The 136,083-nt window shown below is 55.7% G+C and overlaps 8 protein-coding genes across 9 annotated transcripts; 4 read left to right on the forward strand and 4 right to left on the reverse strand.

The window, feature by feature from the left end:
- Positions 1 to 761: 761 nt before the first annotated feature.
- Positions 762 to 5,745, reverse strand: TENT5B (terminal nucleotidyltransferase 5B). The gene is made up of 2 exons (XM_062508879.1): positions 5,454 to 5,745; positions 762 to 1,781 (listed from the first exon to the last, which is right to left on the reverse strand). The coding sequence occupies exons 1-2, from the start codon at positions 5,628 to 5,630 to the stop codon at positions 762 to 764; spliced, it is 1,197 nt and encodes a 398-aa protein (XP_062364863.1). The 5' UTR covers positions 5,631 to 5,745.
- Positions 5,746 to 11,693: 5,948 nt separating this feature from the next.
- On the reverse strand, positions 11,694 to 37,503 carry SLC9A1 (solute carrier family 9 member A1). The gene is made up of 12 exons (XM_062508907.1): positions 37,176 to 37,503; positions 19,670 to 20,130; positions 17,905 to 18,155; positions 17,219 to 17,436; positions 16,601 to 16,803; positions 16,291 to 16,380; positions 15,879 to 15,949; positions 15,253 to 15,426; positions 15,005 to 15,119; positions 14,490 to 14,591; positions 14,118 to 14,190; positions 11,694 to 13,496 (listed from the first exon to the last, which is right to left on the reverse strand). The coding sequence occupies exons 1-12, from the start codon at positions 37,501 to 37,503 to the stop codon at positions 13,174 to 13,176; spliced, it is 2,409 nt and encodes an 802-aa protein (XP_062364891.1). The 3' UTR covers positions 11,694 to 13,173.
- A 4,233-nt stretch (positions 37,504 to 41,736) lies between these two features.
- WDTC1 (WD and tetratricopeptide repeats 1) lies at positions 41,737 to 65,540 on the forward strand. 2 transcript variants are annotated; one of them, XM_062509323.1, is made up of 16 exons: positions 41,737 to 41,891; positions 47,356 to 47,502; positions 49,831 to 49,914; positions 50,920 to 50,966; positions 52,038 to 52,149; positions 52,561 to 52,748; positions 53,270 to 53,452; positions 53,735 to 53,829; positions 54,982 to 55,097; positions 56,173 to 56,248; positions 56,838 to 56,934; positions 58,216 to 58,389; positions 61,283 to 61,518; positions 61,894 to 62,062; positions 62,458 to 62,650; positions 62,782 to 65,540. In XM_062509323.1, exons 2-16 carry the CDS (start codon positions 47,395 to 47,397, stop codon positions 62,977 to 62,979), a joined length of 2,076 nt encoding a protein of 691 aa, XP_062365307.1. In that variant the 5' UTR covers positions 41,737 to 41,891; positions 47,356 to 47,394; the 3' UTR covers positions 62,980 to 65,540. The 2 variants fall into 2 exon arrangements, with proteins under 2 accessions (XP_062365307.1, XP_062365308.1); XM_062509324.1 differs by lacking the exons at positions 62,458 to 62,650; positions 62,782 to 65,540 and adding an exon at positions 62,403 to 62,451.
- Positions 65,541 to 70,031: 4,491 nt separating this feature from the next.
- TMEM222 (transmembrane protein 222) lies at positions 70,032 to 76,720 on the forward strand. Its single transcript, XM_062509197.1, has 6 exons — positions 70,032 to 70,147; positions 71,624 to 71,708; positions 72,251 to 72,282; positions 72,970 to 73,066; positions 73,390 to 73,520; positions 74,445 to 76,720. Exons 1-6 carry the CDS (start codon positions 70,032 to 70,034, stop codon positions 74,530 to 74,532), a joined length of 549 nt encoding a protein of 182 aa, XP_062365181.1. The 3' UTR covers positions 74,533 to 76,720.
- Positions 76,721 to 82,148: 5,428 nt separating this feature from the next.
- Positions 82,149 to 85,996, forward strand: SYTL1 (synaptotagmin like 1). Its single transcript, XM_062509034.1, has 14 exons — positions 82,149 to 82,387; positions 82,694 to 82,839; positions 82,920 to 83,028; positions 83,309 to 83,348; positions 83,618 to 83,717; positions 83,875 to 83,969; positions 84,352 to 84,471; positions 84,568 to 84,734; positions 84,815 to 84,917; positions 85,016 to 85,177; positions 85,246 to 85,324; positions 85,395 to 85,494; positions 85,573 to 85,778; positions 85,857 to 85,996. Exons 1-14 carry the CDS (start codon positions 82,161 to 82,163, stop codon positions 85,994 to 85,996), a joined length of 1,794 nt encoding a protein of 597 aa, XP_062365018.1. The 5' UTR covers positions 82,149 to 82,160.
- A 2,280-nt stretch (positions 85,997 to 88,276) lies between these two features.
- CD164L2 (CD164 molecule like 2) lies at positions 88,277 to 91,696 on the reverse strand. The gene is made up of 5 exons (XM_062509238.1): positions 91,339 to 91,696; positions 89,718 to 89,822; positions 89,310 to 89,387; positions 89,064 to 89,129; positions 88,277 to 88,446 (listed from the first exon to the last, which is right to left on the reverse strand). Exons 1-5 carry the CDS (start codon positions 91,436 to 91,438, stop codon positions 88,277 to 88,279), a joined length of 519 nt encoding a protein of 172 aa, XP_062365222.1. The 5' UTR covers positions 91,439 to 91,696.
- A 1,769-nt stretch (positions 91,697 to 93,465) lies between these two features.
- On the forward strand, positions 93,466 to 94,452 carry GPR3 (G protein-coupled receptor 3). The gene has a single exon (XM_062509090.1). It carries the CDS (start codon positions 93,466 to 93,468, stop codon positions 94,450 to 94,452), a length of 987 nt encoding a protein of 328 aa, XP_062365074.1.
- Positions 94,453 to 104,837: 10,385 nt separating this feature from the next.
- WASF2 (WASP family member 2) lies at positions 104,838 to 115,991 on the reverse strand. The gene is made up of 8 exons (XM_062509107.1): positions 115,843 to 115,991; positions 111,907 to 112,041; positions 111,264 to 111,417; positions 110,077 to 110,194; positions 109,185 to 109,315; positions 107,681 to 107,836; positions 105,384 to 105,892; positions 104,838 to 104,995 (listed from the first exon to the last, which is right to left on the reverse strand). Exons 1-8 carry the CDS (start codon positions 115,970 to 115,972, stop codon positions 104,838 to 104,840), a joined length of 1,491 nt encoding a protein of 496 aa, XP_062365091.1. The 5' UTR covers positions 115,973 to 115,991.
- Positions 115,992 to 136,083: the final 20,092 nt, after the last annotated feature.

Raw genomic sequence — 136,083 nt, forward strand, 5'->3', positions numbered from 1 at the left:
ACAGCATTTTCCAGCATGCACTCCCCTCCTCCCCAGTGCTCCCAGTTTCAGCCATTCCAACCCCCCTGGGTTACGCAGCCCCACTTTGGCAGCTCTTGGCTCCAGCTGGTCCTTCACAGGCAGCAAGTTCTGCCCAAACCCCTCAGCCACACAGAACCTGCTCTGGCCTCAGCCAGGATAAGAAATGATCTTGCGACCCTCCCCACCCATGACAGAAACATTTTCCTCTTCAGACATTCCCCACTCAAGCTCTGGGCAGTCAGCCCCCGCAAAAAAATAATTAAGGTTTACAGTACAGTTGTGTTTATATTGTTACAGGCACTTAAACAGGATTCTTTGGTCCTTCAAAGGAATTAGCCACTCTGGCTTCTCTTGGCAGAAACCACAAGTTTGCACACCCATAACACCTCCTGCACTAAAAAAAAAAAAAACCAAAAAAAACAACCATAATTCAGATCCATTTCAGGGCAGTGCAGCTCTACCTTAGCGTAATTCTACAGTCTCCCCCACACACCCCCACCCACCCCACTGCCTCCACAATTCCAGAAGGAGTCATTTCCATAACACTGCACTTCCCATCACAGTGTACAGCAGACAAGCTTCGCTCCAACAATCCCAGGAACGAAACACTCAAGCAAGAGTCCAGGAAGTTTCCTTTTGTTGCAGTTCTAGGAAGGTCGGTAGGTTTTATTTTGTTCCCCCTGCCCACCCTCCCAACCCCCCCAAGGCAAGGAAATACCTTGGAGGACAGACCCTGGAGCTCAGTTACAGGGAAGCCACGTGGGGTAGGACTGATTGCAAGGCAGGAAGGGCTGCACGTGGGTCACGTAGTAGTTGAAGTTTATTTCACTGACGTAAGGGGCTGGCTGGTAGTAGCAGGTAACGTTTGTGACGGTGGGGATGATGTTCTGCTCAGCCAGGACCCTCACAGCCAGCATGGCAATGAGGTTCAGGGTCTGCCTCCTCTCGTGTCCCATGAGGCAGACCGTGCTCTCGTTGACCACCCTGTGCAGGGTCATCAAATAGTCATACCTGCTGCCCTCCATGCCCACGAAGTGGCTCTGCAGGTAACACTCCAGCTTGCGCAGCTGCTCGCCGATGTCGGAGAAGTCTATGAAAAACCTGGAGCACATGTACCTCTGCAGGGCCTTCATATCCACCTCTGACTTGGGCTTGAAGCCCCTGACCAGGAGGTTGCAGTACTTGAGGAGCCCCCCGCCCCGGATCTCCTCGGGGTTCCTGGTGGCGATGACGCGGTGCCGCAGGTGCTCCATGGCCTCCTGGAAGTCTCCGTACATGCTCTCCCCGGTGACCGTGGGGTGGAAGCTCTCGGCCATGGGGTTCTCCGAGCACTCCCCGAAGAGCAGGAGCGAGTCCAGGATGATCTGGAAGGAGTCCACGCTGAACTCGAACTGGCGCCGCAGAGAATCCACGAACTTGAGCTCCACGTTCTTGCCGCTGTTGTTGGACAGAGAGATGAGGCTCCAGCGGTCGGTCTCGTTGCACACCTTCACCAGCTTCTGCACATAGGCCTCCTTCAGGGTCATGGGCGTGATCTTGTCCTTGTTGACGCCTTCGGGGAGGAAGTCCAGCAGGCAATCCATGACCACGTCTTTAACCAGCTGGAAAACGTCTTCAGTCTTCAGATCCACCCCGAAAATGAGGTCCAGGTCCTTGTAGCCCAAGCCACTGTCCTGGTGCAGGACGTGGCTGGCTGCTGAGCCGTTCAGCCTGACGTTGTGCACGGTGATTCCTTTCTTCTGCAGGCGGCTACGGACAACCTGGGACGGAGACAGAGTCAGTGAGAGGCCGGAGGGAATTCTTTGGAGCAGCCTGGGGACAGGAGGATTCACTCCCAGCGCTTATTTGGGTCACTCCAGTGCAAGACACTCAAATAAAAAGCTAATCCATCGGAAATAGGTCACTTTGGAAGGCATCCCGAGTCCTGCCAGCAGCTGGGGGTGCCTCTCCTTCACTTATTCCCTGGCATTAGAGATCTGACTGCACATGATCAGCTGCTCTGCTTCCAGTGCAGTGTCTGACCTGGACAGGCTTCCCAGCCCTGTTTTTTGGGGTGGTCTCTGCCCTCTCCATCCCCTCCCAGTTCCAGTGACCAAGCCAAGACCAGCCAACCCCACAGTGACCCCAAATGAGAGGTGGCAGCACAGTCTGCAGCAGTTCCCGTGGATTTAATCAGGGTGGCTCACTCCTTTGAGCCATCCCTTTGGCCTGTCAAGATCCATTAAAGGCAAATCAAGATGCCAGAGCAGCTCAAAGGCCCCAGCCAGGCGTATGCAAGTTCATGTCCCAACTAGTAAGTGTATCCTAACAATTTCCAGTGTGTCAGAGCTTCGTGCTGAGCTTGGCATGCTATCAAGCACAAGAGGCAGCTTTCATCTTAGGGGTGTTACTCCGGTGATTTTAATGCTGCCTGCCCAGTCCTGGCACACCCAGCAGCCCCTCCAAAGCTTTGTTCATTTACAGGGAAGCTGAATCACCTGCCTGATTACTTAACAAGCAGGAGGCTAAAATAACCCCCAAGACCATAAAATAAACTATCTGGAGACCAGCTTATAATTTGAGTTTAACTCAGCTCAAAGATCCCAAGAAGATTAGGTTTGCACCTTCCAGCAGAAGCTCTTCCCATGTCTCATCCTGCTTTCGTGTTCCCCTGCAGACATTTCCCATTTTCCTGGGAGTCCCAACCAGCCAGCCTAGAGCAAGGCCATGGCTTAAAAGAGCCAAAGCTTGGGACACAAATGGACAAACGGGATCACCAAGAGCCAGTCTGGCTGGGCCCTTCAGCCCCGTGAGCCTGCCCTAGTTTGAGGGGCCCCACAAACTCCCAAAATGTGAATTTAAATTCAAAGCTGTCTCACAAGGGCCAAACCCTCTTGGATGCTGTGGGCCTGAGCAGTTGTGGAGCAGATCTGAAGCAGTTCTGGTCTCAGCAGGAGTAGAACTGCCCCTCCATGGGTTTTGTTTGGAAGGAAGAACTCACAGAAGGTCAGGGACTGCAGCATGAAACCCTCATCACATCCCAGGCACAACATCACCAGCAAGTTCTGCTGCCTTGGCAAAAGCACCCCAGAACAAACCCAGTGGTGTTTCCACACCTGGGAGGCTGGCAGGGCTCTCCAGGCAGCTTCCCTGGTGGTGCTTCCCCCCTGTCCCTGCCATGGGACTGGCAGCCCGGCTCGTGGCCAAGGCACTGGTGACAATCACATGGCAGGCAAGAGTTAACCCCAGATCCCCAGCACACACAGAGAAATAAGCTGTTTTCCAAGGCAGATAGTTTGAAAAAAAGTGAATCTGCTCCTAGATTAACACAGGGCTATTCCCCAAAAGGAACAAACACCACACAGGCAACCCAGGGGAGCTCCTGGCCTGTGCCTGGTGCCAGCTGGAGTCACTCACCCAGGGCACAGCTCCAGCACTGCTCGTGGAGTTAGAGAGTTCTGTGCTCTCAGGCTTTGAGAGACAAGATATAGGTCACAAAGTGCTAGGTGCAGAGCTGGGCCCAGTGCTTGGAGAAGATCTTGTTCCAGATTAATTTCCTAACCCCAAAGAACACCTGCTTAACCCCTTTCTGGGCACGGCTCAGGACCTGCAGCATTCCAGAGCCATAAGCTCCAAGCTTACTCGAGTTCCCCAGGTCTGTCTGTGTGAGATATATTTGTGAGATCTACTCAGAAAACAGTGGTGGAAAAAAAAAAAAAAACGATTTTTGAGTGAGCCTTGTCCCAAATCATCCCAGAAATCTCCAACCTGCAAAGCAGCAGCGAGCAGAGCACTTTGCCCTTCCTTGAGAGCTCCTACCCACCAACCTCCACTTGGAGCTCATCCCCCCTAGCTGCAGGCAGTGGGCTCAGGGCTGCATTTTTCCCCAGGGGATTGGATATTTCCAGGGTTAGGCAGCTGCTGACCTGCTTCCCAAAAGAGCAGCTCACCTTCCATGTGGTTGGGATAATTGACTGTGACAGCCAGGCAGGAGCAAATCCTGCAGCGTCCTGACCTGCTGCTTCCCCCCTCCCACAACAACAACAACAGGATAAATAACTGCCTTTTGGGTTACTGGTTCCAGCTTAGTCAGCCCTAAACACAGGGTCTGCCAGTACAATTACAGCCCTCACTTATCCCGTGTCTGGAGCTGCTGCTGGCAGCCCCGACACCGCATCATGGCACCAGGGAGGAATATTTGGAATATGCTGGAATATTTGATGCTGCTCAGTGCCGTGGTGCTGCCCCAGCATCCTGCCCGCAGCTCTCATCTGCCACTCAGCTCGGAGCAGCCAAAACCCAGCGCTTCTGCCCCCGACAGGAACTCGAGGAATCCCAAACCAGCCTTTCAAATGTCACCTTTCCATCTCCCAGGCTTAACTCTAACTCTTTCTCAAGCAGCCAAAGCTCCAAATTCCCGGTTATTGTGAAAGCCAGTTGGGTCTTAGCACCGTGAATAGGCTTTTTAATTAGAAGCCAACATGCCCGATTTTACATTTGATGAGTCATTACTGAGGAATGAAGTCGCCTCCCAAATATGAATATGCATCAGCTCATTCGAGCTACATTGCTAGTTTAATATTAAACACAGTTATTACTTGATAGTTAAACTAAGAGGAGCTCGTGAACAAGCTGAAGCCTGGGGCAGGCTCTGGAGGATTCGGCCAGGGGTGCCTAGAAATCAAAGGACACGGACATTTGATCCGGCCTTTGAATTAATAACTCTGCCTCTTCCAACACGAGCCCAACATGTCCACCAGCACGAAGCCATTTCGTGGAAGCAGCTCCAAAAAAAGCCACTTCTGCCCTGGCCACACACATTTCACTGCTTTTTAGGGCAACAAATTAACCCAAAAAGAAGAGGAACAAGGCAAGAGAAAAGAAAGCAAAGCAGGATGGACGGCACAAGCTGCAGTAGCTCCCTCCAGCCTCGGGCATTGCTGCTGTGGCTGCCGGCAGGGGCCAGCCCCGGCAGGACCCCCAGAGTGGGGAGCGGGGCCAGCTGAGCACACAGCACCCCAAAACTCCCAAATCCCCCTGGAGCAGCCAGGCCAGGCCGGGCAGGACTCAGGGCAGCCCGCTCTGCTGGAAAGGTGCCCCGGCCCACGGCAGGAGGCCGGAACGAGATGCTTCACCCAAATTCCAAACCTGCCAGGAGCCAAGCAGCAGTTCGGGACGCTCAGTGGGATTTCTGGGGGTGTCCCGTGCAGAGCCATGGCCGGATCCTTGTGGGGTCCCTCCAGCTGAGGATATTCCCCGCTCTTTAACGCCCGTTCCGAACCGTTCAGCGGCTGCCCCGCACCGGCCGCTCTGCGGGGGGAGGCCGAGGGTGCCGGGCCGGGCTGGCCCGGGGCCCGCCGGGCCCGTTTATCGCCGCCTCAGCACTTTTATTTTCTGCCTGACCCCCGGCGGAGCGGGGCAGAGTCCAGCGCGGCCCCCGCGGTCCCGCTCACCTGCACGATGGTGCGGGGCCGCACCGACAGCGTGGGGAAATTGCCTCGGCCGTGGATGGGCACGGCCTCGCCCAGGATCTGGTCCAGCCGCTGCACCTGCTCCCACGTCAGGACGCTGAAGCGGCTCCCGCGCTGCTCCGCGCCGCCCGCCGCGGGCCCCGCCGCCGCCTCCAGCATCGCCGCCGCCGCCTCAGGAGCCGCTCACCCGGAAACCGCCCGGAAACCAGCCGGAAGTGCCGGGTGCGGAGGGGGAGCGGGAGGAAAATTTAAAAATGGAGGGGGAAAGGAAGGGGGGGGGGGGAAAAAACAAAACAAAAAAAAAAAAAACCTCCCCGAGTGGCGGCTGCGCGGGGCGCGGCGGGAGCGCGGTCGGTGCCCGCAGGGACTCGCACAAATCCGGGCCCGGCCGCCCCCCGCCCGCCACCGGCTCCGCCGAGCGCTGCGCCCGCCAGCGCCCCGCCGTGCCTTATATAGACCCGCGCCGCGCCCCATTGGCTCGGCCCCCCGCCAATCCCGGCCCGAGCTCGCGCCCAGTGGGAGGAGCGCAGCTGGACTGGGGCCAATCGGAGCCGCGATGAGGCGAAGGAGGCGGGACCGGATCGGGGCAGCCCCGCCCCCGCGGCGCGCGGGAATCCCGGCGGTGATTGGCGGGCCCGGGGTGGCCCCGGGGGTCCCTCTGGTAGCCAGCGGCGTCCCTCGGTGTCGCACGGGGTCACATTCGGGCCACAGCCGTGCCCTCTGATGTCCTGCTGGCTCCTTTGGTGCCCCACTGCTGCCATTCGATGCGCTGTCGGTACCCTTGGATATCCCACTGGTATCCCATCCACGCCCACTGATGCCCCGTGATCCGATGCCCCAGCGATGCCCCATTTATACCCTGGTGCCCCACAGATGTCCTGTGATCCGATGCCCCAGCGATGCCCCATTTATACCCTGGTGCCCCACAGATGTCCTGTGATCCGATGCCCCAGCGATGCCCCATTTATACCCTGGTGCCCCACAGATGTCCTGTGATCTGTTTTCCCAGTGGTGCCCATAAATGCTCTGCAAGTTGGCGCCCCATTGATTCTACCTGGAGTGATGTCCCACGGTCTGACACCCCATAGATGCCCCATGGTCTGTCACTCCACGTCTCAGTGTCCCCATCCTGACACCCCCAGCTCTCCCAGGTCCCTGTCCATGGCCAGCAGAGTCCCCAGGGCCCCCATCTGCCAGCTCTGGCACCCAGGGGGACACAGGGTCACACCCTGCGGTCATGGAGCTCCAGGAGCTCAGACCCAGCCCCTAAATCCCAGAGCGTGGCCCAGCTCTCGGCTGAGCCACCACCTCCTCCTGGGGCCAGACGTGTCCCCAGCCTCTGGCCTCCCATTTGCCTTCATCCCAACAGTTCCCATCCCTCTGCAGTGCTCATTTCTCTGCAGCGTTCCACCCTGCAGCCATTTCCAGCAGGGCCCTCCCTGCTGAGCTGGTGCCCCGCGGTCCCGGGGATGGACGGAACAACTCGAGCTCCACACCTGCAGTGGCGACTCCCATTTCCCTGGTTCCTACTTGGAGCTGAGATCCATCCTTAGAAGCCACGAGTCCCGCTGGGAGATGAGCCAGTGCTGATTTGTTTTTAGACCCTTGCACGGTTTTATTGCAAGAACTCCCCTGAAAACTCCCAAACATCCACCCTGGGACTTTCCACCTCCAGGAAGGCACTGCAGAGCTCTTCCAAGATGCAAAGTCTGTCTCGGAAGTCGAGGTCTCTGCCACATCCCAAGGGTTTGCTGCTGGGAACTGGAGCAGGCTGCAGAAAGAGGAACTGGGGGAATTGGGGAGTTCAGGAGCATCCACAGTTGGGGTTGGAGGGGAGAGAAGGGCAGTGGTGTCCTGAGCCCTGATTCCCTCCGAAATCCTCCCCATTCCCTGATGCACTGACAGCCAGAAGGGCCCCAAGGGGAGCTGGAGCGCCCTGTGCCGGGGTCCCCGTGTGGGATGCTCCTCCTGCTGTGGGGTTTTGCTCCCTGGCTTCCACCCATGTCGCTGCGTGACTCCATCAGGCTTCTCCACCAGGATTAAAATGCTCCTGGGTGCTCCCTGTGAGGCTCCAAACTGGGGCACAGCACAAGGGGAGCCCTGCCGGAAAGTGATTTTCCAAGGAACTTGATTAAAAAATCAGGCAGCTGCCTCTCATTGCAAAACCCTTTTGATGTTGCCACCAGAAAAGCTGGATCAGGAAAGGTTTCCCAAGAGGCTGAGAGAGGCCAAATGGCTTTAGGGATCAGGATCCATCCAGCCGGGGGATTCAGCAGGAGGAAGGGCTGGTTGGGGGCTGAGCACCCCATGGATGTGGGGCCTGGAGGACCCCCAGCTTGGCAGCCCCGGACGGTGGGGCAGGATCCAGACATGGAGATCGCAGGGACAAGATGCTGCAGATCGTCCTGGGATGAGCTGGGATGGGCTCTGGGCTGCCCGGGCCGAAGGGGACAGACGCGCTGCTGGCTCCGGAGGAAACCTGGGCCCACTGGAAGGAGCTGAGGGACGGGCTGAGCCTCTCGTTAACCTCCATCACCGAACCATTATCCCAGAGAGCGGCCGGCAGCGAACCCGCGCTGGGAATGGCACCGGGGCCGTTCCTTCCAGCTCAGCCAGGGCCGGCCCGGCCTTTATTCGTTTGTTTTGCTGGCAATTAAAGAATAATCATCGTCTTGGGGTGAAACGCGGGCGGATCCTGCCTGCCGCGGGTGGCACGAGGGTGGCAGAGCCCCTTCGGAGTGGGGCAGGGGCTGGGCAGGGGAACGGCGGCTCGGGATGCCGTGACCCCACTTGCCCCACGAATCTGGGGTTGGCAGCATCCCGGGGCTGCCCCACGGACACTGCTCCGTGCCCCGGGGAAATCAGCCCTGGCGGAGCCGGAACGCGCCCCGGCGTGCGCGGGGGAGCAGCGGGGGCACGGGAAGGAGCGGGTGGGGGGCAGAGCTGGAGCCCCCCGGGCTGAGCTGAGCCCCTCGGGGCGCTGGGGACCTTTGGCAGCCCCGGTGGGCGAGTGGGGGGGGGGGGGGGGGGAACTGGCTCAAAGGAGCTGGAAGAGCTGCGGGATCGGGGCAGTGGGTGAAAGTGTCTCCAGCCGGGAGGCGGAGAGACCTCGGGGACTCCGTGACGCTCGTGGGACCGGCTCCGTCCCACTCGGCATTCCGCAGGGCGTGCGCCAACTCCCTGAGCAAGCAGCAGGGACCAAGCCCTGCTCCCGGAGCCACCGACGTCACGCAGCATCGCCCCGGGGGACAGCAGCGCTGCTGTCGGGGTGGGGGCATTCCGGCTCCCCGCTGCCACGGCAGCGCCCTGGCACCGCCGCCGTGCTCACGTCAGCCGTGTCCCGGGCTGTCCCTGTCCCTGTCCCTGTGTGCCCGCGGCAGCTGGCACCGTGCGGGCGCTGCCTGCTCCACGCACGCAGAGCCACCGCTGTGCGGGGCTGCCCCACGGAGACACGAACTGTCCCCAGGGAGACACGAACTGTCCCCAAGGAGACACGAATTGTCACCACGCAGACACGAACTGTCACCACGCAGACACGAACTGTCCCCAGGCAGATTCCAGCCACCACCGCCAGGCAAACACGCACTGTCCCAGGCACAGGTGCTGCTGTCCCCGCACACTCGTCACCGTCCCCACTCCCACGCTGCCATCCCCACGCATATGCCCGTGTCCACGTGCCCGCTGTGGGTTTAAGAGGTGGAGTCCTTCTCCACGGCCGTGTCCAAATCCTCCCTCGGCAAACAGAGTTCCTGGACACCTCCCAGTCACTCGAGTTCACTGTCCAGCCCCGCTCACTCCCACACAGCCCATCCCACAGGTGCCACCACTGCTCGCTGGTCACCCGTGTCCCTGGGCAGTGCCACCACCTCCTGTGGTGGCCACAGTTGTCCAGAGAGCTGTTTTTACCCGTGCTGGCCACAGCAAGGCTGGGTTTGGCATTGTGAGTGCCTGCTGCACGGCATGAGGGGTGTCACTCTGCTGCCACTCTCTGCTCTCAGCCTGTGGTCCCTGTGCCACCACCCCGGACCCCCAGGCTCGGCCACGTCCCATTCTGGAAAGGATGATGAGCGATGCCGCCGGAGCGGGGCCACCCGGGAGGCGCTGAGATGAAAGGGAGCGCAGGGTGTCATTAGTGCAGGTGACACAGAGCTGGGGAATGGCCCCTGTCACCTCCGCCAGCTGCTGCAAACTGCTGCCCGGGGAGTGGGGATGGGGGACACGGCACCGCCAGGCTGTGGGGACAGCGACACAGAACAACGTGGCACCAGCACTGATGTGGCCCCCCCTGAATCTCCCCTGGGGTGTCACTGGCTGGGGACATCCCTATCCCCTGGCATCATGACCTGTGTGTCCCCCGGCTCGGTGGCTTCCCGGTGACACCACGTGCTGTTTTTCTTGGCATGACTTGTGCCTTTACAGAGTGGCAGGGATGACCCATCTCAGGGCCACTAATTTGGGCCTGGCAGGGAGCACAGCCGCTCCCTCACTTTGGGTTTTTGGGCCCCAGGTGATACCTGAGTGCAGCTGCAGGCGGTGACAGCTCCAGGACACCCTGTCCCATCACTGGGAGAGCCAGGAGCTCTGCTCTGGAGGCTGCTGAGCCTGACTCGGTGACTCGGGAGTGATTTCATGGGTGTTTCGAGGGTTCTCAGTCCTTGCTGGGGCCATGGCGACGGTCTCTCCTGCCACCCGTTGCACCCCAGGTTTCGTGCTGGACCACAGAGGGAAACTGAGGCACAGGAAAGCCCATCTCCTGCCTGGGGCTGCCGATCTTTAACCCTCATTAACAGGGGCTGTGGAAGGGGCATAAACACCACGGCACACACGTAGAAGGACAAAGTCATCCTGCTCAGACCCCCTTTTCTCCCAGTCCGTGGTGCCACCACCAAGGTCCAAGCATGTTTTGGGTGGGAGAGGGGGATATGGAGCACGGGGGAAAGACATCACTGCCAGGACCTTGGGGGACTCCCCTGGGGCCCATCCAGTCCCGGCCCCAGCCCCAGCACTTCGTGTGCTTTGGCAGTGGCCCAGCGGTGACAGCCCAGCCCTGGAGGGATCGTTAGTCCTCCCTCATTAAAAAAAATTACTCACCGTTTGAGACAGAAACAAGAATATCCTGGAAATGCCTCGGTTTGGGGAGTTCTCGCTCTTAAGTTATGACTGAAATCAGGCTGCAGGTGATGCTCCCCGGCACGTGGGCAGGTGAGTTACTTGGGCACTGCCTGGGGCTGCCATGCTCCTGTGGCTCCCTCCATGTCCTGGGTGGGCAATGTTCAGGGTGGGGAGAGTCCAGCACTTCTCGTGCTCGCAGCCCTGGAGCTGGAATGGCAAAGCCACTGCTCTCCCCCAGTGAGGATGGAGCCATGGCCTGGCTTTTCCTGCTCCTGCCAAACCCTCCTGTTCTGGTGTCCCCCCAGACCCTGTATGGGATGCAAGGGTGGCACCCACCAAACTGGCAACGCCTGCCCCACATCCCCAGCACCTCATCCTGCCCAGGGACCCCTCGGGTCCCCCCTGCTGGGGGTGACACAGCCGGGTCCCGCCCCAGGCCAGGGGTCCCTGGGGTTCAGGTATTTCGGGCAGGTGAGAGAGGCGAGCGCTGACGCTGCTGGATGCCGCGGGCTGAGTCACGGCTGCGGGCCCAGGGCTCTCATCTGCAGCCATCAAACACATTCCCACTGCAATTCCCCAAAGCCAGGGGCTCGGGCTGCCCCGGGACACCCTGGCTCTGCAGGGAGGATTCCGGGGGATTTTCGGGTTGTGGTGTTGCCTTGAGCCTCTTCCCCCTCTGCAGTCCTGGGATGCTGGTGGGAACTGGCTCCTCTGTGAGGACTCAGCTCCAGGCTCTGCTCCTGGGGAAAACCACAGAGCTCTCAGATGTTCCCAAGACCCCTCCCCTGGGAATGGGACCTTTATCCCCTCTTCAAGCCCTGCTGCAGTGCCAGGACAAGGCAGGTGCTGCCCCCTTCTCCCCGGGGACAACACACCGGGGTCATGGCAGGGACAAGTGGGGCTATGCCAGGTGATCCATCCCCCTGGAAAAGGGCCTTCCCCCGGGAGAGCCTCCAGCACGCCCTCACACCGCTGCCGCTCCAGGGAGGGATTTGGAAGCCCGAACTCTGTTGAGCCTCTGTCTTTGCCAAAGCTGGGAATGGCATAAAATGTCCCCCTGGGATGGGGCTCCAGTTGTCCCTGGGCCACGGCAGGAGGGTGAGAGGCAAACTCTCCGTCCCCCTGATGGGGACAAGGTGCCACAGACACCTTGTTCCTCTGGGACAGCCGGGACCGTGTGGCAGTGGCAGGAGTCTGAACAGCTGGAAAGACCCCCACTAAAAATTAACATTAATTTATTAGAATATTTATGATAAAAACCAAGAATCTCTTTACATGTGGTTTTTTTTTTTTCCTTTTTATACAAGATAATTTCCATTGCTTTTTTTTTTTTCCTCCTGGAATCAGAGCAGGGCAGCAGGCAGGCGCAGGCAGCGACGTGGGCGCTCGCCCTGGTGACAGAGCCCGGTGGACCTGGGGGTCCCAGCGGGATGGGGAGCGGGTGGGATGTGGGACAGGTGCCCACCAAGGCAGCAGGGGCAGAGCGTGGCAAGGCACAGCACAGGGAGGGGACAGTGGCCGGGGTCCCTGGGCAGGGGGTGGTGAGCACCCCGTGGTACCCACGGCAAAGGTGGCACATGGTGGGAGCCGGTTGGCACATGGGGGACAAGGTGACAGATTACAGGACACCCCTGAGCCCGGGGAGAGCTGTAAGTCACCAAAACACCCAGTGATCCTCCCAAGCCTTGGGGAAAGATGGGTCTTGGAAGGACCCCCGGCACCCCCAGTCGTCCCCTTGCTGCCAACCTTCTGGATCCAGCGTGTCCCCAGGCTGGGGGAGCTGGCACTCGGCTCTCCCCCAGATCCTCTCAGTTGCAGGGGGACAAATAATTCCCCCTTGCACACCCCAGGCCCCGTCTTTGGTTAAGGAGCAGCCACTGCTGGCACAGGGCGAGGGGCCGAGGCTGACGGAGGGTCCCCTTGGGGACAGGTGACAGCAGTTCCAGGAGGGATGGAGAGGCTGCTCAAAGCGAGGGGGGGTCCAGCTGCACCCCTGCATGGCTCTAGAATATTTATTTGGAAAGACCTGGCATGAAATGTGAGGCCAGGAGGGAAGATCCCAGGCACAGCTGATCCCATGGGGAAGTTGCCAAGGCAAGGGAGCCCGAGGTGCCTGGGAGGGTGCAGGGGGGGAGTGTGTGTGTGTGTGTGTGTGTGTGTGAGCCAGCCCCGTGACAGCTCCTGCTGTCCCATCTCTGCTCCAGAGCAAGGCGAGGGGGCAATAAAGCACAAGTGGGGAGAGGGGAAACTGTGCCATGAGGACACCCCTGGTCAGAGCCGGCCGCAGGTCCTGAGTGGGTGGGCACCTCTGGAGAGCCCCGCGGGGGCTCTGAGGCACCTGCAAATCCCAATCCCGGGCGGAAAATTGTCCGTCACCCCCAGGGCACGCGGCCCAAGGAGCCCGGGGCATCCCAGGCCTCCTTCCCTGCTCACTGGGGCCAGCCCAGGGCTCGCTGGGCAGAGCTGTCCTGGCAATCCCAGTCCATCCAGGACAGTCTCCCCTTCCTGAACCCGATGTGTAGTGACGAGAAACCAAAAAGGAGAGCAAAGAACAAATGAGTGAAGAGAGAGAAACGATCTGTGCCAGCAGCTACTGCCCCTTGGGGATGAAGGGCTCCCCCTCCTCGGGCTCTGGCCGCGGGCCGGGGTCGCTCAGGCACCGCAGCATCCGCTGGCTGCTGGGGCTGTCGCTGTTCCCCGGGGTGAAGACGTCGTCAGTCCCCGGGGAGGAAGGCTCCTTCACCCGCATCACTAGCCCCTCCTCATCCTCCTCGGGCGAGGGTGGGAGGCCACTGCAGCCCTTGGGCTCCTCGCTCATCAGGTCCACGGACTCGGGGGACTGCGGCGAGGCCGGGTCGATGGTGATGATGGGCAGGTTCTCCGAGTCCTCCTTGGGCTCGTAGGCCAGCGGGTCTGGGAGGCACAGAGGGGTCAGGCAGGGCGGGGGGGGGGGGGGGTCTCAGGGACCCCAGATGTTTGTTTGGGGCTGGGGTGCCTGGGCTGTCTCGCTGATTTCCAGTTCAGCTGTGTAATTCCTTTTCCCGATTCCCACATCGCAGCTGGAGCTGCCGGCAGCCCGGCTCCGTTGGGAAGGGCAAAGCTGCCCTCTGCTGATGAACCGAAGGCTCCGCAGCCGCGTCACACCCCGACACCCTGTCCCCGGAGCAGCAGGGGACGCGCAGGACAGGAGGAGCCGAGGGTGTCAAGGCAAACGTGCGATGGACAAACTGGGAACCCAGTGGCAACAGGTCCTGCGGCTGAGCGCTGCTGATCCCCTCCCCTGAGGAGGGCTGGGAGGGGCACGGACAGAGCCGTGGCTGCGTGGATGGAGCGAGCTGAGCTCCACAGGGACGGCCCAACCCGACTCCCCGGTGGGAACTGTGCTGGGAAGTGAGCTGGGTGTTTCTTCTGGGAGCAGCAACCCTCTGGGGCTTGGCATGGGTGTGGGATAGGGATGGTCGGGGCTGGAGAGCCATGGGGAGCCCAGGAGGTGCAGGACAGCACAAGCTCCTCGTGCAGACCCCTCCCACCTACCTGAGCCGATGCGAGCCCGGGACATGGTGGGCGAGTCCACCTTGTGTGCTGGCACCGTCAGGTAATTGTTCATCTGCGACAGAGCAGGGCAGCATCAGCAGCGTGCCCAGGGCAGGTAGGAAGGGCAGGGAACTGGCCACAGGGATGAGCAGGGAGCAGCAGTGGCATGCAGGGGACACGGGCACAGATCCTCCCAGCCACCCTCCAGGGACTTGCTTGGAGCCTGGGGCAATCAGAGGACCCCCACGGCTTGGAGTCACCCTCTGTCATCCAAAACCAGCCCCCTCCCTGTGCCTTCCCAGGCTAGGAAGCCCCCCTGGCCCCTGTCCAGCCCAGCCCTGGAGCATCCCTGCCCTGGTGCTCCCCCAACACCTTCTGTTCCAGCTGCCGGGCCTTCTGCCTCCGCAGGAGCATCTGGTTCCAGGCTTCCTCGTAGGGGTCGGCCACCAGCGTGTGCCGGTTGTAGGATCGCAGCTGGGAAGAGATCCCAAGGAAAGGAGATGGGTTAAAATCCCACAAGGAAAGGGAACGAGAAGTCCCAGACCCATTCTTCCTGGAGATGGATGAAACAGCCACCAGTGGGCAGAGCAGGTCCAGGCAGGCTTGTGGCGCATCCCTTGTGTGTCACCACGGGATGCCTGATCCTGACCCACCATAGCCCAACAAGGGTTTAAAGGCTGGGCTCAGGCACTGACCAAATCAGCCTCCCCCTCAGACTATCCCAGAGCATCCCAGGAGGAAAAGCCTCCAGGGGAGGGAAAGTCAGGCCGGGAGCACAAGGCACAGCAGGACAGGGACAGCAGGGGTGAGGGCCTGTCTGGTGGGCAATGTCCCTGCCACTCCCAGCAAGGCAAGGGGGACACACACAGTGCCAGGGGACACCTCACCCTCTGCCTGGTTTTCTGCAGGTTGGTGCGGAGGATTTTCCGGATCTCCTCCTCCTTGTCCTTGGACAGGGCTGGAAGGACGCGCTCCAAAGGGAGGGTCTGGGGGTTGATGTTCCTGCACGGACAGACAGGATTCAGAGGCACACCACGATGGCCACGCAGTACCCAAGGGCTGCTTGCCCTGTGGCCACCGGTAGGGAGCACTCAGGGTGCCACGGGAGGGTGGGTGTCCAGGGCAGGAAACTCACTGGATGGAGACGGTGGAGACGGCAGAGGGGATCTTGCCGATGCCCCCGCTCTCCACCAGCTCGATGGCCTGCTTCATCTCCATCTTGTGGTAGAAGGCGATGAGCTGGGGCTCCTTGGAGCGCTCCCCCGCGATCAGGCACTTCTTCACATACTTCTTGTTGAAGCGGTTCAGCCTTTAGGGAGTGCGGGAGAGGAGGAGCAGCCACAGGTCAGCCTGGCCCCGCCCCAGTCCCCAGTCCCCACTGCCCAGCCCTGCCCAGGACAGCGCTGCTGGGTTCGGTGCTGCGTCCAGTCCAACCCGCACGGCCCAGACCAGGCTTCCCTGAATCCCTCCAGAGCCAGGGTGTCTCCACAACACCCAGCACCTGCTGGCACCCACCGGGGATGGCCCTGAACTCCTGCAGGGAATGGCCACTGGCAGCTCCCACCCTGCCATGGACCTGCTGTGGGTGGTGTGGCCGAGGGGTGCAGTCCTGCAGCCCCACTTGCTCCCAATCAAAGGCCGTAATTCTCCACGGTGAGTGCGCATGTGGATGTTAAAGCCGGGGGAAAACCTGGCACAGAGCTGTGAAACCTTCTGGGTGGTGACTGAAACCCTTCCCTAGGCACAAAGTTCCCCACTCACTTGTCCTTCCAGTGGTGATGCCCGTAGTGACCACAGATATCCTCGATCCCTGTCAGAAGGTGATCCAAGAACTGGAAAAGATGGTCCAAGGTGTGAGCAGCTCACAGGGCTGCTGCCCACCCTCTCCCTCCCCTGACACCCACACTGACACGTGGGGAGGGCAATCAGGGTGTGCAAAGTCAGGGCTGTGGCTCCAGGATGGGCTTTGGGAGGGCAGGATAGACCCACACAAGCGGGCTTGGCTCCACAGGCACTGGGGGTCTGGGTCAGAGCAGGCACTGGACGACACAGACAGGGGAGAGCCCTCACTCTGTCCCCCCTTACCTTGGGCACTGATTTAGGGGCAGGTCCCAGTGACAGTGGTGGAGTGGCAGAAGCAGAGAGAGCAGAGGGCTGAGGCAGCACGTGTTACCTGCGTGTGGATCTCCTCGTTGATGGAGCGCTTTGTCTCCTGCTTCTTCTTCACAGCCAGCAGATCCACCAAGGGCCGGATGGTCATGCCCTGGGAAGGGGGAAGGGGGTTACACCTCTGCCCAAGGCACAGTGCTGGGAGTGGGATGGGCTCAGCAAAGCCAAGCTGTTGTCAGTGTCACTGTGCAGTGTCTTGGGGACGTGGGACAGTGACAGGGTCAGGGATGGAGGCTGGGGATGAGCTCCCCACTCTCCACACGGCCATGAAGAGCCCCCTTTCCCTCTGAAAGCACAGTCTGAGAGCCACCAACCTGCACGAACACAGTGAAGAAGATGACAGTGATGATGGCAGTGAGGAACATGTCCCTCATGCCAAAGTGGTGGTAGTCCAGCAGGTAGCCCAGGGAGAAGGCAATGGCTCCCCGCAGGCCCCCGTAGGCGATGATGAACTGGTCCTTCGGCGTCAGCTTCACGATTCGGAACTTGTTGATGAACCAGGTGAGGACAAGGACACCTGGGGGAGCAGGACAGTGCGGTGTCAAGGATCCCCTCCAGTCCCAAAGAGCCCACCCTGCAGCCCCTCGGGGCCGTGGGTACAGATGAGAGCTGTCTGCTCATTCAACACCCCTGAGCAGCTTCCCCCTCACATCTGGCACAAGCACAGCCTCAGCCCCATCTCCCCACAGCACCAACCACCCCCATGGGTGATGCCCACGGTCGAGCAGTGCCACCCAGTCATCTCCAGCCTCCCCAGCAAGGTGAACCATCCTGAGAGTTCACTGTGACCCAGGCCAGGCTGGACAGGGCTTGGAGCAACCTGGCATGGTGGAAGGTATCCCTGCACAAGGCAGCTGGAACAAGATGGGCTTTAAGGCCCCTTCCAACCCAAACCATGCCATGCTTCTTTTACCACCACACTGACAGCTCACCCAGCACTCTGGCGATGAGGCAGAAGAACAGCGTGCTGATGACGAAGGTCCAGTTCCAATAGTGGTGACCAGCCACGGTGGAGACACCCAGGAAGATGAAGATGAGGGTCTCGCTTACACTGCTCCACATCTTGAGGAAATACTTGATGGTGGTGTGGGACTTGTGGGAGATGTTGGCTTCCACATAGGGCCGCATGACCACACCGGCGGCGATGAGCCTGGGGGTGAGGTCAGGGCCTTCAGCAGCCATGGGGACATGAGGACAGCCCCAAGCCCTGGCCCTGCAGCAGCATTTTGTGCTCTGACACCAAACTCCAGGGTAGGACAGGCCTTGTGAACCACCAGCAAATATTCAGGGCCTCTAGAGAAGGCAACACAAGGTTTCTCCTTCCCCTGGAAGGGCAGGAGTGAGCACTGTACACAAACCCACGTTGTCCTGAGTGCTCAGCAGGCCCTGCCTGCTCCTGCATGCCCAGGAGAACAGGAACAGGCTGCCAGCACCCCGGGACAACTCCTGAGACTCACTTCTGTCATGTGCCTCCTTGCACATCCCAACCCAGACACTCCTCTGGGGCCTCACTGGCCATGGACTGACCATGGCAGCCAGAACACCGTGGGTACACCCCAGCAAACCCTGCCAAGGGTCCTGGGGACAGAGGGCACCTCCTCCCCCATTCCCAACTCACGCCATGATGCCGGACAGGTGGAAGAGCTCAGCAGACAGGTAGGCCATGTAGCTGTAGAGGAACACGAAGAGGGGCTCGATGACGCGGATGTGGGAGGTGAAGCGGGACGTGAAGGCAGCGATCACCCCGTAAATGACGCCCACCAGGACCCCGCCCAGAGACACCACAAAGAAGCTGAGGAAGCCGAGGATGATGTCCAGGATGGTCACCTGCTCAAAGCTGGCAAACTCCTCAAAGAGGTGGTAGAGGACCTGGCAGGGAGAAAGGAGAGCAGGGCTCAGACTGTCCTTGAGGTAAGATACAGCCTCACCTTGGAGGAGACCTGCACAGGGACCTCCCTTGGGACTGTGGCACACCTGAGCTGAGCTGTGTCAGGGTTGGTGACCCCAAGCTGGGTCCTGTGCTTGAACAGAGCTCACACCAGAACCAGCTGCTGGTACTTTGCTGTGCCAGACACAGACCTAGGGGGACCAGCTCCCTGTCCTCTGTGCCCACAGGGACACAGTGCCACCAAAGATGTGTCCAGGACAGTTCTGCTCCCCAGCTGTCCCAGAAGGGCCTTTGTCACCAGCCAGAGGCTGTTCCCGTTTTCCCAACGAGCAGGTGAGGACAGATCCAGGCTGGGGGACTCCTGAGAGATGCACAGAGCCACCATCTGCCCTGCACTGCCCAGAGAAGAGCCCAAACCCTCGAGGCAGCTTCTGTAGCTGAGGGAAACCTGAGGGAAGGACTCTAAGCTGTGCTGCCTTCTCCCACCCCCAGACACTGCAGAGATGTTAAAGCATGTGTCAGGATGGGAAACAGGATTTAGGGCATCCTGCAGGAATAGCAGCGCTCGCAGGCAGGGGGAGGGTGAGGTGCCAGCTCCTGCCTGCCAGGGCCAGGCCCTGGATGGGACAGGGGCAGGGGCAGACAAAAGCAGGGGCAGACAAAAGCATTCCCCAGGGATGAGAGTGGGGACACAGACCCTGCAGGCACCCCTCTGCTGAGAAATGGGAAAGAAGTGCCTGGGAAGAGCCCCGTGGTGGGACAGAGTGTTCTTTGTAGCCAGGAACCTTGTCAGCAGGGGTTGAGCAGCCAGCTACAAAACGGACAGCTGGGATATGGGAAAAGAGCCAGGAAAAAGCAGTGGGTTAGAAGGCAATTTAGAGGTCAACTCTGCAGAAAGGAGAAGGCCATGCTGGCCAAGCCAGCACCTGGACAGTGATGTCGTTTAGGAAGGCAGCAGGCCTGGCCCCACCTCCCAAAGGTCCCTGCAAAGCTGCTGCTTGGAGTGGGGCTGAGGGGTGATCCAGGTAGGATGCCAGCCTGGCTTCAAGCCCTCCAGGTCTCCCCTTTGCCATGGCTGATGTCCTGCCCTCCCACTTCCTGGGATCTAGAGGACAGCAAGGGTGACCATGAGGAAGGAGACAGACAGAGCAGCAGCTACAGGGCAGCGCTGCCTGACCCAGCATCAGCCCCTCGTGCTTCCCCTGGCAGGACAGGCACAGGTACAGCTGGAGAGCAGATTCCCAGAGCCCACGGCACCAAGAGGCTGACTGAGCACGTGCCCTCAGCCTCCCCAGCCCACCAAGTGAAGCACCTCACCTCAACCCACCTCTACGGTGTTTTAAGCCTCTATTTTTAACTTCACACCTCGACAAGGTTTGGTCCAAGCGGAGCTGCCAGGAGAAGCCTGGCGGCTTGGAACGGCCCTGCCAGCTGTCACCACCTCGAGATGCTCCTGTCCCAAACCAAACCCCTCTCCCTGGGCCCAGCCACTCACGACGGTGACGGCATCGTTGAGCAGGGACTCCCCAAAGACCAGGATGTGCAGCAGCTCGTTGATGTGGATCTCCTCGAAGACGGCCAGCACGGCCACCGGGTCCACAGCCGAGATGATGCTGCCGAAGAGCAGGTTGGCCAGGAGGCCGATGTGGTTGAGGCCGGGGCCGCCGAGCTGGCACACGGCGTACATGAGCCCCCCCAGGAAAAAGGCGTTCCAGAGCGTCCCCACCACGGCGAAGATGAGGATGGTGCCCAGGTTCTCGGTGAACGGGCGCAGGGGCAGGAAGTAGCCGGCATCCAGGATGATGGGGGGCAGGAGGAAGAGGAAGAAGATGTCTGACTTGAGGATGGGGGGCTTTTCACCCACCCCTTTGATGAGACCCCCAACCAGCAGGCCCACCACGATGAGCAGGCAGCTCTCTGGAACGATGCTGGACACCGATGGGATCACATGGAAGCCTGGAGAGAAGGAAGAGAGGAAGACACATGTTGGCTACAGGCATGGAGGAAGCTGCCTGCAGGAGGACAACCCTGTCAGAGTCAGGGCCAGCTCCCAGCCCTCCCTGCACTCCTCATCATCTGCCACTCCTTGTGTGCCTCAGTTTCCCCTCCGGCCCCGCTCTGCCAAGTGGAAACTGCAGCTGAACCAGACCCTGGTACTGCTGGTCTCAGGCCAGAACCCAAGCTGCTGCTTGGTGGATTTCAGGATGCAATTCTCCTTCCTGGAGATCTTAGATGGCTGGTTGCAGCAGGGACAGGATGCATCCTTGGGGTGCAGGGTAACAGGGAACACATTTCCCCCTTTTTCAGTCACAGCACAACTCCAAATGCAGGTCTCTGAGCCAGCCATGACCCACTGATGACATTCCCACCAAGCACCCCCAGCCGGGCATCTGCCAGCACACCAACACCCACAGAAAGATTTTGGGCTCCCTGGATCTTCTCCCAGGCTTTATAATTATTATTTTGAAGCTAGGCATATTTGTTCCCTGGCAAGGGAAGCAGTTTAAAATAAGGAACCCTGCCTTGGCATGCCGTGTTCCTCCGCTCCTTCCGGCCGTGCCATCTGCAGCAATTCCACAACAGATTCAGTCCCCCCAGAACGAGCCAGATCCCCCCGAGCCTGCAGGGGCCACATCTGTGCCACGGCCAGCTCCTCCCTCCTCCACCTGCACAGAGCACCAAGCCAGTTCCCGGGGGAACAGCCCACACTTCCACAGTCCCTCCCCAAGCCCCCAGCCCCGTGCAGCTCCCTGGGGGGAGGATTAGCCCCCAGATTCCCTCTGAGCTGCGGGCACAGGCTCCAGCACGGCCGAGCCCAGAGGATTCATCACCCCCGAGGCTCCAGGAACCATTCCAGCTGCTCCAAAGGGTCCCTGGTGCTGGAGGGATGCTGGAAGGAGTCTGGTTCCTACTTGGGCTCTGCCACGGCAGCAGCAATCCCGAGCAAACAGCTCAGAGGAGATGGGAACACCCAAACTCTCTCCCAGTGCCCCCAAAACCCATCACCTGCATTCAGGGACTTCCCAGCCTGGATGTGGCTCCTGATTTACCCCCATGGGACTTCTCTTCTTCCTTGGATCCCCTGGAGCCCACACAAGTTCTGAGCACCCCCAGGCAGCCCTGGCACAGAGCTCCCTGTGGGAGGGGAGGTGATAATCCCTTTTCCATGCACAGCTCATGCAAACACTGGGAACCACCGACCCTTCCAGCACACCAGGCAATTTCTGGCTGGAATAAGGCTTAAAGCCACACAAGCAGCGAGAAGCCAACAGCAGATCAGTTTTTGCTTGCTAAGTATGTTCAATCATGAATAAAACACAAACATTGACAATTAAGCATCTCTCACTTCTTCCCCACAGGCCCCCAGGATTCCATTAAACTGGAACATTCGTGTGCTGATGGGAATTCAATGGTTTACAGCCTTTTTGTAGGGCCCCAAAAATACACTTACATGGGCTGCATTTTAATTATGCCTTTGATTTCACTGAATCTCAGCCATTTTTTGCTCCCTGCTTGCTCCACTCAGTATTTTTAGAGCATTCCAGAGCTCACTGGTACCAATCTGTTGTTGGGATGCTGCTCCATGCATCCCACTTTGGGATGGGGGTGACTAATGGGCAGGAACCCATCAGGAAAGGGTGCAGGGCTTTGACACCAGCCCTGTGGCTCAACCTCCCTCCTGGAAGATGAGGAAGGCTGTGGTAGGATGCTGGGAGATGAGGATGCCCAGCCACAGGCACATCCAGGGGTAAGAAGAAAGGGGAATAACCCTTGGTAACAGCTTTCAAGACAGTGATGATATAATAATAATATAATGTGACCCCTGATCCCTAAATCCCTAGCACATTCACTCAAGCTTCCTCCTTTAGAAAACAAACTCCGTGGGAGCAGCTCCCTCTCACCACCATCAAACACCACCAGAACCTTTAAAAGTGAAACAGCCAAGTTAAACATGAACCCAAGAGCTTGAGCAAACACGGAAAGGAAATTCAGGAGATAAAAGTTCCTACTAAAACAGTTTATTGCCCACATCATGCACCCAGCTCCCACGTGCCCAGCAAGACACACACAGGGATCCCTCCACTGGTGGTCAGCAATTCCTTGGGTTGGGGCAGAAAGAAATTAGAGATGGGAATCCCAGTTTTAACCACAGTCGAAGCACTTGAAGATCTGGAGGAAATCCTATCCTTCAAATTAAAGGATCTGGGGCAAGGAAAGCTGGCTGTGACAAAGTTTGTTCTGCAGCTTCTGAACGTTTCTGGTCTTTATTTTGGGGTCAGCAGATTTGCATGGGGCAATTGAGGGCAACATGAGGAATTTCCCCCAAGAGGTTTGCAAATGTGTGGGCTCCTGTTCTGGCTGCTAAAGGTTCAACCCCATCCCTCCAAGGGGAAGCTGGTCTGCTTTTTGCAAGGCTCTGGCTGCTGGTGGATGCAGTGCCATGTAAATAGTTTCTCCTGACCAACCAGCCTGGGAGACTGCCCCACTGGGGACTTTTCCTACCCTGGATGCTGTGCCTGGGTTTTATGTAAGCTCCATCCAGCAGCTCCTTTGCTGCCTAATGACTCAAACCGCACCATATCTGACCTGCTTCCACCCTCAGCCCGGCAGGAGGAGCCTGAAGGGATGTGGAGGGAAGGGGTGGCACCCAATCCAGACCTGGCATTCCCACCCCGCAGGTGTCAGAAGCAGCCAGACCCCTCTCAGCACCTGCCTGAGGTGACACTTCCCACTCTGCAGCTGAGGCTGAGGGATCTCCAAGCCCTGAGGTGCTCACAGCCCCTTAGAAAGACTCTCCCAAGGCCAGGAGGGAATGATTTGCAGCTTCCCATGGCCCTGGCCCTTAACAGCTCCATAGGGCACAGGAGCCAAGGTCAGGATTAGTCAGAGCTCTGGCAGTGCTCCCCTGGTTTTAAAGACCTCCCTCAAACCCTGTGGAGAACATGATAAGAATGTTTTAATCAAACTTTTGATGAAGGAAAGGAGGCAAAGTCTTCAGGCACTTCCCTGATCCAGGCCAGCTCGGGGAGATGTCAACATCTCCCACCTGGCTCCCACCACTGGGACATTTCTGGAGCTGCAGCTGTAAAGGGGCTCTGCAGCTCCCATGGGCCTGAAAAATGCTGGTGTTCAGATGTGAAAAATACAGAACAAAACTAAGAAAAATAATTAAAAAATATATAATGTTGATGCTGGAGCCAGGCTGTACCAGGAGACCCTCTGCCAGCCCTGGGGACAAAGGGATTGTCCCCACAGCTGGGGATTGCCATCAGACATCCCATCCTCCTGCAGGCTGAGTTTGGGTGGGCTTAAAATCCTCTCCTTCCAAAGGAGGAAAAGAAATGGGAAGGAGGAGGGAAGAAAACCCACTTGGTTGGTGTAAGGACGGGGAGGGAGGAGAAAGGGAGCACACAACACAGCTGGAAGGGCTTGGCACACTCATGGTTAAGCCGGATGCTCCTGAGGCTTCACCCCAGATTCCCAAGCACCCACGCACAGCCACAGCCTGGGAAAGCCAGGATGCCTCCAGGATGATCCCTGTCAGCCAAGAGGAGGCACAGAAAGGAGAATGGTTACACAAACTCCATCCTCCCAGGCTTCCCAGGTTTACTGGAGCAGCTGCAGGCTCCAGCAGGCAGGCACAGAGCAATCTCTCAATTATTAACGAGGGTTAGGAGCTCTCCCACCCCGGGGCTCTGTTCTGGAAGGAGGTGCAGGGTGAAGGGTCAGTCTGGGCAGAGGGGTGGGGAAGCCCCCCGGAGGATGCTCTCCACAGCCCTAGGGACCCCGGGTGCTGCTCTGGGCTGGGAGTGGAGCTGCAGAGCTGGGGAAACCTGGAGAAGGGTCTGGGAAGCAGGCATGCTCAGAAGGGCTGCCCTTCTGAAGGACACTGCAGAGAGCAGGGCTGGAGGAGCCACACGTGTCCGACAGCACCGGGGCCTCCAAAGGCCTCTTTAACCCTTCAGGACCCCGGGCTGGCAGGGGCTGGGTGTGCCCCAGAGAGGGCAGCAGCAATCCCGGGCTGAGGGATGCACCCAGGTTTGGATCCCTCCCGCACCCCCTGTGACACAGGCACCACTGAGAGCCCCCACACGCTGACACTTTGCTGGCTGAACCCCAAAATCACGGATGTGTCACCAGCCCTGGGGACAAGTGATCCACGAAGCCATGACTCGGCACCATCCCCTTCCTTCTCCTGTTGAGAAGGAGAAGGGGAAGGGGAAGGGGAAGGGGAAGGGGAAGGGGAAGGGGAAGGAGGGCTGGGCTCCAGGGTCTGCAGAGCTCCAAGCCCCTGGGGTCTGGCTTTCCCACGCTGTGTTTTGGGCAGGTGGAGGCTCGAGGATGGGGTAAGACCCCAGCAGGGTTAAAGCCCTGTGAGGATGGCGATGCAGTGACAGAATGTTTTGCAACTGACTCCCAGGGGAAAATCCATCCCAGTCCTCCAGAGTTTGGCTGCAGCTTCTTTCCATTTATCCTCTGACTTCAGAAAAAGCCACACTGGATTTCTCTCTTCCCTGTCCTGACCAGCAGTTGCCCAAGGATCAGCCAGGCTCTGATGATTGCTGCTGGCCCCATCAGGGCCATTGGGGAATGTCTCTCCCTGCTGTGCTTCTCCCTTGGAAAATGGAGCCGGATCCAGCAGCTCCCTGCAAAGACAGGGAACAAGGAGAACGGAGAGAGGTGCACCAAATGTAACAGGGAAGCCTCGAGGGAAGGGGATGAAAATTGAACTTGCTCAAAAGGAATTAAATAGCTGGTGATTTACACCTATAAATAGAGCGAGGCCACAGCTGGTGTCACCCTGCCAGGAGAGGGGGTAAAACCACTGTACTTAAATTACATTCACTGCCTCTCACAAGCTCACACGTCACCAGGTGCCCTGAAATTCCAGCCCCACAGAGCTCCAACCTGGCTTATTCCCACAGCCATCCCACGGGGAGGGCCCATGTGGGGCCATGACGCAGTTTGGGCTCTGCCAAACCCTTTTCTGTTTCACCAGGGAGCAGGCAGGGTTTTAATGCAAGTCCAGGTCACCCCAGTGCTCCCCTGCAGCTCTTTTTTTGGGTTGGTTTCAGCAGCTTGGGTTGATTTGGGCAACCTTTAAAGCACCCAGTGGCTTCCATGTCCAGAACGGAAAAGCGTTGATTTTCCACCCCAAATGCCATTTCCTGGTGAGAAGATGACTTCTTGTTTTTTGTGTTAAGGCACAGGTACAGAAAGTGCTTCTAAGCAAAACAATTTCCTCCAGAACAAACCAAATGTTTCATTCAAGCCTCATTATTTTGTTGTCGCTAATTACGAAGCAAAGCCAAGAACCAGGAAGGTAATTAATTTATGCTGCTTTTTGTGAGTCACTGAGTGAACGCAGATCCCACACAAGGGCCACAGAGCCACCCCCGCCATGGACACAGATGCTAAGCCAGCACAGGGAGAAGGGAAAAGCAAAACACCCAGCCCTGATTTCGGGGTCACTCCTGCACCCCAAATGTGCGTGGGCAGGGGCTGCAACCAGGTTGGTGCTGGGTTAAAAACCATCAGCACCCAGCACTGCCCCACAGCCTGCAGGCATTTTCAGTAGTCAGGATCAACTTCATGCACGTGGGATGGGATGAAGCCCTGGGCTGGTCCCCCCAGGGTCTGCCTGCTCAAGGTGCCCAGCACAGCCTGGCTGTGACCCTGACCAGCTGGACTGCACACAGCGTCTCCAAAAGCCATGCTGTCCCCCTGCCAGATGAGAAAGGGACTGTTTTATATTCCCCTGGTGTGACATTACCACCCCTGCGCCTACAGACCTTGCTCACCCAGCTCGGCCCCACCTCACAGCCACCCAGCAGCGACCAACACTGCCCCTGGTTTTACCCCTTTTCCCCACCTAAAGCAAACACCCCGGGCACAAAAGGAAGGAGTTCCTGCCTGGTACAGCCCCAGCTCCCCCAGCCCTGTGGGTCCAGCCCCAGTGCCTGAGGCAAGGCAGGTGTGTGTGGGAAGGTGACCTGGCTGGACCCTGCCTGCTTTGCAGAAGATAAGAACAGGGCTGATAGCATCAGGCCAGCCCTTGGGTGACTCAAAACCTGAAAGCCACAGGACAAAAAGGAGACACTGCCAGGTACCAGCCTTGCAGCTTAGCCAAGCAGCCACAACCCACGAATAGAGCAGGCTCCACACAGGAGGGCTTGTGAGAAATGGCTTGTTCTAGCCCTCGAGGTATAGCCACATCAGGCAGAGCAGGAGGCCTGGCTAGTGCAGGCCAGGACAGAGCCCTTCATCCCTCAGGAACAATAAATGCTCCCCTGCATCACTGTGAGGAGGGGCTGGTGGGCAGGTGCAGCAGGGCTGTGATGTCTGACAGCTTCTTCTGGCAACCAAGTGCAAGGACAAAGTCTCTCCTGGTAGCTCGGTGCCTGCAGCAACACCATGCAGGAATGTGCCTCTAAGCCCATGCCAGCCACAGCAGGCACTGCCATGCTGCAGAGGGATGCAGGGAGTACCAAACTGCAGACCCTGGTGATGCAGCCCCCTCCCAGCCACAGGCACCAGCAGAGAAATTCCCAAGGACAACGATGATGGCACTACCAAGAAACCCTGAGGCTGTCCTTCCCATGTAGGGCTGGAGCTGGAGATGCAGTAAGGTCCCCAAAAAGCTGAACAGCCTGGAGAACATGACCAAAGGCATCACTGCATCCTGCCAGGAGCCAGGAGCCGCATGCAGATGAGCCCAGCTCCCACCTGCCCTGGTACCCTCCAGGAGAACACAGAGTGCCCCTGGAAAGGCAAATCCCATTTCCCTCCCCCAGCAGGCTCCTGCAAGGGTGCAGGGGAGGCTGTGTGTGGGTGTGCAGGTGTGCTGGGACCCCGTGGCAGCGCTGCAGTGCAGCAGAGAGCGATGCTGGCTCTGAATCATCTGCAGGCACCCTGGCCTGCAGCCTGCCAGGATGGGCGGCCCCTGCGAGCCCGCTGTGTAGGCTCAGAAATGAGCTGTTTACACTGGGAATTAACCATAAAACCCACATCTCCTCCATCCAGCCTCAGCACCCACCCTTCCCTCCAGCACAGGGATGGGCTCCTTCGTTTGCTTCTCCCCCATCCCAAGGGGCTGCAGCCCTCTCTTTGCAAGCATCGTGGAGAAGGCTGGGGAGCCTTTTGTGGGATGCAGCACTTGGTATTCCCCACCCAGCACACACTGCTCAGCCTGCAGCCAAAGAGCCACCAGCAATTCCTCCCAGCTCAGCCTCATTGCCCCGACCCTGGGAAGGACCGGGAAGACGTGGAGCAGCAGCCCTCCAGGAGGAGAAGGTGCCCACACACAACCACAACATGCCCTGAGAACAATCCATGGACAGAGGCCTCCAGCAGAAACACTTGAACACATTTTTTTTTGAGAGTAGCAAGAGCATGTACCCTGGTTTTATCTTGAAGCACTCACAAGAAATTAAGAGATCAATTGGGAGTCTTTTACAGAGCTGGTATTAATTTTCTCTCAGCTGTAAAAAGGAAATGAGAGACAAAAGACATTAAATGGACTTGCCCAAGTCCCCAAGTGAATGGTGTGAGAGCAGGCGTGAGAAGTCAGCAGCTCCCAATTTCCAGTCCTGTGTTTAGATAAAGCTTCTCCTTCACACCAGAAGGGAAGCCAAGGACACTCAGCAAGAAAAGCAGAGTTTTAAGAAAGATCTTTTAAGACCTGCCATTAAAGACTGAGAGACCCAGGGCCCTTGGGCTATCACCCCACGGCTGCAGCATTCCAAGCAGGGAGGAAAACACAGAACCAATGAGCAGCAATGGCTTGGGAGGCTTCAAGGCTCAGCGCCGCCACATCTTGGAAAATCCTCTTCCAGGCCCAGCTGTGCACAGCTGTGCACAGAACAGCTCCCCTCCACCTCTCTCCAGGTCCAGAGCTGCCCCGCGACAGGGAGCCAAGGGAGCCAAACCCACCCTTCCCTGCTGAGCTTTGGGGTCACCGGTGGCTCCGGGTGCCCCGGTAACCCCGATCCCTGCAGACTGCATTCCTGCACTGGGCATGTTCCAGAGCCGCTCCCAAACCACAGCCTGCAACCACCAAACCTGTTCAGAGCCTCTGGGCAGGCTCCACACAGCTTTTCTAGGGCGGGACTGTGAATCTCTACCAACCCATGGCATTCACCCAGCACGAGGCACACGGGGACAAACTGCCACCCAGATTTCTGCTGCTGCTGTCTCGAGACTCAGTTTTGACTTTTCCCACCAGCTCTGGATGGGTGCAGCTCACAGCCAGGCCTGCAAGGCTGGGACCTTCCTGGAACAGCTCACTTACCCGGGAAAACTGAGTTTTCTACAGGGCAACAGCATCCTCACCCAGGTTTATATCCTTCAAAACCGTGATAGCAGCTGGACTTGTGCATTTTGAGGAGGTTTAAGGTCTAGAAAAACTTATTTTGCTCCAGGGAGAGGGACAAGGAGCTAAACATAACTCACTCTCACCAGCCACACTCTTCCCAGATTCCTTCAGCTGCTACAAGGCGCTGGATGCCATGAATAGCTGGGTTAGGAGGGGTCGGTGCCAGGGGATTTCTGCAATAGAATCCTCCCAGCTAACATCTGCGTGGTGCAAAGGGAACCTTCACACTGCTGGACGCAGATGGATGCTCTGGAGCAGAAGGGACTCAAGGTGACACAAAGAGACAGTGCCTGGTTACCCAAAATAAGGCTCCAGTTGCTCTCCCAGCTCCTTACCCTCAACCACAGGACACAGCATTTAATTGCAGCTCCTGCTGGCCCTCGAAGCCTTGGGGAGAGCTAAACCTGAGCCAGCCTGAGGTGACCACAGACAAACTCCCCAGGCAGAGCGATGCCAATCGCCCTTCCCAGGAAGGGCAGATTTCCTACCGGGAACACGGGCAGGAAAGACAAACAAAAGCTTTTCAGGAAACAACCTGTTGGTCTCCACTCGGACAGCAGGGAGGAGTAATTGCAATTAGCACTGATTGCTACCGGGCTTTGCAAGCCCAGACAAAGTGACACCACTCTCAGCACACGCCAGCACGAGCACCCAGCCGCTGTCACCTCTTCCCCAGCACACACAGACACCATCCCAGCCTCCCAGCACCATCCCCAGCCGGGATGCTTCTCACACCCAGCCAGCTCCTGGGAGCAGCTGCTGTCCCTCCGCAGCAGCTGAGACAGGAGAGGAGCTGTTCCTTGCAAACTCATCCCCAGGGACCGAGGCTGCTGTGGGAAACATGTTCCCAAGGGAAACTGAGGCACTAACAGGGCTGGAAACACCAGCTCTTCTCTTTAAAGGCATGTGCTTAAATCTGCCCCTGGCGTGTGTGCTGTAAAATCTCCAGCAGTGGGGTGGGAAGCTGCCTTCTCTCCAAATCCCACATTAAGATTTAGCATGTTGTGACTCCAAAATGCAGAATAATTCCAGGGACTGGAAATAAACTGCAGCCACGGGGTGTCTGCTCTGTAAATGTGTGTCTTGCACAAGAGAGGGCAACTACTTCCCTAGCAGCACCCTCTGTTAAGTGGGATTTAAGTGCTGTCCCCAGAGGTCGATTGTACTGCACCTTTCTGGAGACAAAGACCTGGGATGCCGAGACGTTTGTGAGTCACCCCTGAGCAACCCAAGAAACTGTGTGTTCTCTTCTGACTAAAAAAGTGCTTTGCATTCTTCAACTTTCCACCCAAAACACCCCTCCAGCTTCAAATGAGCCTTAGTTGTGCCCTTCTTCTGCAGGCAGGTTCTGGGAAGGAGCCTCAAGACATGGGGTGATCTAACACCAGATTTTTGTACCCCCAGAGGTGACACACCAGCAGATTCATTCTCACTGCTCCACTCCAAGCAAGGATCAGCCTTGGATATTGCCTTTTCCAGTAAACAGGCAGCAGCGAGTGCGTGCACGCCCATCTGCTGAGCTTTTCATTTGAGCTTTTCATTCTTCCTTCCCAAGCAGAAACGCGAGTTCTGCTGCCCCAGGAAAGAGCCAAAGAAGAGAACATAACAAGATTTAACACAGAACTGGAAGCCATTGTAAAATCAGAGCGCTCTGTAAGACATCCTCCACCACGGAGAACAGATGGTGGTACCCCAGTGGAGTGAGAGGATCAACCACCACCACTTGGTTCAGCTCAAACCATGCCCAGCTCCTCTGCTGATCCCTTGGAAGCTGTCTGGCCCTAATCTCAAAACACTGAGGTTTTCATCAAACCTACACCAGTAGTTTTGATCCCCAATGGGTGAGAAGAAGCTGCTGCTGACTCAGGCAGCCCAGTGAGGACAAGGGGGGTGAGGTGTAACCCAGCTCCAGCTCCACTCAGCAAGGCTGTGTTTTCACAGAGTATTCCGTATGGATTTCAGGTTTTATTTGAACAGATTAGGCCTTGGGGACCCAAAACAGAAGAAAAAAAAAAAATAAAAGAAACCAAATGTTTACAAGGCAGCTGCAGTAATTCATCCCCATTCCTGTTCTTCCTCCATCGGTGCCCACAGCTCCAACGATGTGGAGCAAAGGACCAAGCCCTGCACGACCCTGGGGCAGCATCAGAGCCCCCATCACCTCTGCACCTACAGCCAAAACCAGGCCTTGCAGAGGGGAAAAGGGGAAGGATTAAGTTCAAGAAGTATTTACTTGCAAGCCTAATGAGCATCTGGTTTGTACAAGATATCTGTGTCTCTTCTGCACAAGAGGGGCTGCAGTTCCTCTGTGCCACAGGATTACTGTCACCCCAAGAAAGACCCTCTGCCCTCCACCACCACCTGATTTTCCCTTCTCAAACTCCAAAGATTATTTAGCTATATTAACTGCAGACAAAAGACTTGTCCTCCATGCCACTAATTCCCAAGGGAACTCCAGCATCTCTGGGAATTGTGGACAAGCTGTGGTTGGGTGATTGGGCAGTTTTGGGAAGAAAGGATGGGAACCAAACAGGCCAAATACCAACACGTTCTGCTGTTACCCCACACACCACCCCAGGTCACCTGGAGGTCTCAGGGGAGGAACAACTCCCTGATATCTCCCTGAAAGCCAGGCCACCACCAGTCTGGGCTCTGGCTGCCACAGGACTTGCATCCCAAATTCCACCCACAGCCTGTGTGGGCAGCCAGCCCTTCCCTGACCCCGGCATCAGGTCCCCAAATCTTTGTTGATAAATGGGATGAAACAAAAGCTTTGGTTCCTGAGGGCCTTGAGGTCCAGAAGCTGCCACAGGCAACAGGGTCCCTGCAGGGAGCAAAGCCATGGCTGCCATGGAGTGTAATCCTGCCTTAATGGACATTATGGCTCACCAGGGAGGAATGGCTGTGATTACAGACCTGTTCTGCTTTTCCCACTCCATCACCATCCCGTATTTCACAGCAGGAACCTTTCACTCTTCCAGCCATAATTAAACTAATGGTTTTCTCAGATCCACGGAGGGAACAGTTTGGATGTTTTTCAGCTCAGACACCCACAATGTGCAGACCAGAGAGGGAAAAATAAATGTCGTGGCTGTTCTTTCTGAGATAGCAAAGCAGGGAAAAAGGGAGACAGAGCATGTGTTTGATCATCCCCCAATAAGGAAGTGGGAATGCAACAAGTCTGCATTGGAAGAGAATGTTTAAATTCACTGTCACGACAATTTACACTTCTGTGGCACCAGCTGCAGCAGTACTTCAAAATCCTTTCCCAACAGTCATTCACCAGCTCCCCTGGAACAGCTCCTGAGACAAGTGGGGGCACTGGGGTGATCTCAGAGCTCTCACCACCACCCTGTTTGCAGTCAACACGTGATAAACCAGGTTGTAAGACAAACATTCCCACCAGGAATAAGACAAACATTTCCCTGGGGTTCAGTGAGGGAACCCACATCAGCCAGCACCAGGATCCAGCAGGAACTGCCCAGCAAAGCCAGCCCAGCACGGCCACCCTCTGTGCCAGAAGGGCCACACAGACAACTCCAGCACACTTGTCCCACAGTCACACACACCTATTCCCAACACCAAGGCACTTCTGGGAATGTTTCCTTGCTGTCCCATTCCCACGCTTGCAGGTGGCACTGGCAGAGGTGTCCCCACATCAGTGGCTTTGCTCCGGGGTGTTTCTGCTGTGTCTGCTTTCAAGATCCAGTTCTTCCATCCAGTGCCACCACCACAGCAGGTTTCCTATCCTGCTTATCAGCCCTTGCCCAAAGGAATTCTCAAGCTCCCTAACTCGCAGGGCTCTGCAGGACCTTGGGTGGCCCCTCCAAAAGCCACGATTTCAGGGCAGGAATGTAGGCTGATAAAAACATTCGAAAAGCACCCAAGTGTTTTAGCACCCAAGAGCTTTAGCACCCAAATCTCACTGCCAGCCAGCAGCCACCAGCTTCTACAAACATTTCTCTGGCCATTTTGAAATTGTCTCTTCTCCTCCAGGTGTGGGGACCCTGCAGCCACTGCTGTGCACACAGGGAATTATGTCCCCACGCCCTGGTCTGGCTGATCTGGAGCTCATCTGCCCCACAGCAGCCCTTAGAATGGTAGCTGGGAGGGGGTTGATAACACCCTGTGCTTCAGCTGCTGCTGAGCAGTGCTCACAGCATCAGAGCTGCCCCCAGCATCTGCCCCTCACCAGGAGCAGGGGGTGGGCAGCAGTCTGGGAAGGGACACTGCTGGGACTGCCCCAAACTAATTCTATTTATGTGTGTGTGTGTGTGTGTGTGTGTGTATATATATATATATATACACATAATTATTCTAATTATATATTTTTCTAAAATTATTCTAACTGTTCTACCAAAGGGGTATTCCACACCACAGAAAAGCAGAGAGTAAAGAGGAAGAGAGGGTGGGCAGTTCTAATTATGACATTTGCTTTCCAGAGCAGCCACTATGCTCCTGAAGGTACTTCCCAGGAAGTGGCTGGACATCATCTGCTGATGGGAAGTAGAGAATAAATCTTTCATTTCCCTTTGTTTCCGCACATGACCTTTGCTTTTGCTTCATTAAACTGCCTTTATCTTGATCCATGAGGATTTTTCCCATCCTAGTTCCTCCTGCAGAGGAGGGAAGTGATAAAGCAGCTTGGTGGGCACCAGGAGCCACAGCATCATGGAATGGTTTGGGTCGGAAGGGACCTTAAAGCCCATCCAGTTCCACACCTTCCACTGTCCCAGGCTGCTCCAAGCCCTGTCCAACCTGGCCTTGGACACTTCCAGAGATGGGGCAGCCACAGCTGCTCTGGGCAGCCTGTGCCAGGGCCTCCCCACCTTCTGAGTAAGTTATTTCTTTTATCTAATCTAAACCTGCCTTCATAAAACCACTTCCCTTTGTCCTGTCACTACAGGCCTTGGTATGAAGCCTCTCTCCATCTGGGGGAGATGGACTCCCAGAGAAAAGAAGGAAAGGCACCACCCAACCTTCAAACCTTGGGCTCAAGACATGAATTTTAGGTTCCTTTCCAGCCAAGGTGAACTCACATGCCCTGTGATTTCCTTGAGCTGGTGGTGGAGTGGCCAGGATGCTCCAGGGAGGCTGGGAAGCCACTTGGTGCAGGCAGACAACAGGACATGCCTCGGTGCAAGGTGGCTAATGGAATATCACTCTCTGCTTTCTGGCTTTAGAAGGAAGGGCCAGTGTGGGTTTTGGAGACACAGGTAGCCCCAGCTGCTCCCCAAGGTGGGTAAGAGCTGGTGCTCACCACAAAGCTCTGCCTGCTGGGCCCCAGCACAGCCAGCGAAGGCACTGCTGACCACAGTATGTCATCTGCATTCCTGACTCACTCCTTCCCTTTCCCCTGAAACCAGCACGTATTTACAGACAAACTTGAATTCCCCTAAACGTCTCTGGGAGCCTGGGAGCTGAAAGGTCAATCCTCAGAGTGAGGAAAGCAGGTTGTCCTGCTGGGAAACCCCCCAGCTTCCCAAGCACTCCCCGGGCACGGTGTGAAGGAACCCTTACGATATCCCTGCAAAACCCTGGAGACGGGTACAGAGAGCTCCTGACTGGGGTGTTTTGTGAAGGTCTGACCTTCTGCAACAATACAACAGGTTGAGACAATGTCTGGTTGCAACTTGCAGCTGCAAAGGCTTCTCCTGGAAAAGTCAGACCCACACATGGCTGTATCTTGCTCCTCACTCCCTCTTCCCCTACACAGCCTTAAAATACCATGTGAGTATTAAGCAGTCAGCACCAACTTCCCCTTCTCCACTGGGATTAACAAAGCAGAACAGCCCATGCCTGCAGGACATTCTGGGGAGACACATTCCTCTGTGCCCTGTCAGGTGAGGAATCCTCCAGAAACCAGCATCTCTGAGGCATTTTTCAAAAACCGCAGCAAGAGGGGGAGGGCTCAACTCACACCTCTGATTCCCCAAACAAACTCACAGTGAGAGCTGCTGGAGAAAGGACAAATCCCCTGGATGGGACAACAGGAGCATGCATTTAAGTCTGAAGAGCTGTTTAAAGCATCAAGACCAACAGGGGGAAACTGAGCAACAAGACAAGGTCAGGCTGCATCTCCTGGCCTGGAACAGAGCCCTGTGAGCACTTCTGAGCTCCTTGACATTGCCACCCTGAGGGTGACACACTGAAGGGATTCACAGTGTTGAAGACACTTTTTGTAGCAACCCTTGGCTCAATCACCAGCTTCAGCCCAGCAGAGAGGCCTGTGGAGCTGGGAAGGGCAGTCAGGAGGTGCAGAGCTCTCATGCACAGCTCGCACCACAGGAATTCCCGTTCTTGGAAAAAGAAGATGGTCCCTTCAGAATTTTGCAGGATCACCCTGCAACAATAAATGCACACTGACAGTGTGGGGAGAAAGAGGAAGCACTGCAAACTCCTGTTCTATTTATCAGCCCCCTTCCTTTTTTCCTGGAAATGGGATGCTGCAGACCCTGCCCAGTTAAGGGAGCTGGAGCTGTGTGAGCCTCATCCTGCCATTCCAGGTGGTACTGCCAGCAGTGCCCAGTTGTGTAAGAGCTACCCCTGGGTGGAGAAAAGCCTATTCTGCTGCTGCTGAACAACAGCCCATGATCCAGGGTGGGATAGACAAGGCTGGGATATGGACACAGAGCAGTGAGATGTTTTTTCAGCTCACGAGCAGAGGGAGCTGTACCAGAAACTTGGGAACTACCTGCCAAGACAGCACTAACAAGAAACGCAAAACCTTGGAAAGGAGGCCAAGGAAAAGGGTGTCCCAGGGCAACCCTGCTGTCAAGGCCCTGTCAGAGTTGTAGGTAAGCTAAGGTGTGGATTTTGGCAAAATCAGCATCTCTGGAGCTCTGCAGAGCACCTGCCACTCCAAAGACCTTTGCCAAACTTGCAGGGCAGCCTCTCCTAAAATACACCCCTTAAAACACACAGTCTTGCACAATATTTGTAGCATCAAAGCTGACAGCTGGCAGACACAACTTTTCCTGCAGCACGAACGAGCCCTGACTCCAGGCAAGGGCGGCAGGAGCAGCTTTCCCCATCAGCAGTGACGGAGAGCAGGGTGGGTGTCCCCAGCACGTCCATCCATCCCCCAGAGCTGCTCCCTGCTGCCCATTCTGGTGTCTTCCAGCTCAGTTCCCCCCCATGCACCCCGGCAGGCCCACAGGCCATTGGCCCCTCCTTTCTCCACCAGCTTCCGCGCAGATACTCCTGATTTCCTCACTCTTTGCTCTCCGAGCAGGGCTGAAGGTGCGGTGCAACATCAGAGCCCTGCCAAAGGAGATCTGCCTTCCCAAGGGACAGGTAAACGTGCCCGAGGTGGTTTTGGGCAATGCCAGGAAGGCACAAACCCCGTGTTTCCCACCCGGCTCCAGCCTGTCCTGACTGCCTGTCTCTCAGGCAAGCCTCCGGGTCTGAAGTGTTCTCACTCCTCTGCCTGCATGTAAATAAAGCACTCAGGAGGGATGGTGGAAATGGGGCTTCACCTGCCCACGCACGCTCACAGCATGCTGAGGAGCGGACAGGGTATTTTGAAGAGCACCTGGGCAGGAAGGATCTGAGCTCCTGGGGGTCTCTCAGACCCCTCCAGACCAGGACAGGGCACAGTTTACAACAGGAACCAGCTAAAAAAAGCTCCCAAAGCAAGATTTCCCTCAACAAGCTGGAGTGCCCCGTAAGTGAGTGTTATTAAACCACTGGTGGCGATTGAGGAGCAAAATGAAGGAGTGCAGAGCTCTCTTCTCTCCTCACCTGCTCCAAGGCAAACATTTCACCTGTCCCCCTGGCTTTATCACCAGCGATGGGACCAGGGCCAGCTCCACCTCTGCACTGCCGGAGGCTGGGGACAGCACAGCAGGGCCGAGCGTGGAGCGGTTACATCACACGTTTGGGGTAATTCGGCTGGTATTGATCCAGCTGCAGAAGTTTGGAAAACACTTTGTCAACAACCCCCGCCCCGGCAGAGTGATGCTTTCCCAGAGCCGGTGACTTTTCCAGCCCTGAGCCGCTCTCTTCAATGCGGGAATCTCGGGACGCTTTGCAGCAGAGGCAAACCCACCCCGGTGTGCTGCGGAGGGGGAGGAAGGGGAGGCAGAAGCACCGGGAGGTTTTTGAGTGACTTCTCCAAGGTTACAAAAGGCATCCTGTGGTTTAGAGAGGAAGTGAGCAAACTGGATACCTCCTCCCTAAGTGTCAAAGGGAGGAAAGCAAACCTGGTCCAAGCAGGGGTCAAGAGCATCTCCAGGCCCGCTCCCAGGCACGGAGATGAGAAGTCTGTGGGAGCGCAGGGATCGGGATGCCTCTGTCCACCAGGCCCAGGACAGAGACCCAAGGTCGTGGGGACAGCAGTGCCCACCCCAGCCCAGCCAGCCCGGGAGGTTTGCAGAAGATGTGCAGCAGATTTTGGGCAGCCCTGGGATTTTTGAGCAGCCCTGGGATGTACGGGGTGGTCCCACCCTGGAATGTTTAGACGGGTCTCTCTCTCCCTAGGATGCTCAAAAGGGTCCCTCCTTGGGATGCTCACAGGAGTCACGGCTTGGGATGCCTGGGGGCGTCCGTCCCATCCGCCCGGGGGTCCCTCCTACTCCAGGCCCTTTCCCACGGACTCCCCCCCACCAGGCCCTTTCCCACCTACCCAGCTTCATGAGGCAGGCCAGGAGGATCCAGAGGGAGATCTCGAAGGGGATGCGGACGTGCGTGTAGTCGATGCCGATGACCGGGAAGGCTTTGCGGGGCTTGGCGTGCCCCTCTCCCGAGCCGTTGGCCGGCTGCTCCTTCAGCGGGTGGATCACCTCGGGGGCGGCGGGGGGCGCGGCGGTGAAGCCGGGCACGTCGCCGCCGGGCAGCGGAGCGGGCTGGCCCTCGGAGGTGAGCATGGGGTTGGCCTGCAGGACCTGCCCGGGCAGCAGCGGCCCCAGCAGCAGCAGCGCCCAGGGCAGGGCGCGCAGGGCCGCGGCGCCCATGGCGGCGAGCGGGGGGCGCGGGCCGGGCCGGGCCGGGCGGGCGGGGGGCGGCGGGGCCGCCGCGGCGGCGAGGGCTGGAGCCGCCCCGCCACAGCCCGAGCGGAGCTGGGGCGGCCGCGGCGCCGGGCTCGGCCCACAGAGCGGGCGGGAGGCACCGGCGGGAGGGACCGGCGGGGGCGGCGCCGGCGGCGGGCGGGAGCGGAGCGGGGCGGGAGGAGAGGGAGAGGGAGGGGATGGGGATGGAATGGAGTGAGGGGAGAGGGAGGGGATGGGGATGGAATGGAGTGAGGGGAGAGGGAGGGGATGGGGATGGAGTGAGGGGAGAGGGAGGGATGGCGCAGGAATGGAGTGAGGGGAGCGGAGTGAGGGGAGCAGCAGGGGATGGGGAGCTCGGAGCAGCAGGGGATGGGGAGCTCGGAGAGGGGAGAACTGGAGCTGGGGGTGCTGATGGGAGACGGAGAGAAGGGGAAGGGAGGGGGTGGAAGGTGGGGTGCAGGGGAACGGGGTGCTCGTGCAAGGCTGGGAAGCACAAGAAGGGGTGCACAGAGAGCGGAGCTGTGCAGGAACCCAAGGGCCCCAAAGCAGGGGTGGGAGTGCCGAAGGAAAGGAGGAGAACGGGACGTGCAGGTGGCAGCTGCTGCTGTAGGGGAGCACAGGGGTGGCTCTGCTCAGTGCCCCGAGCGTGCGGGCAGCAGGGACACGGGGCGGTGCCCAGCCCAGCCCAGCCACCCTGTGGGGACCAGCCAGGGCATGGGGCGCTGGCAGAGCTCCCCGAGCTCTGGGAACAGCTCAGCAGCCGCCGCCTCCTCCGTGTTTGCTGCTTGCAGAGACACAGCCGTGCTCTGCTCACCCTCGGTGTGGAGCGGGGAGCGCTGGGGTCTGGGGGGACAGGGGGCCTGGTGGGCACTGGCTGCTGTTGTGGATGGCGCTGTAACCCCATCTCTGCTCTGTGCTATGGCCATGCCCTTCTGCCTGGTGACCGTTTGCTCTGAGTCACCAGGAAATCTGATAAGGCTCCAATAAAACCTCTGGAGAAGCGTGGGGGGGTTACTTGGCACTGTGGCTGGGCTTGGCCACCCTGATTTCTTGGCACTCCTCCAGCATCCTGACTGTCACATGTGTGTGACCAGAGCAATCCAAACGAGTTTTGACCTGGTTTACTGCCTAAACTTCAGGAGCCAAGGGGCCTTTTGGTAAAGATGCAGCTCCTAATTCTTGGGAGAACTGCATGTGGGGAAGGCACAGGCCCTTTCCGTGACATGTGGCAGCTAAACCTCGAGCTTTGAAGGTGGCATTTGCTGGTTTGCATCAGTTACATTCTGGATTTAAGCCACCCAAAGTGCTAGTGGTCAGAAGGCCGCAGGGAATGTGAAGGGCAGGAGGGGAGCCCAGCAGCCCTGTGGCAGTTACGTGGTGGAAAATCATCCCCAAACATGACCTATCAATTAAAGCAGATGATCAGCCTCAGCAGGAACCAGCTAGGTGTGTCAATTCCTCTTTTCCGCTTCGCTATGTGCTGGATGGTCAAATTAATCTGTTTTAGCAATTAATCAAGAAATCCTGAGCTTTTCTCATTCTGAAAGGGCTTAGTCATATCTGGGTGAGAAGCCTGAGCCGGTGCAATGCAGTTGGTGATGTTTGGGTTGAGGCAGGACTGTGCTCTGCCAACGGGAGACTGCTTGAGGCAGAACCACGGGGGCTGCTTTGCTCTCAGAAACAGTTCCTAGAAGCTAAAACAGGTACAGTGCTCCTGTGAAATTGCTGGGTCGGGTTTTTCTCCCTCCTCGTGCCCGGATCTGCCGGAGCTGTGGTGGGGTGAGTCTGGTGGGTGTTTGCCGGGGGGGATGCAGCATCCAGGGAAGGCCTTGTGGCTTTGGTAGCAGGTTCCAGCAGGTTCCTGCTTGTCTTGGTTGGACAAGGACCTCTCAGCCTGTTGGACTCTGCAAAGGATTTTGGTTGGTGCAGATTCTTGGTGAAGAGGAAATTTCCTTGCTCTGGCCTGACCATTCTAACCTGCAAACAAATCCTTGTCCAGCTCCAGGACAAACCACTTACAGAGTAAGATCCATGTCTGTGAAACTGCATTCGAACCCTGGGACACCCTAACTATAGCTCAGGGTGTAAAATTTTACTTTATGTGTATGTTGTGGGGTTTTTACACTGAATTTTCTTTTTTTTTTTCCAGTGTAGCATAGGCTGAGGATAGAAAAGGAGACAAGTATTTATTGAAAGTATTAAAAATGCCTTTTGTATTACTTGTTTTCCCTTCAACACTCTAAAAAGGGCAAGCTCTCAGGCAGATTTGTTCTTTGCTCTCTGTACCTTTCCTTGAACTGCAAGGCCCCAGCCCTGTTCCGTGAGGATACTCTCCAAGGTGTGGCTATCCTGCAGGAGCTGCACTGCTGGGAGAACACCTTGTTTGCATTCCCCAACTCTGAGACTGCATCAGGAAACTCCAGGCCTGGCAGGCAGAACCAGCAAGTCCTCCTTGGCTCCAGCCCTGTTATTCCTGTCACCAGCTTGAGAAAAAATCAAGCTCCCGTGCCCCAATTTCCTCTCCATCAACAAGAAAAACTTGCATGTCAAGGGCATCTGAAGCCTGCCTGATTTTCTTCGTGGAGCTTTGGATCCCCGTGGAGATGGCAGCTGAGAAAAGAAAGATAAAGCCCTTTTGTGAGGATGGATCCCGATTATTAGTTGTTTAATTAAAGAGTCTGGATTGATGCAGAGGCAACAATTAACAATTACCTTCTGTAAAGAAGTTTAACAACAACTGAATGGGTTAATGACTTGCAAGATGGAGACAAATCATTGCAGCTATCATTTATGAGGCTGGAGGTGCTGGGAAGAGTCCTGAGGTTTTCACCTGATGTCTCTGATTTAAGGGGCTTTTCCTCCTTCTTTTGGAATAATCAAGCAGTAATTTTCTTCTGCCATGCAGCTGGGATTATGCGGGAGCCAGGGAATTAAGTTCCAAACGAAAATTTAAACTATTCATTACACTTTATTAACAGACTTCAGGAATGTTTAAATCTGGAAATAAATTATAGGGAGGTGAATTGGTAAGTTTGGATTTCTTTTACGCACATCCCAGTTTTGGGAGGGCTCATTAAGATAATTGGGACTGTCCTCAGTGTCCTCAGGGCCAGTGGCCGGGGAGGACAAGGAGAAGGGAAGGATTTTGCTAACACTGCCACCCCCTGGCTCTTTCCTGGCTCTTTCTGGGAGTTTTATTTTCCAGGCAAGCCCGCTCTCGGTGCCGCTGGACGAGCAGCTGCTCACACACTTGGCTCCTGGAGTTGTGCTGCGATGAGATTTTCTGCAGGGGCTCGGTCACAGCCGGGCCGTGCAGAGGTCAGAGAGTCACAGAACGTCCTGGCATTGAGGAACCTCTCAGAACCTCTGTCCTGAGGAAACCTGGCACCACTGCGCCTGGACAACAGAGGAGCTTCAGGGGGACCTAACTGCAGCTTTCCAGCACCTGGAGGAGACAACAAGGGAGAGGGAAAGGGATTATCTAATAAGGCTCTGGAGCGACAGGGCAAGGAGGAATAGCTTTAAACTGGTGGAGTGTAAGTGTAGATTAGATTTTGGGAAGGAATTGTTCCCTGTGAGGACGGGCAGGCCCTGGCACAGGGTGCCCATGGAAGCTGTGGCTGCCCCTGGATCCCTGGCAGTGCCCAAGGCCAGGTTGGACACTGGGGCTGAGAGCAGCCAGGGACAGTGGGAGGTGTCCCTGCCATGGAAGGGTGGGACTGGACCCTTCCAGGGACAATGGAAGCTCCAGACCCTGATACACTGTGCCCTCAGCCCCCTCTTCTCCAGGCTGGACAAACTGAGCGACCTCAGCCTATGCCTTCCCCTCCAGACCCTTCACCATCCTCGCCGCTCTGGCGAGGGATCACAGCTCAGGGGTCTTTAACCCCCAGGTTTGGGGGGGGCGGCAGCCATCTCTGCCCCTCCTTGACTACATCTCCCAGGAACCCCTTCGTGCCGCCGCGCTCCCGCCCCCCAACGCCGATTGGCGGATGGCGCATGATCAGTTTCCTCCCTCTCCATTGGCTCCGTGAGCTGTCAGTTCCGGCGCGGCAACAGGCAGGAAGGGGCGGAATTCACGAACGGGATTTACGCCTTTTGCGCGGGGCGGGGCGCGGCGGAGCGGCGGGGGGGGGCCGGTTGCGCAGTTGGCGTGGCGCATGCGCAGCGCGGGGCGGCGGGGGGCGCAGCGCAGCCCCGGACAGCTGGCGGGGGTAAACAGGGCCGGGGGCGGGGGGCACGGCCGGGGCCCCGCCGCGGCCCCTGCGCTGCGTCCCGCTCTGCCCGGTGTGGATGGAGCCAGCCTCGCGACCTCCGCTGCCCGCTGCGCTCGCGCCCGGGAGGCCTGACAGGTAACGGGCCCCCGCGGGCCGGACGGGCCCCGCCGCCCTGACAGACCCCCTCCCACACCGGCTCCCCTCCCCTGCTCGGTGCCCCCTTCCCTGCCCGCTGCACCCGCTTCGCTCGCAGCTGCATCTGCCGGGCCCCTTCTGTGGCAGCCGGCCCCCGGTGCCTCGTTCCTGGCGGCTCCCCTGTGCCCCCTTCCCTATCAGCTGCATCCCCGCATTCCCTCGCAGTCGAGCGCACCTCGTGCCCTTTCCCTGTCAGCCGTGCCCCTGGACCCTATTCCTTGTCAGCTGCCTGCCCTATGTGCCCCAAACCTCTTCCCTGACAGCTACATCCCCATGTCCCCCCTTCCCTCCCAGCTCTCCCCCCTCACCTCCGTGTCCTGACATTTCCCCCATCCCAGGCTCTGTCAGGTGTCCCCTCGTTCCCCCGGGGTGCCACCCCCTTCTCTCTACCAGGGGTCTGACTCCTTTTAAAGAACTCTCTTTTATCCATCCTCACCCCACTTTTTCCCAGGCCCTCTCCCCCCCAGCCCTGGATCATCTCCTGGTGCCACCCCCTGCCAGGTACAGCTCCTGCTTTCTGCCTTCCCCTTCCCCCTCCCAAGCCTGGCTCTGCCCTGCCCTCACATTCCTGTCCCCTTTCCTGGGTGTGACCCTGCCCTTCTCCCTTCTCTGCTCACTGTCCCCTCGGTAAAGCCTTCACAGAAGCTTTCCCTGCGCTGCTGGGTGTCCTGCAGCCCCTTTCCTTGGACAGAGGATCAGCCTCTCCTCCTGTGCTGGTCCAACTCCTCCCTGGAGCTACTGGGCCGTGTGGGACTCGGCACTGGGATGTTGCTTGTGCTGGGCTGAGGGGTTGCCTGGCATCTTCCCTTTTTCCCGTGGTTTGTCAGCTGGGGATCAAGGGAGAGGCAGGACTGCGGTGGGAGGGCTGAGCTGGAGGCACCGTGTGGCCTGAGTGTGTCAGAGTTTCCCTGACAGTCCCCTCATGCTGGCTCTGTCAGGGCTCAGATCTCACCTCTTCTCCTGGCTCCCTGCTCCAGCCATCTGTCCTGGGGAGCCACTGCTGCTCCTGACAACTCCTTCAGCTGCAGCAAAACCTTCTTTTTTGCAAGGTGTTTGCTGCTAACCAGATCATTCCTTCTTGTTTTTTCAGGTTTCCTTAAAAAAAAAATCATATCTACACTTATATATTTTAATTTGATCTGTGACCTATTGGTAAGTCAGTGTAAAGCGGGCAGGGAAGTAAGTTGTGAGGATAAAGAAGCCTCTGGAGGCAGGTTCTGGGTGTTGTTTGGATGGGTGAAATAATTAATAGGTGCTGAAGGGAAGGGTCTAAGGAATGTTCCCTTGGGATGAGAGGTGTGTCCAGAGGCTCCTTTTGTGAAGTGCTGCTTTTTTCCAATGACCTTGAGTTTGGAGCCTGAGGAACTTGGGCACATCTGAGCCATTAGGAATGGCATTGCTTGTTTAGAAGTGCTGATTTCAGGAGTCCTGCTGCTTTGTGAAGTTCCTTGGGCTGGATGGAGCTTTTCCAAAGGGTGCTGGTACCTGGGCTGGGGCTCTGACCCCCCTGTGCAGAGCCTGTCACTGTCATTGTGTTGCTGTAGGTGGGAGGCGCTCAGGTGGCTCCATGAGAGGGAAATACAATCCAGCAAAGGAGCAATCCCCCAAATCCAAGCTGTGTTGGGAGCATTTGATGTTAAATTGATGGAATTATTTGTGTTATCAATGTCGAGGTTTTGTTTCCAGACTAGGAGTGAGTGTTCTCTCCATGCCCTGGAGCACCCTTTGGAAGTGTTACTTTCCCAGGAGCTTAGGGTGCTTTTAAATGACTGTCAGGGTAAACAGAGCAAGCCAGATTTGAGCCCACAGAAATCTGTGCCTTGTTAATTTTTGACTGTGGATTTAAAGGCCAGGCATTGCGAAAGTTGTGTTTGTGCCCCTGGAGTTCTGTGTGGCAGGAGGAAGGTGCAGGGAGCTGCAGGTGGGCTGATCCTCTGTGTGCTCCAGGTTTGAGAAGAGGCTGTCCCTGGAGGAGGTGCCAGCAGTTACTGGATTCCAGGTATTTAGTCCTGTCTGGCAGGTTTGGAGCAGTGAGGGATGAGGGGCAGTTGTCCTTGAAGGGTGATAGAGAAATGTGCCCCGGTGTCATCCAAGAAATAACCCCAAAGAGGTCACAGGATCATGGGATGGTTTGGTTGGAAGGGACCTTAAAGATCCTTTTGTTGCAGTGTCAGGAACACTTCCCACAGCCTAGGTTGTTCCATGCCCTGTCCAGCCTGGCCTGGGACACCTGCAGGGATAAGGAGGGGTGGGGTGATCTCTGCTTGTGGAGTCAGCCCTGGCAGCAGCAGTGCAGATTTATCCTAAATTGTCCCTCACTCTGGGACTAGCCCCTCACTCCACCAGGAGTTGGTTGTGCAGGGTTAGTTAAAAGCCAGAAGCTGCAAGAATGGGTTAGAGCAGAATTTGCACGGTGGTGTTGCCTAAAGAGGAACATTCTTTACCAATTTCCATGGTGGAAATTTCCAATTCCTTTGGTGGTGACAAAGACAGACTCTTTGGAGGGACTTCATGTTTGGAAGCCTTTGTGTCTAGAAACTGGGAGACATAGTTAAATTTTGTATGATTTCTATTATGTATATTTTGCAGGAGATCTACAAATCTTGGAAGATTTTGTTTTATTTCAGGGTCAGTTTGAAACTGGAGGCTGGATCTACCTGTACAGTGGTGGGGTCAATAGTCTTTGGTGTTAAGAACACTTAATATTTATTTTGTGTGTTTGTTTTTTATTTATTTAATATTAGAATGAAGTAACTGTCATATCCATGGGGTATAGGAGTCTGGGATTTTGATCAGCTGTGGCTAATGCTCAAAATGTGATCTGGAATGAGAATCTGGGCTTCTAAATCCTTAATCCTTAATTTGTCTGTGATTTCATGATGATTGAAAGGTCGCCAGAGCCTTTGGAGTTGTGGAATACCTGTTGAGCAACAAAAAATAGTGAAGGGAAAGGAGGAAAGGCTCTTGGAGCCTTCCTGGCCAAGATCTGGGAGATCCTTGGGCATTTTACAACATCCAGTTGGCAAATCGAGCCCTTTCCTGGAAGGGGAGACACCTTAGGCTGCTGCATTCCTGTTTGACTGGGTTTTACCCAAGGTCTGATTTACTGGATGATTTTCCTCACATGTATCTTTTAAGAAGTAAAGTTAAGGTGTGTTGATCTCCTGAGATCTGCACTTACAGTATTCTGTTGGGGCAACCTCTGAGTTGCCACAGCTGAAATGACTTTTCCAGAGAGTTGGGAAGCTCCACAGCACATCAGTAATCCCAAAACCACTCCAGAAATAGCCTGCTCCTGTGTATTGCTGCTCTCACCCAGCCAGGGTGGGTGTCAGAGTCCCACAAGGAAGAAAATGCTGGCACAGAGGAGTCTTTGTTGGAAAACCAGGGAACTTGGGTCTGTTAAGGAGTGGTAGTTTTGGGGGTTTGGATATTCCTTCCCTCTAGGCATCCTGTTCATACAGAGGGGTTTTAGGGTATTAAGGGTTTTACAGTGACTTATTTAGCTCTAAACTGGCCTCTTGGTGTGGTTAGTCATGGCTGTACATGGGAGATCTGGATCTTTCCATGCACATGCATTTTCCCTCGTGTGTCCTTGAGGTTGTTTGGTGCTGCTGGAAGAGAAAGGAGCTAATTAGAAATTAGCCATAACTAGAAGTAGGAAATGTTACAAAAAGACTCCTAAAAGAGCAGTGGGGTAGAGCAGGGAGGTGACAGCCTGCCTGGCACTGGGATAGTGGGATCCTGAGAGCCAAATTCAGTTGCTCTCGAAGAGGAAGATGAGGAATCTGCCTGGCAGGGAGGAAGAGGAGGAAGCTGGAGAGGGGAGACTGTGGACAGAGCCTGGGAATGTTGTAGGAAAGCATTAAGAAGAGTGGAAGGCTGCAGACGAGACTGAGGTGCTGAGATGTGTTGGGGTATTGTCCCTTTTGAGGATGGACTTGGGAGCAGCCTGAGGCCGTTCCCTCCCCTCCTGTCCCTGTTCCCTGGAACCCCCCCCGCCTGTCCCCTCCTGTCAGGGAGCTGTGCAGGGCCACAAGGTCCCCCCTGAGCCTCCTTTTCTCCAGACTGAGCCCCCTCAGGAATTCTCCAGCCCCTTCCCAGCTCCCTTCGCTTCCCTGGACACGCTCCTGCTCCTCAGTCTCTCTCCTGAAGTTTGGGGAAGCAGCTCAGAAACTTCTCAGGAGCTGCAGAGTCAGCAGATCCACCTGCCCTTGTGCTCAGATGCTGCTGCGTCCCCTTCCTGTCCTTGGGAGCCATTCCTGAGGGAAGTTGTTGTTGCTGCCCTGTCCCTGGAAGGTCCCAGGCCAGCTTGGACCCTTGGAGCACCCTGGGAGAGTGGAAGGTGTCCCTGCCATGGCAGGGTGGGACAGGAGGGCCAGTGGCAGCAGAGAATCAGATGAGGTTTGCCAGGACTCCTGTTTGTTGCAGCGTTTCTGTGAAATGCTCGTTTCAATGAATCAGCATTTCCTCTTTTAGAAGAGGAAAATTTTGGCTTGTTCTGCTCGGAAATGTTTTTTGAAGAGGATTTTAAACTAGAGGGTTACGTAGGACAAAATTGGTGTTTGAAATTTAATTTTTATTCTTCTTGTTATTTTAAAGAGAGCTGTAGAAATGTCTAAGTGGGCCAGGCTGTGGGATGGAAACTGGGGGAATTGCAGCATTTCTCAGGGACTGACTGATTCTTTGCTGTCCAGCTCAGGGTTGTGACCATCACTGTGCAATTTGAAGGGTTTTTAGCAAGAGTAGCCAATTCCATGGGGTTTCAATTATTTAGGTTAGTACATTAAACTCCATTAAGAGTGTGCAAAACTCTTAATTTCTCCAGGAAATTCAATTTTAGCTGGTCACCCCTTTTCTCTTGCTGAGGTAATTAGGTGTTCAGTTGTCACCTCATGGTTGGCTGTTGCAATTTCCAAGGAATGTTTATACCCTTTTGGATATTTTAAGGGTGTTTTGCTGATAATCCAATGTAATAAATGAGAGAGAAGACATGGCCAAAAGCATCGGTGCTGTGTTTATTCACAGTATAACCTTTGTTGGTTGTAGAGTTTGGGAAACATGACATTGGACATGAGTGGTCATGGAATGTGGGAAGGAAGCCTGGCACAGGACACTGCTCTGGACTCACAGGGTCTTTGCTTGGGGTAGAAACATGGATTTTCCAGGCTGATATAGTCCTGGAATTCTTCTCATCATGAATTTCTCCACAAACTGGGAATGGCCTTGAGCCAGACATTAATTCTTCCCTTGTTTCTTCAGGAGCCTTTATTCCAAACTTTTCAGTTCTTAGCCACTGTTCTTTGTGGGAAGCAGAGCTTGGCACTGTGTGTGAGTGACCTAACAGTGGTGTCCTGTCCCTGTCCCTGTCCCTGTCCGTGTCCCCTCCTGTGCTGTCCTGCAGGTAACTGAGCCCCTGGGTGCGGATCCTGCCTCGGCTGGAATGCTCGGATGCACAGCAGCTCTTCCCACAGCTTCTCCTCGTCTGCCCCACTGCAAGAAGATGGCAAAAGCCAACATCACCAGAGACATCATCCACAGGCAGATCAAGGTCTGTGTGAGCCCCGTGGTGCTGGGTGGGGACAGGGGACTCAGTGCTGCAGGGGGGAAACTCCTGGTGCTGCCTTTTCTTGGGAACGAGATCTCTGTTGCTTACATATTGATAAGCCTTGTAAGGAGCTTAAGAGAACAAGCACACAGGACCTGTCACTGTCCCTAATGGAGAGCTGGGATGAAGTCTGGCATGGCAGGAGCACACTTCCTCTCCCTGGGCTGATTTGCCATCAGCAGCTCTGTTCTTCTGAGTTGAAGAGAGAAATAGAGTTGCTTGTGTTTGGGCACCACAAAGGCCCTTAGCCAGCTTCCCTCTCTGCTTTCTCTGTTCTCCCCGTGTGATCTTGCCATCAGAGGTATTTCTGACTGCAGTAAAGCTAATGATCTCTGTCACAGCCTCTCTGTCTCCTCTTCTTTAGAGAGTGCTGTGTTGCTTCCTTTGTGGAGGGAAAAAAAAACTTGTGCTGTGGTGGGATCAGTCATCTGATGGCTGCATTTGTGGAACATCAACGTGAAAGGACTGGCTGCAGCAGACACAATAGGCAATTATTGCTGGGATTCAGAGGTCTGAAATAATTTGCAGCTTTGGTGATAATCAGCATTCAGGAAAGGGATCTGTGAATAGCCAGAATAAGGAAGTGGGAGCTCGACTGCTCACTTTGCAGTTTGGTACCAAACTCGGTTATAAGCTTGTAATTTAATCCATGTGCAAAGATTTGTTTTGCTGCCCTAACAAGGAAGGGCTGGTTCTGTGGTTTGAGCCTTAGCCTGGGACTGTCTCAGACTGTCTGCTCTGTCAGACTTTGATGTGTGACCTTGGGAAGATTGCTAAGTCAGGCAGTTCCTTGTAGGATAAGCAATATCCTACCCCACAGCCCTCCCAAAGCCCCTGAGGCTGCAAAATAGCACCAAATTCTACCTGCAGTACCTTGCATGGGCCTAGCAGTGCTTTAGGAATGCTCTCCACAAAAATACATCAAGGGGGTTGAAGTTTGTCAGGGAAGCTCCTAAAAAAGCCTGGTTTGTTTTGCCTCCAATCCTTTTATGTCTCTCTCCATTTTGTCTTCAAATAGCTTTTGGTGTGTGGAGTTCATTACTGCACATTAGGCTGGGAAGGGAATTCAACACTTCTGTGTCTGCTCTGGGACTACTGATGTGCTTTGAGCACCATCAGGATGATTTTTGGGCACCACCAGGCTGATTTTGACATTGGTGTTCCCATCTCTAAATGCTGATGACAAAGGATTAAGTTGACAAGTGTGGCATGGGCTGGGACCACAGCTGCGTCAAGTCCTAGGGAAGAATCTTCATGGACGTTTAGATGTTCCATCCAAAATCTGGCTTGCATTCCCTCTCCTTCATTCCTGCCTCTGCAGTTGGCCTTCTTTCATCAGAGCCATCTGCTGATGCATCTGTGAGCCCTGTGAGATCACAGGGGAAACAACTGTCCTGCTTTCCTTCACCTTCATTTGTTCTGGTGCAGTTCTGTGGCAGCTGTTGCCATCCCTCTGGAGCAGCCTGTGCTGTGGCACTGCAGCTCTGCTCCCTGGCTGAGGAGTAGCCCATCCCTGGAGGCTGCTGGCCACTCACACCCCGAGTTCCTCACCCCACCCTGCTGCCCTGGGACAGCCTCTGCAAGGCAGAGTTCTCCTGAGCAGCTCTGCTCCAGTACTGCTGTGCTCAGGGTTTAGGTCCTGCTGAAATCCTTGCCAAGGGATGATAACAGGCATTCCCAAGTTCTTCCACATCTGTTTCAGGCCCAAAGTTGGGCCAGCTCACTCTGCCTCAGTGAGGGCCTCTCAGAGCTGGTTTTGGCTCCCTAGCTAGAGCCTGGCACTGAGTTACACAGTATTTAAAAGCAGTTCAGGGACAAAGATTAACGTCTGCCACCTGGAAATGTTTAAAGGATGGGAAGGCTGGGGAGGGACTTGTCCCAAGGATGTGTAGTGATGGGACAAGGGGGAATGGCCTTGAGCTGAAGGAGGACAGGGTTAGACGGGATATTGGGAAGAAATTCTTTCCTGGGAGGGTGGGCAGGCCCTGGCACGGCGTGCCAGAGCAGCTGTGGCTGCCCCTGGATCCCTGGCAGTGCCCAAGGCCAGGCTGGACAGGGCTTGGAGCAGCCGGGGACAGTGGGAGGTGTCCCTGCCACGGCAGGGAGTGGCACTGGGTGGGATTTAAGGTCCCTTCCCACCGGAGCCCTTCTGGCATATGTGACTCCCTACTGCAGGACCTGTGGACACCCCAGTGTCACCCACGCTCAGTGAAAGGGCAGGAGGGTTTGTGTTGTGTTGCTGTGTCAGTGTGCTGCCTGTTTGCCCTGCAGGAGAGGGGAGCTCTGGGCTTCGAGCGCCACTACCACGTCACCGACCCCTTCATCCGCCGCCTGGGGCTGGAGGCTGAGCTGCAGGTGAGTGTCAGGGAGAACCCAGCTCCCTGCTGTGCACAGGACTCTGTGAACTTCTCTGTTTTGGGAGGTAAACACTCATGTCTTGGTCCCCCAGACTGCATGAGAGTCAGGAGCAGCTCAGTGAGAGCTTTCTGCCCTACCTGGTGTACCTACAGGTGAGCCTTTTAACAGGGTGGGCACCACCCCATCTCAGCACCGTGCCTGGAGAAGACAATTGTCAGCTGTTCAACATGCTCAGCTCTAATGGGATCCCCAAGGAACGCCTTGTAGTGCACTCTGACACACCTTAGAAAAGATTTTAAGAGGATACAGAGTATTCTGAGTTGGAAGGGACCCACAGGGATCGTTGAGGCCAAGTCTGAAGTGACCAGCCCCATCTGGGGGTCAGAGCCACAACCTTGGCACTGACTCTGCTCTAACCAACTGAGCCAACCTCTAACACATCAATTATCTTGGTATGGGGGAGAGAAGGATTCTTTTGTCCCTCTTTTCAGTCGCATCTCCCACATCAAATGCTGCTCAGCACTCCCCCACTTCCTGGTGCAGTTGTTGGTTAATGTGGATGAAGATGGATGATGCAGTCACCCAGCAGCAAGGTGCTTCTAACAGAGCTATCAAAAGTGCATTTTCCCTGTGTTCCCAGAGTGCCTGTACATGTAATTTGTCAGCCTAGCCAAGGGCTTTGGAAGCAAAGTCACCTTTCCTTGTGTACAGCAGGATTTCAGCTGTAGCCTCTGAGACTAAACTGCCATTTTATTCAACACTACCTTTTTCTATTTGTTTCATTTTGCCTTTTCTACCCCAACTGCTCTAGCATGTCTGTTTTTTGGAACTCCTTAGCTACCAAGTGTGTGGAGTTCTTTGCAGGGTTGGATTAAAAAAATCTTCTTTCATTGGAAGAAGTTGTTATTTGTGAGGAGCTCACTGTGTCCTTGTCTTAGGACAGCTCTGTTTGATACATCTGAGGTTTGAGTAATACCATCTTCCCTTGCCTCCTTCCCTCAGGGTCACTCTGGGTGTGTCAACTGTCTGGAATGGAATGAAAAAGGAGAGTAAGTATGTGGCTTCATCTGGGGAATCAGCAGAGCCATAACCCCAGGTTTTCCCAACAGTAGGATGTAGGTCATGTTATCATAAGCAGCTGCTTCCCATTTCTAGTAAAGTGGAGCTCAGGCTCAAAATTTGAGCTGTAGTAGAGCTCATGCTTCAAAAGAAGCTTTATTTTGTTAAATATATCTGGATATTATTAGAAATGCCCCTTTAGTGAGTTCAGAAGGGAAATGGTCATACTAAGAAGTGGAGATTGAAGGCTGCTTCTCTTCTCTTAAGTGGTATTATGGATTATAATGGATCTTTAGGATTTGCCCAGCTGGTGGTGACATTTCCCCACCCCCTTCACCATGCTGTTAAAAGCTGCTGCTGGGGAACAAATATCCAAGGGAAGGAGGTAGAGAATTCACCCCTCTGCAATTTTAGAGGGAAACTCAAGAGCAACTTCCAGTAACCAAGTGGAATGAAGAGTTTCTGTGTGAGAAATGAGTGGATTGGAGGAAGAGTGGGTATTTCTGCACCTGCCTCTCACAGCATCCAAAGTCTACCCTCTGATACTCCTCAGAATTGTTTGCCAGTGAAAGTTTCATGTGCTTGGAAGAGAATGGCTACAAGGAAATCTAAGTTTAAAAGAGGTGAAGGTTGCAGATGGATGGACAAGGCCAAGAGCACCTTGCACACTTTAGAAGCAGTTTTGTGGCTGACCCCATGAGCCCTGGGACTGCCTGGGCACATCTGGAGCCTGGCAATGAATGCCTTGGCTGGGCTTCAGAGATGATGTGGAGCAGTTAACACAGCCAGGGTGATAAGGAAGGCAGGAGTTGTTTTTGTTGTTGATCAAACACTCCTGAGATGCTCCAGCCAGCTGTGTTTTCTGGGGAATTGCTGTTTGTCTGCTTTAGCTCCTAGAGCTGGTGATCAGCAAGAACAGAGAGCTGAGGGAAGAGAGAAGAAATGGGCTGGTCAGGGCTGAACTAACTTAATGGGTGTCTGTGGTCAAACAGCTCCACAGACCCAGGCACGGTGAGGAACAGAAGAACTCATGGTGCGTATTTGTCTCCTCTTCCTTTTAGCTTGTTGGCCTCAGGCTCTGATGACCAGCATACTATTGTGTGGGATCCTCTGCACCACAAGAAACTCCTTTCTATGCACACAGGACACACTGCAAACATCTTTTCTGTCAAGGTATGTGCTTAGAAGGAATGAGCAGCTAACAGAGACAGCAACCTGAGCAGTAAAAGGATAAATCCTTGCTGGGAAATGTTTTCCTGCAAGCAGTTTCCCCCCCGGAAAAGTTTAATATTTCTAATTATGGGGGAAAGGATTAACTCTAATATTGCACTTAGTTTATGCAGATCCCAGGCTTATTCTCCCTGTGAATTGGAAGGAAATGGTTGTGGCAAATTGGGATGTGTGGTGAAGACACTCTCGTGTGTCCTGCTGTAGCTGGTGACTGTGGAGTGTGCACAGTGACCTGTGTAACAGGGAATAACATGGGTTAGCCCACATTCCTGAGGCAGAGCTCCTGCTCTGGGACTGCTGGGGTGTCCCTGTGAGCAGCTGCTCCAGCCTGAGTGCCCAATGCCCCTCCTGCAGTTCCTGCCACACTCGGGGGATCGCATCCTCATCACCGGAGCTGCAGACTCCAAGGTGCATGTGCACGACCTGACTGTCAAGGAGACTGTGCACATGTTTGGAGATCACACCAACAGAGTGAAGCGGATTGCCACGGCTCCCATGTGGCCAAACACCTTCTGGAGTGCAGCAGAAGATGGCTTAATCAGGTACAGAATTCCAGCTGCTTTGGTTTTGGGAGCCATCACAATGTGTGCTGTGCACAGACCTGAAGGGAGGCTGTCTCTGTACTAAACAGCTTAAGCTCATCTCTCCCTTTCATAAAACTGGAAAGATTTGTCTTGTAGAGTCAGAAATATTCTCTTCAGCTCTTCCATTTTCCTCACTGCTGTAAAGGGAGGCCAGGAAAGGAACAGGTCGTGACTTGGGAGTTTCATTTAGAACTTGAATAAATCTGTGCACATCATAGATCTGCTTTTAATGATTATCCTGCTACTGAGGACTAGTGTGTGTTGAACTGAGGTGCTTCCAGTGGCACAACCTGTGGCACAAGTGACTTGTCCATGCCCCTGGTGTCATCTCTCTTAGCTGTGTCAGGAGGGGTTTAGGCTGGATATTGGGAAAAGGTTCTGGCTGATGCCTGTGGGTTCCTCCCAGCTCGGGAATGGCATGAGTCTGTTCCTGCTGTGTTTGCCCATGGTCCATGTGCCTCCCTGCCATCCCTCTGCAGGCAGTACGACCTGCGGGAGAACAGCAAGCGCTCCGAGGTGCTGATAGACCTGACTGAGTACTGTGGGCAGCTGGTGGAGGCCAAGTGCCTGACAGTGAACCCCCAGGACAACAATTACCTGGCCGTGGGGGCCAGCGGGCCCTTCGTGCGCCTCTACGACATCCGCATGATCCACAACCACAGGTACCAGCACCTGCCCTTGGGGACCTTGCTGCAGGGACCTGCTCAGGGCTCTGCTGGGGGCAGGGGTCCAGCACTCACCTGTTTCTGGGAAGCTCTGCTCCGTTCTTTCTATCACCCAAAGCCTTTTTGATGAGTACACCGGGGTGGCGTGGGGCTGGTGCCCCCATAGCTCTGTGGGCAGCAGGCCTTGTCCTCGTGGGTGGACAAGAAAAGCCAGTGTAGAGGGGGCTTCCAGCAGCTGAATGCTGTGTTTACCATGAGGCTGTTCTTCTCTCTGGGTAGGAAAAGCATGAAGCAGAGTCCTTCAGCTGGAGTGCACACGTTCTGTGACCGGCAGAAGCCCCTCCCGGACGGGGCAGCTCAGTACTACGTGGCAGGTATGGGGTGCACTGGGGGTGACTGGCACTGGGGGCCTTCACTGCCCAAAGAAACTTGAGTTCTACCCATCACACACAAACCCCCCCTGCACAGGGGATCTCTTCCATGGGATGTTCCATGGAATTGCAGGTTATTTCACTGGGGTGGTGAGCTAGCCTTGCTGCTTTTTGTCCAGCATAAATGTGTTTTTTGTTACTCCTGCTGGAAAGTGAGCAATTGGATATAACCTGAGCTCTATAGGCTTTCCTGGAACTGGTCCCAGCAAAGCTGCTGTTCAAAATCTTTTTGGCACAGAAGTGACTTGTCCTCATCCTGCAGATGAAGAATCAGTGATGCAGTATCTGAGTAATCTAGATGACATTTTTCTCCAGTGCTCATTATTTATTATCTTTTACCCCAAAATGTTTGGGTTTTGGGGGTTTTTTTGGAGGGTTTTTTTTTTGTTTTTTTTTCTTTTTACATATCTCAGCCCAGCATGTTCAGCAGACCAGTTCTGACATCCTGTTCCTGATGAGTCCCACTAGAGGATTCCTCAGGTCCCCTGAATTGGTCATGCAACACATCTGCTGTCTGAAGAACAGAACCTGTATGTGAGCTGAATATTTAGGAGCTTTGGTTCCCTTGTGCTGAGGGCTTTATTAAGGAAACCTAATTAGGGGGTTGAGGATGGAGGTATTTGCAGATGGCTGCAAATCACAAAAGCCAAATCCTAGTGAATCCCTAAAACTGAGATTTACTGGGTTCTGCAGGCTCATTGTGAACAAGGCAATTAGAATTCTGGTCTTCATGTGGAAGTGGCTGTGCAAAACTGGAATCATGGATTCACAGAATGGTTTGGGTTGGAAGGGACCTTAAAACACACCTTGTTCCACCCCTGCCATGGGCAGGGACATCTTCCACTAGACCAGGTTGCTCCAAGCCCCATCCAGCCAGGCCTTGGGCACTTCCAGAGGGGGGGCATCAATCCCCAGAGCCTGTGGAAAGGCACCTGTGCATGTTTTGGTTCCTCGTGGGAGGATCCAGTAAACAGTGGGAAATGGAAAACCCATTGGTGCTCCTTGGCTTTGCTCTTGTAAAAGGGAGCAGCTGGGATAGGACAAAGACAACAGTTGAGAATTAAGGCAATAATTGTGGACTTGTCCTGTCCTCAGGGCACCTCCCAGTGAAGCTTCCAGACTACAACAACCGGCTGAGGGTCCTGGTGGCCACGTACGTCACCTTCAGCCCCGATGGCACCGAGCTCTTGGTCAACATGGGAGGGGAGCAGGTGAGGAGACAGAAAAGCTTCACACTGGGTCACTGGGCATTGTTGTGTGCTATTGAAAATAGGTACAGCAACTTCTCTGCGGGTAATGTGATTGATTTTAAACTGCTTTCTGATTAATTCAGAACTAAATACTTGGGATTAGGGATATATTTGTTACGCTGTCACTGATCAAAGTTAAACCACATTCTGTTGTGGTTTTCCAATTCACATTTCACTCTCTGGAAGAGGAGAAAGAAAATAAACAAAACCAGTTCTGGAACTGACCTTTGTTGACCTAGAAGGGATTTCATAACTCATTCTTGAAACACAAACTGCTTCTGTAATAGAATGTAGTGAATAAGGAACTTGGAGAAGCAAAGGCCTTCACCTGGAATATTGATTGCTTTAATTTTAAGCTCTGGGTGATATTCATGGATCTTTTGTAAAGCCTATCAGTGGAATGAGAAAATCCTCCTGACAGCATTACTCGGCGTGGATTAAACAGGACCTTTGCTTGTGGGCAGGTTGCTCTTTGCTTGTCCTCTACAGCTCTTTCTCACACATGCACTCTCTGCCTTTAGGAGAAGGTAAACCCTGGGTCTGGCCTGGGCTGCCCATTCCTGACCCAGTGCAGCTGGGAATTAGATTGCATAGAGCTGCCCTGGGAGTTTCTTGGGAAATACTGGTTTCATCTTAGAGAGACTTTTCCTCAGTGTCCTGCCTTTTTTCTGTCAATAGGTGTTTGGTTTCTTCATTATCATTGTGTTAATTGAACTATCTTAGTTGCCTGATTGAAAGCTGAAGCTTTCTGAGCAGGTTGATCAGTGGTCAGGTCATCTCTGAAGTTCTGCAGGTGTGGGGTCAGACCAGGTTCCTGTTTCTCAGTGTTACTCACTCTGAACTGGGCTGGACTGGGACACACCCCAGTTACTGCTGCCATGCCTTGTGTGTCCATCTATAGAAAAGATTCCCAGTGAGAAAATTGGAAATAGCAAACACAAACATGGAACTGTGTACCTACTGAACCCTCTTTCATTTCTGACTTGAGCACCTCTGTTTGGCAGACTTGTCTCATGCTCTTTTTTCTTTTCCTCAGGTCTATTTGTTTGATCTGACATACAAACAGCGACCATACACTTTTCTCCTCCCAAAGAAGTGCCACACTTCAGGGGGTAAGTGTGATGCTGTCACAAAGGGAGTGAACAGCACAGTGGAGTTCTCATTTTCAGGGTGCAGGAGGAGAATGAAGCAGGGTATGGGTGGTGCTGGGCTGTTTCTGCAGTGCAGTTCATAGCCTGAGTTCCAAAATCCTTCTGCAGAGGGACAAAACATGAGGGCAGAAGTGACCTGTGGAGAAAGGGGGGGTGTGAGTTGGGAATGCCTTAAGCTATGCTCAAGGATTAAGCAGACCTCTCAGTGGTTGAGGTCCTGGGATCCTCCCAGACCATTCCAGGATTCTGTGGTGCTCCAGCTACGGCCTGAAGGCAGCCAAAGGTAATTCCCTTGAAGTTGCCCTCGTTGTGTGTGAGCACTTAGTTCTGTGTGTGTCTGGTTTTCTCATCTACAGTTGTAGTGCAAAGGACACTGCAGAGATTTGTAAATATGAGGACAAATCAAATCCAGGTGGAATGATGGAAGTTTTGTTTCTGCTCTGAATGGGACTGTCATGTTGGGTTGGCCCTGATGTAGATCAAACCCTGAGTTTGTATAATCGACTCTGATACTTAGCATGGTTGTATGTATCTTTTTTCTGACCTTCAGAAGTGCAGAATGGAAAAACCTCAACCAATGGAGTGTCCAATGGGATCCATCTCCACAGCAACGGCTTCCGCTTGGCCGAGGGAAGGGCACACGTCAGGTGAGGGCACAGCTGCCCCTGCAGGGCTCCTGTGGCTTTGTCCTTGTCCTTTGGCTCTCCACAGGGGGAGGTGCTGCCAAAGAGGTGTGAAGTGCAAATCCTGGATTGCCAAGTGGCCTCTGGTGCCTGGGCTGTGAACAGGAGTCAGAACAGGCAAGAACATCCTGGGAGAAATTGTCCATGGGGATTTTTCCTCTTACGATGAATTAAGGTGGACAAAACTAAGAAATGATTTCTCAGGCCTGGAAGCAAAGTTTGAGTGGTGGTTGCTTCCTGGCCTGCAGGAACTGTGTGTTGGTAGTGGCAGAGGCTGGCAGGTGAGGAAACCTTGCTTCCTTCCCTTTGCCATTTTTTGGGCACTTGCCAGTTGCAAACTGAACTGAAGCAGCCAGAATTGTTCTGTGACAACAACACTGGGGCACTACTGCCATTTCTAGCATGGAAGCTAAGACTGGATGGAGCCTCTTCTCTTGCTCTTGCTGATTTCTTTCTTTAGGACCAAAATGCAGTTGGGGTGAAGGAGCAGCAGCACATCTCGGTGGCTGTTTTTCTCCCAGCTGATGAGACTTGGTTCAAAGTCAAGACCCTTATTTAATACCATATATGGGTAGTCTGGGTTCCTCCAAAGTCACTTTGTGGATTGTTCCAGCTCCTCTCCTCTAGATGGCCCCTCCACCGCGGCAGCAGGAACGGGGCTGGAATTTTGGGTTGCAGAGCAGGGGCCTGGTGAGCTCAGATGCTTCTGAGCGTGTGCATTGTTGTGCATTGCTAAAAGAGGATTGGAAACGTTGTTTATGCAGAAACAAAGACGTATTGGTGAAGTCTGATGCTTAAAATACCCACTGCTCAATTTGGAGTGTGTCTCTGCAGATGAAGAAAAAATGGAAACAGTCAAATGATGGTCACACTGATGTAGTGAGACTGCCAGAGGGTGGGGAGCCCTGGCACAGGTTGCCCAGAGCAGCTGTGGCTGCCCTGGAAGTGTCCAAGGCCAGGCTGGATGAGGCTTGGGAGAGTGGAACGTGTCCCTGCCATGGCAGGGGGTGGAATGAGTTGGGCTTTAAAGCCTCTTCCAACCCAGTCTATTCTGGGATTCCGTGGTCAAAACCAAATTTTCCTCTTAAACTCCAGTTCTTCAGGTCCAGAGTCCCTTCTGCCTTTTCCTGATTTTTTTATTAGAAGTATAGCAAACACTAGCTAAGCTGGAACTAAACCCTGCAGACTCTGACCCGGAGTGAAGGATATACAACTTACCTGTGCTGCTCCCTTCTTCCCCTGCAGCCCCCAGGTGGAGTTGCCCCCGTACCTGGAGAGGATCAAGCAGCAAGCCAACGAGGCCTTTGCCTGCCAGCTGTGGACCCAGGCCATCCAGCTGTACAGCAAAGCTGTGCAGAAGGCCCCCAACAATGCCATGCTCTATGGGAACAGAGCTGCTGCCTACATGAAGCGCAAGTGGTAAGGGGGCAATGTCACTGCAGGGGCCACCCTGGTGTCCCTCTGCCAGGCAGGGTTGGGGTTATCAGACTGAAACATAACTGGGCACCTCTGGCACAAAGGGGTGGCTCAGCAGTTTGTGCTGGATAAATTCTGGGGAGGCACAGCTGGTGAGCAGCTCATGGTTTCACCTACTGATGTGCTGTGTGAAATCCTGATCCTTCCCTGTTTAAAAAGAAACCCAAAATCCACATCTGATTCACAGCAATCTGGGGGTCTCCATGGGTGTCTTTGGGTGGTTCTGATTTGCATTAAAGAAGGGCTCTTAAATCTGCTGTCAACACATGATGTAATGGTGACTGTGCTTTATAACAGCTCATGGCAGAAGGTTGTTTTAGGGCTGCTGGGGTGCCTTTGGTTGCTGCTTTATCCAAGTAGCTCACACTGCAGACACTCAGACCTGGTGGTTCCTGTGTTACCCCACTCCTTTGATTGCAGACACACCTCTGGGAGGGGCCTGGGGAGGTGGCAGATCCTTGCAGTCTGGAGGGGATTCTGCCCTGCTAGTTGCAAAACACCCTGTTAGCCTCTGCAGTAGGTAATGTCTGCTCTGACCAGTGGCCAGAGCTGCATCTCTGAGATACAGCTGAGTTATTTTAGTGCCTGTCCCCTTGAGCAGAGTAAGACTGAGTACCATGACTTGCCATTAACATATTTAAAATAGCTGTGGTCCTTCATCTCCATTTGCTTTGTGAGGATATCCTTCTCCTCTCCCTGCTGAAATCCCCAGTATGAATTCTCCTCTCTTCTTGCCAAGATAAAGAGCAGCCAGCAGTTGTTGTGACTGTTGGTAACTGGCCTACTGGCTGTTTTGCAATAGCAGAGATTTGGGAGCTGCCTCAAAAAGACCTCAGTGTTCAGAAGGAGAAGAACAATAGGTTGGGATTAAGGGATGGAGCACAGAAGCTGAGTGCTGATCTCATGAATGACATTTTTCTTATAGGAATATTTTTTCCTGAAGGGTGTTGGCACATCTGAACCTTTCAGTGTGTCAGCTACTGCTTTGCCACAGTTTTGGGTAGCGGGAAGATGTTAAAAACATACACACAGTGGGTTTCTGTGGCATTCAGGGTTTAGGATAAACAGCACTGAGGTGGTACCTTCCAGGTGCAGAAAAGGGGCATTTTTCTGCTAGGAACAGTTTGTGGAGTGTGGAGAAGGTGGCTGGGATGTCACTGAGCAGGAGGAGAGGCAGACAGTGACCCAGGCTGAACCACCACATGTCTCTGAAGTGTTCTTGATGTCTGGAGCACGAACAGGTACAGGCCACCCTCAGAACCCTGCAGGTCCTGCTTTGGCCTCATTCTCTGAATAACAGAGAGAGCAAGAAAAAAGGAAGGTCTGTAATTTCCTAACCTCCCCTTGTTCATCTCCCTTAAGATGCTGCTCATATTTTCCAGCACTTCCAAGGCAGTCCTTTGAAATTTTGCTCCTAAAAGCCAACTGCATCCCCCTCTGGATTGCTTTCAGCAGTCCACGTTGGCAGTACTGAGCTGATTTCTAGTTTTGCACAAGCTCAGTCAATCCTGTAACAAAGGAAGAAGTCAGAGCCTGCTTTACATGCCACCATGTCCATTTTCACACCAGTCTGTTGGGCTGCCAGTGCTGGTGGTTGAGTTGGGAGGATGTTTGAGGGTGGCAAAGCAGTTTGAAAGCCCAGTCATGTGTGCAAATGTGAGACACCTGTCTGTCATCCTGACAGGTAACCTGCATTCCCTCTTTCTCTGACTAAAGGTGGCCTTTGCTGCATGTCCTGAATTAACCCTGGCAGTGCTGCAAGGGCAGTCCTGGAGAACCCTGCAGATCTCATGGGCAGGGCTTGTGCACAGAATTCTGGAATGGTTTGGGTTGGAAGGGGCCTTAAAACCCATCTCAGTCCATTCCCTGCCCTGGGCAGGGACACCTTCCACTGTCCCAGGCTGCTCCAAGCCCTGTTCAGCCTGGCCTTGGGCACTGCCAGGAATGGGGCAGTCACAGTGGGGCATGTAGGTTACAGGTAAGAAACATGATCTTTATAATTATTACTATTATTAACCATCAAATGGAGCCTTGGCACTCTGTTTAGGCAGCTTGTGGTGTCTGAACAGTTGGGGCTCAGTGCTGGGACTCCATGTGTGTCTACCCTGCCAGCCTGAGCTGAGCAGCACATGAGGCTCAGCAAGTCCCTGCTGCTTCCAGAGCACAGCCAGGGACAGCCTCATTCCCAGAGCCCTGAGCTCAGGGAAATCAGGCTGTAAGCAGGACACAAATACCCAGTGCAGCCCATCTGCTGTAACACTCACTGCTAAAACTCCAAGGTTTTAGAACTCAGACTTCTGAAACGAAAAGGTTTTTTCCTGTAAAGGTGAGAAAAGGTTCCTGCTTGAGACATTTGTCCCTCTGTGGTGGGAGGTCCTGCGGGCGCTGGCCGGGCTCGGTGGCCGGAGCTGTGCCGTGTGTCCACACAGGGGCACGATTGAGCTGTGACAGGGAGCCCGCCTGGCACGGGAGGGCTGTGCTGCCTGGCCAGAGGGCTGCTGCATCCTCCATCTTCAAAGGACTTCCCGAAATGTGCTGCAGCAGGGAGCTCTGCTCTCTTGGATTTAAAATGGCAGGTCAGGGCTGGCGGGGCAGCCTGGTGTGGTCACATCCCAAAGCTGCCTGTGGGCGTCTGCAGAGGCCTTGGGGAGGCTGGGCTGGGTCAGATGGTGCCCCCGAGTCACAGCAAATGCTGTTAGTGAGCTCCTGGGCTGTGGGATTGTGTAGAGAGCTGGAAACAACAGGCTGGGGAGTGAAATGAGGGCTGGAAAACAGCAGTGGAAAATGTTTGCTGTTGCTGCTTGCGCTGGCTAATGCAGCACTCTGTTTTCCTCAGGGATGGGGACCATTACGATGCTCTGAGGGACTGCTTGAAGGCCATATCCCTAAACCCCTGCCACCTGAAGGCCCATTTCCGCCTCGCCCGCTGTCTCTTTGAACTCAAATACGTGGCAGAAGCGCTGGAGTGTCTGGATGACTTTAAAGGGAAGTTTCCAGAACAAGCACACAGCAGTGCCTGCGATGCACTAGACAGGGACATCAATGCTGCCCTCTTCTCCAAGAGTGATAACGGTGAGTGCTGCTGCTCCTGGGCTTCCCCAAGGTTACACTGAAATCTAATGAGCACACAAGCACTTTCCTCCTTAGGAAACTGCCCCTCTGAAGTAAAGCTCCAACTTCTGAGAGAGATTGATTGTTGCTGTACACAAAAACTGGCCTGAGCCTGTTCTTTCCTTGTGCCTGGTCCTGGTTTGCTCTTGAGTGAGAGTGTGATAAAAGGAGTCTGATGTAGCCGGGAGATAATCTGGAAGGAAGGAAGCTCCTGCTCTGAGCCCTGCTCCCTGCTGGAATTGTCCTTAACTCTTCTCTAAGGCTGCTGGGGTCTCCTGGGGTGTGTTTTGCTTAGAACTCCCCCAGTGGTGCTGAGGGAAATGTTTGTCCTTGCAGCTGAGGACAAGAAGGGGGGTGGCCCCATCCGGCTGCGAGCCACGGGCCGCAAGGACTCCATCTCTGAGGATGAGATGGTGCTGAGGGAGCGCAGCTACGACTACAAATTCCGGTACTGCGGCCACTGCAACACCACGACTGACATCAAAGAGGCAAATTTCTTTGGCAGGTATGCTGGCAGGGGTGCAGGATAGGAATGAGCAGCAGCAGGATGGTCTGTTCCGTGGAAGCCTCACAAGTAGCCCCATGTTACTGTTCATAAAATGACACAGACACTGGTTTGGAGGGTTGGGACAAGCTGACAGGGAGCCTCGTCCCGTGTTGCTGCATGAGCAGCTGATGAGGAGCAGATCCACAGAGGACCTGGTTGGGCTGGATTTCAGAAATCCATTTGGGATTGAAAACAGGGCTCCTGGGGATGCAGGGAACCAGCATGGGGAGCTTTATCGGGATGTGTGAGTGTGAAGGGTGCCAGCCTACTGATGATAGAAGCCATGTGAAATTCTCAGCCTGCTGGAGCCTGGCTCCTGAGCGTGACCCCCAGGCTGTGCTGCTCTGCCCTAGCAATGCCCAGTACATCGTCAGCGGCTCGGACGATGGCTCCTTCTTCATCTGGGAGAAGGAAACCACCAACCTGGTGCGTGTGCTGCAGGGAGACGAGTCCATAGTGAACTGTCTCCAGCCTCACCCCAGCTACTGCTTCCTGGCCACCAGTGGCATCGACCCGGTCGTGCGGCTCTGGAACCCCAGGCCAGAGGTAGGAGCTGCACTCAGAGCCTCCCTTCCTGTCGGGTGCTCTTCCCTGCTGTCTTTTCCCACTGGGATCTCTCACTGCAGCAGCAGAACAGCCCCTCCTTGGTGCTGAGTGCTGCCCTTGGTGTGTTGCAGAGTGAGACCCTGAACGGGCGCGTGGTTGTGGACATGGAAGGTGCTTCCCAGGCCAACCAGCGGCGGATGAACGCGGACCCGCTGGAGGTGATGCTGCTCAACATGGGCTACAGGATCACAGGACTGACCAGTGGTGGGGCTGGAGGCTCAGATGATGAAGACAGCTCAGAGGGGCAAGTCCAGTGCCGGCCCAGCTAAAACAGAACTGCCTCTCCTTCCTCTAAATGTTTGGCTGAAAGGGAACCGAGTTTCCTTGGTCCTGAACTTTCTCTGGTGAATGACTGCACTGTTTCGCACTATGCACAGGGTAGGACAAGCTGGCAGGGGCAGGAGCGGCCGTCTCTAAACCATCACCTCCTCCTCTTCCTCCTCCTCCATGGCAGTGCAGTCCAGGGTTTGCCTTTAGTGGAGTTTAGTCCCACCAGGGCTCTTTGAGTTGTCTGTGAGCAGTGTAACTGGTGATTATTTTTCCAGAGCTGCTGTATGATCTGGTACAGGGGCTGTTGCCTGCATTGCAGGAGGGATGTTAAATTCCTGAATAAAATACAAACCTAGGGCAGGGGTTATGGAATGAATTTACTGCAGTGATTTGGAAAGCTTGACTGTGCTACCAGCCTGTCTAGAGGCCCCCGGTTTACGGTTGATGGCCATGAAACACCTGTTTTGTCCCATAACATCTTCTGGTTTCCATCTCAGACACGTCAACGGATGTAGCTGTGCTGTACTGAGCACTGGAGGTTGCCTGTCTTGTCCCCCTGTTTTAGCTGAGGGATCAGTGAAGGCACTGGGTGTGTGCAGCTCCACGGGGCAGAAGGAGCTTGCCCAGTTCTGACATTCCCTCCTGTGGTCCCTGAGCCCGTGGAGGGAGGTGACAGCAAATGAGCACAGGCTGGATCAGAGGCCTAGGATTTGTAGCTAAAGCTGCTGAGGAAAGGGGCAGGTGACAGCACCACTCCTTTGTTGGTGTAACATCAGATGGATTCGTGGTCCTCTCAGGAACCCTCCTTCCTCTTCCCACTCCCCCTGCCCTGACTGGCTGCAAAGCCAGGAGCACACCTGGAAACACAGCACTGTACTTCCATTCCTTCCCTCTCCTGTAACACACAGCCCTGTTTTTCCCTCTTGCAGTTGCCAAACACTAAATACCCCACAGATCTTACACAGCTGTGCTACAACCACCTCTGGAGGTTGTTTTTTCTAGGACTATCAACTAAGACCAAAGAGCCCCTGGAGATCTGAACCGCTCTGCGCTGTCTCGTGTCTCTTCCTGCCGAAGGTCTGAACATGTTAGCCTTGGTCCCAGGGGTGTGAGGTGTGTGTCTGGGAGCGTGTGCGCATGTGTGTGTGCTGTTCTTCCATGTGGTGCAATCCCTGGTCTTCCTGTTGCTGCCGTGGAAAGATGAGAGGCCTCCCTTTCCTCCCCTGGCTGCCTCTGCCAGGCACTGCTGAGCGCAGCTGCGCGGGGCTGCCTGAGCCAGGGCTGCCTCTGCCTTCCAGAACAATCCTGACATGAGCAGGGAGAGAGGTCAGCTGGCAGCATCTCTCCAAGGACTCTGTTCCCTGCAGAGGGAGAGAACTGGGGCCTGAGGGTGCCCCTCACAGTCTCTCCTGCTCTGTCCCAGGGTGGAGCCGAGCTCGCCCCGCTGCTGTGGGAGCCCCCCAAAGGGAGCAGCTCCCCTGTGCTGTGCCCAGCTGTGGAGGCACGATCGGCCTCCCCTCTCCTGCTGAGGCACAGCTCACCTGGGCCAGGTGTCCTTGAGCTGCTGGGGCAGCTTTGGTTGTTTTGATGCAGTACCTGTGACTGTTGAGTTCACCTGGCTGGGGGCGTAGCCAGGTGCACCCCCGGCATTTTCTGCTCTTCAAACCCAGAGGCAGCAGAAAATTCTCCTCACTTGGGTGGCTTTCTGACATGCTCTGCCCTTTTCTTTTTTTGCTTTAGGCTTCCTACTAGACGCATCCTCTTTCTTTTTTTTTTTTTTCCCCTCCCACTCAAACTTTTTTTCAGCTTTCAGTAGACAACGTCTGCAGACTTTGATTTTTAAACTGAGAGACTGAGGTGGAAAGCTCTGAAGAGAACAGACCTCTCCTTCCCCATTCACCGTTTGCTGTGGCAGCTATTTTTTGGTTTTTCTTTACCCTTGTGAGACAGTGCAGCTCTTTTACCTGCCAGTTGCAGTGTGAAAGCAACCAGATTCCCTGCCTCTGCAGTGGGTTGCTGTTTTTAATGGCTGCTTTGGTTAAATAAAAAGATTAATAATAATAGGAGAGAAGGGGAGAGAAAAATCTTTCTGCCTCTAGCCCCTTTTCCCCTTGCTGTGGGCAGATTACCTGCTTGTCGCTTGTTAACGAGGAATTTGTATTTATTGGTGAAGGAAAAAAACATGCTGGGGAAGTCAGGAGAAGATGTTGCTTTATTGACCTCTGCTGTTTACTTCAACCCCCTCTTTGGGAAAGCTTCTTCCTGCTCTTTCTGGTTAACTCTTTCTAGCCTGGGATATGCAGGGATGCCTCCTTTATTTTTGTATTCTAGCAATGGGCTCTCCGTTAGGAGACTCTAGGATTCTCTTAGTGTTGCAGTGACCATTGCTTCTCGCTTTTTTGAGTACTAAAGACGATCATCTCGTAAACTTTGCCCCTGCAGTTGTAGAGGTAACACACGAGCCTTACTGCCCTCATTAGAAGGAGCAGAAAACTTGTTTCTCTGGTCCCTGGAAGAGAAGGGGTTAAGCGATTAAACAATTCTTTGTTCTAGTTCTTTCTTGGTGTGTTTTGTTTGGGGGATGTTGTGGCTTTGTTCTACCTTTCTCTCTGAGGGTGGGTGCAGGGTGGCCTGGCTGGGCCAGGTGCTGTCTGTTCTTCAGAGAACAGAGGCTGCAAGAACTGACATGGGAAGGGGGCTGGGGAGCCCAAAATGTGACCCCATAAGAGTCAGTGCTGGGTTAATTTATCCAGGTTTGGGGACTCAGAGCTGTGAGGCTTTGGAGCTGCCAGCACTGGGGTGGGGATGTGAGCGGCTGCCGAAGGGAAGGGAAGGGAAGGGTCCTGCAGAGCTGCTCCAGCAGTCCCTGTGTCCAAGGGGCTTTCTCAGACACAGCAAAATCCTGGCAAGGCCCCTGCTCAACACAAGAGTCAGAGGGGCAAGTGGAGGCATGGCTGCAGAGCCCATCCTGCCTTGTAGCTGCTCCCAACGAGTCCCCTGGGGTGGGCTGAGAGCCTTGGGGCTCGGGAGCCCAAGGTCACCTGCCTGAGCCACCCTTCCTGAGGGCCCTGCCAGGTGTTCCTGTGCCAGCAGCAGCACAGTCCCTGTCTCACAGGCCGTGTCCAGCACCAACCTGTGCACCCAGAGATGGTCCTTTGCTAAAGGATTTCACATACTCACTTTTCCCTCTGGGTTCCTGCTGCAAAACCTCCCAAACACTTCCTTGCTCTCCAAGCTGCAGGCCTTAAGGGAGCATTGGAAAACCAGGCTGTTATTTGCAGAAACCATTTGAACTCTTCTCTTAAAACTTCCTGTTGGACACCTTTCAGCCAAAGGTCTTTTGAGGCCTCTTCATTTCAAATCCTGTCTGATATAAATTATTGCTTTAGAAGGCAGCTCTGCTGTAACAAAGCAATGAGCATCCATAGCTGGAATTGGCAATCAGCTAATTGGGTCAGCTCTTGGAGAGAGTGGTTGGAAGCTGAGTGTTTGAACTGTGGGTGGAAATGGGTAGAAGGACCCAGAAAATTAGTTTTATTTGTCATTTGGATGAGAGGATTGGGCTGAGGAGGCAGAGGAGGGAGATGCTCTGGGATCTGGGGGGAGGAACAGTTGCAGCCTGACTGACAAATTCGCTTTTCTGTGATGGAACTGTTGGCAGTGCCAGCAACAAAACTGCTTGAGATGTGTGTGAGCACAAGGGGAGCTGGGTGCTGGGAGGAGTTCAGGCCTTGCTGCTGCAGGAGGGGAGACTGATGGGGACCCCCTCTAGGGCTGGCCTGGGGAGGAGAGCTGGGTTTTGTCCTGGATTTCATGGCTGAGAAATCACCATAACCAGCACTTGGCTCTGGAAGCGCTGCCAGGGGTGCCCCTTGTCCCTGGTGGCTTTTCCTTGAAGGTGGAAGTTAAACCCTGTGGATTGGCTGTGCCAGAGGGAGAGGAAGAGGAGGAAATGCAGCTTCCCCGGGACAGGGAGAGAGAAAAGCCCCAGGGCTGGAGCTGGGGGCCGGGGTGGCTCAGGGCCACCTTTGGGGAGGTGGCCGAGCCTGGTGTGTCCACGGTGCTGTGTGAGTGGCACCAGCAGAGCCCTGAGGGGGTTTTTGGCTCCCACTGAGCCAGGAGAGGCTGTGAGGCTGCACAGCCCAGAGCAGAGGAACAGCACAAACCCAGCGGGGCCGGGGAAGGACACGGGGCCGGTGTCCTCCAGCAGCCCCAGCCTCGGTGACATTTCCAGTCAGCTCCTGCTGCTGCCTGGGCTGTCAATGTCAGGAGGGGGAGGGGATCTCCTCCTGGAGTGCTTTGGTTCTGGCAGTCCCTCTAATGCTGGAGCTGTCACAACAGGGAAGGTTCCCAAGGAAGCGCTGCTGAACAGGAGCTGGCTGTGTGCCTGCAGCTCCAGCTCTGCCCCGAGCCAGCCTGGGAACGGGAGGTGCCCGAATCCCGGCCAGGCTGGGCTCCACGGGTGCTGGGACAGACCCTCCGTGCCCCTTTTGTCCCCTCGGGGTCACCAGGGTGCCAGGGCCACGCTGGCACCTGCCAGAGTGGGGACACGGCGCCTCGTCCTGAGGGTGGTTGGCTCAGGGGAGGCACAGGAGCCATCGGTGGCAAATCCCTGGCAAACCCTTTTGTTTCTCCTCAAATGAGAGCTTGCACAAACAATGATGGCATCATTCCTGCTCTGCACATCGATCCAGTGCTGTAGTGAGGCAAGAGAGCTGCAATAAAACCCTGGCCTTTAATTTTATGCATGGAGAACTTCTTACCTGCTCTCCCCTCCCTGTCCTCCCCCCCACAGTTCCTTTCCCAACTGCAGCTATTTCTCCCTGCTGACTTCAGGTGTTTTGTATTCTGCTTAGATCAATAGCAGCACAACAGCAGCAGCTTTCCAGTTGTCACCAGGAAGACCCTGCTGTCAGCTCCAGCTCAGCCGTGCTCTGCTGGGGCTGGAGAGCCCTTGTGCTTCCCTGACAGACACAAAGAGCTGCGCAGCAAACCAGTGCTCTATTGATTTTGGTTTTAATTATTTTTTTTTTTTAATGCAGCCTGGGGAAAGCTGTGTTCTTCCCAAGCTCCAGCAGCTGGGTTTGCCTTCCTGCACTCGGTTTACAAGGGAGGGAAGTGTCTGAACTGCCCCTCTCCCAGGCGGGAGGTGGCACTGCGGGGACACGTCCTGCCGAGGCTGTCAGCGCTGTCCCTGCTGTGTGGCTTTGCCAAGGAGCTGGTCCCTGGTGATATCCTGCTTAGCAGCCTCCCAGCCATGAGCAGGAAGAGCAAATCCATTGCCTAATCCGACAAACGTGCCAGGACCACATTAGCTGATGTGAACATTGGCCCTCATTCGTGGCTTTTTCACAATCTCTGATATTTATGTTGGCCTGGAGCAAATCAATGCCAGGGGTTTTTTTCTTTGTCGAACAAAAAGTGTTCACTGAAACACAACCTTTGTGTGCATCTTCCATCCCAAGTGCCAAAATGCAATCATAGAATGTTAAGGGTTGGAAGGAGCATCTCGTTCCAACCCCTGCCATGGGCAGGCACAGCTTCCCATGGTTGCTCCAAGCCTCCTCCGGCCTGGCCTTGGGCACTGCCAGGGATCCAGGGGCAGCCACAGCTGCTCTGGGCACCCTGTGCCAGGGCCTGCCCACCCTCCCAGGGAAGGATTTCTTCCTCTTATCCAGTCTACTCTCCCCTCTTTCGGTTTGTATCCATTACTCTCTGTCCTAAAAGAGGAAAGCAGAAACCAAAGCACCAGTCACGGCTTCGCTCTCAAGTGTCTGATTTCCTCAGCTTTCTCTCCTTTGGAGACTATTTTGTGGATTCCTTTTCCATCAGACAGCTGCGTGCTCAAGGGGAGTTGCTGTGGCTTGCAGGGGGAGGGGGGCCACCTTGACAGGAAACTTTAGTGCCATTTTCTGCTGCCTCAGTGGCCCCTCTGAGGGGGGCAGAGGCTTGCCCTGGAGGCCTCAGGGCTCTAAAGCTTGGTGTGTCAGGGCTGTTCTGCCCTGGAACAGAGAATGTCCATGGCTAGACTCAGCCTAACGAGGGGGACAAGGCAGGGAAGGGAAAGCAGGACAAAGAGCAGGGAGAAGCCTTTGGTGAAGGAGAGGAGTGTCAGTAGAAAGTGGGAGCTGTATGCTCATGATGAAAGTTGGGAACAGGGTTTGTCAATCAATCCCCAAATCCAAGGCCACCTTGGCTCTGCGTTGCCTCTGTGCCACGTGCAGGAAGGGGCCAAGGCTGTTTATTTTGATAATAATCAAAACCCCCTGGAACAGCAGCGTGACACACAGCTCTCCTGGAGAGCCCTGGCTGCTCTGTGCCTTGACGGGAAGCATGGCTGCGTGAGGAGGAAACGAGCAGCTTCCCAGGAAAACGTGGGAGGATGCAGAGGCTGGAAGGTGGTCACAGGCAGCTCTCCTGCCCCCCCTGGGACAGAACATCCCATCCTGGGCTGGCCTGGGGCAGCCCTGACCTCCCTGTGCTTCCCTCCAGCCCCCTGGGCCTCAGTCCGTGTTCCCAGTGTGTTGTGGTGGGTGGAAATCTGGAATAAACACATTTCTCCAGCTTCCTCGTGTACTTGGAATTTAACTTCCTAATAAAGCGATTGTTATTTTTCCAACGCTCTGTTTTCTTTCTGCAAATGCTGTTGCTGCTCTGGCAGTTCCTGCCTTGTCCCGGGAGGCTCCGTGGGACCATTATTTCTGCTTTGGGGTGGCTCCTGCGGCCAGCCACGGGCTGTGGTGGCCCCGCAGAAGAGGGGCGAGGGCTGAAGGGACAGGGAGGGGCCAGAGCGGGGTCCGGGCCTGGATGTGGGGCCAGAGCGGGGGTCTGGGGCGCTGGGTCCGGGCTGTGGGGTCCAGGACTGGGATGGGGGTCCAGGCCCGGATTTGGGGTCTGGTTCTGGGGCTGGGTTTCCGTTTCCGTTTCTGTCCCGCTCCTGTTCCCGGTTCTGTCCCGTTCCTATCCCGATCCCGTTCCCGGTTGCCCGGTGCCGGCAGCCGGAAGTGCTCGCGGCCCGCCGGAAGTGACGCGCTGCGGGTGCGCCCCGGGCATGGCGGCGGCGGAGCCCGGGATGAAGCAGTTCAATGGCGGCGGTGGCGCCGCGCCGGACGCGGAGCGCGGCCGCTTCCCGCACTGCGTGGTGTGGACCCCGATCCCCGTCCTGACGTGAGCGAGGCGCCGGGGCCGGACCCGGGACGGGACCCCCTCGCCTCCCCCGGGACCTCCCGTCCCCTGTCCCGGGCCCCCCTCGCCCCTCTGGATCCCCCCTCGCCTCTGCCGGGACCTTCTCCCGGCTTCCCCCCCTTGCTCTTCCCGGTTCTCTCCTCGCCCCTTCCGGGTTCCCGTTGCCCTTCCCGGGGACCCCGGCCCGGGGAGCGGCTCGTTCTCGTGGCCTTGGCGAGTGTGGGGAAGGCTCTGCTGGCCGGGCTGGTCCCCGCAGGGATCCCGGGAACGTGGGAAGCCTTTTTCGAGCCAAGGTTGTGCCGCTGGGACTGGGACCAGCCCGTGCCCCGGGGGGAGTCTCGGTGCGCTGCTTTTCATGAGTCGGGACCGGAGCTGCCGTGCCAGGCTCGCCGGCCGAGTGTGGGCAGGCTCCGGGGAGAGCTTGGGAGCTTTGCTCTTGCCGTGGGAACGTGGAAAGCTGTGGCTGTGGGGGTTGTCTGGGCACAGCCAGGCTTGTTTTTCCACCTTCCTCTTCCCCCCGGGTTCCCGTCAGGTGATGTTTACTGAGCCGGGGCTCGCAGTCAGGTACAAGATGTGGTGTGGGGTGTGCCGGGATCGGGAACGGCCCGCAGCTCTCCTCGCCCGGGAGAGGCTGCCCTTCCCCTCTTGCCACCTCTTTTATCTTTTTTTTTTTTTTTTTTTTTTGGTTGCTAAAAATTTTCACCTCAGCCTTTTCCTGGAGAATTTTCCAGAGCTTTGTAACATTCCTAACCCCGGCTGGGAGTGCTGAAGGGAGCTGTCAGAGCCACTCAGTCCCTCAGGGAGAGAGAAATCAGGGAGATCAGCAAACCTGGGGGTGCTGAAAACATGGGAGAGGACTGGAATGTGACCTGGAGTGTTCACTCCTATGTGATAGTGATGGAAGGAGGCTGTACTTAGGTGTGACCAGAGGAAGGGTTTGGGATATAAATCTGATGGTGGAAGGTCTGCTGCTCCCTGGGACTCTAAATATCCATCAGGGAGAAGGACTGTGAAACAGTGGGATCATTTAGGGGAGGGAATGCTCTTCCCAAAGCCAGGGACTCTCTTTTCTGTCTGGAGATGTTAAATCTAGGTTGCAGTGGAAAGCTGCAGCGTGATGGGAAGGTGGGCAGGGTGACCTGATTTTTGTTTGCTGGAGTGGAAAGTCCGGTTTTATCCCAAGGCAGCTGCTCCAGGATCTGATCTTGTGCTTGGCTGCACAAAGGGGTTTGTCTGGGGCTCGCCCTTCCCTGCCCGGGGTGTGTGCAGGGCACTTTGGAGTGTGATGTTCTCCTCCCACCCTCCTGCCAGTGGAGCTGGGGCCGTTCCCTTGGTGTTCTCTCTGCTTCCCGTGTCCTTTCCAGCCCTTGCCTGACTCTGGCTCCTGCTCTGCCCCTCCCAGCCGTGTCCTGGGTGGTGTGGCAGGGACAATCCCCTCCTGTCCTTGCTGCCTTGCAGGTGGCTGTTCCCCATCATCGGGCACATGGGCATCTGCACCTCGGCCGGCGTCATCCGGGACTTCGCGGGGCCCTACTTTGTGTCTGTGAGTACCTGCTGCAGCTCCTGCAGCTCCTGCTTCCCCTGCAGCTCCTGCTTCCCCTGCAGCTCCTGCTTCCCCTCCTGCACCCAGGACAGCAGCACAGCTCCTGCTTCCTCTGCTGCTCCCTTCCCCAGGGCTTCTGAGCCAGCCCTGCCTTCTCCAGCTCAATTAATACCTTTAGCTGGTTTTGAGGATCTGGTCACTGGAGCTCATTTGGGGGCATGATAAATAATGGCTGGTTTGGTGAGGAGAAGGGGGAAGGAGTGTTGTACTCCAGGCTCTAAATTAGGAGTTTAGGACTTAAATTCTCTTAATTCTGAATAGCAGAAGTGCCTAGGCACTTGTATGTAAATGGTGTCACAGTGTGGGGAGTACAGATATGCCCATGCCCAGAGCAGGAGTATGGAAACAATGGGAATCCAAAGCCAGGCACACCAGGATTGGTGTCTGGGGCAGTGGGACACCAAGCACCATCCATGCCCTGAACATTGACTTCATCTTCCTGAGACAGTTTTCCTTTTTTTTTTTTTTTTTTTTGTTTTTAGGAAGACAACATGGCATTTGGGAAACCTGTGAAGTAAGTGTTGTGTGTTTGTATTAAACTGCCCAAGTGCCCTGCAGTTCCTGGGGACAGATGTGCTGTGACATTGCTTTTCCTGGTGCTCAGCTGCCCTCATTCACCTTGGTGGCCACTGTGTCTCTGCTTTTTAGGAAACCACATTCAATTAAATCTTTTTAGCAGCATGACAGCAGCGTGGTGGTGTTAATAACCAGAGCTGTTTGGAGCCTTTGTTAAAGAAAAGGAAAAGAAAAGGCTAAACCATTCTGGGATGATGTTAATGAGTGCTCTTAGTAAACACTGCCTAGCTGTGCTGATGAACTGGTGGCACTCACATCCTGGCAGAGCTTTAGGAAGGAGAAGGGCCTGGGTTTGTGTCTCAGGTCAGGTTTCTGTTTGGAAGGGCCAGGAGATTGCTTTGGGATGTGGGAGCAGTCCAGGGCTGTGCCCTGAGCTCTGTGATTTCCCTCTCTGGGGTGCTGTGGGTGCTGAGCAGCCTTTCTGCTGCCTCTGCCTGTCTCTGAGAGCTGGGTCCCGTGCATTTCAGAGGCACTGGATTTATCCACGGCCTTTAAGCCTGTACAGGGCAAGGAGTTGGCCTCCTTTGCAGCTCAGGAGACTGATTCCATAATCTTCCTAGGAGTCACAACCAGTAGGGGAGGTGCAGCAGTAGAACAATGCAAAGAAAACTTCTCACCCTTCCAGGTACTGGAAACTGGACCCCAGCAAAGTCTTTGCCACTGGTGCCAACGCCTGGGACACGGCCGTGCACGACGCGTCCGAGGAGTACAAGCACCGCATGGTACAGCTCCTGTCCTGTCCTGCCCTGCCCGGGAGGGAGGGAGGGAGGGAGGGAGGGAGGGAGGACCCCCCCCAGAGGCTCCAGGGAGTTCCCAGAGAGATTCTGGATACCCCATCCCTGCTGGAAGTGTTCAAGGCCAGGTTGGAGCAAGGAGCTTTCAAGTCCATCCAACCCAGACCATTCCACGATTCCACATCTCTGCAGTGGTTTGAGGGGATCCCTCCCCAGTATTTGGCTCCTTGCCACGGGAGTGAGACCTATGGCCCTCCACCAGGACTGGGAAACCTCAGGGACAGCATTTCTAATCCCTTTTTGTGTTCCAGCACAACCTTTGCTGTGACAACTGCCATTCCCACGTGGCTCTGGCCTTAAACTTGATGAGATATGATAACAGCACCTCCTGGAACATGGTGAAACTGTGCTTCTTCACACTCCTCTATGGGAAATACGTCAGGTGAGCTGAGGGACAGGCTGCATTCAGCAGCAAAAGGGGCTCTTTCCTTCTCCTGAGCCTTCTGAAGCATCACCTGGCCCATGGAGAAGGGAGAAGCATCCCCCCAAGCTGTGGGTGGGTGGTGCTGTCACTGCCTGTGCTCAACAGGAGAAGCAGGAGTGCTTGCTGGGTTGCACTAGATACTGCTCCCAAAATACTGTTTCTGACTGCTAATTTGGAGTGCCTGGAATTTGGGAAATGCTGGCTAAAGCAAATCTCATTCCGTGTTGTCTTCTGGCTGGGTTAGGTCAGAACATAAGGTCACAGGATGGCTTTTCTCCAAGAATTACTGGTTTCCCTCCCCTCTCTTGAATCTTGTTTACATAAAAACTGGTCTGATTTCCAGCTGATGTGGAGCTTCCAACTGGAGTGGGGAGGGAAAACCCGAGATTTCCTTAAGGAAAGGGTTTTGAATCTCCCTATCAGCTCCTTGTGCCTGAAGAGGAGATTCTGTGAGGACTGCCCTGCATGAAGCTTCACTTCTGTGGAGTCTTCCCTGTTCTGGAAGAGCTTCTTTACCTGCTTTTGGGCAAGGGTAGCTCTAGCTGGCTTGGTTAAATCCACCAGCAGTCAGATAAACGAGCCCTGTGGTAATGGGGTTTCATTTGTTTTGGCCTCCTGTCACCATTCCTGTCTGTGCAGGTATGAAATGGGCTTGTCTTAATTTAAGATGGAAGGAGATTCCAGCCCTGTTGTTTGTGATAGATTTATTGTGGTCCTGATGGAGTCTGAGTTTTTAACACACAATTTCCAGGATGGGGTGTGTGCCAGTGCAACAGGTAACAGCCAGGCATCTGTCTCCCTCTGATTTCTTCAGTTATTCTCCCATCCTTTTGTCTCTGCTGATTTCTCACATTTAAACCTTTCCCCCTTTCCCTCCTGCAGCATAGGGGGGTTTGTGAAGACCTGGCTGCCCTTTGTCCTCTTCCTGGGGGTGATTGTGACCGTGGTTCTCACCCTCCACCTGCGGTGATGGCAGCCCTGACCCCCCTGAGCACACAAAGGAAGAAACTGTGACTGATCCAGCAGGATGGAGGCCTGGGACTCTGGGAGCCTTTTCCAGGGAAGGTGGCAGCCCCACTCCATCGTGACAGCTCGTTTTTGTCTCCTGGAGTTGGCTTCTTTTCCTCCTGTTTCTGTTCTGTCGATGGTGTCTCCCAGTGTCAGGGGTCTGGAAGCTTCTGCTCTCTCCCTTTCTGCAGCTGGGGAGGTGGGGATGGGATCAGCACAGGAGAGGGGTGGGCACCTTTGCTTTCAGAGCCAAGAAAAGCCTCAAGGCAAGCTCTGCCTCCTGCAGTGGCACGAGCAGATGCACCTTGGGAGTGTCTCTCTGATCTCCTGCTTTCCCCCTCTTCACCAGATGCTTCCTCCAGTTCCCTGGGTCTCCAGTTAGGAGTTACTGTTTTCCCTGTGGCACATCTCTCCAGTAGCACACATTCCAAAGGGAAGTGTGGGTTCTTCCTGGGAGGAGGGGGTGCCCCAGCACTCAGCCATGGCCCCCCAGCAGCAGCAGGAGGTTGTTGAGGTGGAACACTCCTGAGGGACGCTCTGTGGCAGGGCCAGCTCCCCTGGTCCTGCTGGTGAGCCTGGAAAGGCAGGAAAGCCAAAGGGCTGCCTTGGGAAGGGCTCATGGCAGGGTGCCCCCCTTCAGGAGCCTGCTGCAGCTTTGGGAGGCAGCCCTTTGTCCCTTTTAGCTCGTGCCAGAGAAAATATCACTCCCCTGCTTCTCCTCGGGCTCTCAGTTGCTAAATCTGGCACTGCAGTCCTCACAAGGCACTTGTTACCCTTTGATCCCCGTGCAGCTGGAGCAGAGAGGCTGAGCCTGGGGCTGGAGAACCTCAGTGGGAGCAGCACCTGAGCCTAGAGCTGAAGAGAGGAGGTGAAGGGGCTGGAAGTTGCCTGTCTGGCTGGGCTTTGCAGCAGCAAACTGGGGCGGTTTCTCCTGGCTAGTGGTTGAGGAATGGTTTAGGGAGCTGTGGAGAGCACACCTGGGCACAGGTCCTGTGCAGGGATTTGGTGTGAGGAGCACAGCTCACGCAGGGTGGTCTGTGGGAAGGGGGTTTGTCCTTGAGTGCCAGGCAGGGAGGGAGTTTGGATGTGACCTGGAACCCCTTCTACAGCTGGGTGTGCTCTGCAGGTGCTGATTTTGGAGGGCTCTGAGCCAGGGGGAGTTTTAAAGCCAAGCCTGGGCTGAAGGGTCATGTGCAGCTGAGCAGGTCCCTGCTGACTGCAGAGGTGGGAGAAGAGCTTTTCCACTCGCACCCAAAAAACCAGCTCATTACTCCAGAACCTCGTGGATTCCAAGGAATCCATTTCGAGGAGTGCTTGTGCCATCAGGAAAGCTTTTCTGGGGTCCCAGCTGTGTCTGCAGCTTCCTCTGACTGGAGCCCACTCACTGTCAGACCCCTGGCTTTCAGACCCCTCCCCATGTGCCTCCCACTTCCCTGACCCTCTATGTGGGAGGGTTGGACCCTCCTCCTGAGCTCCTTTCTGTGTTTTCCCCTCTTCCTCAGTCATTTTAAAATCGCCCCGTACTCCTCCTGCTCATTATTGCCCCTGTGTCACCCCACTGTGGCCTTCCCCATCAGCCCGGAGCTGGAACATTGCCATGGCTGCTCTGTGCAGTCGTTCCCTTCCTGTGTGGAGAGCGTGGGATGGAGGGTGCTGGGCCTGGGGCTGCCTGAACGCCGAAATCCCAATCGGAGAGAAGCTGGATGAAAGGAAGGAGTGTTCTGAGCTCTGTTCTCTGCCCAGGAGCCACTGTCCACCCGGGTGGGAGAGGGGAACGAGCGCTTTCCCTGCGTGTTGAATTCCGTGGGATTCCTTGGAGTGCCCGGCCCCGGGGCTGGATCCACCCTCAGCAATAACCTCGAGCCCCTCGGCCCAACCCGTCCGTGTTTTACCCATGAGCTCTGCAAGAATTGCCAAAGCTGAGACTTGGGGGGATCAGGGGGCCCCCGGACTTCCAAATCCCCACTGTAAAATTCCCTCTCGTTTGCTCCTGATGCTTTCTACCAGAGCGGAGTTTGGAATAGCGAGGGCGAGCCCCCATCCCTCATCCTTTGTTCCCTTCATCTCTGCGGGGCGCTGGATTTCTTTGTAAATATTTAAACTCTGCTTCTGTGGTTTCATAATCCCGACGGCAGGGAAATAAACTGATTTCTGTGGATATCTCCAAGTGCTCTATCTCTTTCCTCCTCGCAGCCCTCAGCCAAGAGCAGGGTTGGGATCAGGATCTGCCTTGGCCCCTCCTGAAGCTCCCACACCTTTGGCTTGATGAACTCGCCCTTTTCCCCACTCCAGGGAAAACTCACAACCCTGCTGCTGGGAAGGAGGTTTGCAGGGCAGGAGAATTCCCCATCCCTGCAGTGCAGGAACAGCTTGTAAGATTTAATGTGGGGTCTCGATGCCTGGGCAGGGGCAGCCAAGTGTTGTAGGGTGGGAGATGCTTTTTTTCCAAGGTTGATTCCCTTCAGCTGTGAACGGTTTCCCTTTTGTCTCTCCTGTGTCCTTTTTTTCCGGGAGGCACTGCTTTCCCAGCTCCCTTCCCTTCCCAGCACACAGTCCCCTCTCTTCCCAGGGGAGGGGACGCCTGTCCTGGCCCTGGGGCTGCCCGAAGCAAAGAGCCAGACTCATTTTCCCCTCTCCCAGCAGGATCTGCTGCCTGAGCTGGGAGCAGGGAAAGCTGTGCCTGCTGACTGCAGATGCAGCCACTGATTTTCTCTTCCATCTGATATCCAGAGGCTGGAGCTGTGTGTGGCGGGGGGGGGGGAGAGTACATCAGCCTTAAAATTAGGTTGTGTCCGAGGCCAGGGGATTTCATGGTGCAGCCATTTTATGGAAAACCACCTGGATCCTCCTTCTCGGCCCTCCAGGCAAGCAACCTCAGCTCCTGCAGGACCGGCAAGCGGCTCCCAGGGCTTTATCCCGCGCACATCTGTTGTGGGAAGGTGAGGTGAGGATGCCAAAGCCCTCGGGGCCGCCTCCCGAGCCTGGCAGGATTTTCTCTCGTGTGTGGGATGTGTGGGAGCCGAGCCGTGCGGTTCCGGTCAGGGAATTTGGGGTGAGAGGGAAGCAGCCGGTCCGAGGGTGCCCCGAGTGCCCCCAGCGCCCTGCCCGGGGCGAGAGGCTGCCGGGCGAGCCCCGCTCCCCTCGTTTTCCTCTCCAGGCTCTCAGCCCAGCCCCGGGAGCCAGGAATGCTGCAGAATGGAATGTCAGGATCCATCCCAGCTGCCACACGGCCTGAACGCTCATCCCAGAGTGACCCCGCTGCTTCCCCCGCACCCCCGAGTGTGCCCGACCCCTGGCAGGCACCAGGGCTGGGAGCAGGGCTGGGGTCCCGAGCGGGACCCCCGCGGGGAGCCGGGGATGTCACCGCCCTGGAGCCGGGGATGTCACCGCCGGGGAGCCGGGGATGTCACCGTCCTGGAGCCGGGGATGTCACCGCCCTGGAGCCGGGGATGTCACCGCCGGGGAGCCGCCTTTGAAGTGCGGTCACTTTTCTGCAGCTGGCCGGAGGGGAGGGGTCCCAGGGGTCACCCCCTTTGGGGGGTGCATCAGAGGGCTCCCCCAGGAGCAGTGTCGCGTTGCACAGGGGCGCACTGAGAGCTCTGGAAGCTGCCGGGGGGCTCTGGTGCCTCCCGGCTTTGGATCCCTCCTTATCCTCCCGACGTTGTTTCCCAGGCAGGGGGGGGAAAGGGGGTGTAAGACCCAGCACCGGCCTCCCAGCCAGGCCTTAGATATCATTCCCAGCCAGAGCCACAGCTGGAAACGCCCCCAGGCCCCTGCTCTGCTGTGGGGATTTGAAATAAACAATTAAAAGTGGGTGCAAGCAAAGGGCCTCCAGCCTGGGGGAGTTGGGGTCTGTCACCACGAGAGCTGGGATCTGTCCCTGTGGGGGCTGGGGTCTGTCCCAGTGGGATATGGCAGGGCTGATGGATATTCCTGGGTGGCCAGGGAGCGCTTGAGTGACACATCAAAGGCTCTGGGAGGGCAGAGGGCACGGGAAGCCAAGACCCCAGGAGAGGAATGGGGCCAGGTGGCCCCATGCCTTTGGGGGGACACGTAGCAGTGTCAGAGCTGGTGTGCTGTGCTGCAAGGGCTTCCCCACCGCCCAAAAATCCACTGCTGGGTCTCCACCCACACTCCAGCCCGTGCTCCTGCCTCAGTTTCCCCCCAGGAGAACCAGACTTGCCTGCACCTCCCGGACCCGAGGAGCAAGTCCTGGAAAGGGAGGAGGGCTGGGAGCAGGCCGGGACTTGCTCCTGGCCAGCGCTGGCCCGGGGCTGCCCACGCGGCACCGAAATGAGGCAGAACCTGCCCCGTGCCTGTGGCACCGGGGGCTGCTCCTCCGAGCTGCTCCAGGAGCTGGCCGCAAGGAAAACCATCCCCGTGGGCTGGCCTGGCACCGGGCTCAGGTGTGCTGGTGGCCACGCTGCTCCTGGGTGTCACCGGCTGCCACTGGGCTGGTGCAGCCCCCGAGGCACCGGCTCAGCAACTCACTGCACCCCTGGGTCACCGGCGATGGGGGGACACCCTGCAGGATGTGTCCCACTTCTCCTCACGCCCTTCTCCATCCCGTAAATGTTCCTCACTCTGGAGTTGCTGGAACAAAAGGTTCAGAATGCCCAGAAAGGGCTTGGTGCCCACCCGGGGTGAGCCAGAGCTGAGCCCCCAGCCCACAGGAAGCCCTGTGGGGACTCAATGTCCTCGTGTCATTGTTCCCCTGCAATTCCAGGCTGCATTCCCAGGACACCCAGAGCAGGGATCCCACTCCTCTGGGACCCCCTCCCACCAGAGCTGAGCCCTGAGAGCACTGTAGGAACAGAAGGAGAAGAGTGGCCCACGGACAGACACATGAAGCCGCTGCTAAAGTCTCATTTCCTGAGAAACCAGGCTAAAAATAATCCCCTTTTCTTGTGGTGCTGTGCTCAGCAGGTGCTGCCATCTCACACTAAAGCTAGGGGGGAGCCTGACCCCCACCCCCAGCCAGCTGCTCTCCCTCTGGCATCGAGAGAAACTCGTGGCACAGGTGCCACTGTGATGCTCCTGCCCAGGGTTTATCCCTGCCTGGCACTGCTGGCCCAATCCTGCGTGGGGCTGAGCCCCAGGTTGGTGCTGGGTGCCCAGGACCCCCGGCCACTCAGATTGCTCCCGGTGGGATGGGGTTGTGGGGCTGGGGTGAGGGTGGGAGTGGACCGAGGGGAACCATGGTTTGAGGAGGGGGCTGGGGCCGTCCCGCGGGCTGGGAATGAATTATGGGATGGGGGCCATGGAGCCGAGGACGCCCTGGGGAATGGGGGTCCTGCACAGCCCCAGGGACCTGGTGTTGCTCCACACTGGGTTTTTGGGGTGGGGGTCTGCAGGGTGCTGCAGGGGGCAGACGGACTGCTCCTCCACGCCCAGCACAGACCAGTCCCCCCAGTTCCCCCAGTGCAGCCCAGGCGCTCTCCCAGGAACCCCAGCGGCACATCCTGCCCCCAACCCCCCGTGTGACACCAGGCTGGGACATCTCCCCCCCGTCCCCTTTTCCACACCCTTGGCTTCGAGTCTCCGCCAGGCTTGGGGTCCCCTTTGCCGGGGCGCATCCCCACTGCGCCACCCTTTCCCAGGCGCCTGACGCCTCCCAGTTCAGCCCAGTTCAGCCCAGTTCAGTCCCGTCCGGCGGGTGCTGCTGGCTCCAGTCCCTGCTTTCGTGCCGCCGGGCGCGGAGGCGCTCGCAGGGCTGCGGTTGAGTCACCCCGGGCGCAGCACCCAGCCAGGGGTGGGGACTGGGGGCTCCGCTCACCCACGGGGGTCCCCGTGGGCCCCGGGGGGGACGGCGAGCCACGGAGACCCCGTCACCTGGGCAGGTAAGTGGGGGCGTGGGGCTGCACCGGTGCCCTGGGTTGGGGGGGGGGGGGGGGGTGCCCCGGCTCCTCCCGCCCCGCTTGAGGGGCTGCACATCCCCCCCTGCTCCCCAGGGAGAGCCGGGGGCTGGGGGTGCTCACGCATTCGAGGGGTGACTTTTCCTGTCCCCACGCTGTGACAGAGGCCCGGGTCTGGCCGGGGTCACCCCCCGTGATGGGGGCGGCGAGCGAGTCCCGGCTCTGGGGCAGCTCTGGGCTGTGCTCGAGGCCATTGGGATCTGCCGGTTCCTGGGGGCTCTGGGGGTCACCGAGGAGGGGCTGGGGGTGGGTGCGTTTTGGGGAGGGGGTACGGGAGGTGTTTCACGCCGTCCGGACCCTCCCTTCACCTTCTCGGGCTGCCTGCGATGAAAAGAAGGGGGACGTGCAACCCCCAGCTGTGGCTTGTTGGGGAGGTTTAACTGGTTTGACTGGTCCCCCGTGGAGGGTGGGGGGCCCAGCTCTCCTCTGCACACCGGCGGAGCTGTGGCGCTTCTTCACAGCTCTGTTTTGGGGACCCCGCAGGGAACTGGGCACAGCGGCAGTGCCTGGCTCAGACTTAGGTGACATTTTTAGGTGGCGGCTCTGTTCCGGGGTGGGGGGACCCCCCCGTGTGCCGGCACTAAACAGGATACGAGCGGCTGCGGCGGGGAGACAGCGGCAGCATCACCCCAGCCCCGGGAAGAGCCGGTTCGTGTCCCCCGAGTCCCCTCCCAGGCCCATGTCGGGGGCAGGGGGCTGGTGGGTGTCCCAGGTTCCTGTCCCGAGGGGGCCAGGGGCTGCTGGGGTTCTCCTGAGTGCGATGGGGGGGTCCCTGCTGCTGGTTTGCTGCGGGCTGTGGCGGGGTTGGCACCGGGGGGTGTCCGACACCCCCTGGGACAGGGGCACCTGTGGGGCAGGGGCAGGACCCTCCGAGGGGCTGGGGACAGGCTGGGACAGGGCCGCCCGTGGGGCGGGGTCCGAGTCACTTCTGGGGCTGGGGACGGGGCCACTGGTGCAGGTGGGACACCCCGGCCGTGCCGGGGCTTGGCTCTGTGGGTGCCCGGGGACATGGGGGGTGCCCGGGGGATCCAGGCCGATCCTGCCCCACGGCTGCTGCAATTTCCTGCCCTCGGTGGCACCAGGCAGCGCTTTCCCAACACGGGGGACAGGAAGGGCCGTGAGGCAACGCCGGGCGTGGGGCAAGACCCCTCTGGGCGATGCGATGAGCGGAGCTCGGTCTCGGCCCGGTTCGGTCGCCGTCCATCGCGGGGACAGCCAAGCCCCTTCTGCCGTCTGTCCGTGTGCCCTGGCAGCCGGTGAAGCCCTGGGAACGCGGGCAGGGGCAGAGCCAGCCCTGAGCAAACACGCTGGGCAAACACGGGCCGCGGGCAGGATCCCGGGCAGGGCTGGCCTGGCGCGGAGCCGGCACCGGGAGGAGCGGCGCGGTGTCCCCGAGCCCAGCCCCTGCCTGTGCCCTTCCCCTGGCACCCCGAGCCCAGCCCCTGCCTGTGCCCTTCCCCTGGCACCCCGAGCCCAGCCCCTGCCTGTGCCCTTCCCCTGGCACCCCGAGCCCAGCCCCTGCCTGTGCCCTTCCCCTGGCAGCCCCGGCATCGCCCCGCTCATCGCTTGTGGCCGGTGGTGGTCGCGGGGGTGCTGGGGGGTGGGCTGAGCTCCTCCCCCCTTGTCCTTCCAGCAGGATGGACGGGGGGGATCCTGCACAGAGGTGCTTCTCCAGATGTTGGCATCGCTGGTGCACGCCCGGAGCGCTGAGCACCCCGTGTCCCCGTCCCCATCCGGGCCAGCCCCGCGGGGTGTCCCCGCGGTGTCCCCGCTCCCCGGCATGGCCCTGGAGCCCGAGGCGCTGCTGGACCTGAGCTTCCTGACGGAGCAGGAGCGCAGCTCCATCGCCGAGGTGCTGCGCCGGGACTGGCAGCTCCAGAGGCGAGAGCAGGGACGCATCAGGTGGGCCGGGGGTCCCTGCTCGGCGCGGCCCTTGGGGAACCCCAGGAGCAGCCAGCTCGGGGACGTCACCCCTGGGGACAGCCAGGTCCCCTTTTCACCTGGTGGCGGGGTCACCCACTGAGCTCAGCCAGAGGGAAGCCCCTGGTCTGTCACAGCAGCGCCGAGGGTCCCCCAGGCCCTGGGAGGGGGTGGCTGGTGTCCCCCAGGCTCTGCTGGGGCAGTTCCGTGGATTGGGAAGGCTCTGGGGCACAGGGGCCGATGGCGGTGCCGGGGCGGGGGTCCCAGTGTCCCCCTCCCGCCCTCCAGCAAGCTCCGCAAGTCGGTGTCGGACCCGGCGCGGCTGCGGAGCCTCACCGGGGACTGGTTCTGTGACGCCCGGGCCCAGCGGCACCAGCAGCCCCTGGGCTCCGAGCTCGTCCGAGCCTCCATCCGCCGCAGGCGGCGGCCCCGGGGTAAGCGGGGCACGGGGAACGGGGGGGCCGGGGAACGGGGGGACCGGGGCTGGGCCCGCTGAGCTCCCCGAGGTCCCCAGGAACGGCGGACCTGGAACGTGGCCCCGGTTTGGGCGAGCTGGAGGCCATTGATGAGCCGCTGGCAGAGGAGAGGGAGGATGAGGATGGTGCCTTGGAGACGGACGAGAGGTGAGGGAGGGGAGGGAGGAAGGGCGTCACCCCACGGGTGGCCCAGGGCTGGTGGCATCTCTCTGGTACCCACTGGGGTGGCACAAGGGGGCTGGAGAGGCAGCAGAACCCCTGGGGAAGGGGATGGTGCAGTCAGGGCTGGTGTCTGCCCATCATTCCAGGGTCTGGTTTTCCACCGTCCTCCCACCACTGTCTGTCTATCCCAGTGTCTGTCTGTCCAGCATCCCAGTGTCCATCTGTCCACCATCCAGACCAAACTAACGGTGGTCTCTTCCCACAGTTCCCCCACAGAGGAGGTGCAGGAGGCCCCTGAGCCCCAGGTGGGTGCCTGGTGTGGGGTTGAGCAGTACCTGACCCCCAGTGATGGGTGGGGTTCACCCTGCAGTACCCCCAGTGCCATCCCAAGGTTGTGCTGTGCTTGGAGAGATCCTGAGTCCTGGGGAGTGATGGGAAATGTCCCACAAAATGTCCCATGGGGTGTCCCATGGCTCACCCCTCACCCTGTCCCCTGGAGCACTGAGGACTGGGCTGTGGGGAGCAGCTGGGGGAAGGAGGGTGCTGGGGTCCTGTTCTCACCCTTCCCTCACAGCCCAGGCCCCCTGCCCCGGCCGTGGAGGAGACCCCGATGTCACAACCCCTGCTGGAGGGTGACATCCCAGCGAGGGAGCAGGACAGCCTGACCCAGACAGGTACCCGGGATGAGGGTGGGTGCCATGGGGGTTTGGGGGGCTGGAGCCCCCGGCACTGCTCACCAGCCTCCTCCTGCCCCCCACTGTGGCCAAAAAGGGGATCCCCCCTCCTGCCCAGAGCTGGGCTGGGACCCCCACACCCCTCTTGTCCCTGCAGGTGACACGGGAGGAGGGAACGGCCTTGGCTCATCCAGCAGGGAGGATGCTGAGGAGGAGCCAGACTCCACACGAAGCAGCCACAGTGCTGGGCAGGTGGGATGGGGACTGAGGTTGGTGGGGCTGTATGGATTTGGGGAGGCTGTATGGGATTGGGGGGGCTGGAGAGGGGTGTAGGGTGTCTTGGAGTGGGTGTGGGGGGGGTTTATAGGGCTGTAGGGTCTTGAGGGGGCTTTAAGGGGGTTGAGGGACTCTCTGAGTTTGGAGGGCTGGAGTGGTCTGTACAAAGTTGAAGGGGGCTGTATGGGGTTGTGGGGGTCTGGAAGAGGCTATGTAGGGTTTTTGGGGCTCTGGAGGGACTGAACAAAGCCAGCACAGCATGGACTGTAGCCAAGCACCGGGCACTGCTGAGAGCTGGGGGTCCTCAGTGGGTCTGGGGGTCCAGTGGGGAGGTGCTGACCCCTCTTTGCATTTCCAGAGACCAGAGACCCCCCAGATGGATCAGACCCCCCCAGACCCGCTGTCCTCACAGAACGGCCATGCCCCCCCGAGCCTGCTGAGCACCAGCTCCTCCGTGTCCAGCCTCAGCTCCTCCACGGTACAGGACTGGGACTGGGACTGGGACCGGGGCTGGGAGCGGGACAAGGGTGGTGGGGGGCACCCGCAGCCCCCCTGACTGTGTCACCCCCTGCAGCTGAGTGGGAGCCTGATGAGCCTGTACAGCGAGGGGGAGCTGGGCAGGGTGCCCGTGCGGGGCTGTGTCCAGTTCTCCCTGTGCTACCACCCGGCCAAGAAGGAGCTGCAGGTTCACGTCCTGCGCTGCCGCGAGCTGGCCGAGGCCAAGAAGCAGCGCTCGGACCCGTGAGTGTCCCACCCCCGTGGCACTGCCCAGGGGATGCCCGCCCTGGCCCCCACTGCCCCCACCTCGTTTCTTGGCCCAGGTACATCAAGACGTACCTGCTGCCCGACAAATCCAACCGCAGCAAGCGCAAGACCGCGGTGAGGAAGAGGAGCTTGGACCCCGTCTTCAATGAAACCCTCAAGGTTTCTAAGCCTCCTTTGGGGTGGATTTGGAGTGTGCCCATGGTTCAAATTGGGTGGGTGGGGGTGGATAACCTCACCCTGTGTCCCTTCCCCACCAGTACAAGCTGGAGAAGAGGGACCTGCAGGGCCGGACCCTGAACCTCTCCGTGTGGCACCACGACAGCCTGGGCAGGAACCTCTTTCTGGGGGAGGTGGAGGTGGCACTGGGCACCTGGGATTGGGCCAACACGCGCCCCGAGTGGTTCAATCTGCAGCCACGGGTGAGCTCCTTGCCTTCCCAGCCCCACCCGGTTGTGCAGTGCCCCCGTAACCCCCCTGTCCTCCCCAGATGCCCATCCCCTCAGACGGCCTCGCCAGCCGGGGCAGCCTCAACCTGGCTCTGAAGTTCATCCCCGCCGGCTCAGAAGGTGAGAGGGGCCCGTGGGCAGCCGGGGGGGCCTGGCATGGCAGGGTGCCCCTGACCCTTGTGGCTCGCAGGAGCGGGGATGCCACCCACGGGCGAGCTGCACATCTGGGTGAAGGATGCTCAGAGCCTCATCCCGCTGCAGAGCGGCACCGTGGACGCCTTCGTGCAGTGGTAAGGGAGGGGGTGGCACCCTGGAGGCACCCAGAGGGGCTGCTGGGGTGTTCCCCCCTCACCCCCGTGCCACCCCAGCTACGTGCTGCCCGATGACAGCAAGGCCAGCCGGCAGAAGACACGGGTGGTGAAGCGGAGCCTGAACCCCCTCTTCAACCACACCATGGTGTACGACGGCTTCCAGGCCAAAGACCTGGGGGAGGCGTGCGCCGAGTTCACCCTCTGGCACCACGAAGCCTTTTCCAAGCGCCAGCTGGGAGGCATCCGGCTCAGCCTGGGCACCGGTGAGGGGGAGGGGACCCCCAGCCCCTCAGGGCGTCCCCGGTGTCACAGCTCGGGGTGACAGGCTGGTGTCTCCGCAGGCAGCAGCTACGGGCTGCCCGTGGGCTGGATGGACTCGACGGCGGAGGAGCAGGGGGTGTGGAAGCAGCTGCTGCAGCAGCCCGGGCACTGGGTGGAAGCGCTGCTCCCCCTGAGAACCAACCTGGTGCCCCGGGCATAGCCCTGAGCCCCCGGGGAGCGGCTGGTGCCAGCGGGACCGTGGCATCTCAGGGTGGAGACCTGGGGCACCGCTGTGCGCTCTGGGGTCTGCGCCCTCCCCTTCCAGCAGCAATGAAGTAGCACCACAGGGCACATCTGGCAGCTTTTGTTTTGCTGTGGGCACGTCTGGTTGTTGTTTAGTGCGCTGGCCACCATACCCTGACTTCTCCCTCTGCTGTGGGGCTGGAGCTGCTGTGTCCCACTGCTCCCAGGGTGGGGCTGTGCCCCCATCACCTTCCTGCCGGCCCCGGGGCTCCAGTGGCCTTGTCCCAGCCCTGGGTGGGGTGGGAGGGGTCACTGCTCTGCCCGGATCTCCCTTTTCTTACCGGGATAACCCACACTGGGCTGCCCTGTCCCCACACTGGTTCCTTCTCCCTGGTCCCTGGGAGTCACTTGGGGCCACCCACCAATACACGCTGTGGGCAGGAACAGCCAAATCCCCAAAGGTTTCTTTGAAACCAGAATCTCCTGGGACAGCACCCACTGCTGGGGCTCTGGGGTGACAGGAGATGGGTGACAATGACACAGACACCAGAAATTACAGGAAAATCCTTTATTGGTTTCTGTCCCCCCTGTTCCAGGTCGGGCTCTGGGGCTGGGGACAGTGTCCCCCACTGCCACCCATGGCCACGTGTCCTGTAATCCCTGGATGCCCTGGGTCCCCTGGGAAAGCACAGGCTGGAGGAGCTGAAGGTGGAATTCAGGGCTGGATGGGCCCCCCCGCCCACCTGCATCTCCTGGGGGCAGCTGGAGGGTGCAAACCCCCGGAGCATCCCCAGGGGCAGGGATGGGGGCAGGCCCTGGTGTCCCACCCTGGTGTCCCCAGCTTTGCATAGTCGTGGTGTGCAGGGCCTGTGTAGGGGGGACAGTCCAGCCGTGGGCAGGGTGACACCAGCAGTGGCCTCTTCACCTGGGGAGGGCGGGGACAGCGACCCCCAGCCTGGGGACCTCAGATCCTGGTGCGTTGGACAGAGAGGAGAGGTAGCAGGAAAGGTCCTGGGGTGCCCCGGCCCCTCGCAGCCCCCCAGGGAATGTCCAGTGCCCACCCACACCATGGGGGAGGGTTAGACCCCCCTGCACCCCCCCAGCCACAGCAACCCCCCAGACACAACACGGACACCACCTCACAGAGTTTAATGGGGGGCAGCCCGAGCTACAAGCGTCACCCCACAGCACACGACACGCAGCCCCCTCCCCAAAACAGCACACGGAAAGAGGGTGGGGGAGAGGGAACCCCCCCAGGCCCCCCCAGAGCACACAGAGGCACAGCAAAAGCACACAGCAAGGCCCTGGCTCCGCTCCCCTGGTGGGCACGGGGGGTGTCAGGGCATGGTTGGGTGCTCTGCTAGAGGGAAAAGCACCCAAGGGTCCCGGAGGGGGAAGAGGGGACCCCCAAAGGCTGTGGGGAGGCAGTGGGGCAGGGGGTGCTAAGAGTGGGCAGGGGGATGCTGGAGTCAAACTGGGGCCAAACTGGGAGCCCTGCAGTTGCCGTGCTGTCAAGGAGGCTCAGGGTGAGGGGGCTGCACCCTGCTGTGGTGAGGCTGGGGGCATTGGGGACACCTCACCCAGCTGGCAGAAGGGGCTGTACGGGGCTGCACTCCTGAGGGGCTCCTGAGGGGGACCCCCTTCCTTTCCATCCCTAACAGCTCACAGGAAACAGCAAAACCAGCTGGGAAACACCCAAAACCCGCCGTGCAAACCAGGAGGGAGGGTCCACGCCCCCCCTGTGCCCGGGGAGGGCCGAGGGAAGGGTGAAGCTCGGGGGGTGCGGGGGGACATCCCCTCCCCAGTGCTCCCAGAACCTACTGGTTGTCCTCTCTGGCAGCATGGAAGGAAAGAGAGAGGGGGCACAGCCCCCCACGTTAGCCACAGCGACCCCCAGATGGGGAGAGCACGGAGCACCCCCTGACTCAGCTCTGACCTGGGGCCCTGCCGCTCCCCGCGGGGCTCAGAGCCAGGATCCAGCCAGACACTGACAGACAGAGGAGGGGCAGGACAGACGGACAGCAGCAAGGGGACAGGCAGGGGGACATGAACCCACCCCTCCATCTCCCAAATCGTCCCTGCAGGGTGAGGGCAGGCTGGCACAAAGAGCCACGGGACATGGGACACAGCACAGAGGAGAGACAGGACAGGACAGGACAGAGACAGAACAGGACAGGACAGAACACCCCAGGGAGACCCCAGTGCTGACTCTAAGGGTGGGCTTGTCCCGGGTCCCCCTCCAGCCCAGATCCTGCCCTTACAGTGTTTGGTAGGTGCTGTCCTTTGACTTGATGAACTTGATGATGAAGAAGGTGACGGCCTGCACACACAGCACCAGCACGATGCCCCCGATGAAACTCGCCGTGTCGAAGCCGGGCGGGTGAAACTCGGGGCTGCCTGTCAGCGGGGCACTGGTGGTGGTGGTCCCTGGTGGCCGGGGAAAAGGGGAGGTTTGGGGAGTTATGGGTGCAGCTGGTATCCCTGAGTACAGATGAGTCCAGCAAAGAGAGGGGATTTGGGGTCTGTGAAGGAACCAGTGGCTGCACAGGGAGGAATGAAAGGTCCCAACTTGGGGCTGGGATGTCCCCACCAATGAATGTTGGGACAGGCTCAGCCCCTTCCCATGCCAGAGCAGCTGCAGCTGCAGGAAAGGAGCCAGGGGCAAAAGGATCCCAGTGGGATCAATAATTCAGCAGGCTCCAGGCTCTGGTTACCCGCTGCAATTAGCCCAGTGTTCTCCAGTTCCTGCTTACTGGAAGAGGCTCCTTCACTCCCAGCCAGGCTGGAGATGGCAATTCCCAGCAAGGACGGAATCAAGGCTTGTTCTTGGAGGGGGGATGCATGTCATGAGTCACTGCACTGCCCAGTGCAGAGAGAGGACAGAGACAGAGCTGGGACCTGGGCACAGCCACTGGTGCAGCCCTGAGGGCAGCTCTGCTCATCCCTCCCAAAGGGATGTGAAATAGAGAAGGAAGAGCCTTGATGGGACAACACTGATCCCTGGGGCATCCCACTGCCTCCCAGCCCTCCCCAGACCTACTCACTTGTGGGGTGTGTCACTGGCTCCTTGCTATGGGATCGTGGAGGCTCTTCCGTGTGGGACTTCAGTGCTAGAGAGGGCAGGGACAGAGGGAAGGGGTTAAAGGGGTGACAGGGGACATTGTCACACAGCCCTGCAGCCCATGTCTCTGTCCCAGTGGTGGGATTTCATCCCCGTGGGCCTGGCACCTGCAGCAGCACCCCTGTCCTGCAGGTCAGAGGGTCTGGGGGGTTCAGGGCTCTGGGGTTACCTCGGCACAGGGTGCTGCTGTTGTAGAGCGCGCAGCTCTCCCGCACCGCCGAGCCTCTCCGCACGCAGCTCCCTGTTTCTGCGGGAAGAGGGAGCAGAGCTGTCCCCAGGATCCCGAAGCACTGCAGCCAGCGGTGCTCAGGACCAGGGCTGCCCTGAGGGTTTGGGATGAGGAGGTTTCATTCCCGGGGTGGGCATCCATCTGAAGGCCTGGGGGTGGGGGTTCAGAGCTGCACCCCCGCAGGGCAGAGCCCCAAACAGCTGAGCCGGACCTTGATCAGCTCAGTGAAAGCAGCTGGGACCGGGCACCGCAGGGTGCTGAGTGCCAACACCATCCGGGCACGGCCCCGGGCCAGTGACAGGGGCTGATGAGAGCCCCTCCCTGTGCCCACCCAGCCCAGCCCCTCACCTGGCTCCTCGGGGGTCCCGCAGCCCACCCAGACGCAGTCGGTGCCGTTGTGGGGGTGGGTCCTGCCCGTACACATCTCGCAGGACCTCAGCTTGCCACACTCTCCTGCCAAAGCCGGGGAAAAGCCATGAGGGCAGGGTTAGCACCCGTCCCTCGGGCACTGGGGTGGGGGCTGGACCCCCAGCTGCACGGAGGGGGGATTCTGGTGATGCAGCAGGAGGAACGAAGGCACATCCCGTAGCACCAAACCCAGCAGCCCCGTCCCCGCGGGGTGTTGTAGCATCACCCACGGCGCAGGAAACATCCCCCAGCCCCAGCGCTGGGAGCTTTCGGTGGAGGTTGAAATGAGGTGAGGCGGCAGCACCAGCCTGGACGGGGTTACCTGAGCGGTGTCCCCCCTCTGCCCACCCGGGCCACCCCGCGGGACCCCCGCTCCCACCGGCCCGGGGATGCGGTGAGTCACTCCGTTGTTTGCGGAGCTGCTCTTCCGCCACACACGCTCATCATTAATTTACAGCGCTGACTGTCGGCGAGGGAGGCTGCGAGGAGCTGCGGCCGGGCCCTGCCCGCACCGCGCTGCGTCCCACGCCCGCCTTTGCAGCATCCCGGGAAAGGGCCGGGAGCCGTTCCCCACGCTGGATGCGTTTCCAGGCTCTCAGGGGCGAACCCTCCTCGCAGGGCTCGCAGGAGGCTCCTGCGGGCTGGCATTTCCCCGGGCTGGCTCCCAGGGGAGCACACGAGCACAAGGCGTCCCTGCGGGCAGCACTTCCCACCACACCGCTTCCTTTGGAGGGACAAGCTGGAGCCCCCCCAGCTTTTAGGGTACCCTAAAAACCATGCCCGGGTGATAGAAAAGCCTCTTTCCTTCTTTCCCAGGAAAAGCCAAGGGGGCAACCGGTGGCTAAGGCAGGAAGCGGAGATGCTGCGGCCCCATTGCCATGGCTACGGGAGGGGGAGGTGGGCACGCCGCTGGCCCCCCCTTCCAGCATTTGGAGACCTGCCGGGAGCCAATGGGAAAGTAGGACTTTGTTCGCAAGGGTTTAGGCAGGTTTATAATTTATTTTTATCGCGGCAGGCGCAGAACAGGCGTTCGAGCCCAGCGTTGTCAACTCCCGCTCCTGCCGGCAGGAGTGGAGAGGGAGGGAGGGGAATGGAGAGGGGCAGCGGGGCCGGCTGAGGGCAGCCCCCCTCCCACGGCTGCTCTGGGAACATGCGTGGGTCCCGCCGGGATAAGTCAGGGTGGAAATGTGTCCCTGCAGCAGCAGAGGGGGAGCAGAAGGAAGCCTGGGGTTTGCATAATTAATGCCCGGAGTTGCAGCACCCCGGGAAGGAGGTGACGGCTCCGTTCCCCTCTCCCGCACGAGATCCCCATACTTTTTGGGGAGCGGCTCGGAGCCTGCTTATCCCGCTACAGCCCAGCGCAGCCCCCTGGCCCTCGGGGGTCCCAGCCCCCCGAGCACGGCTGGGAGCGGGAGCAGGGGTCCCTCTCCCCCAAAGCAAGGGCGACCGAGTCCCGTGGGCACGACAGGAACCCCTGGGAAAAAAACAAAACAAAACAAAACAACCCGCACAAAAAAGTTGAGCTGCCCCAAAGCTGCGAAAGCCCGAGTTCCCCTCCCGCGCCCCCCGGCCGTACCTGCGCGGGTGGGAGCGGGTCCCTGCGCGCACAGGAGCGCGCACAGGAGCGCGCAGCGCAGCGCCCCGGGGCCCGGCGGGGCCATGGCCCGGCCCGGCTCGGCTCGGCCCGGCTCGGCACGGTCCCAGCGGGAGGTGTGTCCGCGGATCTCCCGGGAGAGCGGAGCGGAGCAGATGCGCGCCCGCGGGAGGCGGCCCCGGCGGCGGCGGGGGAGGGAGGGGGGGCGGCCCCGCCTCGTCCCGCCCCGCCCCGCCCCGGCAGGGCCGGCCGGGGGTGTGGGGGGGGTCTGTCCCGGGGTGCGTCACCCCCATCACACCCTCCCCCCCCCCATCGGCCCTGGGAAAGCCGGGGCTGCACGGACTGCACCCCTTGTGCACACCTGTGCACACCTGTACACACCTGCATCACACCTGTATCACACCTGTGCACACCTGTACACACCTGTACACGTGCACACACCTGTGCACAGCTGCACACACGTGTACACACTGTATACACTGCGCAGACACCCCGCACATCCCGCACGCGCCGCGCTCACTGCTCGCTCTAGTGCCCTGCCCGGGACATTTGGACACTTCCCGGGGCCGCGGCTGGGCCGAACCGAACCGAACCAAGCCGAGCCCCAGCCCGGTACCTGCCCGGGCTCCGAGGGGCCGGCCGCAGCCGTGCCCGGGACCCCCGGGGTGTCCCGGCTCCCGCGGGGTCCCAGCCCGGGCTCTCCGGGACCCCCTCTCCCCTCGGCGGGGACAGATCGCCGGCGGAACGCGTGGGCTTCGAGGAACCGGCGCGGGGGAAGGGTGTCGAGGAGCGCAGCCCTCTCCTCCTGTTCTCCTCCTCCTCCTCCTCCTCCTCTCCCCCGAGGGCTCCCCGCCAGCCCTTCCCGCACCCCCCGGCCGGGCATTCCCGCTCCTCCTGGCCGTGAATCATGTCCCGGTGCGGGAAGGCCGTGCCGCGGGGACCCACCGGGAGAGGGGAGGAGGCATCGCAGCCCCCGCACAGCGGGGGCAGGACGGGACCCGTCCTCGACCACCCCACATCCCCCCCCCCCCAAAAAAACTCCGGGCCGCCCCCTCCCCAGCGGAACCCCCAAAGCTCCGCATTGCGGGGGGAAGGGGCGAGCCCCCCCCTCCTTTCCCTGCCCTGCAGCACGGCGGTGACCCGGGCTCGTGGGGTGGGGGTGGAGGTGGGGCGTGGGAGTTTTTGGGGGGGGCGTGGGGGGGGGGGCCTGTTTTATTTTTTTATGAATGAGCTGCGATTACGATGCGGCGCGCGCGCTCCCGCGCTGCCCGCGCGGGCGCTGATTGGCTCCGGCGCGCCATTGACGTCACAGCGGGGCGAGCGGGGCTGGGGGGGGGGGAGCCGTGAGTCACCCCCGAGCCCCCCGGACCCCCCGGCCCCGCTCGGGCGCTATAACTCGGCGGCGCCCATGGCAGCCGGGCCCCAGCCGGGCAGCCCAGCGCAGCCCGGGCCCGGCATCCCGGCAGGTGAGTGCCCGGCACCGGGGGGGCACCGGCACCGGGGGGGCACCGGCACCGGGGGGACCCCGCTCTGGCGCTGTGGGGAGGGTGGCGAGGGGCGGCCGTGCCCCCCTACAGCCCGTCCGGGGAGAGGGAGATGCCCAAGGTAAGAAGGGATGCCACGGTGGGGATGGGAGGATTCTGTTCCCGCTGGGGTGCTGGTCGGGGGGAAAGGGTCACCCCCTTTACCTGCTGCTTGGGATCCCCCCACTTTGGCCCCGAACTCCTCGCGGGGGAGGGTGTTTTCCACTGCCCGTCCTGCTACCCTGGATTTATCCATCAAAATCAGGCAGTGCCCAACCCCCAGCAGCTAAGGCATCAGGAGTAGGGGTAGTGTGTGTGTGTGTGTGTGTGTGTGTTTGTGTGTCCGTGTTCTTTCCCCTTTATTCACCTATTTATTTTATGACTAAACCATCTCGTCCAGAAAAATCCCCTCAGAGCAAACAGGGAGCACACCCTCAACCTACACCACCCTGCCCACCCTCCTGAAGACAACTTTTGGGGGCGGACAGTCCTGTCCCGTCCGGGTGGCACAGGGGCAGCTCGTGGACAGCAGGTGCTGAGGGGCTGCTCTTGCAGGTCACCCTCCACCATCATGATGGAGAAAGAGCCCCCCAACTCCAGCGAAGGCCAGCAGGGCTGGTTCTCAGCCAGGAATGGCAGTGGCAGCTCCTTGGATCTGGAGTCTGTGGTGCAACCCCTCGCCTTGAACCCGTGGGACGTTGTCCTCTGTGTCTCGGGGACCATCATCTCCTGTGAGAACGCCATCGTGGTGGTGGTCATCTTCTACACCCCGGCTTTCCGTGCCCCCATGTTCCTCCTGATCGGCAGCCTGGCCACAGCCGACCTGCTGGCAGGTTTGGGGCTGATTCTGCACTTTGCCTTCGTGTACTTCATCCCCTCGGAGGCGCTCAGCCTGCTCACCGTGGGGCTCCTGGTCACCTCCTTCACGGCCAGCGTCAGCAGCCTGCTGACCATCACCATCGACCGCTACCTGTCCCTCTACAACGCCCTGACCTACTACTCGGAGAGGACGGTCACCAGGACTTACATCATGCTGATCCTCACCTGGGGAGCCTCCGTCAGCTACGGGCTGCTGCCCGTCCTGGGCTGGAACTGCCTGAAGGAGCCCTCGGCCTGCAGCATCGTCAGGCCGCTCACCAAGAGCCACCTGACGGTCCTGTCCGTGTCGTTCCTGGCGGTGTTCGCGGCCGTGCTCCAGCTGTACGCGCAGATCTGTCGGATCGTGTGCCGGCACGCTCACCAGATCGCCGTCCAGAGGCACCTCCTGGCCAGCTCCCACGACGTCACCACCCGCAAGGGCATCGCCACCCTGGCCGTCATCCTGGGCACCTTCGCGTCCTGCTGGCTGCCCTTCGCCGTGTACGGGCTGCTGGGCGACCACAGCTCCCCGGCCCTCTACACCTACGCCACCCTGCTCCCCGCCACCTACAACTCCGTGCTGAACCCCGTCATTTACGCCTTCCGGAACCAGGAGATCCAGAAGGTGCTGTGGGCCGTGTGCTGCGGCTGCTTCTCCTCCGCGCCGCCGTTCCGCTCCCGCTCCCCCAGTGACGTCTGAGGGCCCCCCCGCATCTCTCACTCACCCATGGCGGTCGGGGGATGTGCTTTGATTCTCCCTTTTCATTCCCAGAGGCGCACTGCAGGAGCTCTTGGAGCCAAGCAGCTCTTCCTAGCCTCATCCTTTTTGGGCACAACCCCTTCTTTTCCTCTATTTTTCCACTTTTTGAATAGAGAGAAAATCGTATTTTTTATCCATAATGTAATCTATATTTATGAGTGAGAGAGACGGGGGAGATCCTCATATTTTCTTTAAAACTATTTATGATGCTTTATTTTTTTAAGGGCGGGGAAACACCAGGAACGTTCATCCCCCCCCCCCCCCCCCCCCTTTGTTTTTTTTTTACTACCTTCTTATTTACCTCAGATAGTAAAAATATATTTTATACATTTGGGGAAGGGGAGGAGAGACTCGGTGCCAAAGGAGAGGGACTCAACCCTCCCTCCCCCCGCCCCCTTCTCCCAGCCATCCATCCATTTATTTATTTATTGGTATTCGAATTATTATTTAATTTGATTTCCATGCCTCCCTCCCGCCGCCCAGCGCTGGGCCCTGCTGCCCTCTAGTGCTCGCTGCCTTCAGGAGGGGGGGGGGTGTTGCCGGAGGCTCTGCACCCCCAAACCCACAAGTTTTGCGGTCCTCTGCGTGCTGCCACCTCCCTCACGGCACCCAGGGCTCCCCCTGCCAAAGTCTTTCTTTGCACTGGAGTTGGGTTTGCCGCAATTCTGGGCTGGGGAATGGATGTGAAGGGGCCCTCGTGCAGGGGACCCCTGGGGATGGGGATCCCTCCGGATAGGGACCCCTCTGGATGGGGCCTCTCGGTGAGTCAGGGTGGGGGGGGGGAGGGGGCTGTTTCTTGTTTACAATTCTGGTAGAGGAATAAATTAATTTGTGGTACGAGGTGCGGCTGTTTGATGCTGGGGAGGGGGTGGGATGGCGTTTCCCGAGGGGGCAGACAAGGCTGAGGCTCCGAGCCCCACCAGGGCCATCCCCCTGCTCTGTTTCCCTGCTCCCGGATAAGAGATGCCGAGTGACAGCGCTTCCCCCACCCATCACATCCTGTTAGCAGGAGCTGGCCCGGGGGGAGCAGCACTGAGGCCCCGGACCATCCTCATCCTCCCAGCCCCAGGAGGCACAGGGGCCGCATCCAGCTCTGCTGGTAACATCCGACACGTCCCCCAGCCCAGGGATGGCGAGGACTCCTTCCCACCTTGGGCGTCCATCCGAGGGGTCGCAACCTGGGCCCTGCATCCAGCAGGAATGGCACCTCCGCCTTCACCTCTGCTCCCAGTCCCTCTCCTGGGGAAGGGGGCACAGGGGACCGTGCCCAGCACCCCCCCACGCTCCGAAAATCACCGCTCACACAGGATCCGGAGCGCTCATCCCTGCTGCCCCAGCTGCCTGCTGCTCGCAGGGAAGGCGAGGTTAATGATGGCAGAGCTAATTAGGGCAGCTCAGCCCCTCGGGTAGCAGCCCGTGCGCCCCCAGAGCCCCCCGTGCCCTGGGATGTGTGCGGCCCCCAGGGCTCCGCGGCACCTTGGGCTCGGGGAGCTGGTGGCAGCCCCGAGGGCTGAGGCTGTTTATTGCGGAGGAAATGAAGATTTCCCTCGGCTGAGCGCTGGCAAGGGGCTGTGTTAGCAAGGGGTGAGGGGAGATGGGGCTGGGAGGGCTGAAGGACCCGCAGATCGTCTCCTGCTCTCCCAGGGCTGGGCTCGGCGCTGGGCATGGGGAACTTTGGGCTCCCCTTGTCCTCACTGAGGTTCAGCCAGAGGCTGGAGGTGTTCGTTCTGCCCCAGGGCTCAGCTGAGATAATTCCCGAGCCTGCCTCCCCCAGCGGTGAAAAATCCTGTAATTCCCAGCTCTGCTGTATTCAGGGCCAGTTTTTACCTGGTGATTCTTATGTCAACATCACATGGCAGCTGAAACAGCTTTTCTCTCCCTCGTGCCTCCCCTGCTGATATCTTCAGAGGGAGCATCTCCACGGTGTGCGAGCCAATCCAGTTCCTCTCCCTCCCTGGGGTCGCTGTCACTTCCCCTGGGGACAGGGTGACACACTGGAGTGTGCAAGGCACAAAGGCAGCACCGTTCAGGTCTGCTGGATCCCCTGCTCAGGCTCCCACCCACCAGGGCCAGGGGTGGGGGTGGGCACAGGGCTGCAGCCCCCCCTCCCCAGGTGCTGGCAGGGCTGTGCCCCTGCTGATGAGCTTCCCAGATCGACCGAGGGCACGCAGAGGGCTCGGGAGCTGCGGTGACCCACAGTGACAACGTGGCATCAAAAGCCATCACAGCTCAAGCCAAGGCGTTTCCCCAGGACCAGAAATTCGGGAGCTGTGGGAGCTGAGCCCTCACTGAATCCTTGTCACCGCCATCCCGAGAATGTCACCCTCACAGCCTCACCCCTGCTGCCACCACGGTGGTCGTTGCCCAGCACTGTGCCCCCTGCCCAGGTGGGAAATGTCGCCTTTGGCTCCTACCTGTGTCCAGCTCCGGGCTGCCAGGATGGGCGAGGGAAGCTCGGGTGGAGCACGGGCTGGAGGAAGCCACGACCCTGGCCCTGCCAGCGCTGGTCGCTCTCCCAGGGCTCCAGCGAGTCCAGGGATATTCCCAGTGCTCCAGGCCTTTGGGGGATGACGGAGCAGGCGGCACCGGGCGGGGAGATACAGCAGAGCCAGCCTGCTCCCTTTTTTGGTGGAGAAAGATGCAGAAAGTGAAGCTATAAAAAAAGAGTCAAATCCATCCAAGAAGGTGCTGGAGTGCTGAGCAGCCACCCCCACGCCAGGGATGTGCAGGAGAGGCTCAGAGAGGACCAACAGCCCAACTTCTGGGTTAAAATATGAGCTAAGAGACGAGGGCACAGCCTCACCCCAGCTGTGCTCGCACATCTGGCAGGGCCAGCCCCTCCCAGGCTCCCAGCAGATGCTGCAAGCACAGGCAGCTCTTGCCTCCCCCTGCTGCAGTGCAGGCAGGGGGGGTGGGTTGGGGTTTGCTCCCCTTCTCCCGTGTGAGCAGCCCAGGTCCTGCTGGCAGCAGTGGAGCCCAGATCTGGCTCCAAGCACTTGCCCTTGGCCACCGTGCAGGTGAGAGAGCTGGCAGCACCCACAACGAGCCAGGGCTGGTCTCAAACCACCCACTCCAGAGCCCCTGCTCCAGCCCTGGTGCCAAAACCACCGGGGTTTTGCCAGATGGGAGGAGGGAAGGAGATTGCTGCTGCCCCAAAACCTCCCCCTGGCACCCCAAGTGCCCTGCCTAGGGCACAGCCGAGAGCTGCCCTTTCCCACACCCCATCCCAGGGATGGGGCTCTGCTCTCAATGCCTTACTGGAGTGCCCACGATGGGACCACGAGTCCTGACGCTCCTCCTGCCCCACCCTGGGACTGCTGGGCCATGGGGAGGGCCGGCAGCCCCAGTTATGGGCCTGGGTTACATCTAAATGAGAAACCTCAGCCCTGGCTTGGGGGATTTTGTTTCCTTGGAAGCGGGAGCAGGCAGGAAATGAAGAAAACACGGCCCTGCTGTAAGTGTTTTACCAAATGCCGGAGGCAGCGGGAGGCATTTCCCAGCACAGCTCAGCCTCGAGCATCATCCCCAGCCACCACCACAGCCATGGCTCTGGAGGCATCAGATGGTGCTTCCCAGGGAGGGAAGTCTGTCTGAAAGGGCTGTGCCTGGTGGGAAACAGTGAAGTTCAAGGGGAGGGGATCAGCAGCCTCCCATTTCATCCCTGTTGCTGCATGCGATGCAGGAGGGCTTCGTGCCACGAGCCCACGGCTGTGCCGGGACCCGGGGCCAGCAGGACCCTCTGCTCTCCACAGGAAGCTCCCGGAGGACCAGGCTTCCATGCTGGCTCAGGGCTGGGGCTTTGTCTAACTGGATGGGGAAGAGCAATTCAGCCCTGGCCACATCCCCAGCTCCTGCCTTAAGCCCTGGCCATGCCGGCGCTGGCCTTTGCGGAGCGGCTGAGCCCGGTGCAGAGCTGCTGCCCTGCCAGACTGCAGAAACTTGAGCTCCAAATAACATAATTCCTCTGGCACCCCGTGGTTATTTGTGAGCTGCTGTGAGCAGATGGAAGAGTTACAGATAAAGCCATCCGCAGCACGGGAGCCGATTGCCTTCCCCACACAACCGCGTAGGCAACGGCAAAGGCAGGGAGGAGGAGAGAAAAAACCCACCAGGCAGCAGGAGAGCGAGAGAGAGGAGTCAGCCATTTCTGAGGGGCTGAGCTGCCATCTCAGCACACCTACGTGCAAGGAACGGGGACTTTCTGCTGGCATGGGGCCCTTCCCAGGATGCTGGAAGAGGGGAGCGCTCTCCCACCACCCATGGCTGCTTGGGCAGGGACAGCAGCGCCAGTCGGGGGTGACATTGGCACGGAGGAGCGCTGCCACACACTGGGAGAGCAGGCTGCTAACGCTGATCCGAGCTGGCAGCGCCTGCACTTGCTTCGGTCCCAGAGGGGGAATTAAGGGAGAGAAGCTGACGTCAGTGGTGGAAAGGACACGCAGCCCACTCGTCCAAGGCAGCCGGCAGCATCTTCTGGGTGTTGCTAACACCACCTTGAAGGAGAAAATTAAATAGGTCTTTGGAGACAGGGGCTCCTGTGAAGGTGCGGCCTGGCCAGCTGTGACCCCGTGCCAAGCGGTGTGGGACGGACAGACGGACACGGAGAGGGATCAAAGGCCGGGGCCAAGGTCGGTGTGCCAAGGCTGCGGAGCTGCGGCAGCAAAGTGCTGCTCACGGATGGGCTGGGGCTCACACAATCCATGTCAGCCACTGCTGGGCTTCTCCTCCCTGCAGCCAGCTGAACCTCAGCCTCCAGGACCTGCCCGGCTCCCTGGAGGGTGGGAGCCTAGGGGGCTACCCACGAAGGCAGATCTGGGACTAAGATTTCCCTGTTGTTTAGGGGGTTAAACCAGCACAAAACTCACCGACACCCCCCAAACCTTGACGATGACTTCCAAGGGCTGTCACTCCAAAAGCGCAAGGCTACGTGTTGTCCTGCAGCCCAGAAAAGCAGAGGCAGCACCTGGCCACAGCCACACCCATCCGAAGGCCGCCAGGAGCTCCAGTTGCTCCTCCCAGGCTCCAGCTGGAGCCAAGAGCTGGGACATGCAGCTCGAGGGACTGTGGAAGCCCCAGAGCTCCCTCCTTCCTCTGCCCTCTGTGCCCCAGCATGACTAAAGGCCTTGCTTGTTCAGGAGCTGGCAAGGCCAATTAATCTAATGAGGTTTTGCAGCCAGGGACCATTGTCAGCCAAGAAAGGCACAGCGCTGCAGAGCGAGGCACCGGTGTCTCCTAAAGCCAAGGGAATTTGGCAGAGCAAAGCCCGTGGTAAAAGCAGGGGCGAGGAGCAGCAGGGACAGAGCCTTTTGTTGCTTTTCACCAACCAGCAAGAAAACAGAGCCCCACAGAGCGAGGCCAGTCCAGGCACCTGAGCTCAGGGCCAGCAGCCACCACTGCCAGGCACATTCACTGCATGAAGTACCCGGAGCTGTGAAATGGAGGCAAAAAAAGCTGCAGCAGCCCCTTCCCAGCCCAGCTGCAGCAACTCTGCTCTGCAAGATGGAGCCTGGGTTCATTTCCTATGGCAAGGAGTGCTGGAGGCTGCTCCTGGATGGGGCTTCCTTGGTGCTGTGATCCCCAAAATTCCCACTGTTAATAGCCCTCACCCACCTCGGCATGGAAAAGCGCCTGTGCCAAAGGTGTTTGCCAGACAGCTCGGGATGCACCAGCTTCCCTCAGCCTCCACCTGGGCAGGAGGCACCTTCATGGACACTGGGCTTCCCAAGGGACACCCTGGTGGCACTAAGGACGCAAGGACAGGCACAACTGGCTCAGGTGGCCCCATGGCTCCCACACTCCCAGGGATGAGCTGGGTTTGCCCAGGGCAGCTGTGGCTGCCCCATCCCTGGAAGTGTCCAAGGTCAGGCTGGACAGGGCTTGGAGCAGCCTGGGACAGTGGGAGGTGTCCCTGCCCATGGAATGAGATGAGCTTTAAGGTCTCCCTTCCAGCCCAAACCTTTCTGTGACTCCAAGTCACACACAAAGCCACTGCAGCCCCTGTGCCAGGCTCAGGCTCACACCTCCCACAGTAACACACACAGGCACCGACTGGATAGAAAGGTTTTATCAAGTTTTAAAAAAGAATCAAAAAATTATTATTTTTTTTAATACATGTACATTACAAAATATTTGTAGTTGGGATCTTCATCCAGGGGTTACCGAGCTGATTATTAAAAACAACAAAACAAAGCAGCAGGAAATCTGGCTTATACAGCAACCGACAGGGAGAAAGAAGCACAGACATTACATGGGAATACAGGAGGCAGGGATCTGCACTGGGATGTGCAGGATGGACGAGGGGCGGGCTCGGATCCCCCACAGCCACTGCCTCCCTGCAGAGCCTGGCCATCAGTGTTTATTTTGCAGGGGTAAAAAAAACCCAAAAAACAAAAGAAAAACAAAACAAGAAAACCTGACAGATCTCCGGTATTTTGCTCACATGTTTGGGGTTTTTTGTCCTTTTTTCTTCTTTTTAAGCAGAGTTTCACTGTTGAAACTCCTTTGGTCTGAAGTGAGGAAACCCCTGCACCCTGAGAGTATCCATCAAGCGTGGCCCTTCTGACCACCAGCCTGGCTGGGCAGTTCCCAGCCCTCCTCTCCCACCTTATCTCCCGCTCAGCAATAAACCCCTAAGATACAAGTGGAATAATTACTCTTATAAATATATTTATATCATGTAGGAAAAATAAGGCACTTCAGGAGGGGTTACAGCATGTCTAATCCTATGACATTCTAATCAAGAAGAAAAATGGGTTAGTTTCTGAAGTGAATTAAAATGAATGTTAATACAGTAATAAAAACATCGGATCCACTTCCACTTCAAGGCTTTGTTTAAAAAGGAAAAGAAACCACCCCCGAAATCCAACAGCAGTGAAACCTGACCCGGGGCAGCTGCATCTGCCCTGCCAGGCAGCTCTGTCCCAGAGCCCCTCCAGGGCAGGGACTTCCAAAAGAAACACGTTAAATAAGTTCACGTTCTGAAAAAAAAAAAAAAAAAAAAAAAAAAAAAAAAAAAAAAAAAAGAAAGAAAAAAAAATCCAATCTACCCTTTCCCTGAAATGACACTGTGCACGATTCCTCAGCCACCGGGGAGCTCCAGGAGCCCCTTCCCTGGCTCTGGCCTGGTGCTCTGGCTCTGATAAGGAGAGGAGAAGCAGTGAAGGTCACCGGCTGCGGGCTGAGCCCGGGGAGCCGGGACCAGGCTTTCCCAGGCAGGGGAAGGGGGGAGCGGGGGAGAGGCTGCCGGGAGCAGCAGCCAAGCACTGCGGGCGAGGACACCGGGAGAATGTTTAACAAGGGATGGGATGGGATGGGATGGGATGGGAAGGGAAGGGAAGGGAAGGGAAGGGAAGGGAAGGGAAGGGAAGGGAAGGGAAGGGAAGGGAAGGGAAGGGAAGGGAAGGGAAGGGAAGGGAAGGGAAGGGAAGGGAAGGGAAGGGAAGGGAAGGGAAGGGAAGGGAAGGGAAGGGAAGGGAAGGGAAGGGAGCAGCTCCTGCCCTGGGCTTTGGGAGATGCTTGGAGTTCACCCCAGTCCCACGGAATGGGAGGAAGGAGCAGGAGCCCACGACAGGAGGGCAGAGGTGGTGGGGCAGCCCTGCACTCCCAGCACAGCTGCTCTGTCTTGCAAAGGTTGCTTTTGGCACCTCTTCTCCTCCCCTGCTGCTTTCAAAAACACTGAGCTCACTTGGTGGCCCAGAGCTCTGCGATTTTGCAACCACACTCAGAGACAGTCCCTCTCTAGAGCAGCTGCTTCCCAGAGATCCCCACACAGGCTAAGCCTGCTTGGCAATCAAAGATTTAGGGGAAAAAAAAAAAAACCAACAAAAAAAACCCGGGAATCAAGGGAGATTTAAAAAACACTCCACCAACCAACCTCCCCTACCTGTCCACAACCCTTCTGTTTAGGATCCTGCAGTTTTGAATCCCGCTCTGGGATGGGATGTGGGAGCAGAGGGTGTTTCCAGCAGGCTTGCAGGGACAAGGCAGCGTCCCTGCCACTGCCTGGAGGCCAGAGGAGCCACCTCCACCCACTGGTCTGCCCACAGCAGCACCCTTGTGCAATAGGCAGAGTGAGGGACGTGTCCCAGAGCCCCAGGCCCTGCCTGACACAGCATCCAGGGGGCTCAGGGAATATGGCACTTCTCCGGACTTCAGCCAACAGGAAAACTCACTCTCCTTTCCCAACAAGGGCTAAGTCTTGTTAAGGCAATCTCAAACTCAGCCAGGTTTGGCATTTGCGGGCTCCTCGCTTCCCTGTGTGATCCTGCTGTCAGCTTGTGTTAGCTCAGGGTCCATTTTTCCCAGGAACTCATCTCTCAGAGCAGCCAGAGGAGGAAAGAGCAGCAGAACGAGGCAGTGCCTGTCTCATCCCCTCACCCAGCTCGCAGCAGCCATCCCCTTGCATTTCCAAGTCTCTCCACTGCAGCACCGGCACTCCAGAGGTTTGTTCCCTCTTGCAGAGCCTGGCACTAGTGCTGCTCAGATGTTCCCAGCCCATGGGGATGCCTGGCTGCCCACGCCCTCTGCATCCTGCCTGCAGACAAAATCCCATGGTGCAGCCACCAGGGATCTCTGGGGTCTCACTGGGTCCCAGCCTGACCCACAGCCCCGAGCCCATCATCCAGGCCACCTCTGCCCCGGGCAGGATGAACACATACACACACAAGGAATCAGTAAGAACTCCATGGCATGAGCTGAAGCCATCTATCAACTCCCAAGCAGGATTTCCAGCAAGCCTCGGGCAGGGCCCAGCGTTCCAGGTATCAGCAACATCATTAAAGGAGGCGAGGCAGGGAAGAGAGACAGGCACAGGCTGGTGAAACACTTTAGGAAAGGCAAAAAATGGGAGAGTTGGTCTTAGTGGGACACACATCCCACAACAGTTGGACCCATAACCTCAACAAGGCTTTGGAATTGCTTTTTGCATGACCCTTACTGAGTCATGTCCAAATTAAAATACACATCAGGGGTATCTGAGTTAGATTTCCAAGATATGCTCATATTCTATGTAAGGTAACAAAAAACAGCAATAAAACTGAGGTCAGCTAGTTCAAATTCCCCATTTTCCCCTGCCAGTACTGGATCTATAGTGAGCAGCCTGGGAATTAATTCACAGGGTTAGTGAGGAGAAAAAAAGTTCTCTTAAAATTAACTAGTGAATTATAACAACAAAATTAGGGTATGTTAGGTCTGATGTAACTGATGGGCAACTCAGTTCACACACACGATGTTTTCAGGCACACAAACTCCCCTCCCCAGGGGGAAGGGAGAAGAAGCAAAGGCAATACCAGCATTTAAATCCCTGTGTTAATAAAGTACGGTCACCCCGCTAAAAAAAGCACCTCTCAAACTGCCCTGGTAGGGCCAAAGACCACCACAGTGCCTGGTGTTCAGAGAACCCCTCCCCACCCCATCTCCCTGTCTTAGGCACTGGATTTGGAATTTTAAAACACAATCTCAGCATGAATTGGAGAAAATCAGCCCGGCGAGGTCTGGCCCCTGCTCAGAGCTGACCACAGATGTGTCTCAGTGGGGCAGTGGCTCTGCTTTCCCAGGAGTGGGAAGCTGAGCAAGCATCCTGCCCTGGTTTTACATCCCTCTGTGCAAGTCTCCCCTTGGCAAAGCAGTCCAGGAGATTTGAGGAAGGTAAAGGCAGCTTCTAAAATAAAAAAAAGTCCCTCCTTACACTGCACCCAAGGCACTCAGCAGCCTCAGAGCTGGGAAGTGCACCCCACACAGGGTGATCTGGAATTAATACTCAGGGGTCAGGGGGGAAAGAATTGTGCACTATTGCCAAAAACCTGATTATTTGACAGTGGGATGCAGCAGAGAACTGACATTTAAAGCCCATTTTCTTGCAGCACTACCAGTATTCACTGGCAAGGAAGAGCCATCAGATCAACTGTCTGCTGTTGCACTGAGAAAACCAGCTGAAAATGTCCTTCATCCAAAAGGCCACACGGCCACAACAGGATCATCCATCTTTACTTTAAAAATCCCTCAGGATGGAGGGTTTATATGTGCTCTGCCTGGTGGCATCAAAAATCTGGAGGTTTAGCTCTCTTTCAAATAAGCAACCGTTACACCCCCTCCAGCTAAATCCCAACGCCGCATCCTCGTGGCCGTGAGGAGACCTTTTGGAAAGGCAGAGCACGAAGTCCTGCCAAAGCTGGAGGGGGAGGGAGAGGGGAGATATGCTGCTGGTTGTCTGAAAACCCTTGGCACATCTTTGGTTACAGGATGAAAAGGATCTGGTGCAAGGCTTGGCCACCTGATTCTGTAAGAAGCGAGCCCAGGAGAGAAGGGAAGGAGGGGTGGGAGCGTGGCTAATCCGACCACTCGTCCTCATCGAACTCGGACGAGTCGTCCTCGGAGTCGCTGTACTCCACGGCGATGCGGCGTGACAGGATGGTGGCCACGTCATTGCCCACCACGTCCCGCTTCTCCTGCTCCCGCTGCTCCTCCACCTTGCGCAGCTGGAAGCCTGTTGGGAAAAAGGCAACGGAGGGGACGGTGCTCAGGTCTTGGTCACACTGAAATCTCCCTTTGTCACAGTGCTCAGGCTGGGAGTGCTGCGATAACAGAGGGTGGGGAGGTGGAATGGGAAGCAAATCGCTTCTGTGCTGCTCTACAGGGTAACCCCACCGCTGCACATTCCCCAGCAAACCTGGATCCCACCAATTCCGGCACTGCCGTCTCCAAAAGTGCCGGGGGAAGCATAAAACCCAGCAAGGTGCTCATGAGGGTGGGCAGACACGGAGGGAGCACAAGGGACGAGCCCTGAGCAGGAGGCAGCCCCACTGCTCCCAGAGACAGCTCCCGAGGGTTTTGCAGAGGCAAAGGAGATTGCTGGCACGGAAGCACCACCTTACCTTGCCGAATAGCCGAAAGCAGATCGCTCCTGGCATCGCTAACTGCAGGCAAGGACGACTTGGGCTTGGACGAGGAGGTGTCGGAGGGTGGAGGAGGGGGTGGGGGTCCTTCCAGGCCGCTGGAAACCAGGGGTGGGGGGCCTGGAGGGGGCGGGGGGGGCGGCGGGGGCGGCGCAATCCCAGTGCCCGGAGCTGGGAGAACACTGGAATAGTCAACAGCTGGGGGAGGTGGGGGAGGTGGAGGGGCAGCAAACTCGGGGTGAGGGGGGAAGGAAGGGGGTGAGGGTGGCGGGGGGGTGCCCGGGGAGGGGAAGCCCAAGGGAGGCGGTGGAGGGGGGGTGTTCTCCATCAGTGGTGGTGGAGGAGGAGGAGCAGGAGGGGGAGCAAAGCCCGGCCTGGCTGCCGAGGGGGATCCGATGGGAGGAGCTGGTGGTGGGTGGCTCGGGCTAACCAGGCTGGATCGTTTGGGCCCTCCAGAACCAGAACCTCTTTGGTTGTCTACAGGATAGCTGTGGCAAACAGAACGAGAGAGACAGGGAATTAGCCATGAGGCCAGATCAGACTGTACAGTCTGTGTTAATGCAAATCATGTGTGTTTGCTGCAGTCCAGACAAAAAAATTCCAAGTTCCAGCTTTAACTGATGTTTCCATGAGACCTCACTCCTTGGTTTTAGTTCCCTTTCACTGTTTCTTTTGGCCTACACCTCCAGAAAAAGGAAAGCTTCTACGGATGGCAGAAATGCTGTCCTCCATCCCATCTCCCAGGCTGACAAGATCATGAGCCACCTCACCTCCATCAGAGGCCAGGCGGGCACGCCCGAGCTCGGAGCAGCCTCCTGGCTCCAGAGCTGCTGCTGCCATCAGCCCTCGTGGCTGAGGTCAGGCCTGTGACCCGGCAGGCAGGGATCAGGGACGTGTGCTGGGATAAACTGCACCAGCAGGGTGGGGGTGCCAGGCAGGCACATGCTCTCAACACCTGCTGGGAATGGATCTCCTCTCTGGATTCCACGGCTCAGAGCTGGAGTGCAGCCCCCGTGTCTCAGTCAAGGGGAGCACATGGGAACCCTACATGCTCTTATGGAAAACTCCAATGCATGAGGGACTGAATCTCCCATTGTGGGGGCTCTGTTCATCCCACAGGACTTCACTGCCTGCATGACAGAGCGACATCCTGTGCAAGGGAAGCCCCAAACTGACTCCTCCTTCCATGGGACAGAAAAATTAGGCGCATTTGCGACAAAAACATCAGCACTTTTAGCAGTGCTGATCCAAACCAGACTCCTGGGGATCAAATCTACCTCCCAGGGTTCCTTAAAAACAACCATCAAAACAAAACCAGAGAGGGGAGATCTGTGGGGTTGGGCAGAGATCTAAGCAACTGCATAAGGCAGTGAGAGCTTCATCTGAGAGCTTGTGTCTGCTCTGCCCGAGAGGCACAGGCTGCAGAGTGCAGTGCTGGCTCTCTCTGACACATCACAGGAGCCTTTGCTGCAGCATTGCTGCCTTTGGATAAGATGGAGAGAAGCCAAGCAGCCCTGTCTATCAGACAGACTTTCTCTTGTTCCTCTTGACTCTGTTTTAATGTCTTTAAAAAAAAGAAAAAGTCCACTTTTGTTTTGCCCTTTGCATCTTGAGACACTGCTGGACCATAACTCTCATCTCTGGAGGTGCCTGGGAGTCACCATTTCATTCAATCCCAAGTAAATGACCTGAACTTGCACCCAAGTCTCTGGGAAGGAGGCAGCTGCTGTGCTCAAGTCCTTGAAATTTAAATACATCTCCATCTCCAGTGCCCACGTTGTGTGTTTCTCACAGATCAGACCAAAGAGGTTAAAGAAGCTGTTCTTTGCCAAGCTCTGTCATGGAATATCCTGAGTAGGAAGGGACTCACAAGGATCATCGTGTTCAACGCCTGGCCCTGCACAGGACACCCCCAAGAATTCCAGGATGTGCCTGAGAGCACTGTCCAAATGAAGAGAAGGAACAGAAGTCTCTGCTATGGAACAACTGCATTGGAAAACTCTGGCAATGGAGCCAAACCACTCACTGGGGCACTGCTGTGCAATAAAGGTGCTCTGGTTCTCCCCTTCTGCCTGGGAATGGTGACGGTGGCTGGGATTCATGGAGAGATGTGCTGCTGTCCCTGCCTGCAGTTGCACTTCCCTTCCAGACAGGAGCATTCTGGTTCCCATACAACACCCATGAGGAAGTTCTGCTCAACTATCTCAGCCTGTCTCATGTCATCCTTTTACACCACCTACCAGTCCCTGGTGACAGAAGGGATCCCGTAGGCTTACCTAAATTCCACCGGGGGTGGAGGCAGGCTGTCATCTGGGAATGAGGGAGGTGGTGGCACAATGGAGTCAGTCTGTGGTGGTGGAGGGTAGCAGCTCCCATCCGTGCTCTCGCTGGAGCCGATGCTGCCGTTCTGATACACCACGTTCGAAGGGTACCTGGGAAAAGCAAGAGAAACTGCTTGTTTAAAGAGCTCAAGGCAATGTCCAAAGCTCATTTCCCCCCCCAGAGAAGCTGGCTGTCCCATCCCTGGAAGAGTCCAAGGACAGGCTGGACGGGGCTTGGAGCTACCTGGTCCAGGGGAAGGTGTCCCTGCCCATGGCAGGGGTGGAACCAGATGGACTTTAAGAATCTTTCCAACCCAAATCAGTCCATGATTTTACATCATTTAAAAAACACCTTTATTTCTCAAAGACTCCTATATGGAGAACCACTTACACCTGTATGTGTTTGCTCTACATAATTCTCTGGCTGAAATTTGCTCAGGTGCTGCCCTGTTTATAGCTGCTGTACACAGAGCAGCAGGAGTATGTATTTTAATAAACAAGCAAACACCTGGATAAATGCATTTTTCTTAACACTTAATTTTGTAAAAATACTTAAGAGTGTTTTTACCAACTTGGACTTGAAGAACTTGCAGTTACACTGAGTATCATCAGTGGCAAAATTAGGAGATATTCAAAGATGCCAAAAAAGAAGCTCAAGAACAGAATATCAAAATGGAAACTCCAATGCCATTAAAACAAGCATTCAAAGCTGGAATACCACTGAAAAGAGACTCATGCTTTCAGTGGACTCATTTCACTGTGGGGAGGGGGAACCACCCTGTTTTGGGGGGCTCTGGACCCCAAGTGAATCCAAATGCAAGAACACACTCACATGAGAAAAGAGAGCAAGAAAATGGTGCTGTTGTGCTGCTCAATTCCCCAGCTAGAAACCAAACCTGTTCTCCTATTAAACTAAAAGCAAGTTTTATTTTTAGCTGGAGAGTGTGATTTAAAGAGAGATTTTTTTTCTTATATGAAAGGAAGCTGCAAGGAAGAAGAGCATTGTGGGGAATTCGGTCTGCTTCCAGCCTTGCTGGTGTCAAAAGTTAAATGAATTCCCAAGCCAGAAGTGCTAAAGAGAGATCTGTAGCTTGAAATACTTGGATGGGGACAGCCCCCGCTTCAGCTTTTGGGTGTGAAGAGCCATTTGTGAAATGTAACAAAGCTATCACACAATGGCACCGAGGTGCCACCCTCGGCTGGGTGTGAGGGAAGGGCACTGCCGTGGGGCACAGCCAAAGCTCCCAACACCTCTGTGCCCACGGGCAGAGAGAGCAGCCAGAGCCCCTCCTGCCACCTTGTTCCAAGCGTGCAGCTCCCTGATTTATTTGGCAGATTCTACATCAGCAGGCAGATTTACTTTGGAGAATCTGACTAGTGGCAGTATCGACCCCTGGATCCTGAGGAGCTGCAGCACAGGGTGAACTGCATCCCAATCACCCAGCCCAGAGCTGCTTACCCAGCAGGACCATGCTTGTCCTTTGACTCGACAAATTCCTGCCCCATTTTCAGCTTCTCCCATTCCTCTTTCCGGGTTTTGATTTTCCGTGGATTCACATTCCCTCGGTTCGGATTCTCCTTTTTCTCTTTCTAAGAGAGGAGGAATCAAACACAAGCTTTATTTTGCTTTAAATTCAGTGGAAATAGAGAGGGACAGGACAGACCTGGAGCAGTTACAAGACACATTCTCAAAGAGGATTTTTAGTTTACTTTCCTGATTGCTGCACTCTCCAAAGATCTTCCATATAAAAAGCTGGAGCACGGACAACATAAAAAATGCCAGACAACATCAGGTTGCCCAGTGCAGCCCAGACAATGCCATCATCAGCCCCTGGCATAAGCACCTTGAGGGAAGAGTAAAAGCACAGTCCCCACATCAATTTAGGTTTTGGCCTGTGCGTCGAGGTGCCCAAATCTCAGCTTCACCCTGATGGTGTTCAGTGTTCTGGGGTGCAATATGACCACTTGCCCACAGAGAACTGGGCTTTAGATAGCCTCACTCAGAATTCTAACACACCCTAAATCTCTTCTTTGTTATTTTTCATTGAAGAATCACAATCTGTTTTCATGCTTAATACTCCAGTTGCTCAAAAGCTAAATTAAGTATGTTAAGGCTACATCTCTCATGCTATAATTTAACATTAAGGCCCAAAGACAGTGGCATTTGGAAAAAAACAATTGGAGGTTATCTTTGTTCTCTCTTTTAATTAACAAGGATGTGGGTAAAACAGATAAAAAGTACCCTTAACTGATCCCACAGGAGTCCAAAAGTGCACGCCTGAATTTTGGATAGCAAATTTGGAGTTCAAAATGTATTAACACTTCCCATTTCCTATTCTTCCCTTCCTCACCCTATGTTTCCGCTTTTCCTTCATGATATCCTTGGTGTCCTGAAGCATTTTCTCCCTCCAAAGGTCGAAGAAATACGAAGGATCTGTGTAGAATTTAAGTGCCTCTTTGCCATCGTCCCTGGAACAGGGAGAGGAAAAAAACCACACAGACAAGGATCAATCACACATTTCTTTGAAGGAAACACAAGGCACTGTCTCAGACAGTTTAGAAGTGCAGTGAGATGGTCACAGGTGCTGCTCTTGCCTCTGCCCCCCATTTCAGAACAGGAAGAGACCCCATCTCAGCCATCCCAGCTCTCCCACATCCCATCCCACTCCTTCTGCCCTCACATAAACCCTCCATTGCTCAGCACCTGAGGAGCTCAACTGCTCTGAGCAATCACCAGGAGAGCAGCAGGTCTCTCACTTCAACTCCCTTTTGTTTGTGCTGTGTTTTAGTGTGAAAAAACCTCCTCCTCCAGCTCAGGAACCCTAAATCAGAGCAGCAGCGTCCTTGAAGCTCCTGAGTGAGTGCACACAGACTCCCTCTCCTCCCACTTTGCAGTGCAGCCGCGTCTGGCAGGAGACAGCTGCCTCCAGCTATCTGTAATTACTTTTTACCTGCTCAGAAGATATTTATGGATGTAGGATAAGTCTCTGGATTCTGACCCTCTTTACTTCTACTACCTACAAGAGGGAATCAGAGTGGGACTGCTCAGGACTGGCCACACAGCCAGTGCAGGTCCCACCAGATGGCTCAGAGCAGGCACTGGAGGCCACAGGAAGCATCACCAGCAGCCTGCTGCACCCAGCTGGGTGAGAGCCACCTCCAGGTGAGCACTCTGCACCTTGCACTGCAGCTCTTTGGAAAGGAGCCACTGGGTTGTGGAAGAGCACAAGAAAAATGCCTCATCTGCAGCACACCCAGCATGGTTCTGCAGTGCCAGCCACGCCTGGCCCCAAGGCTCACACAAAAGTGACAGCAGAAAACCAGAGATCATTTTCTAGCTACATTCATTTGTATGACCTCAAAAGCAAAGTTTCACATAATCTAGAGCATGGACATTTCCTGGTGGATTTGTTTAGCAACTCAGTTTCCCAGTGGAAACAGCTACTTCAGTCCAGCACAGGACAGGAAAGGACCTCCCCAAAGGCTGGGAGGAAGAGGTTCTTGTCTGCAAGGGAACAAGAAGGTATTGCAGCCCTACCTGTAAGGTGAGAGGATGTTGAGAGGTGGAGGGGTATTGCAGCTCCTGTAGGTTTCGAGGACAGGCACAGGGAGAGAATCTCTGTCAAAGAGCTTCTGGTCCTGAGTGGTGGAGCTTTTGAAGGCTTTCCTGGTGTTAATGCCTTGCAAGGAGACTGTAAGGAAGAGGAGAGAATAAGTGAAGAACAGCTTGACCCAGGCCAACGACATTGAAGCCCAAGCAGTGAACATCTGAGTTCAGTCGGAGTTCTTGGCACGCTTTGCAGCTCTTAAGGTCAGGTTCCTTTTCCCACAGATCCCTTGGGAAACCCAACAAATCTCCAAGTGCTGCCAAGATCTGCTGCTCCACCAGCACAGCTCTAACTCGAGTGGCCCTTGGGCTTTGGAACCCCTGTGCCCAAGATCCAGTAGCTCCTCCACTGCCACCCAATGCTGGAGAGCAGGTTCCCACATGGAGAGTCACTGAAGAGCAAAGCCAAAAAGGCTGTCCAAGTGCTCTGCTGGGAGCAGGGAAACAGCCCCTCAGCTCCAGAGAACACATTCCAACACTCATGGCAGGGTCACGCTGGGTTTACGGTGCTGAACCAGCCATGCTGACTCAAGGAGAACCTTCACCACGCTCGGCCTGTGCTCCACTCCATTACCTTCCTCCTCTTTGGGATCCAGCTGAGTGACTTTGACTTGCAAGCGGTCAACTCTCTCCACGAGAATATTCACCCGAGAGGCAAAGGTGTTGGCTTGAGTAAACAACTCTCCAAATATGTCTTCTGCAGATTTACCTGCAATATTGAAGTGTCCACATTACCCTATGAACCACATCAGACCATACTCAAATCTCCCAGCTTGTTTTCATGAGGAAAGAAAGAAAGAAAGAAAGAAAGAAAGAAAGAAAGAAAGAACCAACCACTCTTCTTTTCAAGTTTGTCAGGGCTGAGTTTAACATCCAGGAAGAAAGTGCTTTGTTCCACCAAAACCTGACATTTCCAAGGGATCTTCAAGCAATAAGGAAACAATTGAGACATACTTTAAAGTCTGTTAAAGTAACAAACTAAAGAGGGCTGACAACACTACACTGGTCTGAATTTGGATGGATCTGAAGGTCCTTTAAGATTCTCTGCTGTTCTGGTATTAGACAAGGAAATACAGTTAGATTTTTATTGCTCTGGAGAATCTCAAAGGCTCTCAGTCTCCAGCAGGCCTGCCTCCAGAGGAGCTGGCATATATTTAAGCTCAAAGCACTCTGAAAGTAGAGAGCAGACCCAGTCCTGGATGCCAAAGCTGGAGCTGCAACCGCAGCTGACAGCACTGACCCTGCTGTTCCTTCAGGTGGCAGTGTCTGAAAAATTGATGCAATCACATTGATTCTAAATCAAGACCAAAGGGAAACTTCTCAATCAGGGACATTGTCTCTGGAACAGCTTGGACTACCCAGTGGGCTGCTGTGACAAGCACCATCCGTGGCTGGGGCCATGAGAGCACCCCGGACTCACACCAGGAGCTGCACCACTCACAGGAGCAACAAAACCACAGCCCTGTCCTTAGTTTAAAACCTCCAGTGCAACAAGAGATGGCCACAGGTAGACAGAGGTGGGAGACACGGAAGAAGCTCAAGAACTTCCAGTGAATCCTGTGTTTGTGTTCTGCTGCTGGGCACAGCCCGAGGCAGGGAGCCCCAGCTGAGGACAGAGCAGGACAGAGCAGACTTGGCACCGGGAGCAGACACGGCCCGTGGTGCTCCACTGATGGGAAACATTTCCAGCCACGGCTGCTGAGTGCAAGGCTGCTCCCAATAAGCAGTCTGGTTTTGAAGTGCATCATCATATGGTCAACAGTTTGTTCTGGAATCTGTTACTCCTAAAGATCCTCTCCGACATTCAAGAAAGAAAAAACAGTTGGAAGTCTGATTTCAACAGCAATTTTGGAAAACGTGGTTGTCTGCAGAGTCAGAGAGACAAAGCACCCCTTGCACGAGGCAAGGCGAGGGCATCCCCCAAAGCCCAGCTGTACAAACACTCCCAGCTATCTAACCCCACATATCAACTCCTTGTTCCTGCTCCCAGGAGATCTCCTTACACTGCCAAGCACGGGGAACAAGCCAGGTTAAAATTCAACTTTCTCCACCCCTTTTGGTGGCAATGCCAGGTCCAAGTGTTTGTAGAAAGCAAATGCTGAAGGTTAACTTCAACTGACCTCTTCCTTCCACCCTCCCAGACAATGCAGACTCCACATATGCTCAATTAACAAACCCAAACTCATAGGAAGGATTTTAGGCTTGGAGAACTAAGGGCCAGGTAACTCCTGTTGTAGCCATGTTTCATGAAGCAATCTCCATTTTCAACATCAGCACAGACCAACTCTCCTATTTGACCAAAGAGAGCAAAAAATTTATCTATGGGAAAATGCAAAACCTTCTAGCAACAGCTCAAAAAAAGAAAAGTTGTAATTTCACTTCTACTTTCACAAGAAGAGAAAAAGATTTCTGAATTTCAGAAGGAACTGCAACAAGCACTAGGGGAGAAATTCGGTCTTTGATTTGCAAAGTATATTTCAAGTATAAAATAATATATAACAGCATTTTCTATACTAGTTTTGACCCTGAAGAGAGAAGAGATGAGTCTGTGCTCCCTTGCCTGTGTTAGTGCACCTGGAGTTATCACCCAGCATCTCACACGTCGCCTGAGCTTCACAAACACTTTTAGATGGGGTAAGACAGAGATTAATTTTTTAGTTTAGTTACTTTGACTGCAAAAGTGCAGCCTGCAATCAGAATTATCTTTGTCATGCACTGGCAGGAAGACAGACAGCGTGATTTAATAGGTCCTTCCATCTTTAGCTTGTGGATTCTGTAAAATCACACAAAACCGCGCCGTCGACTTATACGAAGTGCTCCCAGCTGCGATAGTAACGAAGGGTAAACTCACTGGAATATGAAAGTTTGACAAGATTTATGTTTGCATCTTTGTAAAGAGACTGTGGTGCACCAGGCATGGCTGATTATTCACTTGACAGGGCTGTCACAGCCTACTGAACCTGCTCTACGTTCCTGTAATAGTCAAGGTGCAAGGAGAGAGAGAATTTGTTTTTCAGAGGAGAGAGAGGAAAGGGAGGGGGGCAGGAGTTTGGTCACTTGGGTGTGAGTTTAAACATTGCTTTATTTAAAGCACTGCTGACCCTGGGGAAGAGGATGGTGCTCAGCATTTCCCTCCCTGCCTTGCTCTCCTCACACCGAGGGTCAGCAGCAGGCACCTCTCCTCAGTTCCCCCCCCCCAAGCAGCTCTCACCTTCTCCCCACATCTTCACATCCCAGCTCCCAGGGTACCTTCCCAAAGAAGAAACCAGGCTGCCATTTGGCTCCCAGTGCTTCAGAAGCAGAGAAGCTTTGAGTATCTGTACAAAGAAGGTCTAAACCTGTGGGATCTGGCCAGGGCTGTCACACTAACCCACGGCGTGTCTCTGAACAGGGATGAGCTCTCCTTGCAGCTGGGCCTTGCACAGCTTTGCTGCCTCCTTCCTCACCATTTCACATGCACGAGATGGATTTCACTCACACTCCACAACCATCTTGGCTACCAGAGCTAACAAATGAACAACGAGGGCCAGTTGAGCGCGAGCAGAGAGCCTGGTCTCGCCTGTGCAGTGACATTTCTCCAACCCAACAGAATGCGACACCGACTGGCAGCAAACACGGGCCCAGATTTCAGTGACAGCCATGGTTTGCACTGCTGGAAAGAGGCTGCACCCAAACTTTGCCTGCCACATGGCGGAAGACAAGGGCTTGCTTTGCAGAGCAAGCAGAAGGGCTTGCAAACACCCCAGAGAAGCTGAACAATAGATTAATTTGATTATCAAAGTCTCGCTTCAAGGACAAAGGTGGTTAATCAGAACCCAGAGCATTTCAAGAGTATGGATTCATCCCAGAGAGACCACAATTAACTCTTCATTTCTCCTATGGCATGTAGGCCTGTGTTTTCCCTCCAGCTTTTCCAAGGCTATGGGTCAGCCCACTGGAGAGCTGAGCCAGGCATGGCTTCAGCTCACGCTGCCATTTGAGTGAGCAGCCCCAAACCACCAACGCTCTGGAGGCACCACTGGGCTCAGACAGGTCTTTGGGTCTCACAACACAACAAACAGCAGCAGGGGCAAACAGGAGCTTCCGTGTGGGGGCTTTAATTATCTTTCATTAAAAGTAAGACTACTGACATGGTGTAGATTCAACAGAGTCAAGCTCCATTTAGTAGCACATGCAATTACAGGCACGTTCTCTGACACAAGATCCTGCCTGCTCTGAGAGCCTCCCATTTTACAAGCCTGAGTTGTGCTCCATCCTTCCATCTGCAGTTTCACTGCAGCCTCTCACATGCACACACACATACACACACCCCCCTCCCCATTTTCTCTTAGATAGGAAGGCAGTGGGTCCGGGGATATGAAATTAGCATCAGATTTCTTTAGGAAAACATTTTAGCATTACCCAGGGAAGGCAGATGGGGGAGAAATAGGAACACGAGAGTAGAAAGGGAGCTAAATAAAGAGCAGTAGCGACTCCTGAGGGCACCGCGCAGGCTCGCCATGGTACTCACTCAGGCTGCCCAGCTGTCGAATGACATTTGCCAGGGTGATGTTGGTCACGCATTCCAGCTCGCTCGGAACGCTAGGCAACGTCTGACGGCACAGGTGCCTTGGCTCAATGTTCCTCGTTACTAACGGCATGGTGGACCTGCTTCAGGCACTGTTCTGAAAGATGAAAAACAACCCAAAAAAGAAACAGGAAAGGATTACTCAACCACAAATTCCAGGCACACCAGAGCCATGGTGTTCGTTTTTCCTGCTCTCAAACGGCTTTACTTATAAGCCTTCTTCCCCCTCCTCCCCACCCTGAGAAAACTGGTTCATCAGAAATAAAGATCCTCCTGTTCTCTGACTTGCAGTGACAGCAGAGCCCCAGCAGCCCAGGTACAGAGGCAGAGATGGAGAGCTCCACACGCTCGCCCACACTGCCGGCGCTGCTGGCGATGCCGCAGCCGCCGTTCCCTTCCTGCCCACCCAGTGCCCGACAGGGCTCCTGCCCCCCGCGCTCACACAGCGCCTGCCACGGCTCTCAGGAGCTCCTCTTCAGAAACATTTCCAACTCCCAGTCAATAGCTGCTTAGAGCGCGGAGATGAAGACAGGAGATGTTATTACACACACACAAAAAAAAAAAAAAAAAAAAAAAAAAAAAAAAAAGGAACAAAACAGCTTCTCCCAGCACGCCAAAGCACGCGTGGTGCCTCCCTCCTGGAGCAGCACACCGGGCTCTCCTGCAACAACAGGAAGCTCTTTCAGCTGACCAGGAAACTTTCTGGTGACTGTTCCTTATCCTGCAGGCTGCACCCCTCTTCCCTTGGAAAATCCCCCGGGAATGAGGTTTACACTGGACCATTGTTTTCGTGCTAGAGCGGTTTAAGGTTGAGGGAGCTCTAATCAGGATGCAGGACTGGAGCGTGCTCAGAAACAAGTCAGGATTGATTGTACAACAGGCAGGACAAACTTTCAGTTCTTTAAAAAACTAATTAAAAAAAAAAAACTGAAAAAACCCTAGGTGTCCGGAAGTTATGCTTTGGACAGAAAACACTTTTATGTGCAGGTCAGTGCCCTGAACTAACAGAAATCTCCTTTGCGAACAGGCCCAAGCGTTGAAGCATCAAACAGCTCCCTCCCAGATCATCCAGCTCCAAGAGGGAGAAGGAAACCTGTGTGACCAGCTCACTACAGGGACTATCATACATGCCTGAAATCTTTAGGACTACGTGAAAGCAAATACACCCCAGTTCCTGATTAATTTAGAAGGGGAAAGAATCACTTTTCTAGGTCAGCTGAGGAACAACCCAAGAGAAGCAGGCAGCTCCCATGTGATAGGCATGCGGATCTGCTCGGGCTGGGTGTAAAAATAAAACAGGAAGCGAACAGCTTGGGGAACATGGCTTCCTGTCACCACCAGCAAAAACCCAAGAACCATAAAAAATCAGCTGTTTGCTCTTGACTTTGAGCCACCCTTTGATAGTCTCTGTGGCAGCTGGCAGCTTATCTTTGAGGTCCAGGAGTCCTTCCTGGATGCTTTTCTATCAGGGTGTTAAGAGGAAGAAGTGGGCATTATCCCTCCTAATTACCTCAGAAGCCAGATTTTGAATTGCTAAATTTGACCCATTAAGGCAGAGGAGTTCAAGAGCCGCAGCACCAGGCTCTGGGATATCTCCCAGACAAGCAGATGTAGGTTGCTACCATTTTGCAACGCCTCTATACGAGGGATTTCACAGCATCTCAGAATGCCAGGATGGTTTGGGTTGGAAGGGACCTTAAAGCTCACCCTGTTCCAACCTCCTGCCATGAGATGAGGCTGCACAGAAAGGGTCCCCAGAACCGAGCACCTCACAGAACAGGGGAGCCAGATCTGCATCCAAACAAATAAAAGCAAGACCCTCTGAGGATCAAGTCCGTGTTGTTTTTCCTGTGTCCACTGCAGCCATCAGTAACTGCTGGGATATTTAAAGAGCAGGGTGAAGTAAGGAAGGGCTCTGACCTTCCCTCACCAACACCCCGTGTTTTATCGATTCCAGCCCAAGCCCTACAATCTTTTGTCAGCTTTACTGCTTCATGCCAGACAAACTTTCCCAGCTCCCCCCAGACTGCAGTCTGCACCAACAAGCAGCTCTCATAAACAAGGCAGCATTTGCAGGCTGCCTGCATCCAGCTTCTCCCCTGTGCTTCCCCAGGGCTTGGCCAGGGAGCACACACGGTGGGATCTGCAGCGCCGGAGTGGACAGCCTGGCTGGAAACCTTCCAAGGTGGAGGACAGACAGAAGGAAAACAGCAAGAGGAAAAATAAGCCTGGAAGTGGGGGACGACATGTGAGTGTACTGTATAAAAGGAGACAAAAAACCCCCAAGATGATAGGTAGCATGGGTGGATAAATGCAGGTAACACTGATCTCGGCAAGGATGGGGAAAACAAGGCAGAAAATGGGAGCAGTGCCTCAAATACCAACAAAAAAAAAGGTTCTGGGTATGTTGCCTGTATACAGACACCCCAAAATTTGCCTTCAAAGAATGTTTTGAAAGTAAAAGCAAGGAGTAGTGGTGAGAACTGCTTTTCTTAAAAGAAAAATTCAGGTAGAGCACATGTACAGCACAAATTTGCGCTGGTGCAAGACAGCAGAGATAAAGGCTAAGAAAAAGACCCAGCTCATCCTCCAGCCACACTCCACTGCAGAAGGGGAGTTTTGCCCTCATGATCACAGCAGCCCTTCCCAAGGCCATGGAGACAGCTCTGCTGCCCCTAAAACCCAGCCAGGATCCAGCAGACTAAGGGATTAAATGAAGCCTGTGGAGCACTGGAGATGATCAAGGCAGGGAGGGCAGGATGGGCTGTGGACAAGTACCCTGCTCTCCCAGCAGCTTTTGGATAAGACGCATTTTAAAGCAGAAATTCCTCTCTTCTGAGCAGAAGGAAGAGGAGCTTCAAGTTTTGTGAAAGAAATCTGGGACCTGCAAAAGAGCAGATGATGCCCCCAAAAGAATACTGTGAGACCTTGCTTTTTCCTGGAGTGTCTGGAGGGTAGGGATAGAGATAACAGCTAATGGGCTCCCGTAAAACCTTCATGCCTTGTGAGTAGGTGGGACAAAGATTAATAGTGTGGATTGGAAAATAAGTGGTGTATTTCAAAAGCAGGAGTCAGGTAAGGCAGAAAATCAGGTGTGGAGAAGGGACAAGGTATGAGAGCAAAGGGGGAAGGAGGAAGAGGAAGCAAAACACTGGAGGAAGCACAAGGCATGAGCTGGGGACAAGGAGGAGTCACAGTACATGAAAGAAGGGACAGAGCTAAAAAAGCTTTCTGGGAGGCTTGTGCTGTTATTCTTCAAGAGAGTCATGAAGGAGGTGACTGACAGTGCAGTGCCAAGCATGGGCCATCCAGGACTGCTTCACTCTGTGCTCAGGCCATGACAGCACAGCAGAATTCCAGCCTGCCTGGCCAGTCTGGTCACCAGGCATTAGTCACTGTCACACAATGACCGCAGACCATATATTATAACTAAATCCTACCATTCAGATGCAACTTAAATGAATTGCAAGGCCAAAAATCCTTATCTTTGGGGCAAAGATAAGCGTTTCCATTTGCTTATGAATGCTGGAGATTAGATTTGTTTCAGGAGTGTAGAGTTTTGGGGTGCAAACAGAGTTTTTAAAGAAGCTGCAAGAATGAGATGGGCACAGAGGAGCTGCCCTGATCCTAGTGTAACAGGAGAGGAGATCAAGTATGTTAGAAGTAAAAGGAAACTGCCTCTAGAAACAGAAAACTCTGCAACAGATTTCTAATGAATATGGAAAACAAAGAAAGGCATCAAATTGAAACACAGTGCGAGGAAAGAAGTTCAGTGATCTCTGCTGGCTGGAAGAGCCGTAAGGAAAATCCACAAACCCTGCTGCATCAATCCACATTCAAAAGACTCATCCTCCCAACCACTGTGCTTCACACCTTCTTAAAAACAAGGAAACAAATGATTTTCCTCTCCCACTTGAACCAGACCCTTCCTACCTGCTCCCAAGCACTTCCTCTGAAGCCTCCAAGTCATGACTTGACTCACAGAAGGCTCCAAGAGCCTTGCTGATGTTGTGACAGCACTGACTAAAAGCCAAACCATGTGAAAAGCCCAGCTTTGCCCCGCAGCTCCTTTCCCCTTGCTGCCCCACCTACAGCCCAGCATTGCCAGGATGCCTCAGAATTTCCCCTCTCCCAAAACGCTTACGCAGGCGCTGCCGAGCCCTGGCCTGCTCCTGACCAGAAAAAAGTCTGCTGAGCACAAAAAAGCCCCGGAAGCTGAACTCACTGCTCCTACATTCCTACTGGTCCTCCAGCCCCAACTGGCAACTTGCTTCCAGGATTCACTGGGTTATTGCTCCCCATCATCCTTCCCAACAGCTCCTGCAGACATCGTGGTCTTGGACACCCTCCTGTTTTTCCAAAGACAGCAGGATCCATGGGCAGAGCTTCCTCCCGTGGCTGCTGATCTAACACCCTGCTCCCACCACAGTAAGCTCTCACCTTGAACGTCCTGCTCACCAGCTTTTAAGAGTATTTTAACTTTGGCAATTAGTTCTGTAAATACTCTTGGGCACTGGGGAACAAGCATGGCCCAACACAGGCTCTAAAAGGGTGAAAACGTGTGACTTGCAATTCTTGCCTTTCCAAACCCAGCACTTTAAGCAAAGCTGAGGTAAATCCAAGATAAGCGTGCTGCTCCAAGATTTCTTATCAGCAAGCCATCGACCGCTCTCCCCATGAGCTCTGCTGCAGCAGATCACTCAGGAATCCCAGTTCTGGACTAGAATCAAGTACAATTGGTTTGTTTCAAACAAGAACTGCCAGTCCATAAACCCCTTGCACAAAGCTGCGTCTTATTGACTATTTTTAATAAATAGGGCTGGCACAGTAAAATTGAACAATTGTTAGGAACAATAAAGGAGACAGATTTTGATTACAACTATTGAGAAGCAATACAGGGATGTTTTAGGATTGAGTATTTGCTTTCCAAGGCAAGTTCTGTCAACTGAAAACAGCAACTCGGAGCAAATAGTCCTTAACAAGTGGTTTGGAGCAGAGCAGAAAACAGCACTCCACAGCAAGAGAGGAACCAGACCTGTTTTTTGTTTTTTTTTTTTTTTTATAGAGCAGGCAGATAGCACAGTCACTGTGGTGGTGCAGAGAAGGCAGGCAGGACTCCAAGGCGAGCCCTGCGGATGCAAGGCACACAAAGAGCTGTAAATAACAGGTGAGTTGGAGGGACAGATCTGGCAAGGTTCTCCTCACTGGTATTTGACCAGTTAGCATAGCGTTACTGGGAGTCACCCGGGTAATTCCCCGCTCAATGTGACACACAACCTCTTAGACAAGGGACCATCTGCAAATAAATCTGGACCCCAGCAGTGAGATCATCTGTCATAGTGTCTGGTGTAGCACAAAGCACCTAAGGAGGGCAGAGCGCTTTTTTTGGGGAAGGGAATTTAAGCTTGATTTCCAAGTACGTCAGGGTGACCAACCACCCTGCCCTCGGCAGGGCTTACAAAATCCTCTGGACACAAACACAGCACAGGCAAGGAGACCAAGCCTTCAGCTAAGCACTTTGGAGAGCCACCTCCAGGAGTGCCCATCAGAGGGACTAGACACAGCAGCAGGTTTGGGAATGAGGGGGAAAGGAGATAATCAGATCTGAAATTCCCATCAGTATGAAATAAGACTTAACTCAGTAGCTTGCCAACGCAGACTGACTGTTCTTTCTAATGTCTGTGACAACTCTGCTTCAAATTTCAAGCTTCTCTCAGCAGTAACTACTCCCCCATGTAGCTGTAATGGCCAGAAAGAGACTGGCTTTTATGTAACCCCAAAAGACTTGCAGAAAGGGAAGCAGCAGCCACACACACACACACACACACACACACACACACACACACACACACAGGGAGAACTGAGGGGGAAAAAAATCAGCAGAAGGCTCTGCTGAGTGCTCAGGGCTATATCCAAGCTCACAATGCAGCCACAGAGAAGTGGGATGCGGCAATCAGAAATGCTCCAGTTCCACGCTCGGAGAGAGACCCAGCAATCAGTGCTGCATCCGAGCAATAGGGAGCAAAATTATAGAGCAAACTGCCATGTGATGCCACAAACTACTCCATCCCGCCAGCTGTAACAAGTATTCATTCCCAAAAACGCGTCACAGGCTCATCTGTCATTACCAGCCCAGCCTGCCAGCAGCTGAGCAGGAGTCAGCAGTGAAGGGCAGCTGCAGGGCTGCTTCCTTTCACAGTGGTCTATTCTCCCAAAAAACCACGGGGGATGTGGATGGGTAAAACCCCCCCCGGGGCAGTGGAAAACGTTGCCCACCACCTCTCAGCAGCCGGTGGGATGGAAGCACACGCTGTGTTTTCAGCCACCGTCAAACAAAAGCTCTCCTGGAACAGGATCTACTGAAAACCCAGGACCTTTGGGAGAACACGCTCAGCTGATCACAAAAATCCACATCACGACCCCTGTGTGTATTAATAAAGCACTCCAATCACCAAGAGGAGAGCTCTGCAGGCCTGATGTTCCGAAAGAGGATGTTTGGGCAATAGCGTGGGGCAGGAGCAGCACTGAGCACTGCCCTTTTCCACAGCGATGTTCCAGCCCTGGGAACGTCAGCCCTGATCCCGCAGAGTAACCAGGATTGTACCTGGAGTCCTTGAGACAACAAACATCCAGCCTGCTCCAATCCCAGAGTAAAAATACACCTTTTTTTCCCCCTCCCCTGCCTTTCCTCCCCCCCTCCAGTCTGCTGGCTCTGAAAAATGCAAAAGAGGCTCAGAAAGCCATTTTCTGCGGGTTTTTTTGTCTGGCTCATGCATTATCATCATCATTTACTGCCCTCAAGGGGATTGCACAGGTGTGACTGAAAATTTGGCTCTTCCTTTTAAACTTTTTGTTATCAGCTTTGCTGAAGATGATCTTGCTGGAATAAATACCAGGCTGCTCTCCTGGAGAGGGACTCGCTCAGAGCTGTTGTCAGAAATCTGTCTGGGGGTGGAAGGATGGGGGTGTCACTGATGGGGAACATACAGATCCTCCTGGCTTCTGCTGGAGTGCTAATAGAGCCAGCGGTTTGACCTAGACTTTTATTTTTTTATTTCCTAAAACACAAACCATTGCACTAATTAATGTTTCCATTCATTTAGCTGAAAAACAAGTTAAACAAAGAGGGTCACCTGGTGTTCCTATCAATACCTGACTAGGATACAGGCAGAACAAATGCATTTAAATAAAACTCTAGAAGAGACGTGACAAGAGAAAGGCAGTTTAGCTCAATTAAAGAGAGCTGTCACAGGGATTTGATTCTCAGAATACAGAACTATTGATTAAACAGGAATTAAAGCTCCAGAACAGAAAGGTTTCAAGGTCTTTGCTGTGAGGGTATACATCAGGAGAGAGAGGCAGAACTCCTTCAGTGCCACAAGAGCTCTGGCTTTGTTGCTTCCTAGGAAACAGGAGCAGCAAAGGGAGCAGAATGCACTCTGCTAGACCTGAGAATAATTTGGGCAAGGATACAAGGTCAGTGACACACAGAGTGGCACCACGAGCATCAATCAACAGGTAGCTTGAGTACTGAAAACCCACAAAAGGTTCTAAAACATTTCAGCAGTATGTAGGGAGAGGCCTGGGCAGGTTTCAGCCCTAGAATCCCACAATCCTAGAATGGTTTGGGTTGGAAAGGGCCCTTAAAAACCATCTCCTGCCACCCCCTGCCACGGCAGGGACACCTCCCACTGTCCCAGGCTGCTCCAAGCCCTGTCCAGCCTGGCCTTGGGCACTGCCAGGGATCCAGGGGCAGCCCCAGTTTCCAGGGGCACCCTGTGCCAGGGCCTGCCCACCCTCCCAGGGAAGGATTCCTTCCCAATTCCTCACCGGGTCCTGCAGGAGCCTGTGGCTGTGGGAATGCCCAGCCCAGCCCTGCTCCTGCTCCCGGCCTGAATTCCCCTAATGAGCACAGCAGCTTTGCCTCCCCTGCTTCCCAGCACTCCCCAGCCGAGGGAAGCCTTGTGCCTGCCGCACGAACAAAGCCCAGCTCACAATACAGCAGCACATTCTCATTCCTGGGCAGTGCTCGGTAATTAATATGGAAAAAGAGGGTCTGCTTTTTTCCCCCTAAATGACTTATTCGGTAAGTTCGAGCATATTTTAACCTTCCTTTTCAGCAGATAAACTCTGTCTCATTTGCAGCTAAGCTCAGCCTTCCCTTCTTTGCCACACACTAAACTATTTTGATTAATGAAAGAGTAGGAACAAACCAGTTCCAAGTGTTTTCTACAGAGCTCAACTGCTCTTTCAGTTTCAACTCACGCCTAGATAATTATATCACAGCTCTGAGTGCCCCCACCCTTCTGCTGCACTTGGGGAATACTGGAAAGATAAGTCTTTTCTTAATTATTAAATGTAAATAGCTCATTAAATATAATCCAATTACTTTAATTGTAAGAAAAAGGAAGTAATTACAATATGTACATGTATTCTTGCCTGAACAGTTTTAATATCTTAAATGAATCTTTGCAGCATTAATATTTTAAGTCAACCTTTGACATGAGGGGAGGAAAAAAAAAAAAAAAGACATTGACTCCCTGATACTTTCCAGAAGTGTTATATCTGCTGGGATTTTGGTCACAAAATCCAAGAGAACGGCTTTGAGCATCTAAATCAAAATTGTTTATAAACAGCATCTTAATAAAGTCAAAATAATGCACAGGCTTTCCATTGTGGAGGGAAAAAACAAACACATAAACACGACGCCACACGAGGAGCCTGAATATGCTTTTGGGATCTCAGGAGCCCAGCAAGATGGGCACTGCTGTGAGCTCTGGAGAACAGGCAGGATCCCATCACACAGCACCAACAGCCACCACGTGGCTCAGATTTTCCAGGCAGATTTTCCCCACACCTTTGGTTTGCCCTGTTTAAGGGTGGGGAGAAGGGCCTGCTGCACATGTGGGATTACCCAGCTGTTCCAGGGCAGTGTCCAGAGAGGTGATCCCACAGAAATGCTGAATGCAGTCTGTGTGAGCACGAGCCATCTGTGCATGCACAGGCACGGCCCAGGATCCCAGGCTGCCCCTGGGGATTTGCAGGCAGAGCTGCAGGAAGCTGCGAGGAGCAGTCCTCTGGTTTTGCTCAACAGCATGACAATCCCTGGACTCACTTTCTCCATCCCTGCAGCCAACAGGGCCAAACAACCTTCCAGCAGACTCCAGCAAGGCCCCACTGTTTCGATCAGCCCCCCTGTTCTGACAGAGCAGGGTCAGGTTTCAGCTTGGCTGTGGTGACAGATGCCTGTGAAATCTCCTTGGGACAGGCAGAAAAATATTCGGTTTAAACTGCAGTTGTTTCCATTTTGCATGTTCTGAGCCCAGCAGTGATCTCACCTTACGTAATCTCCAGTGCAAACTCCAGGCTCTGGACCATCCAAAATTATTCAAGGGTGTTTGAAACCATAAAATCCTAGAATGGTGTGGCTTGGAAAGGGTCTTAAAGCTCATCTCGTTCCGCCCCCTGCCATGGGCAGGGACACCTCCCATTGTCCCAGGCTGCTCCAAGACCCCTCCAGCCTGGCCTTGGACACTTCCAAGGATCCAGGGGCAGCCACAGCCTCACCACCCTCCCAGGGAAGGATTTCCTCCTAAAATCTAACCTAAACCCACTCTTTCAGTTTGAAGTCATTCCTCCTTGTACCATCCTGCTGGTCCCTGTCCCCAGCCCCTCTCCAGTTGTCTCGGAGCCCCTTCAGGCCTTGGCAGGGCTCTGAGGTCCCCCTGGGAGCCTTCTCCTCTCCAGGTGAGCACCCCCAGCTCTCCCAGCCTGGCTCCAGCCCTCAGAGCATCTCCATGGCCTCCTCTGGACCTGCTCCAGCAATTCCACATCCTTCTTGTGCTGGGGGCCCAGAGCTGGATGCAGTACACCAGGTACCAGAGTACAGGGGGAATCATCACTTTATTGAACTGATCTTTTTGGGAAAAGAGAGATTAGACTGTATTATTAGGGATGCTAAGGACGCAGGCCTTTCTAGTTAAGCTTACCACAAGGTCTATAATAAGCTGCTTTATGGAAACCTCTCATGTGAAGCCAGCCCCTAGATGTAACCTCCTCGATACAATATTGAATTCTCAATAGCAACCAAAAGGCTATTTTGTATAAGTTAATTACAGCCGTTTTTAATTTAGCCTGCAGAAGGGAAGCGGCCAGTGATTTCATGCTGCCCTAGACAGAAGGTAAAGGTTTTCCACAAGCTGTGTTTATAGCTCTATGCCTTCCTCCAGCAAAGCACCGGCCCCGCAGCTGCTGCTATTGAAAGAACAGGATCTGGGTGTGTGCACGGTTCTCTCTCGCCTGGTTGGGTTTTTTTTTGCAGCTGCAAGGCCAAACCCATACGAGTGCGTGTGTGCTTTTCCTTACGGTGACAAAGGCAGGGTGCCTGAAAGGGAACTCGCTTCCGCTCTGGCAAGCACTCAACCAACGATTTGCTGGGCTAAGGGGTGGTCGGGGAACTTTCACCCATCCATTCAGCCAAGGCCGCTATTCCCCCTCCCTCCCAATTAAATCCCATTTTTTGCACTCCATGCATGAACTGCAGCCACACCAATACATCAGATATTGTGGTTGATAGCCTCCTCTGAATGCCACTTAAAGCCCTCCAGTGCGGAGTGCTCTGAAAGCAAAGCACCGTTCATTCTTTGAGCGACAGAAAGAGAGTTTTGCTATAGAGAGACCTGAAGTAAGACTCTTAAGTAGTAGGAAAAGGGCATCCAGAGAAAGAGGAAATGAGAAATTAAAACCACATTCAATCTTATTAGTGGTAATACAATAGGTCAACAAGAGTGCTTTGCACAATTCCACAGCATGGGAACAATTCATGCAGAACTCGGAACAGTGACACCGGCGAGTTCGGTGTTTACCAAAACCAGCACGTTTTGTCAGGACTATTTTTATGTCAGGGAGGGCAGAGGGCTGGAGGGATGGTGCCTCCGTGCCTTGCAGGAGAGTACACTTAGGGGAGCAGAATGTGAGGAATACTCCCGCTCCTCTTTTTCCATCTGAAACATTTTCTCTCTCAAGGGATTTCCAGCATCTTATGAGCACAGCCTCTTTGAAGTGCTGCAAAGTGGCATTGCTCATCATTTCAGTAATGATAGTAAATAAGCTGCAGTATTTTGTTGATCCTTTTCCTTTTGCTTTACAAACAAAAGGTCAGAGTCATTAGCCTAGTTTGATGAGCAGGGAGAAATAGAGGCTTGGAAGAGGCAGGTTCAGAGCATCAGTCAATGGACAAAAGTCACAGGACTTTGGAACAGTCACACTGGGTCACCCAGCCTCCAGAGACCCCATGTACTCTCTATCACGGCCAGGTATCGGATGCAGCAAGGGAGGAGCATGGCAGCAAGGCACAGAGTAAGAGTTCTCCCTGCTTTTCCGTGCTGCAGCACCCCACTGCACCTCAGGACCATGTGGAAACAAACAGCATCATTTAACTGTCCTTCAGGGATTTCCCTTCCATAAACTGGTCTGATCAGCTCCTTAACTCACCTGAACAGTGTATCCATGAGAACCTGGGGCAGCAAATCCCATATTTATCATGTTAGGTGACATGATGACACTTCCTTTTATACCCTTCACTTCACAATTAGGGGACCTCAATCTCAAATCTATGTGTGCCTTTGCTTCACAAAGGAGTTGTTCAAATAAACTCCTCACCATTCGTACACAAGTCCCTTCTGACCAGAGGGTTGGCAGGCTGCACCTTCAAGGCCAGGCTGGACAGGCCTTGGAGCAACCTGGTCTATGGAAGCTGTCCTTGAATGAGATAAGCTTCAAGGTCCCTTCCAACCCAAATTGTTCTGGATTCTGTGATCAAACACAAAAGAAGTGCTCAGTTCTTATGGAGCACTTTCAGTACAAACCAGACTGAGAACCCATGGTTTAGGTTTGATCTGCAGCAGCAGTGAGAACAAACCACATTTAGTGACTGGCTCTGTGTCTGACCCTTTCTGGACTGTGCACTGCTTCTAGCAGTAATGCAGGAGAACCCAAACCTCACAAACAAGTCACCAGTGACCTGGGAACAGCTCACCTGAAGCAGTGACACAGAATGAGCTTCCCAGGCAGAACTTCCAGCCCTCAAGAACCAAAGCCAACTGCTGCTGCCTCAGGCATCTCCTGCCTTCCTCTCATCATCACAGCACCCCTTAAAGCATCCCTTCTCCCCAAAACACTCTGGGACACTGCAGTGCAAAAGGAGCTAACAGAGAAGGCACTGGAGGATCAGAGCAGGTCACTGACCCACTTGTGAGGGATCCATCCAGCTTCCTGGTGCTTGAAATTCCTTCACCAGAGCCCCTGGCAGATGCACACTGAGATACCTGAGCTCCACCACTTCTTCAGGAGCAACCTAACACCAGAGAGCTTCCCTGCAATTTCAGCAATTAGGGTAGGATCTAGATGAGCTATTTCCCAGGCCCAGTACTGTGGGGAAGGAGCTGGGATGGAGAATGTGATTAACAGCTCATCTGCTTGCTCAAGAAAATAATGTGGAAGTTCACATTTAACTTCTGAGAAGGGACCTCCCCTCCTACTGCCTCCCAGGCAGGGAAAAAAATATCCTGCAAACCTTTAGATGGAAAAAGAAATGTCACATAAATCAGAATTAGGCCTGAATCTGATCACCTTCTACCAAGCACTCCCTTCACAGTGAAGCCTGATCTGCCTCCCATCCTCAAAAAAGAGCCAACATGTCTTTTTATTACAGAGAGTTGCAAAAATACAAAAGGAAGTAAATGTCACCAGGGTGGTTCTGTTCTGAGCAGTCATTTGCTTATTACCCAGAAGCCATTGCCACAAGCCTTTTTTAATCCCGTGTTTATAAATACCTAAAGTATTTAAATAAATGTTAATCTGCGGTAACTAAGGCCCTGATCTCACAAATATTTATCCTTGCACAGTGAGAATAAACACTCAAATACACAAATTTCTTACTACAGATCCCATTTCAGCCAGAGTGTTGTTGAAAACAGTAACACACCAGAAGACAGGCTGGGAAAATAGCTGCATTTTGCCTTCCTGGGTTTTCACAGCGTGTCACTTTTGGGTTGTTTCCTGTGCGTTTGTTGTAGAAGCTGCAAAAGGAGCAAGGGCAGAGCTGAGCCACTGGACAGGGCTCACTGTGGCTGTTGGAACCCTCAGAAGGAGCTTTTGGCAGTGTTTTTTTCCTGGTGTCCCATTCTGCATGAGGACAGCAGGAACTTGGTCCGCAGCACATGCAAACACAATCGCTATTCAATCCCTTTCCTGGTTTGTGACTGACTCATAAGCAACGTATTTTGCTCAGCTGAATGACCAAGGGCTCAGTATTATCATCAAACCAAGCAGAGGAAAAACCCAAAACCTTGCATTTAAAGTTATTAAACATTTCGAGTCCAGAAAACCCACAGAGAGAAACTATCTGGAAGGATTAAAGCCAAGTCTTAACACTTGCTGAAATCTTCTTTATCACAATCTGTCGAAGAAAACTTGGATTTTTGAAAAACGTTAATCCTACCTACCTACCTTTGTTCTTCTATCACCACAAAAAAAAAACAAAAAACCCAAAATAAACCCAGAAGAGGGATCTGTTGCTGTAACTTTATGCACATGAAGCAATCACTGAAGTTTTAACCCCTCCACCCACACACCGTGATTATCCAACATTGGTGAATGAAATCAACTTTTCCTAGACCAGCCCTGAAGAATGAGATATATTCAAAGCACGCTGAGAAACTGGGTGGGGACTGATCAGCAGGGTTGTATTCCCTGTCATGAATCACTGTCTGCAAATACCTTCTGAGTTGTAACTCACAAAAATACACCATTTCTGTGTGGTGTGTCACATTAGTCATAGGGAAACCAGTTTTATACCGGCATGAGCCATCAGAAAGGTTTGATTTCTCTAAATGAAAACAATGGAATTTGGGACATTTAGTTTTTGATCTCATTACCAGACAAGACAAAAAAAAAAAAATCTCAGTTCTTTTTTTTAAAACTAGAGAAAAATAGATAGTTTAGGGAAAAGTTTACACTAGAGTCTGTCCTCTCACAACCCACACAGCAAGGCTTCACCTCATGTCAGGTGAAGGGAGCTGCTGTACCTATTCCTGCAGGCTTTAAATCACACAGAAATCAAGGCTTTGGGAGATAAATCCCAGAAAGTCTGATCCCACCATCACCAGCACACCCAGGGATAACAGTGACAACTGCAGCTTGAGCCAAGATCAGTGTCAGGCAGCTCTGGCAAGCTCAGGTCACGCTCTGTCACTCAAACTTCAAGTTTTGAAGGACATTCCTTACAAAGAAATAAAAGCTCCAAAGTGCCCAGAACTTCGGGCTGGGAAGACACTCCTGCTTGGCTCTGGACACGCAGGGGATTCAAAGTCATTCTCTGGACATGCTGGTCAAGTTCTTGTGGGGAGATGCTGGCTCTGGTTTGCTTTTAACTCAGTTTGGGATTAAACTACAGGTCGGTTTCTATGGCAAAACCCACTCAAGGTCAGGAAGGGACAAACCAGAAGGAAAAGTGTCGCAACGCAGCGTTCTGAATTCCTGCGGTGTTGAGCAGCAACTGATTCTGCAGATGTTGAGAATGGGTGGAAAACACAACTACTGCCCTTCCTCATGTGACTGAGTGCAAGGCTTGGTACTTCCCATAAACAGGGACTTCCCAGCCCTGTGGAAGCTGTCCCTGCCCATGGCAGGGGTGGAATGAGAGTATTTAAGGTCCCTTCGAACCCAAATCACTCCCTGATTCTATAAAAGTAACATTTTTGCATCGGTTTTGTCTCAGGGAAGCACATCTGTACCCCTCAATTGGCTTCCAACACCTTTTAATTTCAACTTCTCCCTCTCATGAGTCTTCAGGAAGGACACAAAAGTGTCAGGGTTACAGAGGGATCCATCAATTATGACACTGCCTGCACCTGATGTATTTAACAAAAGTTTTTTTTCATCATTACTAATAGAATTTCATGTCCACCAACATCTGCAGTGCTGAAAAATTGAAGACTTTCCATGTTTCCTAGTGCTGAACTCCCAACATTAGCACATCCCTCGGGCCCACCTCGGGCTCTGACCTATGGAGAGGTGCCCAATTCTGTTGCTGCTTCTAAAGAAAGCAAAACAGCAAGGCCAAATGTGAAATTCTGACAGGGAAATAAAAAATCCTGCCACAGGGAGGTCCTTGAGGTCAAGTGACAGCTAACAGGGAGAAGCTGCAATCCTCACCTTTCTCCAGGCTGTGTGCATCCCAAAGTAACCCCAACACGAACCTGAACGCTGGAAAAGTACAGCCACAAGGACATTCCCATGTAACTTATTTCTTCTCTAGAAGAAATACGGTCTGAGGCCACCAGGAGGTCAATGCACTAAACCGAGCTATCCAACCACACCCTAAGCCCTTTTTTTTTTTTTTGTAAAAGAAAAAACCCCAAAACACTTCCCTAAGCTCGTACAGCACCCACAGCAGGTCACATCAAGTAGTTCTAGATGTGATGTGCCGTGGATGGACAAGGGGGTGACACATATCCTTAGAAGTGTTCCCAGAAAGATCGAGGGGTGCACCCAGAAGCAGGGCTGGAACACAGGCAGGGCAGAGAAGTTTCCTTCAGTGAGGGCACCCAGCTCGCACCCAGACAGACTCTGGACACGGACAGACACGCCTGCACAAGTCCCAATGTCAAACTCAGGCAGCAAATGTCTGCAAAGGGAGGGACCCTCTCTGCTCCCCTCTCAAAGGGACCCTGCAGTTCCCCGCTATGCCAGACCTCCGGGACACCCCCAGGACAGCAAACACCGGCCAGGCCTCGGGGCAGCCCCGCAGGCGGCATTTCCTTCAGCCGGCACGGGGCTCCGAGCACCCGCGGGCAGCCCGTCCCTACAGCCCAAATCCCCACGGGCCAGCCCGGCCCGGCCACACAACCGGCCCCAAACCGCGGCCTCCGGGAGGGGCTGGGCGAGTGTCAGGCCGGGGAAGGAGCCCCGGCCCGGGACAGACCCCCCAAAACCCCGGCCCGGGACCACAGCAGCACCAGCTCACTATGTGGCAGGAAACACCGCCCGCTTCTACCTCAGAAGTCACTATTTGGCAAGGGCCTTGAGGCCCACTCCAGCGCCTCTGCCTCTTTTCCCCGGGAAGAGACGGCCCGGGGGCGCTGGGGAGGCCCGCTCGCCCCTCTCGCACTCACCCTGTCGGCGGCTGTCCCCTCCGCGCCCCCGCTCTCACTACCACCAGGGCGGGCCGGCCCGCCCGTCCGCCATTCCACGGCTCCCCCTCCCTGCCCTGGCGGACCCTCGCCCCGCCTCCCCCGGCAGCCGCTCCGCCGCGCCATTGGCTGCCCGCCCGCGAATGCTGCCGCGCCATTGGCTGCGGCTCTCCGTCCATCAAAGCCGTCCTACGCCACTTTCGTACGGACCTGGCGCAGCGGAAGAACCGCACCCAAGCCGGCCGCGCAAAGAGAGTAAATAACGGGAGGTGTACCATGAGGGGAGATAGACGGGGGGAACTCTGGGCAGTCTGCGGCCAGATTACAGGGACAGAGGGGAGAACCGCGCCACTAATCACAATCACGACATCTTAAAAATACTGGTTGTTCTGCTTATGGAAGCCAGAACTTGATATTCTTCCAAGTGGCATTTGTGGAGAGGGGTCTCTGCCACTTCCGCACCTCCCCCGGAGAGCTGCCCTTTGGTGCTGCCTTTCGCCTCTATGGTCTCCCGCCCTGCGAGGAAAGTTCCACCTGGGGGAGCGGGGGTGTCAGACCAGGGCGGGCGGAGCTGTGGGCTCTGGGCTCGGAGTTTGGGCTGTGGGCTCTGAGATCTGAGTTTGGGCTCTGGGCTGTGGGCTCTGAGATCTGAGTTTGGGCTCTGGGCTGTGGGCTCTGAGTTTGAGCTCTGAGTTTGCAGTCTTGAATCTGGGATCTGGATTTGGGCTCTGGGGTTTGGGGTCGGGGGTGCTGGGTGGGGGTTTGGGGGCAGCACTGCAGGAGGGACGGGGGCCTTGGGGAGAGGCAGGGGATGGCAGCGGGGCCGGGGCCAGGTGACAGAGACAGCGCCGGGCTGGCCACCAGGACCAGCTGCCAGTCCTGCCACCCCCAGCACCCCCAGCCCACTGCTGAGCACGGTGTCCCCTGGGTGTCCCCAGCCCCCAGAGCAGGTTCCTGTCCCTGGGTCCCCGAGCCGGCCCTGGGGACAGCCCCAGCCCCCAGCCATCCTTGCTGGCCACACCAGGGCGATGGCCACTGGCATCCTCCGGGTGATGCTGCCTTTGGCTCTCGCCTGGATTTCTCCTTGTGACTTTGATGAGGCTGGGAACAGAGACAGGGATTAAAGGAGCCTGGAGTAGCGAATGGAGCTGCTGGGGACACGGGGACAGGCCCTGCTGGGTGGGCACTGTCCTGCATCCCGGTCCCACAGGGCAGCAGTGGGGGTCACCCCAGGGCTCTAAAAGCTCTGTTTCCTGTTTCCCTGTTTCCTGCCCGGTCTCCAGTGCAGCACAGAAGCAGAGTCCCGGCGTAGCTTGGGTTGGAAGGGATCTGAAAGCTCGTCTTGAAATTGATGGGCAGGGACACCTTTGACTTGACCTGATTGCTGCAAGCCCTGTCCAGTGTGGCACTGAACACTTCCAGGGATGGGACCAGCATCTTGCAGCTCCTCCTGGTCCTCAGCAGAGCCAGGGTGATGCTAATCACCCAAAAACTGCAGGAGCAGAGATCTGATGAGAAATTCCACCACATGGCATCCTGTATTTCTGCTGGTGCACCTGGATATTAAATCCTCCCTCCCTGCCTGGTGATCAAGCCTGTGGGCTTGATGAAGAAGAGGGACTGGGATGAAGAGCACTGGCACAGACATCCTTCTCTTCCCTGCTCTGTGCTCCTGCTCTAAACCAAACCACAGGGAGTAAATCACCGGCGCTCCTGCCAGGAAGCAAACAAATCCCTGTGGGAGCCGTGATGGCAGAGCCATCCCAGGGTCACTCGGTCTGAGCTGTGCCTGTCCCTCGTGTCCGTGACTGCTCTGCCCTGTGACACGGCCTGTCCAGCACCGCTGCTCTCCCTCCAGATCCTGCTGGGAGAGATGGACACACAGACACACAGATGTACCGAAACTGCCATTTTTTGCCTGGTTTTTGCATCACTTTCCTTCATGAGTCCCACCTCTGTAGGATGGTCAGTCCTTCCTGGTGCTCCCTGCTGCCCTGTGCTGGGTCCTGGCAGGATGAAGTGGGACACACGGGGTGGGTGGGTTCCCAGGCCTGGGATGCACGGACACCTGGGGTACCTGGGATGCACAGGACACGCGGGATCTCCAGGGTACCTGCGATGCAGTGGGGCACAAGGGATGAACGGGGTACATGGGATGCTGCCCCAGGACCCCCATCCTGCCCTAGCACCCCCAGTTCTCAGCTGTGGCTGTGGACCAGGGGCTGAGGTGCTGCTGAAGCTGCTCAGCTCCGTGTTTTCCAAGCTGCCAGCGAGCCGTTCCCTTGAAGATCTGCCTCTATCTCAAGGTGTCACAGCCTCAAGGGACCTACCTAATCTGTATCTGCACTGCAACCTTTATCTCTCCTGCTCTGTTTATAGCTGCTGAATAAAACCTGCTAAACTGCAGGATCCAGCCCCCCTCACCGCCGTGCCCCCCGACACTATTTCCCCTGGTGTTCTTGCCTGCCAGGTGCTTTCCTGTGTTCTGCTGGAGGTAAATGATCCTCCAGGGGATGGGGAAGGGCAACCAGGCTGCTCCTGACTCCCACCTACCTCCCAGGTGGGCTCCAGCCACGTCCAAGCTGTTGATAACCCCAGACTGAGCCTGGCACAAATCAACGCCTCATCCCAGCCCTGATTTCCTCAGCCTGGGCTTGGATTCTGCTGAAAAGCAGGTGGGATCCAGCAGGTCCAGCCTCATTCTTTCTCTGCGTGCTTCAGGGATTGGGAAAGGGGACATTCTCCGCGGGAGGGAGGAGATGGCAGCTTGTTGAAACCTTGGATGTCTCTTCGCTGGCCAACTGCCCCTATCCCAGCAGGCACAGCTGCATCCCTGCTCCCTGCGGGAAAGGAGCCAGGGCTGTCAGCCCCAGAGCTGTGAGGATGCTTTGGAAACGTGCTCCCAAGGCTTCTCCCGCATCCCTGATTCCCATGGACCTGGGATTCACAAGGACACACACGGAGCACCTGCGGTGCACGGGATACCCGGGTGCGATGGAGCACACGGGGTGGAAGGGGTGCACGGGATACCCGGGGGACCCTCCGTGCGACGGGCGCACAGGATGGGCAGGATGTGGGGGCTGCCCCGGGCTGTCCCGGAGGCTCAGGGGGTGCCCGGGAGGCTCAGGGGGTGCCCGGCGTGTCCCCATGCCAGCGTGGCGCGGGCAGTGGCTGTGCCGCTGACATTTACTAATCAGCTCTCACCCAGCGCGCACCCGCTCCCTTCTCTTGCTGTCTTGTCTCCATGGAGACTCCGCAACCTTTGCTCACTCGTTAATGGTATCTCAGCAAAAGAAACTCCGACGCCACCCAGCCTTCCCCTCCCGGCCCCGGGAGAAATCCTCGCCTCTCACCTCCATCCCCGTCCCCTCCTGCCGCTGGGGATAAAAGGGACGAGTCCTTGTTAGCGAAGGACCCAGCCACGGGGGCAAGTTCTGACGGTGGTGCAGGGAGGAGGGAGAGCCACCATCATCCTCCTCGCAGCCAAAAAAACAAGGCCGGGGGATTTTATTGCTGTGGCAGCAAGGACAGGCTCCATCCATGCGGGATTCCGGCCAGCAGCCCCTTTCCTGGCTGATTTACTGAGCCACGAGGCTTGGCACGTGGTTCTGCCTGGGTTTCTGTGTTCCCCCTTCCCAAACCCACACCCCAACATCCACGAAGCTGCCCAAAAACCATCCAGAGGGAGTGGCTGGTGCTGGGAACATGCTCCGTCCCCGGTGTCCTGCTCTCGCTGATTCTGTTTTCAAATTAACATGGGAAAGATGCCCATTACCTGCTTCCAGATAATGACTATGATTAGGCAGAGCTCTGCTGCCAGCCGAGATCTGAAGGATTTCTGTGCTCTCCAGCAGCGCTTTGCCAGTGCAAAAACAAGAGCAATAAAGTGTAAATAAAAGACTAAAGGAAATCGTGGGTCCATCAGCGGATGGGGTGTGTGGAAGGGGCTCTAATGATGGGCTCTCTGCCGTGGGCTGGTGGCTTCAGCCTT

Source organism: Cinclus cinclus, chromosome 26 (assembly GCF_963662255.1).
Source record: "Cinclus cinclus chromosome 26, bCinCin1.1, whole genome shotgun sequence".
Lineage (NCBI taxonomy): Eukaryota > Metazoa > Chordata > Aves > Passeriformes > Cinclidae > Cinclus > Cinclus cinclus.

What these genes read in the sequence shown, in the direction of transcription:
- TENT5B (XM_062508879.1), bottom strand. Translation starts at nt 5,630, where the DNA reads ATGCTGGAGGCGGCGGCGGGGCCCGCGGCGGGCGGCGCGGAGCAGCGC. An exon ending in GGCCCCGCACCATCGTGCAG is followed by an intron (nt 1,782 to 5,453) that starts GTGAGCGGGACC and finishes TCTCCGTCCCAG; the next exon opens with GTTGTCCGTAGCCGCCTGCA.
- SLC9A1 (XM_062508907.1), bottom strand. Translation starts at nt 37,503, where the DNA reads ATGGGCGCCGCGGCCCTGCGCGCCCTGCCCTGGGCGCTGCTGCTGCTG. An exon ending in TCAACGATGCCGTCACCGTC is followed by an intron (nt 18,156 to 19,669) that starts GTGAGTGGCTGG and finishes TCTCCCTGCCAG; the next exon opens with GTCCTCTACCACCTCTTTGA. An exon ending in TCTTCACTGTGTTCGTGCAG is followed by an intron (nt 16,381 to 16,600) that starts GTTGGTGGCTCT and finishes CCCCCTTCCCAG; the next exon opens with GGCATGACCATCCGGCCCTT.
- WDTC1 (XM_062509323.1), top strand. Translation starts at nt 47,395, where the DNA reads ATGCTCGGATGCACAGCAGCTCTTCCCACAGCTTCTCCTCGTCTGCCC. An exon ending in TCATCCACAGGCAGATCAAG is followed by an intron (nt 47,503 to 49,830) that starts GTCTGTGTGAGC and finishes TTTGCCCTGCAG; the next exon opens with GAGAGGGGAGCTCTGGGCTT. An exon ending in GAGGCAAATTTCTTTGGCAG is followed by an intron (nt 62,063 to 62,457) that starts GTATGCTGGCAG and finishes GCTCTGCCCTAG; the next exon opens with CAATGCCCAGTACATCGTCA.
- TMEM222 (XM_062509197.1), top strand. Translation starts at nt 70,032, where the DNA reads ATGGCGGCGGCGGAGCCCGGGATGAAGCAGTTCAATGGCGGCGGTGGC. An exon ending in GCATTTGGGAAACCTGTGAA is followed by an intron (nt 72,283 to 72,969) that starts GTAAGTGTTGTG and finishes TCACCCTTCCAG; the next exon opens with GTACTGGAAACTGGACCCCA. An exon ending in AGGAGTACAAGCACCGCATG is followed by an intron (nt 73,067 to 73,389) that starts GTACAGCTCCTG and finishes TTTGTGTTCCAG; the next exon opens with CACAACCTTTGCTGTGACAA.
- SYTL1 (XM_062509034.1), top strand. Translation starts at nt 82,161, where the DNA reads ATGTTGGCATCGCTGGTGCACGCCCGGAGCGCTGAGCACCCCGTGTCC. An exon ending in GGACAGCCTGACCCAGACAG is followed by an intron (nt 83,718 to 83,874) that starts GTACCCGGGATG and finishes TTGTCCCTGCAG; the next exon opens with GTGACACGGGAGGAGGGAAC. An exon ending in GGTTCAATCTGCAGCCACGG is followed by an intron (nt 85,178 to 85,245) that starts GTGAGCTCCTTG and finishes TGTCCTCCCCAG; the next exon opens with ATGCCCATCCCCTCAGACGG.
- CD164L2 (XM_062509238.1), bottom strand. Translation starts at nt 91,438, where the DNA reads ATGGCCCCGCCGGGCCCCGGGGCGCTGCGCTGCGCGCTCCTGTGCGCG. An exon ending in CGCAGGTACGGCCGGGGGGC is followed by an intron (nt 89,823 to 91,338) that starts GCGGGAGGGGAA and finishes CGGCTTTGGCAG; the next exon opens with GAGAGTGTGGCAAGCTGAGG. An exon ending in GCCAGTGACACACCCCACAA is followed by an intron (nt 88,447 to 89,063) that starts GTGAGTAGGTCT and finishes CCCGGCCACCAG; the next exon opens with GGACCACCACCACCAGTGCC.
- GPR3 (XM_062509090.1), top strand. Translation starts at nt 93,466, where the DNA reads ATGATGGAGAAAGAGCCCCCCAACTCCAGCGAAGGCCAGCAGGGCTGG.
- WASF2 (XM_062509107.1), bottom strand. Translation starts at nt 115,972, where the DNA reads ATGCCGTTAGTAACGAGGAACATTGAGCCAAGGCACCTGTGCCGTCAG. An exon ending in TCGACAGCTGGGCAGCCTGA is followed by an intron (nt 112,042 to 115,842) that starts GTGAGTACCATG and finishes TCAATATTGCAG; the next exon opens with GTAAATCTGCAGAAGACATA. An exon ending in GGATCCCAAAGAGGAGGAAG is followed by an intron (nt 111,418 to 111,906) that starts GTAATGGAGTGG and finishes TCTTCCTTACAG; the next exon opens with TCTCCTTGCAAGGCATTAAC.